The sequence below is a fragment of the Crassostrea angulata genome, chromosome 1 (genome assembly GCF_025612915.1).
Source record: "Crassostrea angulata isolate pt1a10 chromosome 1, ASM2561291v2, whole genome shotgun sequence".
NCBI lineage: Eukaryota > Metazoa > Mollusca > Bivalvia > Ostreida > Ostreidae > Magallana > Magallana angulata.
Window position 1 is genome coordinate 8,396,738 of NC_069111.1, and position 144,179 is coordinate 8,540,916.

At 33.6% G+C, this 144,179-nt stretch overlaps 6 protein-coding genes, 4 long non-coding RNA genes and 1 pseudogene across 34 annotated transcripts; 6 read left to right on the forward strand and 5 right to left on the reverse strand.

The window, feature by feature from the left end:
• The first annotated feature begins 2,721 nt into the window (after positions 1-2,721).
• LOC128156130 (fez family zinc finger protein erm-like) lies at positions 2,722-27,695 on the forward strand. Of its 23 annotated transcripts, none has more exons than XR_008239769.1 (6): positions 2,722-2,814; positions 5,207-5,383; positions 6,334-7,763; positions 8,047-8,324; positions 20,309-20,758; positions 21,404-21,509. XR_008239769.1 is itself a non-coding variant. In XM_052819815.1 (6 exons), the coding sequence occupies exons 2-6, from the start codon at positions 5,258-5,260 to the stop codon at positions 26,320-26,322; spliced, it is 1,989 nt and encodes a 662-aa protein (XP_052675775.1). In that variant the 5' UTR covers positions 2,722-2,814; positions 5,207-5,257; the 3' UTR covers positions 26,323-26,463. The 23 variants fall into 23 exon arrangements, 22 of the variants coding, with proteins under 22 accessions (XP_052675775.1, XP_052675305.1, XP_052675692.1 ...); XM_052819815.1 differs by lacking the exons at positions 20,309-20,758; positions 21,404-21,509 and adding exons at positions 25,012-25,132; positions 26,289-26,463; XM_052819345.1 differs by lacking the exon at positions 20,309-20,758 and adding an exon at positions 22,164-22,271 and having other exon boundaries at positions 21,404-21,790.
• A 7,384-nt stretch (positions 27,696-35,079) lies between these two features.
• On the reverse strand, positions 35,080-37,642 carry LOC128170174 (uncharacterized). The gene is made up of 3 exons (XR_008241702.1): positions 36,650-37,642; positions 35,756-35,930; positions 35,080-35,290 (listed from the first exon to the last, which is right to left on the reverse strand). It is a non-coding gene; the product is annotated as an uncharacterized LOC128170174 (long non-coding RNA).
• A 432-nt stretch (positions 37,643-38,074) lies between these two features.
• Positions 38,075-40,711, reverse strand: LOC128163607 (M-phase inducer phosphatase-like). The gene is made up of 8 exons (XM_052827240.1): positions 40,475-40,711; positions 40,058-40,115; positions 39,769-39,894; positions 39,457-39,636; positions 39,099-39,344; positions 38,836-38,966; positions 38,589-38,706; positions 38,075-38,473 (listed from the first exon to the last, which is right to left on the reverse strand). The coding sequence occupies exons 2-8, from the start codon at positions 40,112-40,114 to the stop codon at positions 38,339-38,341; spliced, it is 993 nt and encodes a 330-aa protein (XP_052683200.1). The 5' UTR covers position 40,115; positions 40,475-40,711; the 3' UTR covers positions 38,075-38,338.
• Positions 40,712-44,987: 4,276 nt separating this feature from the next.
• On the forward strand, positions 44,988-62,336 carry LOC128177796 (uncharacterized). The gene is made up of 4 exons (XM_052844698.1): positions 44,988-45,273; positions 52,688-52,966; positions 57,571-57,808; positions 59,872-62,336. Exons 1-4 carry the CDS (start codon positions 45,124-45,126, stop codon positions 60,324-60,326), a joined length of 1,122 nt encoding a protein of 373 aa, XP_052700658.1. The 5' UTR covers positions 44,988-45,123; the 3' UTR covers positions 60,327-62,336.
• Positions 62,337-70,492: 8,156 nt separating this feature from the next.
• On the forward strand, positions 70,493-82,294 carry LOC128157451 (uncharacterized). Its single transcript, XM_052820006.1, has 4 exons — positions 70,493-70,689; positions 72,116-72,394; positions 74,183-74,417; positions 81,224-82,294. Exons 1-4 carry the CDS (start codon positions 70,540-70,542, stop codon positions 81,676-81,678), a joined length of 1,119 nt encoding a protein of 372 aa, XP_052675966.1. The 5' UTR covers positions 70,493-70,539; the 3' UTR covers positions 81,679-82,294.
• Positions 82,295-84,076: 1,782 nt separating this feature from the next.
• Positions 84,077-95,708, reverse strand: LOC128155915 (uncharacterized). The gene is made up of 4 exons (XR_008239661.1): positions 95,386-95,708; positions 90,568-90,684; positions 87,600-87,682; positions 84,077-84,158 (listed from the first exon to the last, which is right to left on the reverse strand). It is a non-coding gene; the product is annotated as an uncharacterized LOC128155915 (long non-coding RNA).
• A 15,708-nt stretch (positions 95,709-111,416) lies between these two features.
• LOC128164017 (uncharacterized) lies at positions 111,417-113,923 on the forward strand (annotated as a pseudogene).
• Positions 113,924-114,705: 782 nt separating this feature from the next.
• Positions 114,706-118,434, reverse strand: LOC128159635 (uncharacterized). Its single transcript, XM_052822786.1, has 7 exons — positions 118,006-118,434; positions 117,423-117,720; positions 117,241-117,312; positions 116,692-117,047; positions 116,351-116,605; positions 115,322-116,195; positions 114,706-115,220 (listed from the first exon to the last, which is right to left on the reverse strand). Exons 1-7 carry the CDS (start codon positions 118,327-118,329, stop codon positions 114,859-114,861), a joined length of 2,541 nt encoding a protein of 846 aa, XP_052678746.1. The 5' UTR covers positions 118,330-118,434; the 3' UTR covers positions 114,706-114,858.
• Positions 118,435-119,883: 1,449 nt separating this feature from the next.
• On the reverse strand, positions 119,884-131,623 carry LOC128166872 (uncharacterized). Its single transcript, XR_008241192.1, has 4 exons — positions 131,079-131,623; positions 129,903-130,016; positions 121,100-121,182; positions 119,884-119,959 (listed from the first exon to the last, which is right to left on the reverse strand). It is a non-coding gene; the product is annotated as an uncharacterized LOC128166872 (long non-coding RNA).
• Positions 124,183-128,480, forward strand: LOC128166701 (uncharacterized). 3 transcript variants are annotated; one of them, XM_052832140.1, is made up of 4 exons: positions 124,183-124,689; positions 124,930-125,056; positions 125,188-125,204; positions 125,608-128,480. In XM_052832140.1, exon 4 carries the CDS (start codon positions 126,999-127,001, stop codon positions 128,433-128,435), a length of 1,437 nt encoding a protein of 478 aa, XP_052688100.1. In that variant the 5' UTR covers positions 124,183-124,689; positions 124,930-125,056; positions 125,188-125,204; positions 125,608-126,998; the 3' UTR covers positions 128,436-128,480. The 3 variants fall into 2 exon arrangements, with proteins under 3 accessions (XP_052688100.1, XP_052688185.1, XP_052688017.1); XM_052832057.1 differs by having other exon boundaries at positions 124,930-128,480.
• A 1,338-nt stretch (positions 131,624-132,961) lies between the features above and the next one.
• Positions 132,962-134,065, forward strand: LOC128164653 (uncharacterized). The gene is made up of 3 exons (XR_008240979.1): positions 132,962-133,261; positions 133,445-133,564; positions 133,981-134,065. It is a non-coding gene; the product is annotated as an uncharacterized LOC128164653 (long non-coding RNA).
• Positions 134,066-144,179: the final 10,114 nt, after the last annotated feature.

The following is a 144,179-nucleotide window of genomic DNA, read 5'->3' on the forward strand; positions in this document are numbered from 1 at the left end:
ATTTTTCTAGAGAAGCTTGGTGGCAAACTGTTATAGAAAATTTCGACATCAATTAATCTGCTGAACTATGTGGACTTAGTAGTAATGATCTCTATTTATCTTTTAGGCGCAAGGTCACTCCTGGGCCTTTCATTTACAGATTTTTCGTGTAGTTTGCGATTGCAACTTCATAATTTCCGCTTAATTAGGGATGCAGCAGCATGGCATAATAGAATGTCACGTGTAACCGCCTGTCCTTACACAAAGATGTCACACAATTACATTGTATTCTAAGTGTCAGTGTATCGATTTTAGAGTGTGCTAGCCTGCAAAATTGTTGTTAACTAAGCAATAGCGTATGTACTGAATCACTGCATCCCAGTAAAACGTGCTACATTATCTCCTTTTCATCATTGAGTCAATGTTAAATTTTGTTTTTTTGAATTTATATTTTTTTTTTTAAATATGTATCTAAAAACATTATGTTGAATAACATAAAAATTGGCAAAGTAAGTTATATTTTGTCGATTTAGAATGAAAAATGATAACAATAACAAATCTGGCCTAAAACACACATTATATGGTTAAATTTACATATTCACAAAATCTCTCAATTAACATTTCTATGAAACCACTGATGAATTATCATGCAAGTACATGTCTTATATTTTTTATTCTCAGTATTGAGATTTTGGTAATACTTTATCACAAATGCACATGCTATTGGTGATATTGCAATTGACTACTTGACCTTGGCGACAAAAAAATACAAATTTCATGAAACACTCATAAAATGAACGAATGCTCGAATATCATTTGATAGAAGAGTCAATGCAAGCATTCGATGATTTTATGTAAATTAAGGGACTCCGTGACTCTATAGCATGCAGGCTCAAGAGAACGTGCATACATTCGATTACTCATTCTATAAAGCCAATGCTGGTATTCATGCAACGACAATCTCTATCGTCATTACAGGCATTGAGCAACTCTAGAACCAATGCAGACTTTGAACCACTCTCTATAAAGCCAATGCAGGCGTAAGACGACAATCTATTGAGCCAATGCAGGCATCCGATCACTCCCTGTAGAACCAATGCAGGCATTAGACCGCTCCCTGTAGAGCCAATGCAGGCATCGGACGACTTTAATTGTTTATCTTGTTGATTACTCTCGATGGTAATATTTAGTGAGTCAACACCAAAGGTGTTTTAAAAAATGTCTCTACAAAATCAAAACAAATTGCCGATATGTTTGTATTCTTGTAAATATGCTGTAATATTTAAATTTTCTACTGTCTTTGTCTGTGAAAACATTATGAATCAATTTTGAAGGCTAAAACCCAATAATTTCATGGAAGATGAGCGACACAAAATGGGCGTGTCTTATAGCATAACCGAAAAATGATATTGGCTGCACCGCGTAGTAATACGTAGCATGTGCTTCATGAAAAAATAGTGGTTTAAAATTTTTTTTTTTTAAAGTGTAGTGGAAATAATATGAATATACCGGTATAAGTAATAAGGAATCATTCTTTGAATATTATGAGGTGACAATTTCGGTCGGAGTGTGGTCAAATCCATCATAAAGCCCTTCGGTCTTCATTGGGTTTGACCATGCCCCGACCAAAATTACAACCTCATATAATACTCAAATAATGATTCCTTATTCCTTAAATAATAAAGAAAGAAAGATCAGTCTATTGTAGAGAAATCTTATAAGTTTCCACAAAATTGATAATTACATTGTAAGAATAACAAGTTGTTCTTTTCTTTGCAAAAAGGAGTATGATTTAACTTTGTTTTGACAATTTATACTTAGTTCCTTACCCTTTACCCCCCCCCCCCCAAAAAAAAAACCACCTTAAAAAATCCGCCAATGATTATATTATCTAGATCTGTAATAGATAAGTTCAATAATATTACATGGTCGCAATAGGTCGCTCACAGCATCGCTGAAAAATATGCTTGGATTCACATTTAATAACTAGTAATATACATTAGTGAAACATCACAATCATACCAATCTTTACAGTTTAGAATGCTTGGGAAAATGAATGCATCACAAAAAACGCCATCATTATTTTACTCGGTGTAAAATTTTCGCATGTACGTAGAAGTGTGCGTGTAAATTGTGAAACAATGATTGCGGACGTGCATGTAAAAAGCAATACGACACAAAATAAATTATATTTGCATAAAATAATTTTTTTTCTAATATTTTGCATTTTCGTTGTTAAGTTTCAATTTCTTCGTAAAATATCAATATTTAATTAATGCTTTACTTTTTATTTGTTACATGTATTCTTTAGATTTTATTCATAGATTTAAAAGATATAAAAATAATAACAGTTTTAATTTTCAGAAATATTTATTTAATCATAAAATACAAAATTGACCAGGGAACCACTTTAGCACATATTTATTCATAATCATATTACACATCAATTGAGATCAAGTTTTTTAAAAGCTCTAAAAAAGTTTACAGTCAAAACAAGTTTCCAATTTCACTGAAAATTTACCCCCAAAAATCATATAAAATAAGGGTCTTTGTGTCGAGGAAACTTAATTGATTAATGATATTTAATTACTTTTGCTGTTTCTATCTTTATAGTTAATCACAGTTTGCATGGGAAAATCATTTTCATAAAGGCATAACCATTCTTCATGTAGATTATAAATATTGATAAATATTGATTTCTCCGCTTTTCCGGATAATGTTGTTGTGTTCAGTTCGGTTTTAATTATTAGAGAAGAATATTATTATGGTGGGAAGCAGGTGCGCGAAGCAGCATTAGAAATCATCCAAAACTTGATGCTAGCGCAAATTGAGAAGGTAAATACTGATGCCATTTGTTGCAAGTAATCATAAATATGTATTATAGAGCACATTTGTTAAGATTTTAGCTCGAAGTGGCCGTCAACTCGTGTTTCTATATATAGACCTTAAAAGCGCGATAACTGGACGTGTGAAACAAGATGTGAAACAAAGGCATTTTTAAAAACCCACATTTTTTCATTGTTTAGAATGCATGGTATGTGTAAGTTTATTTCATGGTCATCGATTTATTCTTTTTTCACTGAAAGTTAGATAATTTAATGTCTTTTGTATGCCATTTATTTAGGTAAGTTCAACTTTTCAAAACGGAGAAATCTGTTTAAAGAGATGTACATGGAATGCATCGAAAATAAAAATGGCCGATATCTAGGAGCCTGGTGACATGAAAGTGATAGCGACGTGCATGAATTTATTTAGGGACGTTTATGCTAACTAGTACAGATGAAATAAATGTTTTTTTTATCATTATGTGTGAATATGAAAGTGTTTTGATATATAAATCTTGATTATGATTTGTTAAAATATTTAATTTTATTTAAACAATAAAATGCTTTCTTTGGTTATTCATGCAGGATATGAAAATGTCGGCATTGATGAAAAAATATCTAATCTGCATTAGCACGTTTTATAAATTTTTACTGCAATGATCGCTACCTTCAGTCCACATGAATAATTTATAGAGAAAGCAGTTTATTGTTTATATTTACATTTTTCTTTTTTTAACAAATAAAATGGATTTATATCTAAAATTAATTATATTGTTGTAATAAATGTACATTATTTATGTAAAATTTGGGATATGGCATGAAATAAGCTAATTTTATGCAAACATTGGAGTTATTTTTCCTTGACTCTATGAAAAATATGTTCATATGCCAATATCATTAAAGAATTTTTCTAGTACCATGTTTTTCGGAGCAAACTGAAGATATCCCAATGCACTAACTTTCTGGAAATATTGTCTGCATTGAAAATAGGAAGCTAATGTTACAGTTCTCTAGAACTACTGAGTTATTAAAAATGTTTATTTCCTTATTGAAAACCTTCCATCGTGAAATATGGTCCCTTTCTTAACTCTATAAATAAGTAATTTTCTCTTGAATAATTTATACAATATAGTTTTTTTGCAGGGCTGTCACAGCTCTTTTTGGTACAGGGACCAGGTCCCTTTCCATTGGGAAAATTATCAACATTTTTTGTCAAATTGGGAAAATTTAAGATATATTAATATATCATCTAAATGCCTTCTTTATATTCACATGATGTTCTCAGGAACTAACCAAGAGTAAGAAGGAAGACACAAAAAATATAGGGAAATTGTCAGAATTATGAAGAGTTTAATTTTTTTTAAAAATTTTATTTACACATGTTGATTTACAGAATTTGAAATTGTGCAGTGGGCAGGAAAATAAGGAGACTTCATTTTTTTCAAATGATTGAGACATGTTGATTTACAATTTTTTTTTAAAAACCCACAGACAGATTAAAAAATATTTTTTTTTAAATACTAAATAAAAAAAAAATAAAATCAAATTTGGGAAAGGGAACCAAATCTACATGATGTGAAATTATTATATTTCATTTCAAAGATAAGATATTTCTAATATCTTATAAGCATAATTCTGTCTCATATGTTACAGATATCTTGTGTATTTACGGGTATTAGTAAAACCCTGTCACCCAATTACAGCCGTAATGCAGAAGATCTGTTCACAAAGTCTACATGTACCTACGTGTAAATGATTTCCTGATAATCTAAGCATTTACTTGGAAGGTTTATTATCTTATTACCAGATACCAACCAATGCTTCTGTCTTCCCAATAATTTACCGGGGGGGGGGGGGGGGGGGGGGGTTATGTAAATTTCTGATCACTTTAAAATGTATCACTCATAACAGCATAAACTGCATAATGCTGTGCATGCTGTATAACCCAATTAACCAACCCAAAAGATGACTCTGCTAGTTGGGCTTCTTAGGTCACCACAGGGGTTCAGTCCAGTTGTAAGAAGCTCTTAAAATAATTATCATCAGTGTTGTCCCCATTACTTGATCATTCAGGATAGAATTAAGCCAGCTTTAATCAATTACGGCAAATCCACTGACCAAAAAGCAGCTCCACAAACGCAAGTTGTAAATAATTATGCATTTGGGAATTTTTTATCCTGAAATTGTTAAGAAAGCGGACCTGAAATTGTTAAGAAAGCGGAAACAAACTTTTTTTTTTTTTAAAATTGTCATAACTTTTGCAAAAACAAACGTTTGTTACTTATGTACCTGCATTGCATTTCTTCTCACCATAATTGTAATATTGCATTAAAATCAAATCACATTGTAACTGACAGCTAGTTTTATAAAATGAATCATCATTATTTTTTATTTCATTTCAGGCAGAATTATCATCCAACAAAGATTCTTGTAAGGACATCTGAACATTCAACATGAACTACCAGAAGGTGTACATGAACCAGATCTACTCGAGTTCCATCATGAGGCAGGTGGCTCAGATGTGGAAAAACCAGCTGCTGTGTGACGCAGTCATCAAGACAGGAAACACTCAAACAAAGGTATGCTAAAAAATTGTATTACAACATACAAAGATTGCAGTATTAATTAGAAATTACATTGATGGAAACATAATCCTTCATCAATTTATTTCCATATAGCTAAACTTGATTAAAATTGACATACTGTTTTATCAAAGATATTCATTATTCAAGCAGGGCACATGGCTTTGTAAAACTTCAATTGGAATGCACCACTGCATTATTTTTCATTCTTTTTAATATAATCTTCAGTCCTTTCATCTCACTTTAGGTTTAGCTTATTTTGAAGAAATATATTATATAGAAAAGAGAATTAGTGAAAGAAATTTAAGCGTGCCAAATGTTCAGTCTATGACCTTGACCTTACAATTCCTTATATTTTGTTTATCTTATATATCTGTTTTATAATCATGTATAAAATTTTTCAAATGACTTTGATCTGTGAATTTAACACTTATATTAATATTGATATTTTACTGAACCAGTAAAGAATTTCTTTTCTTATGTTTGGACATGCCACAAATAGAATCTTTCAGTCATAGTAGAATTTTGTGACTTTAGTCCTCTTTTCTGTGAAGACAATAACTTCAAATAAAATGTACTGGTCATATCATATGTACATGAATTCATAAATTTGCTACATAAAGAGAGAAGTTGAATTTGAAATGATCAGATACTGGAATTTTTATAAAATGAATTACAGACTTCATTCTTAAAAGGACAAGAACAAGTCTGAAAGTTATTGATAGGTATACCAGATTATACAATATACATGGTATTTAAAAATAAATGAAAATTCTTTATTCATTCATATTTTTTTTTGGACTAGGTGAGTTCAAACATTCTTCATTTAAAACAAATGTCAATGCTGAACCCCGAAATTACCCCAACAAATACTTTACAATGTTATTATATCTATATCGAGAATGATCTTGAGTGAATGAAATGTTTATCCATTGATGTTTTTGCAGGCTCACAGATTGGTCCTGATTGCTGCCTGCCCAATGCTTCAGCACATGGAAAATGCATCAGTAGGATCTCATCTGGAAGTACGACTCAATTCTGATATAAAACAGAACTCTATTAATACATTCTTGCAGTATTTGTATGAAGGCTATATGATGTTGACAGAAGAAAACTGCAAAGATGTTGAGAAAATTGCGAAACTTCTGCATGCGGACAGTGTAGCAAAATGCTGTGTTGATTTTCAAAAGTGTTTAAATGCTAAATCTGGTATGTCATCATATGAAGGTGCTAATTTTGAGGTGCAGGACAGTGTAGAATTCCGTTATGTCTGTTCTACAGACATACAAAAGACTGTGCAGGATGGTGCGATGAAGAGATCCTCTGAAAGCAGTGGAAGACCTCCTAGTCCAGGTAGCAAGAGGGCAAGAGTGCAGTCTGGGGGTCCAGGCATGATGGGTAGAGTTGATGATAGGTTCAGCATGGCACACAGTTACACACAAGACCCATTTGAACGTGTTCCAAGGCTTGGGTCAGGTTACCAACAACCAAAGCCACAACCAGGGGTAATCGAAATTCTAGAGGATACCATAGAGATGGTAACATCTGAACCTCCAGAAAGAGATCCAGATGGGTGGCCCAGGAAGTCAGATAGACCCCCGATCCAGAAAAGTATGTCTATATCTGTTGCTGGCCAGGTGAAAGGTGGAGACAGCGACTTACAGATAATAGATGTTTCAAGTTTATCAGTACCCTCACAAAGCAAACCATCAAATACCAGTAGAGTGCGTTCAGACTCTACAAATGATAGACCTTCTACAAGTTATGACATTTCACAGCCAGGAAGATCAACACAGAGACAGTCTCCATACAGTTCCGACCAGTCCCAGTCTCCAAGGACTGAAGTAGATGGATCTTTCCAAAGACAGCAACAACAGTTCAGCCAATCAGCAGCTGCTAAACAGACACAGCCAAGAGCAGCACCACACCCAAGTCACCCTCCACAGCTGAAGCACATGTCAATGTCTGGTGTACAAAACTCTCAAAAGTCCTTTGCTGCTGGCAGTCCTTCTCAAGCCAGCTTTGCTGCAGGCAGTGCATCGCAAGTTAGTTTTACAGGGGTTAGCAGTTCACAGTCAAACAGTCCTCAGATACCACCCACCCCTGCTAGCACTACTGCCATGAGTCCCAGGAATGTTGCAGAATCTACTCCAACATTGCCATCACCCACTAAATCCTTAACAGAAGCATCACGAAGACAACAAACAGTTGTGATTGACCAGCCTCCTACAGATAATGCTCAACAAGGTCAACAGGCACAAGAGCAATCAGCACACAAATCTCAAGAAAAAGACCCAGTTAATCAGAAATCCATTGAGATGCATGCTGAAGATGTAGAAAGGTTGCTGGCTGCATCTGAGCCTGTAGCTTCTCAGAGGTAAGGAGTAAGAAGTGTACTGATTTTAATTATCTTAAAGAAAGGCACTTTTGTAAATTTGCTATATATCAGCAATGGTAGTAACATTTGACAAATGAGAAGAAACAAGATAGTAATTGTAACTTAAGTATGTTCAGTAACTAATTCACTTGCAAATATATTTGGATAGAAAAATGACAGTGTTAAGAGATGAACCTTTTTAGGTATAAAAAGGAGTTTGGAGAGATGCCAATAGGAAGTGTTAAATATATTGTTGATGTATGTATAACAAAACTTATTACAGTGGGAATACTGGGGAAAAGTCTAAAGAGTCTGTTGCTGACTTGACTGTAATCAAGATAGAGGAGGAGGATGAGGAAGATACTGGGGGTCTGGACATGTATGTAGACGTCCCTGACGACAGCAAGCAGCCCCTTAATCTGGGCAGTCGGGACGATTCCACGGAACAGAGTGAAATAGAAGACCCTCCAGGGGACTGGTCGAGAGAAGATTTCTCCAATGAAAGTGGCAGTTTTGGTGCAGATCCAAATATCTCGTGGCAAGATGCATCCTTTAATAAAGGTAGGCAGAAAGTTTTATCTTCATAGCATTAAGGATGGTGAAATTTTAAAGCGAGTTTTAAATAAAAATGAATGAAAATTCTAGCTTACATTTGATATATTTAACCATCCAGATCCTTTGCCTAGAACAATAGTATATTAGTGTTGTCAGGGAAAAATCATTTTCTATGAGTATTTTTAAGTTTGCATTCTTAACTTTACTTTCAAAATACATCTAGTATCATTAAACAAAATTTAAGACTTCCTAAATAGTTGTCTATTTTGGCTTACTGTTGAGAAAGTAAATGTATTTTTTTTAAATATTCTTTTGCATGCATTTAAATCCATAGTAAATTTTTTAAATTCAGAAATTTAATATGGTAACAAAAAATATATCAGCCATATAAATTTTACAAACAACACTAATCTAAGAATTTCATGTGACATTCACATTATAAAACAATTTGTTTACATTAAGGGGGTTGGGGTGGGGGGAGGGGTTATATTTAACGTCTTTTCCTTACTGCCTCTGAGGCTATATTTATTGCACCAACAGATGTAGTGCATAATTAGCCAAAATAATCGGCTAGTCTAAATTCAAAATCTGATAATGCAGTTTACATATTAATAAATATGACTAAGCATTTGATTTGAGTGAACAATCCAATAGTTGAGTTACTTTTCGTTGGAAATGTCTCCTTACAAATTTCACCATTCTTAACAAATTATTAGGAGAATATTGCATCATTGCAGGTCATGCAACTTATTTTTGGGATTTTTGATACCCATGATACCCTCAAGCAATTTTTAAGAAATTAACTTTAATTGACAAAGAGTTTGCAAAAAGTTTCATCTATCAGTTTCTGCTCATTATTTTAAGATCATATATTATATATCATTTTGGTTATCTTCGTATATCAGCATGCAAGAAAATCATTTATATATATGTAAAAAAAATTTGAATTAAACAGCTACACACAAATTTTAAGGTTAAATTGGATGACTAGCAATGTTGAAATAAAACTCCATTGATTTTAATCATATGTTCATTAAAACCTATGCATTTACAAGTTTAGTCAACTGTGGAACAAGAAAGATTTGTACCATATGCAATACTGTATTAAAAAAAAAAAAAACAACTCATCAGAAATGAACTTGTAAACTCAGGTACTGGCTTTAGTGCATGTTCTGTGTGAAATGTTTGCAATGGTACCAAACATTCATGATCCACATGATCTACACTCATTCAGTTCATCTCCTGTTTATTGCTTTGGTGATATGGAATGAATGAATTCACCCAGGCGAAGCTAAAAAATACCATACTTCAAAATATTATGAGAATTGTAGGTCCTTATAATTGAAGTAGGGACCAGACTCTTGAGAAATGAAAAGCGCATGAAAGTCAGAAATGCAATGCTGAAGTAATCTTTATTGTCATTAGAGCTCTTATTTAAACCACTTAAATGTGCCCATGGCTGATCATGGTTTGTGTATTACATGTACAGATGTATTGGGGTGAGACAAGTGTGGTTTTTTTCTGGCAGCGTTGCATAAGAAACGAAGGCAAAGTTGTCTATTCTTCATGGTTTTGATTTTGTCACCATAGACAGTGTAATATAATTATGTAAGAATGTGTACTATTAGTGTTTCAAGGAATGTTTTTAAGACAGATGAATTGTACTCCAAGAAGGATCATTAAATTGATCATTGCATGTCTTGTATAATAGCAAGTGTTAATAAAGATAGTGGTTTGTCACAGGTATAAAGAGTAAATGAGTTTGTTGTTTTTCTCTTGATTAAGTTGAAACAATACTATTATCTCTCATCTAGATGTAGAGACTGCTGTGATGTGGCTATAGATTTTAATTTCTACAAGCAGAAAGTTAAAAAAGTCCTGGCCTAGGACGACATACCTGGTTGGTTTACACAATTTATTGCTTACATTGAACAACTCAAGATTTATCAACCCTGTCTTTATCTCTTAGTTGTTCAAATGTGTGAAATGCATTTGCATGTATATTTTCAAATTTGAATTAATTTATTCGGTCAACAAACAACAATGCCTGTCCTTATTACTGTTATTTTGTATAATTATTAAAAGAATGACTTTCCTTGGTTTTGTGAGTGTAAGGCTGCCGGGCAATGCACAGTTATTGATCACCTGAATTATGCCAGATGAGTTACATTTAGTATTTACTATGTTTTTTTTTTTATTTCAAATTTGACTCATTTTGTACTTGCAAACAATGGTTGTCAGTTTTAGATTTTTTTATTTGTTCATCAGTATGTGAATGTTTATTCCATGTATTCAGTGTATTGGTTTTTAGCTCACCTGAGCTGAAAGCTCAAGTGAGCTATTCTGATCACATTTTGTCTGTCGTCCGTCTGTCCGTCCGTCTGTCTGTCCGTCCGTCCGTCTGTCCGTAAACTTTTCACATTTTCAACATCTTCTCAAGAACTACTGGGCCAATTTCAACCAAACTTGGCACAAATCATCCTTAGGCAAAGGGGATTCAAAGTTGTGAAAATTAAGGGCCACGCTTGTTTTCAAGGGGAGATAATTAGAAATTAATGAAAATTTCAAGAAATTTTCAAAAATCTTCTTCTCAAGAACCAGAAAGCCAGGAAAGCTGAAACTTGTGTGGAAGCATCCTCAGGTAGTGTAGATTCAAAGTTGTAAAATTCATGACCCCCGGGGGTAGGGTGGGGCCACAATGGGGGGTCAAAGTTTTACATATGAATATATAGAGTAAATATTTAAAAATCTTCTTCTCAGAAACTAATCAGCCAGGAAAGCTGAGACTTGTGTGGAAGCATTCTCAGGTAGTGTAGATTCAAAGTTGTGAAAATCATGACCCCTGGGGGTAGGGTAGGGCCACAATGGGGTGGTCGAAGTTTTACATAGGAATATATAGAGTAAATCTTTGAAAATCTTCTTCTCAGAAACTTATCAGCCAGGAAAGCTGAAACTTGTGTGGAAGCATCCTCAGGCAGTGTAGATTCAAAGTTGTGAAAATCATGATCCCTGGGGGTAAGGTGAGGCCACATTGGGGGGGGGGTGTTGAAGTTTTACATAGAAATATATAGAGTAAATTTTTTAAATTCTTCTTCTCAGAAAATAATCAGCCAGGAAAGCTGAAACTTGTGTGGAAGCATCCTCAGCAGTGTAGATTCAAAGTTGTGAAAATCATGATCCCTGGGGGTAGGGTGAGGCCACATTGGGGGGGGGGGGTGTTGAAGTTTTACATAGAAATATATAGAGTAAATCTTTAAAAATCTTCTTCTCAGAAACTAATCAGCCAGGAAAGCTGAGACTTGTGTGGAAGCATCCTCAGGTAGTGTAGATTCAAAGTTGTGAAAATCATGACCCCCAGGGGTAGGATGGGGCCACAATGGGGGGGGGGGGGGTCGAAGTTTTACATAGGAATATACAGAGTAAATTTTTGAAAATCTTCTTCTCAGAAACTAATCAGCCAGGAAAGCTGAAACTTGTGTGGAAGTATCCTCAGGCAGTGTAGATTCAAAGTTGTGAAAATCATGATCCCTGGGGGTAGGGTGAGGCCACATTTTGGGGTGGGGGTGTTAAAGTTTTACAAAGGAATTTATAGAGTAAATCTTTTAAAATCTTCTTCTCAGAAACTAATCAGCCAGATGATTATTTATAATTGTTAAGACTTTGGCTCCAGGACAATTCTTTGGCCTCACAAGAAGGTTCAGAGTTTGATGTAGCTTAATATCCCATATATAAACAATTGTAAAGGATCTTTTTGAGGACTGCAATACTCAACATGTGATATGACTTTAAAATCATCCTGTTAGAAAAGGGACTAATGATTATAAACATAAGAATATCCAGGGGGAAAATGGATTTTATTTTTACAGGATTTACATGTATTATTGTACATTGTCCAGATTGTTTGTATTATGACTTCATTAAGCTGATTTTATCATACCCATTGTTCCTCAGGTGAGCGATGTGACCCATGGGCCTCTTGTAAAGGTATCACCCAAAAATTTACAATTGATGTATACGAAGTATTCACACACCAATAATTTTGATTTTTTTTATACATGTATATTGCAATGTTGACTGGTTATAAAACTGAGAAAGCTCATTGAAATATTTTTTATGAACTTTTTTTTTACAAGTACATTTACAGTACAAGCAATGTAGTAGTTTGTCTAAATACATTTTACATTCGAACTCTATGATAATGTGTTCATTAATTTTTATGAAATAAAAACAGTTTTATTGCCCTATTGACATGTATTATGTTAATACGAACCTTCAAATTTATATGAAAATGTATGTTATTGTGGTACAAATACGGGTACAGTTTATGCATTTGAGCAGGTTATGGAATGTATAAAATATTTGATGGTACACGTACATCTTTGTACATGTACTAAATAGGTCAAAGATAGACACAGAATAGTAAATTACCTAAGAAAAATTGATGATGCATACCAAATCATTGAAAAAAAAGGAGCCACAATAAAATAAAAAAAATAAAGTGTTTTAAGAAAGAGAACCAGTCCACCATTTATTGTCCATTTTTGTTTTTGATAGGACCAATTTCCCAGTCTTCTCTCCGCGAGAGCAACACAACACTACGATGTAAAGATTGCAACCTTGTGTTTGCAGACTCCAGAAGTTTCACTAGCCATAATTTACGCATTCACGGGTACAGGGCTTACTGCTACCATTGCAGTAAGCCGTTTAAGTCTCAGCTAGGTTACAATTATCATAACAACATGAAACATGGGTCTGGTAGTGAACTTTTCTCTTGTTTAATCTGTGGGAAGAAGTTCCAGTCTCCAAGTCTTGTAAAACGGCATATGGCATGTCACTCGGAAAATCGACCCTTTGTATGTCACGTGTGTCACAGAGGATTCCGGTTTAAAACAAACTTAACGGCCCATATGAAACTCCACACTTCATAGATCTCATATAGTTCACATATAATGCATCACTTATTGTTTATTGGTGTACCATGTGGGGTTTTTTTTATGTAAAAAAAAAAACTGCATTAGCATTTCATGTTGCATGTTAAATGTGGTTGCAAGAAAAACTTGTCAAATTTTGAGGGTTTTTTCCCACAAAATAATGTTTTCTTTAATTACATACTTTGTAAATAATAAATCCAATGATGTTTTGTGCTTGTTGCTTTTATTGTTAACTTATAAGAACTTGGTGAAGTCTGACAAGTATTGCGCACCTTATATCGGCACCGTACTGTTTTTGAGGACAAAATAAATATGTGCCTGATTCCGTCTTACCAAGTTTCGGTATGTTACATATACTAGAAGTGAATTCTTCTTTAATACACTTGTTCCTCCTTACATCCTGTCCTGATTGAGAAATTGACGAAGTCTTCCCTCTTTTCGTAGGACTTAAGCTGTCACAAGAAAGATCAGAAATCCAATGGCAGACGGACAATGAAGATTCATTTGAATATAGGTGTAAAATCTGCGGAATGAGTTGCCAATCTAAGTTAGAATTGCAGCAGCATTTCAAAGAAGTTCAAAATCACGGCTACGTCTTTATTTGTGAGATATGTGGAAAAGGTTACCGGTCTCTACAAGGATACAATACACATAAAAAGATGAAACACGGTTCCAAATCGGATTTACCATCTTGTAAAACCTGTGGGAAATGTTTTCCAGCCGCTAGTAATTTACTGATTCATGAAAGAAGCCATTCTAATGAAAAACCGTTTGTTTGTGGCAAATGTGGAAAATCTTACAAACATAAACAAGACTTGCAACTTCACTTGAAATTCTCATGCAAAGACGGCGATAATTCAAAAAAGATACCCAAGTAATGGATAAACCTTTTAAGTATGCTATATATGTATACTTTGGAAGTTGGCAATTTAAATAAGATTTACAAGAATGAAAACGAGATCTCGATCAAAATACGTGTTTTTCAACTGTTGAATTGCCAAAACTCGAACGCATGGTGTTTTGCACTGATCAATGCAGAAAAGCAAACAATTCATAACATGGAGCACAGACTTGACCAGGAATACCCTAACCTGCAAATAATGCTATTTTTCGTTAACTTAACCAACTGCAAATGCATTGAAGATTCACCAGTAGTAAACGATCTGCAAAGACATGAAAAATATATTGAGCTTGAAATGCACAAGCATTCATGTTCAAAAGTTGTGAAAATTATGCAAAGACGACAAAATACTCTGTAACAGTTACTGTCTGAATTGGTGGTTTCTTCATTAAGAAGTTAAAATGGGTCTTCAAACTTAAATTTGTATGATTTTGAAATGAAGGTGCTTATACTGTGTTAGCATGTTATTTAACAAGGCAAGACCACAATCGAATATTGATTATAACATAACGATGCATGCATACTAAAGCCAATTGTAGGAACCATCAATAAACTGATTCCAAAAAAGGTTCTATTTTCTTTGTCAGGCAAGCGTGCTGATGCTACCACATCCGACTTTGCCATCAACACCTGTCGTCTTTGCTGTGGATTGGCATTCCCTAATCAAGATTCCCTGCTCAAACATTCAATGGAAAATCACCAAGTTGCCATTTGTGGATTGTGTGGCAAAACGTTCAAGTCGAAATCCGGCTATAACTACCACATGAAACTAATGCACGGGTCAACGTCAGCGGGAGAAGTTCATTTTTGTCCTATATGTGGAAAAAGCTTTCAGGGTCCCAGTTTTGTTAAAAGACACCTGCGTTGTCATTCTGACGATCGGCCGTATACTTGTAGAGTGTGTTATAGAACATTCAGATTTAAAGAAAGTTGGAAGAGACATGAAAGTAGTCATTTATCGGTACAAGAGAACGACAAAGATCCTCCTCAGTGATATCTGTTTCCCGTAGCATAATGATAGAAATAGTGTTTGCTTATGTAACTAGTACACTGTGTACTATAACAACAGATTTGCCCTGATCACTTATTTGATTGTTTTATTCTTTTCAATAGAACCTATCGAGATTTCAAAAACCAAAGAGTGTTGCAAGAAATGTGGAGTGTCGATTGAAAAGTCCCGGATAGACTTCCATATGAGGAACATCCATGGACTCGTGGAACAGTGTCAGTCATGCCACACTTACTTTGACACGCACGACCAGCTGCTAGATCATGCAATTTCCTGTCATTCACCTGTTGAAAACCCGTCTTCACATCTTGTCGACCTGTTTGTTGATAATGCTTGCAAGGTGTGCGGACATTTTGTGGAACCCAATAATAAGTTGGAACACTTGCGAGTCTATCACGGTTATATAGCAATGTGTGAAATTTGTCCAAAGTATTTTAAGTCAAGAGAGGGATATGGACACCATATGATGATGTTTCATTCTGATCAGAGTCTAAGCCACCCGTGTTCGAAATGTGGTAAGAAATTTCAAACCCCAAGTCTGCTGAAGAGACACATGAAGATTCACTCTTCCTCAAGACCTTTCGTCTGCAAAGTTTGTACGATGGCATTTAAATTCAATTGGGTATTACAGAATCACTTGAAACGCCATGAACAGGGATCATAAACATTTTTTTTTATCATAGACACGTTTTCTGTGTATGTAATGTGCATGTTGTAATTGTAATGATTTCTTTGTATAATTGCATTTGATTAATTAAAAAGTTTGAATCAGTATTTTAATCTTGTATGTTATGATTTCCCTGCAGCAACTGTCTGTATCATAAGGAATACCGAGTTTTTTCTCAGTTGCTGCTAATACTTGTTGCAGTTTTGTATAGAGTGTATAATATTCTACACATAAAATGCAATAGTAAGCCATGAGTCATTTGGCCTAAAGAATAAACAATTAACAACAACTAGCGTCCGTTATTAATCGAAATTGCCCATTGCTTTGGTACATGTATTGGTTCCTCAATTTTTTTATTTTTAATTACATGTATTTAGTTATCTCCTTTTTGAAATATTGTAAATAGTGATTTGGAAAGTGAATTATGTTTGTATCAAACAGGTAGTTGTTGCCTTCCTTTTATTGTCCTCGTATATAGAAAAACGTGAGCCCATTCGTATCGATACAAATACATATAAACGTTTTGTATTATACCTCTATTTAATTGGTTTGTTTTGTTTTAGGAGGAATTAAGAGAATGAAAGAAAGGTCGCCATACCGCGTTTCTAGGAAACTGGATATGTACACCTGCAAAATATGTTCGAAAACTTTTCAGAACAGTACGGAGTTAGTTCGTCATATTAAGGTTGACGAAGGAAGAAGTTTCTGTGAGAAATGTGAAAAGTGCGACAAAGTGTTTTTTGTGCCATCCACGTACAAGTACCATCTACAGGCCAAACACAAGGTTCCGCTCAATTTACCTGAGTGTGAAGTGTGTGGGAAGTGTTTCCAGGATAACTACAACCTGAACCGCCACATGGTGGTTCACACGGGGGAGAGACCATTCCACTGCTCAAACTGCTTCAAAGCTTTCAAATCGAAAGACAATGCTAAAAACCATTTGCGCTTTTGTAAAAATCAGGAGTATGTACAACAAGAATAATACCGTAGATCTCGGTACTCATCCATGTTTGTTGCAGATCATCTATTTTAATTTGTGCAGAGTAACAAATTACTGGATGATGTTCTAAAGTGCTGTTTCCTTTGTGTGCGCTTTTTAGTTGTTATTAACTACCGTAGCTTTAGGATCATTGCTTGTTAAAGCCATACTTTGTTATTCATTTATTTGAAAAATACTGTGTAATATGGACTTCTTTATTTGTAATGCTTTTAAATGTATAGATATACAATGTCCAGCTGCAGAAATAAGCACATGTCTATATAAACTTAAAGCTGTTCAAGGGACACACATTTTAGTTGTTGTTCAACACGATATTGATTGAATTGTGTTTCAAGAAGTCGCAGGATAAACACTTGAGTCTCGAAATTGATTTCGTCGTATGTAGTGTATTGGTCACATCAACTTGTCTTGCTTAGAAACGATGTGACATTTATATGAACTTCTAAGTGCAGCCACACACAGATACACACTTAATGGTGAAGGGAAAATTGCATATACATGCATAATTTTCAAACTGACTTGCAACGATATCTTAACGAAACTTTGCTGTATTTTCAGCACATCAATCTTTCGGGACAAGCGATCTACGAACTTTAAACAGAAGCAAGTGTCAGTTTTGCAATGAGATATGTAGCAGCGATGCAGAGTTAGATTCTCATTTAAGATCCCGACACAGTTTTACTGGAAGAGATGTAAGGGAGGGAGGTTCGGTGGAACACGCACAAAAACCACAGGAAGAAAATGAACCGTACATTTGCCCTCATTGCCAAAAGACATTTAGTTTCTTGTGTCACTACAAGAGGCATCTGGTAATTCATTCCCAAGATAGACCACATAAATGTAAACTATGCGCCAGTTGTTTTAAACGGAAAGACCATTTATGGGATCACGTTCGAAGGAGACACGGAAAACCGTTTGCACCTAGCAGCAACACGTAAACGCAACTATAAAATGTTGTTATATAAACTATTCGTTACAAGTACTGTCATTTAGATTATCGACAATTTATACAGAATGTTTTTTCAGGTGTTAAAAAATCGAATGTTGGGCTAGTTACAAAAATTGAAATGCATGCGATGACTGTGATTTGAGGAATGTCATTTCGATATTGCACAAAAATATGCCCATTGAATTTCGAGAAAAAATCATGACTCTTAACTGCAATTTAATCTCTTCTACAGGACTTGCCATTCATAATGGATCGAAGTCTTCTCAGCCGTTTCAAGGAATGTCTTGCAGGAATTGCGGTGCCTGGTTTGTTGATGAAAAACAATTCCTGCATCATATGGCAGTCATTGAGAATCAGAGCGTGTGTGCTATTTGTAGGGAATGTGGAAAATATTTCATTTCGGCCGACGGTTTCAAGTTTCACATGAAAATGAACCATGGATCGGCCGAAGAATGCCCCGAGTGCAACGTATGTGGAAAACGATTTCAGACTAAACATCATTTGCGGCGGCACATGACCATGCATTCCACGGCTAAACCGTTCTCTTGTTCTATTTGTGGCACTCGTTTCAAACGCAAAGACCATCTACAAAAACATGTGATTTGTACTCATCATAAGAGTCCTTCTTAACTTATGTTTTAATCATTTCGATTTTGAATGTTTTTTCTCCTTTTTTGTATGCTGGATTTATACGTACATCATTTTGTTATAATTTATAGGTGTAGATGTAATTCTATGAATAAAATTCAAAAATTGATTACAGACCTTTGATTTTTTTTTTAGTTTTACAGAGAACGAAATTGCTAAACTACCTTAATTTAGTCATGATCACCCTCCCCTTCGTTTTAAGGAGTGCATGAATCTCATTACCTTAAGCAACAGAATTTTTTTTTTCTGTCGCCTGAAAAAAAAATATTTAGTGGGCCATGCTTGTGCGGATTCTTAATTCTGGATTCCCTTTTTACTTTCTTTAGGGACATATGTTCAAGTTCAACATTGCACATTTGCTGGTACGGGACAAAGACGTCCAATAAAATTCTCCCGGAATTTTCAGGAATATGACCAAAGTGCGCCCTCGCAGTTTACGTGGTTCTGTTACATGTGTAATAAAGGATTTAAATCCTCGTCTGGATATTCAATCCACAAAAAGATATACCACACAGTCAGACCGGATTTCCCAAAATGTCCCGTATGTGGAAAACAGTTTGCAAGTGCTAGTCGACTGATGCGGCACCAACTCTCCCACTCTAGTTCAAAGGCATTTACTTGTAAACGATGTCAAAAGTCGTACAAATATGCCAGCTCCCTTAAATCTCATGCGTGTGCCGATGAAGTATAGTTCTTATGAATCCTTTAAAAAGAATTAGGAAGTGTTCGAATTCATTATACTATGAAATGTAATTTTGATTAAGAAAATGTCAATGTTACTGTATTGTTCTATAGGCCACTTGTGACAGTTGTTAAGTTTCTTATTGAATTTTCATTTACTCTCTATAATTTGTTTTGTTTATAATTAATTATATCTGGACAAGAGTAGACGTATTTTTTTTTAATAAATACATGTACATTGTTAAATATGAGTTTGGTGAGCATTTTTAAGCAGAGTAAAACAAATTACACAATGTCAACAAATTGTATGTATACCTGGGTAGATTTTTTGATATACCTGTTTGTCGAATGTCGGCGTAATACAGTGCGCATTACACAGATTGGGGTAGTATTATAATAAATGGGTTAACTTTCGTCGATATAAACATCTTTATTTTTCCTGTAGATCAACCAGAACAGGACACTTCTACAGAACAAGAAGTAACAGAATCTGTTGCGGTGCCAATGTCTTGTGTCATCTGCGGGTTTCGGGCCCCGAACCAGGATGGCGACGCATTCGGCGAGCACGTCAGGAAGCATGGCTACGCTACGTATTGCGACGTGTGTGGTCTGATGTTCAAAACGCAGCAAGGGTGTTATCTGCATAAAAAAGTTCATTTTCCAGCCGTGCAGCTTAAGTGTGATTTTTGTGGAAAGGTTGCGCAATCCCGAAGTCACCTCAACCGTCATATGAAGTCACACTCGGAGCAAAGACACTTCAAATGCCAGTTTTGTATTTCAACTTTCAAGCATAAAGCGGACATGAATCGTCATTTAGCTAACCGACACAATAGCAAATAACGGAACTGTAACAGCCTTTATTCACTAAGATATCCGCACCAACGTTGATTTGAGTTGCTAACAAATATTTTATTGTATAAACATGTATAAATGTAAAAATATTGAAGTAAATTGTACTTAAATGTATTTTGATATATTCATCCATTTATTAATGCATTTGTAAAATACAAGATGGTTGTACAGATTTTATAATGAATAAAGATTTCTATTTTTGTTCTAGAAATTATTTTTTTGACAAAAAAGAGAATCTGTGGTGGCTTGGTGTTAGAATTTGCAAATTTATCCATACATGTTTGTTTTAATTATTTTAGGTGAAAAAAAAGATCGGAACACATCTGATGTTATGTTACATTTCTTTTGCTAGGATTCTCTATGGGGCTTCAAGAACAAGGCACTTTCTCCTGCCCAGAGTGTAACGGCTCTTTTTCTAGCATGGAGGCCCTTCTAGAACACAGGAGAACTGTGCATAAATCGTCTTACCACGTTATGTGTGAAGAATGTGGAAAAGTCTTCAGATCGACCTCTGGCTATCGGAACCATCAGAAAATACGTCACAGCTCTGACAGCAACGTCCCTTTTTGCAAGATTTGTGGGAAAAAATTCTCCAGTTCGAGTCGACTTTTTGAGCATCGGAAAAAGCACTCGGATCAGACATATTATGCCTGCCAAAAGTGTGGAAAGTCCTTCAAGCATGCGCGATCAGTGAAGAGGCATGACATAGTCTGTAAACAGTAAATTAGGATTCCACAATGAATATGAGGTCAACACTTTTGCCATCAGTGTCCGCTGCATTTGAGCAGCACTGGACTAACATGTAAATATAAACTGTATACTTTTGCCATATGTGTCCGTTGAATGATGTATTATTGTAGAGAACATTTTAGCAGTACTGAACTAATATGTAAATGTAAACTGTGTACTTGTCTGTGTCAGGGTACTTGCATACATTCATGTATACTTTACATTGATGTAGAGTATGTATATACACAATGTTGAAATATCAGAAAAAGTTTTATTTCTCATGTAATAATGTTTTTTTTTATTTTGTTGTTGTTGTTGTTGTAATGTTAATGTTGTAGTAGATTGACTCGCGATAAAAAAGGTGCAACAAAATTTAATGTGCATTGTTTTTTACTCTTCACATTGAACAACCTCTGGCCAACCCTAGTCAGTTGGCGATGATGTTAAGTGGTGTGGATTAATAAAGAGATGGCTATGTTGAAATCATGCAATTATTGTAAAAACAATTTTGTGTGTACATCTATTGGTGAAGTCGAGAGGGGTTTATATTTCACTGTTCCTTTGCATTAGAAATAAAAGGTGTTGAAAACAGTACAGACTGTATTTATTGTGCAACTTTTTACCCTATATTTCATTCACCAAAATCAAAATGAGCATAACGTTTCCCATACATAGCACATCATTTAGCATCTTTTTATCGACGTTTTTCGTTTTTCAGAAATCGGTATTAAATCTCGCCAGGCACAAATTATGGAAAACTTCCGTATGACCATTTCCCCTGTTGCAGCGAAAACCTTTCCCAGGGAATTCCTGGATTACTTTTCGGATCACAACCTTATATACAACGAGGGCCGTAAACAGAAATCCTGTTGGAACTGTAAACTTGGCGGAGTAAAATACGAATCTGGCAACATGATTATAACTCGCTACCATTGCCAAAAGTGTAATATACCCCTATGTCGGGGCAGTAGAGAATGCCATACAGCCCATCACTGGCGTGAGTGGTTAAAGCTCTGTAGTGACGTTCGTTCAAAGGACCCTGCTTCAGTTGTTCAGCAGTAGACTCCATACTCGTCTGATTCGGGTCGTCGATCGTTGAGAAACTGTACATATTAAGTATTGTTATGAGACGGACTTCATCGTTTATTCAGCCTTTTTCAGTATAATATACTATGCTTTTTTGGTTTTATAAGTATTTTTTGTTTTTATTGTTTATGTTGCTGTTGTATTTCCTATAATTAGTCATATTTTGTATATTTCAAATAATGGTGCTATTTTTCCAAATACATTAGGTATGTTATTTAAAAACAATGTCCAGTAATTTTCATTACGAACAGTTTGTATTTTTGCAACCTCTTGAATGCATATTTATGTATTTGTATATAGTTATTATGTAAACCTGTATATTTTTGGTGGCGGCTCTGAAAGGAAAGCATTTGTTAACAGAATTTTACTTAATATGTTTTCTTTCTATTCAGGGCGTGATCATCCAATTTATCGTGATTTTCCAACAAATATCGTTGTTGTTCCTTGTCATATGAAAGGAAATCTGCGGTTAGTTTCTGATGACCCTATTGGAACACCACCTGATTATCTGGGCGAGGAGCATGAAATGGCGGGATTCAGGGATGAGTTCGCGAAACATAAAATAGTTTCATTGACAGGCAACAAGAAGAGGTTGTGTTTAATCTGTAAAATAACAAGACGGCGAACTTCCGGTGGCTGCAGAGTCTCCGCTAGACACAAGTGCGGCCTGTGTGACGTATATTTGTGTAAAGGCGAAAGGGGCTGCTACTTGCACTATCATCAGATTCTTTATCGAAACGGTGGTTCCACGAATAATCCTGAGAGACTGATAGCAGATGCATTTGGGATATCTTATGAAAACATTTGACATTGATGCTACTTTTCCAGCTCTAATAAGCATCATCGTTTAATCAAATGCAAATACCATTCAAACGTGTATATATGTACACTTAACATTATTTAAGAATGATCTACAAAAACAAATATGTTGAAAAATTACATATTGCTTGTGATGTTGATGCAGTTATGACATTTTTGATTTATCGGTGTCGTGTAATGTAAATAATGATTGTACTGTAGATATAGTTTTGAATTCCATGCATATTACTTTAGGTAGTAATTTCTAATATAAAAAATAAAGGAGCTAAGGCAATTGAGTTTTACCTGTAGGTCACGGACAAACCTCGTCTACAGCATACCCAACATTTACCATTCCCCGCGCACCTGCTCCGGGTCACACCTTGGCGTACTATGAAGACAGAAAAGAGAGATATTGTGTCTTTTGTAAAAAGCATAAAATCAAAACCCGGTCCGGCTGGCATCCCAAGTCGCTGTTCCGTTGCAGGGAGTGTGACGTGTGTCTATGTTCCGGAAAACAGGGCAACAGGAACTGCTTTCTTTTGCATAGCCATTATCCACAGCTTTCATAGTATTGTGCTCCAGGAGCTTGGAGTGGGGAAAGACAATCCCTTTTTGCTTGTTTTTTGGACATTATTTTTATATCAGCCTATTTTTTAATCGTCATAAATGCGTATTTGGTAACTGCCAGAAGTGCATGTTTGATAACGAAAATCATGTTGCATGGAGTTAAAAATAAATGTTGTGTTTACTTCGTTTTGTTTTATGTTTTTGTGAAGAATGCTTTAAAGATATTTTGAAATTATATTTTTGCTACTACTTTGTAGAAAATACTGTTGATAATGTCAAGGTATATTGTCAAGGAAATGCGTTTTTCAAAAAAGGAGAACTTTATCTATATTTATGGTATTCAAAACCTTGTCTAAGTTATGGATAATAGTTTAGATACATGTATATTGGAAGGTGACATTCTCTAATGTTAGTGTAAACAATATTATCCGCTTTTTGCATCAGATAAGTAGAATTTTTGTCAAACTTTGCGTTGTGAAAATGGTAACTTTCATAGACGAGAGCCCATGTCGGTATTTCAGCATATTCATAAGAAGTGTATTCTTTGGGTTTATCAGTGACATTTTGCCTACTCAAAGAAAGTGTTAATTCTAATGGTAAAAATTTAACAGTAATTACAAATTCTCATCACATTCTTTTTTTTTCAATTACGTTCATTATCAGTCAATATACTAGTTTCTGATCTCAATAGCTCTTGCACGGTATGCCAGAGGCCCTGTATTTGAGTCCCGGATTACGCTTGACTTCTCGTACCTGTAACACGTATCTTATGTCGAACATGACGTTTACTTAATTAGTAACCAAGGAGATATTTATTCTCAGAGGTGAACCAAGATGATTATGATATACGAGTCCAAAATAATGAGATGGGATTAAATACTTATTTAAAATTGAATTTTTGTTATGATATCATTGATTTTGTTTTAAGCACTACAGGAAATTTGTTTTAAAAAATTATATACTAATTAATCAGCACACAAATTACAACTGTAAATCCAAAGTAACTGTGATTCATTTACAACTTTTTTACCTTATGTAACCGTATTCCAGGCGGAAAGGTAGTTTGCTACAATTTTGTATAAGACGAAAGTACATTGTACATGTAGGTTAAGATTATAAAAATAGTATTAAGTACATGTATGCAAATCTTCTCTAAATCTAGACTCGAGTTTTGTGTGCATGTAGTTTCCGTATATACTATTGTGAGTGAATACAAAGTAAATGCACGTGTATCTCGCAGGTTTCAAATTATCTCCATCAAATTGTATTTCAGATTGCCCAGGAAATGGGAGACTTCTGGTTTATCGAGACCAATTTGGTTCTGAACACGTGGCCAGAAGACTTGAGAATAACAAGGACAAATATTGTTATTTTTGTAAGATGAATAGAGTAAAAACCAAGTCTGGGTACAATATCAAATCACGGTTTAAGTGTTCGAAATGTGATGTCAGTCTTTGCCTTGGCGAGAGAATGAATCGAAATTGCTTTTACATGTATCATGAAATGCTAAGAAACAAAGCAAAGTAGCACCAGTGTCATCGGGTTTTATGGATTTGTTTCGTGAGGTATTATAATTATAGCATATTTTGCGATGTATAAATCATAAGTATTTGATGTACATACTTGTATTGTTTTTCATTATGAGAATTTGTTATTATGTCAAAACGAATTGTTAATTTACTTTACATGGTTGTCACATGATAAATGTTTTTCTTGAATAAATATCGGTTAAACTTTCTCTGCAGATGTATGGTTTCGTGATTAAACAATACACACGCTTGTGCATGCATACTTATCTGTGTTTTTTTGTAAGTGTGTGGAACATGTAACAGGTCAGCTGATCCTTCATGTATTGCACATTTCTTTTGCCAGGATCCTCTGTGGCGTTCCATAGTCCACCACAGAAAGGTGTTCTCTCCTGCCCAGAGTGTAACGCCGCTTTTTCCAGCATGCGGTATCTTATAGAACACAGGAGGGTGGACCATAAGTCGGTGTACGTAGCTTTTTGCGATGCATGTGGGAAAGGCTTCAAATCGGCCTCGGGATACCACATCCATAAGAAAATGTTTCACAGTGCAGAATGCAACTACCCGATGTGCAAGATTTGTGGAAAGAAATTCGCAAGTTCGAGTAGACTTCTCGTTCATTTGAGATCGCATTCAGATCAGAGAAACTTTTTCTGCTCGAAGTGTGGAAAGTCTTTCAAATACGAAGGATGTCTGAAAAAACACGGCGACACTTGTAGATAGATTTTAAATGTATGACAGATCTGGCATTTGGTACTACCTTGTAACTATTGAGGTCAAATTGTTTAATGTTTTGGTTTGTTATAATTTTCATTATCACATATTATGAAATTGTCTTGACCTTACTGTGGTTTCATGATTTGCAGTTTGTGGTTTTGCAATGGAAAATACAAGTGTATCAAAACTAAACAGGTGCACTTCTTTCTGTGCACGAGTAAGCAAGGCAATTGGAAACTTTGTCCAAAATTTAATCGTATTCAATAATCGAAGATCTAGGACTTCTGAAACCATGCACTGGATTAAATAGTCGTCGAAATTTGCGTTAATGAAACTTTCTCTTTACACCTGCTTATTTACTGTCATTCAGAAAATGTATTATTATCATTTTTTTTCTTAATTAGTTGTGAAAGAAATGTTTCATTACGATGGCATTATATATTCTGCCCGTGTCGTAATGGAATTGTTCTCAATAACGCTAGAAATTAAAAAAAAAAAAACCTTCGCATCAATGAGTAGTAGCATCGATTTGCTTTATAATGATTGTAACTTTAAATGACGATTGTCAACAGACGTAGCAAACTAATTAATCTTACACGGATCCAGAAAAATGTCCAGGGGGGATCCCAGGGATAACTGTTTGGATAATAATTTGCGATATAATCATGTAGGATCTGATCCAGACAACAGATGTATATTACACGTACTTCGTGATTGTAAAATTAAGCATAGTAAATTTTAGATACAATAAAACGGTGTTTTATTTTTATGTCAAATGGTGAACATGTATTGCCGGATTACAAATGGTAGCTTACTAAAGTTTCATAAACCAGTTCGTGAGTATATGTATATATACATATATAAAAAGACTTCATTTCAAATTATCTCGTCTGAATTGTTTTTCAGAGAACCCAGAATTTGGAGGATCTGTGAGTTCTAGAACCGAATTAGATTTTGGACATGTGGCCACAAGAAATGAAAATAACAAGAATAGGGGTTGCTATTTTTGTAAAATACAGAGAATTAAAACCAAGTCTGGATGGAAAACCAAATCCCGATTCAAGTGTGCTAAATGTAACGTTATTCTTTGTATCGGAGAGAGGGGGAGTCCGCGGAATTGCTTCCATTTGTATCATGAAATGTTGAAAAACAGAATAGCGTACCAATGATAATTGTTTATTTGGTTTTTGCTCTGATCACTGGTAAATTAAATGTTGATTTTATTTGGAATCAGACTCAGACATAATATGTATAACAGATGTATATTATGCATGTACTTTAAGATTGTGTAATTGAATTAAACATTTTAAGAATTAGATGTGATATAATTGTGTTTTATTTGTTATGTGAAATGGTGAAATTGTATTGCTTATAAAACGGTAGTATGGGCGGATCTCGAGGAAAATCAGGGGGTCCATACCCCCCCCCCCCTGCAAAAATTATGCCTTGAACTCCCCCCCCCCCCCATGGCAAACGCATATAACTGTCGGAACCCCTTGATCCGCGCATGGGTAGAAGTTTCCATTTATCACTGAGTACGTAGTTATAAGTTGGTAAGTGTATTTAAAAGACGTTGGTTATTTTGAGCATGAGTTTTTTTATTGTACCAATTTAGAATTGGGATCGAGCACAAGTTCTGTTAGATTGTCCTCTCCCTATTCAAACATATGATACAATATAACTAGTATTGCATGATTACACAGCATATGGAGGTCAGTGAAATGCAAGGAAGATTAAATTACAATTAACATAGTAAACGTGTGCATGAAATTGTAAATCAGGTAAATTTTCCAGTATTTTTAATGTAGCGATTAACTAACAATAAACGTGGATTCAAATTATCTTATCGAAATTGCATTTCAGATGACCCAGTGTTTGGAGGACGTGTGAATTATCAAGGCCAATTACATGTAGATACGGATCACGTAGCCACAAGAAATGACAATAACAAGAATAAATATTGCTCTTTTTGCAAAATGCAAAGAATTAGAACCAAGTCTGGATGGAATACCAAATCCCGGTTCAAGTGTGCTAAATGTAATGTCACTCTTTGTATCGGTGAGAGAGGTAATCGGAGGAATTGCTTTCACTTGTATCATGAAATGTTGAAAAACAAAATTATAGCGTAACATTGAAGGTTTTTTTTCAGTTTTTGGAATCTGTAAATATTTATTTACTGGTCCACAGATCAAATTTGGCGATACGTATTACCTGTTTTTATTACAAAGAAAAGCTTTCTATTTTGTGATTAAACAGCGAAAAACTAAAAAATACGTTGTATTACCTGCAGAAATGGAAATTAAACATATTTGATATATTATGTTGATGCTTTATTTCTTATACATAACAATCTAACTGATCTATGGCCTCAATGAGCATTTGAACGTCCCGATACGGATAAGTTTTATTGTACAATTTCCGATTTCCGCTCTGAACCGACCTACTAATTCATTATAGCGAATACATTACTTTGAGAATTTTGTAACGAAAAAAAAGCCCAATTTTATAAATTTTAACAAAATAGAGCTTTGTCATAATATTAAATCCTTTGGAAAACATAACATCGTGTTTTTTTGTCGGCTATTGATCATTGTACACTGTCTGTATAAGACTGTTACAATATGTAGTCATGTTTAAAGAGACAGTACGGCGCATCTTATCAAAAACCCGACTTGAAAAAATTTTCCGATCGGGTTTGGTATTTTTGTACTACTCATGAATGTATAAACTTTCAGAAAATTACAAAGTTCTCCGTGCAATAAATCTAATTATATCATTAAAATTAATAATTACGTATAACCTATCACATAAATACATCGCAACGTGTTCGGGGTTCAGCCTTCTATACTATTACGCATGCGTATTTACTGTAAACAAAACACAAGCAGGGCTCGCGAAGAATCTCCTGGACAGGTTTGTTGATAAAAATATGTCTTTTCTACTTCTCAGAGGTAAAAACTGTTCAAAGTTTTTAAAATAACCACAATTATTATTTTGTAAGCATGTCTTTTTCGTGTTTATCATACATTTTGTAGGAGTTGCTGCAACCTAAATCTATTTTTATAAATGAGGCCCCTTGAGGGGTTATTTGACATGTATATGTCTAATAGATTCATTTAAAAATGAACCTGAATTGGTAAACCATTTATAAATTATCGAGAAAGAAAGGATGTGTTTCATCTAGGGAATCGCTTTAACCTCGTTTTCCATGATGACCGTAGTGGGACGAAGATCTTGTACTTTTCAGCACGTGTCAATTACTGTCAATCAAAGTCCACGTGGTACAAATAAACGATATAAGATTATTCCGGTTTGTACGACCCTTGAATTTCCAGAAGCTCATAATTACGTTAATTAAGTATGTGAAAGGGATTTTCATGTATTTCAACTATTACAATAAACGTTATTTCTTATTTCCTAACTATACAATAGGTAAATCTGAAGTTATTCACACATGTGTTTTCAGCTGTACTGTCTCTTTAATGTGTCATTGTATAAGCTAAAGGGGGGATAAGCGGTTTTAAAGAAGTTTGTCCCATTTTAAAAGTCATACTGAAAATAAAATCGCCATTTAAAAACTTTCAACGTGCACGATTGAAGCATTAAATAACATTTGTAAATTTCTATAAGATATAATGTATTTAGGTGAAATAACACATCATTACAAAATGGCTGACCCCCGATCGACGGCAGCGTGTAACTTACTCCATAGCCGAGTGGATAGAGTGTCGGGTTTATAATCCGTACATACCAAGCAGGGCCTCTGCTCTTGTTACTTACTGGATTGAATTTTGTAGATAGAATTTTTTCCCCCAAACTGCAAATTTTTCGCTTATTTGACATATGTGCAGTTTATTCGTCATTATATCTTTCATAATCAAAAGATTTACTGTTAATTTGAGCGATTTTGATATAAAACCGAACCAAACAGCTTTAAATATTTTGTTATATTGTTTGAATCGATTGAATCGGTTGAATATAGTCTTAGCTCAGTGGTGAAGGTACAGGCTTGTTAACTGCAGATCTTGAGTTCGAATCCGCTTTGGGCTCTTGATCATATTAGTTTTGGAAAATATATTTTTTTAATCTTAGATAAAATGTTACATGATTACTAGGCCCTTATTACTTAATCGAAAAATAATGTAACGAAACCTTTTTTTAATCTATCATTTGAATATTGATTATTGGTAATTATTTTCTCGAGTGCATAAAGGGTAAAAAAGTGAATTATTATTCCGTTGGGGTGGATGTTACATGTAGGTGTTGATTTACAAGTACATGTACTCCAAATAAATGCGTCTTTATCATTTCGACAATTCATGTTTTTCTTGTCTAAAATATTTTACAAAATATATAACATCTTGACATCCCATCTCAAGTCGTCAAACATTGTCACATTCCTAAAGTGTGTAGGGGGAAGGGGTCATGACCCCTGGACACCTCTAGCCATTAGAACAACTCTTACAAATGATGCATGTCCTGCTTGCAATCTTTGGTTTTGCATGGTGGTCTCGTTACAGTAGTAGCCCTGGGCCCGGTTTTTCGAAAGGTGGTTAAATTTAACACTGTGTTAAGGATAACGACATGTTAAATCCTAATCAAGTGATTAGCTAACGCAGTGGTTAAATTCTGTTGATCAAAAGCAATTTAACGCATTGGTTAGCTAACACTGTGTTAACTGAGTTAACCACTTGGTAATCACTTGGTTACCCATAATTCATATCTACTTCCTATATATGAAGAAAAAAGAAGATTTTGCTTTGGGATTTCAATAAGTTTGAATTTAGTGAAATATTATTGATATAATTTTATGTTGAACATCTATATCATTTCCAGGGTTCCGATCCTATATATTATGCAATTTTCCAAATTAATCCTTTCTTTTCTTGTTGTCTATATAACACCGTTAAGATACAATGTAATAGCTTCAAAATACCATTATAAATTCCTTTCAATGTGTATACCGGTAAATCAATTAGGTACATGTATCATAAAATACAGTTCAAAGGCTCAACAAATTTTCTAATTAATTTATAGGGTTTAACTTACACTAATATTCTATGAAAAGACAATTTGTCTTGGAATAAGAAAGCTTATGCAATTTTGAGAAAAAGTATACCGCATATTGCCAATTTCATTGAGGTTTGAGAAATATATGGTCATTTAAGTGAACCCACCATTTCCACTTTACTCTATTTAACATAGATTCATATGGTTCTTCTTCAGCAAAACATCTTTACTTAATATTTAAGAGGTCAATTGTTGTTCAACCTCTTAATAGGAAACCTTATTCAGTACTGCATGTATATACATGATATTATCATTCTAAAAGCACCACATCACTTAGAAATACCCTTGCATGCATACCCTCCTCCTATGTATTGATTTTCTTAAAAAGCAGTGGTTTGAAATCTTTCACCTAATATTATGAAACTTGTGGCAATTTCCTAGTGTCAATTCTCACACATATTTGAAAACATGCATCACCGACACTAAAAATTGACCTATTTTGAAAATTGGATGAATTGTAGCATTTTAGAGACAAACATACATGCCGTCCTGCATGTGATTTCTTGTTTAAATTTCTTAAAAAGCAAGCTTAACAATCATATTTAATAAAAATCTACTCCCTTTCCAACCATGATAAAATAAAGAAGACCTAGCTACTAGTGTGATGTCTGCCTTAATTTTATTAAAATAAAATTCAAACACACCCGGGTAGCTGGAGACAGATAAGAAATCCAAGAAAAATGTTCAAATTTTACATGTTTTTCTATTAAATGCATAAATACAATACAAAGATAAAAATATGGTTGCTTCTTGTTCATTTCAAAAGTAGTTATTATAGCAGATGTTATTTTAATTTATGTAAAATGTACATTTTCATATCCTACATGCAATTTAAATTGAGACAATTGGAAGGAATGGGTGATTTTTCAACTATATATATGTAAATATGTGTAAAATTTCACCTTTGGACAGGAAGGAGCTAAAAACTTGGATTTTTTTTTTACATTTTGTATTCAATGATAACTGCATTTGTCTTCATGTAAACTTAATTTGAAAGAAAAATATATGCCTTAAATAAAAGGGTAAGAGGCTTACTAGTATTAAATGCATATTTTTATACAAGGACATTATAGACAAAAACATACAAAATAAATGTATTAAATATTTAATCTATCATGGATAATTAAAGACAACAATTTGTCATTAAAAACACAACAATATAACATTTACAACACCTAAAAGCTGTGATAAACAAAAACTGAGTCATCTATATGTAACATTCTGTGTATACTTAATGTTTATTTATTCGGTATTTCATATTTGGATGAAAATCTCTATTATATTATAAAAGTACAAATATAAAGTAATCAACATACTCTTTTACATGAGAGAGAGAGAGAGAGAGAGAGAGAGAGAGAGAGAGAGAGAGAGAGAGGGAGAGAGAGAGAGAGAGAATGCAAAGGTTTACATTCGCATTGTTTTACATACTTTATAATTTCCAGTATATGGTACTTTAAACAATTTCATAATAAAAACATGTTGGACATGTTAAGAGAGAGAGAGAGAGCCCTTACCAAAGTAAAATTATTGCTGCAACAATGCCGCAATATTGCGGCAATATTGCAGCAACACATTTTTGTTACCAGAAACCAGATTTTAAGACTAGTGAAATGTTGCCGCTAGCTGCAACAACTTCTGGTAACATTTTGGCAATACTGCTGGAGTGTTGCCGCTAGCGGCAATAACTTCTGGCAACATTCTGGCAATACTATTAGAGTTATTTCTGTAAAAAAATATATTAACATGCACCTAGAATATTGCCACTAGCTGCAACGACTTCTGGTAATATTCTGGCTACAAAAAGTATCATACTGCCAGAAATAATTTTCTGGTAACATCTACATGTATTTGATAATTTTAATCATGAACTAATTTATACATAATATATATTATTCGATCTGGCAATACTGCATCATATTTGATTTCTGCTTTAATTAAAATTTATGGAGAAGCCAAGCAGTGGAGGGGGGTTAAAAATTGTCAATTATTTAGATATAATTTCAGTTATAACACCTCAAAATTTGCCAGAAGTTTACCACAAACTTGTCTTTTTCCTCTGATTTATGATGCTTACCGAGCTTGCAAAAGCTTTAGCAGAATTTAGACTTATAAAATTTTACACATTCATCACAAGTCTAAAACTGGTATATAATTGCATGAATTGCTTTTGTATGTACATGTCCCCCCCCCCCCAAAAAAAAATTAATAAGTCGAAAAAATTAAATCTAATAAATATTTTATGATTAAAGTCTTATTCTAAGAAAGTCTCAATTAAAAAAATCCAGTGATATTCTCTTCAATGGCATATAACTGTTATGCATGGTTAATTACGATGTTTCACTATAAAAGACAGTTTGAATCACCCCCCCCCCCCCAACTCATATTTTACGTGAATACCCACCTGTCTGTTCTTTTGTAACGGTATGTTCTTTTTTATTAAGTTAAAATATCAGTCTACTTAGATTTGAGTATCTAAACTGCTCGATGCATGTTGAATTAAGAATTTTCGTTTGCTGTTTGTTTCCACTTTTACTTTCGTTTCAATGTTAAGTTACGCGCGCACTGATTGGTCGATCAAATCGCTAGCCGCCAATTTTCACATTCGAAGCTGCCATGTTGTCTGCCATCGAGCCTCCTGCCATCACTGGAGATGGTGAAATGAATGAAATACGGGAATTATCTGTAAACAAGGTTAAAAAACCCCACTGTCAACGGAGTGTTTATCTGTGAAAAAAATATCAACGGCTGAACTGAGGACGAATCTGAGTGAACGAATCGAGTGTTGACATCCCCTGCACCATCATCGTCGCAAACCACGGTTTTGAGTCCACAAGTTTCCTCAATGATGATGGAGAGAATCGATGTGAATCACACGTGGGTCACCGACGATGCTGCACCATCTGCATGAGCACGTTTTTGAAAAAGTAAGTTTAGCAATAAAAATATATTCATTGAATAGCAGTTTAAACATGTTATAAGAAAATAAACCGTAAGACTGCGATCTACCATTATATCAATGGGTTCAACACTGTTTAAGAACCATGCGCGGATCTAGAATTTTTTTCGGGGAAGGGGGGGGTGGTCCGACGGTTATTTGAGTTTGCCAGGGGAAGGGGTCCGAGGGATATTTTTGGTAATTTTATAATGTAATTTAAAAAAATTTGAAGGGGAACTGCTTAAAATATGAAAACAATTGCCAATGTGCTTAAATGAAATCCATTTATCTTCCCAGTAGGTCTGCCCTGTGTTACACAGACCTGAAGAAAACCATGAAAAAAGCTGTCACCTTACTGATTAAATGAATGGTGCAACTGGCAACCAAAAAAGAATGATGGCATAATTTGTTTAAGATTATGGAGAGGAACATATACACAACAGTGCTGAATTCCAATGTGGATATTGTTGTGATATTCTGATAGCTGTTTTTGTGATTGTTTATGTGTGAAATCAGAACTCAAAAAAAGGACATTTGGAATGCCTAGGACGAATGCCTTGATCAATCGTAATACAGCAAGTGGTTGTGCAGGACTTGTAAACAATATGGTTTGAGCTTTGCTTACGGTAAACAGTGAACTTTTGTCCATATCCGTCTGTGCGCGTTGTGTCAATCCGTCTGTGCGCGTTGTGTCAATCAAACTGCAATACATGTTATTCTGCAGCACCAAATTGTCACTGATTGGCTGAGTACTTTTAGTCAAGTTTCATCATGATTTGTTCATCATATTTGTGTTTATTGTATTTATAAAATGTGTTAAATTTAAAGATTATTAATTTTAACTGGTGTCCTTTATAAGCATGTTGAAATTCCAGTTTCAGGTCTCTAATATTATACATTATATTTTTAATTCAATACTTATTTTGTGCATGTTACATTGAATAAAATAATTTGTTTACTTCTTTAATATTGTGTAATCACAAACTTTTTTTTATTTTTTATTTTTTAAAAGTCCAAATTTAATGTAATGCAAAATGTTAGTCTTGTTGTAACCTTTTTGCATCTTTAAAAAAATAAAACTAGTGGCAATGAAAGATTTTTTTTTCATTTTGGTTGTAGATTAATATAATATACATGACTGATTTACTGTATACATTTATTATTTATAAATATTGCATATATTGTACCATTGATGCCAGAGCACAGAAAATGCATTGAACCAATATTTCTGCAATGTCATTTTTCTTATGCAAATGTATTGCCAGAAAGGTGTTGTCGCAACAATGTGTTGCAGCAAAACTTTTGCGGCAACATCTTTCTGGCAATATTGCCGCAATCTCATTTGCATACGAAAAACGCTACTGCAGCAACATTGCCGCAATGTATTGCCAGAAAGGTGTTGTTGTGGCAACATCTTTCTGGCAATATTGCCGCAATCTCATTTGCATACGAAAAACGCTACTGCAGCAACATTGCCGCAATGTATTGCCAGAAAGGTGTTGTCGCAACAATATGTTGCGGCAAAACTTTTGCGGCAACATCTTTCTGGCAATATTGCCGCAATCTCATTTGCATACGAAAAACGCTACTGCAGCAACATTGCCGCAATGTGTTGCCAGAATGTTGCTGCAGTATTGCTGCAATAATGCCAGAATGTGTTGCCAGAAGGTCAATATTTTGGTAAGGGAGAGAAAATTCAATTTTTTTTGGCTATTTTGTATTATAATTATAAATTAGGATGTAGACATTAGATTAAATGTCACAATAATTGTTCTCCTTCTCTTGGTGCATGGTGTTTGAGGCTTAGAGGTTGGTTGTTGTCAAATACTCATGCATCTTTCTCAGTCTCTCCAAGTCCTCTTCAATTAACAATGCAGGCAGTTAATTCCTGTATCATGCAAATCTGTGAATTAAAAAGGATAAAATGTATACAAAAAGACAACAAATGTGAAATAAAGTCAAATATAGTCATATTTTGGGACTAAACTTCATATTCACCTACAGAAAACATGTACTGATTTATGTATACATGTATGTACCCTGTTGTATTCATATAAATCTGATATGAGTTACATGCAAATACATGTAAAGATGATGATTTTGGTTTAGCAAAGCAATTCACATCCAGGTGACATTAAACTCTTAATAATTCAGTAATTGAGACTAATCAGGTTTGTCGATTGAGAGCACAGTAAATGTAATAATACTTCCCTAATTGAAATTTTCAGTTAATGTTAAAATATTTAGTCTTAAAGCATATAAATGCTCTGTTATAAATTGTTTGTGAAATACCATGATAATTTAAAAATTGTCTCTTCAACTGAAAATACCCAACCTTCAGTGAAAAAAAAAAGAAATAGAATCACACCTTATGCAAACAAAAGAACCTCTCAATTTCACTTCTGATCTTGGTATGCATGTTTGAATAAATTTCTCCTTGGCTGCAGTTTGTAGGCCTCATGAAATATGGCTTGGGGAGAATTAGGTATCAAGCACAGCAAGTGTCACCCAGCAGAACATTCCATGTTCTCCTTCTTCCAAATCTTTTAATAAATAATTTTTAAAATGTATTGAAAATACAAAACAACAGATTTTTTTAAATCATAAAGATATATACTTAAACATGTCAGAAATGCATTTATTAGCAATGTAAAATACATGTACATTTGAAATAGATACACTTCAAAAAACATGTGCATCATGATTGGGATCTGCCCAGTGGAAAGAAATAAATAAGGTCAAATTTAAATATCACTAATTTAATTAAATCAATATAACTATATGGGGTTTTTAAAAATTAAATGCTTCAAAAATTTAAAATGCAGTTATTCTTTAAAAAAGTGATTTAAAAAAGGAAGATATAATATAAAATACATGTACATAAAAATCATACCAATATTGCTCTAATCAGATATAATTTTAGTATCTTTACATTGCTTGACTGTGCATAACATTTATTTAGACTATAGACGTTTCAGAAATAATTTTGATCCACCACTTGCATTTTGTCAAAAGGGAGATAAATCTTAATATGCAGTAACAACATTGAAAAAAATTATGCTAACATGTTCACTCAATATTTATTTATCAAGGAGCTGATAATTCCTTTCTCATTAATGTTTTAAAAATTCAAGGAAACAATTGTACAATGTTTTTGTACTTATAGTACCCATTTCACTAATAATTTTGGAAATTTTTGTTAAATGTCTTATGTGACAACAACAATAAAATCAATGTGAAGGTCAAATGAAGAAAAAAGTACCTTTTACTGCTGTCAACAATGCAGCCTCCTCCAATGAAGGGATCCTTCAACATAGGGGGTATGAACCATGTGCAAAATCCTTCTTCCATAATTATATCACACAGATACTGCAACTTTTCAGGTCAAGCCAGTTGTCTTTCCGTATCTTAAAGCTGACATGAACTCATAAAAGTGTCTGGTCGCCATATTAGTTTTGATCGCTCCTCTACTACCACTGGGGTATATATACCGGTCGAGAAAGTTACGGTCGGTTGCTTTCCGATCGAGGCATTCAGGTTACACGGACTTCTAAATGCATGAACTACATATTGTAGTAAAATCGTTGTAGTAAATAATAAAGGAAACAGCAGTCAATAAAATACAAAAAAAACCCATGTATATTTATTCTTTGAAAGAATTTCCAAGGTATCCGTACTATTTTGCACGAATAGTGCTGCCTTACTTCACATGCACATCGAACACGTATGTCGTTCATACAGAGTGCATAACGTCTGCATCTTTTTGAAAACCCCGGCGGCACTGCATCTAACACAGTAGATGAATGATAGTAAATCCAAGAAAGTAACAAGTTGAACGTAAAATCGTTTCCATCGGTTTCTACAAAAAAAAAATCCATGCGATTATTGACAATGCTCGATCTGCCACAGTGTGTGATTGCACATGTGCAATGTTATAACATACACAGGAAAACGGTCTACTATTATCGAGGATTTTTGAAGTATCTGTGTCTGGATTTCAGTTTGTCTTGTTTCGTCGCTCATTGGATATTCCTTGCCAGTGCAGAGGTTGTCATATTATTTTTGTTCAAAACGCGTTTCTACACGTCTTTTCGTCCAAGGTAACGTGTTCGGGTGAATGAAATACCTGAATGCGGTGAAGCATGAATAGTGCTTTCGGCCTTATATAGGGGGTGTGTAGCGATGAGCAGAACAATAGAAATCGACAACGAATATGGCGGTAGTCGGAGATAAAAGGGAAATAATGCGTATTTATGAATTCATGTCAGCTTTAATCATATGTAAGATTTTTTAAACTTTAAAATTTCTGACAAATGCTTATTATACCAATTTTTGAGTTGAAGTGGCAAAATAATTACACTGGCGGCCATATTTAATCACTGTGTTAAATCTTAACCAAGGTACTGGGGGTGGATTAAAGTTAACACAGAGTTAACACATGGTTAAACTCTAACACACTTTTGAAAAACGTTTAACCATGTGGTTAACTTTAACACCGAGTTTAACACAGAGTTAACACGGTGTTAGAGTTAACCACCTTTCGAAAAACCGGGCCCTGGTCAGGTACTTGTGAAGAGCATGTTTACAAATGATTTACATGTATATTACATAATATTTGATATTGGTCATTTGACCAGAGATTTTATTCCTCACTACCCGAAACAGAAGTCTTTTTAAATGAATGAATAAATATTTATTGGTGTCGATAAACTTAAACAATCGTTGTTGAAATAATATCACAGACTACAGAGCACTATACATCTAAGGTAACAATAACAACAGTTAACAAAAGTAAATAAACAACAAGCAATTAACGGTAATCATCAACACAAAAATTTGGTTGAAATGTCACAAAATGTGCAAGAGAATTTGTCTGTAAATGTTCATTTGGATGCTGGATTTCAAAAAGTCCGGGGATTTCCTTCCTCATCGAAACACTGGGTATGTGGACTTAGAATCTAAGGGAGTTCCGAGCGAATTTCTTGGCTCCTGCTGTCATGGATTTAGATTTCTTTCGGAAAAACTTCAGATCGTTGGTGTGATCTTTGTCCAGCATTGGTTTGTAGCTCTGAGGTTGACACAAAGTCTATAGAAGAAATACCAAAATGAATGTCAAATAATACTTCAGACAACCATCAATTAACCGTTCGTTTGTTTTTGTCTGTTCCAATACACGTAGACTGTTATCATCGCCTATTTACCTTGTTTGTGGCGTAAAACTCCTTGTACCCTTGATATAGGAGGTAGATTTCAGGGAAGTTGAGCAAAGGGTAGTTTTCTTTATTCAGGTCCCTATCTCTGTTTCTGAGGAATCTACACCTGGATGACAGAAAACGCTAGTTTAGTCAACATATTCGTTTATCGACATCGATAGATAAGTATTATGACAAGTGTATAACTGATAGTGAGGTACAATTATGTATCACAAAGCTGGATTGTTTAACTTACTTCTTTGGGCCTCGCTCTGACGAGAACTCGCAGTGAAAAATTAAAATGTGCCGCTTTGTGTTGTCCTGATCTTTGTTGCGTGAATAGAGTAATTCTAGAATTCCTTCCTCTGTGTAAATATTTTCAGCACCCTGCAAAAATTATTTGATGTTGATATATATTCACTATGATCTGTACAGGATGCAAAATGTATATACATTTCATTGATCATAATATATAATTTCTGAATTCTCTTTAACATGTAAAGGTCCACGTCTAGTTACCTGAATGTGCCCTCCGTCAAACTCGTACGGATATCGACAGTCGATGATGCGGTAACTGCCGATGCTCTCCGAATATTTGCCTCCGATTAGATCAGCCAGTGTTTCTGGGGAGATTATGTTAAGGTCATTGTGATTCCCGGGAATTATTGGTAAACCGAGTTTTTTCTGTCCGTCCCCGGTAATCCCGTCGTTCTGTAGTACAGCTTCCATGGCCTGGGTTATGCTCGTCAAACCATCGTGTTCTTTCTATAATAAAATCAGACATACTGTTAAAATACGACATACTTCATAATGACAAAAGTTCAACATACACAATTCCTTTTTTCCATCTATTTGGTAGGGATGGGGTGTAAAGTACCTTAGGCAGACTGGAGAAGGACTGGTTATCCGTTAGTTTATTTCGTTTGTTTGTTTGTTCAGGGGAACTCTCCAAAATGTCCAAAGTTCTTTTACAGGAGAAGAACGAACGTCTGCTCTCAAAGGTAGAGAATCTTCTTAACTGGGTTTTTTCACCGTCATTTCTGTTGTCCTTGAAAATCTATATTGAAAAAAAAACAATACAAAATTAAAAACTTGACAATAAAAATCTTTGTAATTTTTTTTCTCGTTATATTTAGCTGCTTGACTAATCCACACTATTAAGAAAACGCGGGAATTGAGTGTACTTTACCTCCCGGTTGATGCACCGCGGCGTCCGTCTACTCCCGGGGGTGGGGAGTTTGTTTGGAGTGATTACGGTCGATAGGTCTTCATCTGCAGAGTCAAAGCGAAGTGACAGCATCAGCTGTTTGGTGAGCTGTGAGAGAAAGCATCCGACATCAAAATAAAGAAATTAAAATAAAAAAAATAAAGGCACGAAAAATCCAGTTTCCAAGCGCTTTTCAATTTTTAATTGAATTTATCATTTACAATTGTATTTCATAAATCCCGTCAGATAATGCGATATTTAAGAAATTTACCGGTGACATTGTGCCGCTATTTTCCAAAGTTGTTTTAGGAGAAGTCCACAAATGCATTCTGAAAATTGATTCATACTCTTATTAAAATTGCAATGATGTATTAAGATTTTATGTCATTAATATTATTTTTATCTTGAACATACTTATTAGTGCAGAACAAATTTACAGAAAAAAATATACATTTATCAGAAAATTAAAATCACCATGGCATATTTCTTATATTTTAATACACGTTTATTATGAATTATTACAGTAATTAATACTTGCATTTTTTTTTATATTTTAATATACATTTATAATTAACTATTACAGTAATTAATACTTGCATATTTTTTACATTTTAATATACATTTATAATGAACTATTACAGTAATTAATACTAAAACAGAGATGATATAATTAGTCTTGGGAACTTACATGATAAAATTTTGGTCCAACGTTGTATGCTGTAAAGAAGATAATTGATTATGTTTCTGAATTTGAATATCCGTATTATTTATACTGTAGTAACTAACTCATCGTCAATTCAGAACTCTAGATGAAAAGTGTTCACCCATCGCTGTGTGTGATTCTTGTCGAGTTCACCGCTAATTCGCCGACAGAGTGAAAACTGAACGCCAATTATCACACGTTAATTAATGTTTGTGAATAATTATTTATCGGCGTCATTGATAGTGGACGAAAACGATCACTTTACTCGCGGGGTGTCTTAACAAAATCGATTAAATGATTGGTTTTGAATGATTCATGATGTTAAGAAAGTTTACCTTAATATTTAATTTTTAAACCAGAATTATAATTACGCAAAATAAACAGTTTTATTTAAAATCAAAATTTTAACTGTACATGAAAATACATGTTGCTCTCTTTAAGATATTTAGATTGCTTTTTTTATCGTTAATGTATATGACAGTTTTATCAGAGTGACGTGGTGTAGAAATGCATAGTGGTTTAGCAAATAAAAATATATTACATTCTATTGAATAAATAAAAACATTTGATCAAATTGACCGATAAGCCTATCTCTACAGTAAAACTTCATTGATTACGTATTTACAAATTGTCTATCTATGTGCACATATATCTACTTAGTGTAACCCGAAATTGAAACTGTTAAGGAAGAAATAATTCGTTTCGCACTGGTAAAAAATTCTGTTTTCAGCCTTGCGCGAGAGTTACCGTTTTAATCTTAATATGCTATAAACTATAAGTACAGAACTTATCGAGCTATTTTCCCGCACCCATTACCCCCCCCCCCCCCCCCCCTTCCCCCTAGAGCTGTGAGATTTGGGAATGGCCATGGGGACGCATTTTATTTAAGGAATAAGGAATCATTCTTTGAGTATTAAGAGGTGATAATTTTGGTCGGGGCGTGATCAAATCCAAAAAAGCCCGAAGGGCTTTATGATAGATTTGATCACGCCCCGACCGAAATTATCACCTCATAATATTCAAAGAATGATTCCTTATTACTTATATTTATGTAATCTAAGCCATTGTACGATTAAATATTTAAATATAAATAAGCAAACCCCGCTGGCGCCTCAATTTGGCGACATTTGAAGTTTTGGATTATATAGTACAAAATCGATACGTAGCGTTATCACAGGCAAAGACACTGGAAAATGTAAATATTTTGGAATCACTTCCAAAAAGTTCCGTTTGTATGAACGTACAAACACTTTTAAATTAGTTCTATAGACACACGAGGAACTATCTAATGGACGAATGCCGAATCATTATGAAGTTATGAAGCTTCTTATTAAAGAGAAAACTTTCGAGTATTCAGTAAATTAAAATTGGATTTAGTAAGCAGTAAAGTTTCTGTAAGTTTATGATATAGATATTTTGTATGTGCAACTCGATTTTTTAAAAAAAATTACGTTAGTATTTAGAATTAAGGTGGAATAACACGCCTGTAAAAATCACTTAAATTAAAAGTATTTTTTTAATTATGAAAAATAAAATGATAAATAGACTGTGCATATGTCAAATAAGCGAACATTTTGCAGTTTGGGGTTAAAAAATTAAATATCTAAAAAATTCAATTCACTAAGTAACAAAAAAAAACCCCACACACTTCAGAGACACTTTATATACGCGGCTATGGAGTAAGTTACACATTACCGTCAAGAAAATCGTTTTAATAAAACGTAATATGTCGTTTCGATCAGAGGTCAGCCATGTTGTGATGATGTGTTATTCCACCTTAACTTTAAAAATATTATCAAAATCACTTCATAGATTTATAGAACAAGATGGAGTTATTAAATCGGATAGCTAAAAGATTATGATATTATTAATGAAATAACATCAGAAGGGTAACGGATGGAAATAAAGAAGCGGAGAAGTCAGTAAATCTCCGGTAATGACTACAATCGTTATCAATAAATCGTTAAGAAAAAGTGTATGAGAGAGAGAGAGAGAGAGAGAGAGAGAGAGAGAGAGAGAGAGAGAGAGAGATTATCTAAATATTTCATGTCGATATATTGAAGTGAAGAATATCGTTAGATTTTCGTCCTCTATTAGCAGGTACTCCATGACATCATTTACTTCCATTTGTCCAGAACATAACAAAAAAGCGTGGCTGTATCTAAAATTGAATTATATAATTATGATAAATGAATAGTACATTAATAAATGAATACTGTTATTTCAAAAATAAAAAAAGAAATCATGAAATAGGTAAACACAATAATGAATTTAATTTTGATATTTAAATAACTGCACGTAGCAAACCATGTGTTTGAAGAACGTTTTAAAGAACCTATAATTGTGTTTATGTGTATAGGCATTCTGTTCAATGTTAATATTTGAATATAAACGATGACGTGAACTACGGACCCAAGTAAATTGTCAAAAATAAATTTCGGAATTTTTATTTCATTATGCATTTACTTAATCTTTGATATACGTAGCATTAAAAAATACCCTCTCCATCAAATAAAAAACAATCAAAGGGGAGATATACATCACTACTTATGGTAGGGGTACACTGTTACACTACATTCAACCCCCGTAAACTTTTAGCCCCGTCCTACTTTTGAAAGCCTTCAGAATACACACGCGCAATAAGGTGCATTTATCTCCTTCGTCTGGTCAGTATGTTATTTCTGATCGTAAAGTTTTTTCTTATTGGTGAGATTTTTGTGATAAACATTGACACGTAATATGTAAACGACTCTTGTCCGATCTGCTTAATTCCTTCTATACATATCCTCTATTGCACTAAAGCCAGTTCATTTAAGGCCAGTTCATTTAAGGCCAGTCCATTTTTTGCACAATTTTTAAAAAGGTATCATCCGGACTCTTTCATGGCTGATGCAATACTAAATACAAAATCTTCGTAGACTTTCTATTGTTGGTTGTGTATTGAAGCCTAAAGCAGTGGTGGTGGTGGGGGTTCAAAATAGATAATCTGGACATTTTTCATAATGAGCACAAAGGTATTTATGATTATCGAAATATCGAGCGGAAAGTGGTGGGTGCAAAAACTCAAGACAAAGTATTTTTTGTAATCAAGCTGTGTCACATTTTGCACTCACATTTGCACTTATACATTTGAAAAAAAATATCAAAGTCATGCATGATAAATTTTTCTATAGTTCAATGTTTAAAAAGGGGACGCCGACATGTTTAAATCGAGATATCCTTTGGTAACCATTTACATGGATTTTCAATAAAAATTGTATGTTTATTAATTTGGGCAATGAGTTGGACAATTTGACCTACTATTATGTATGTCAGTATTTTCATTTTCAAACCTTCAATTCCAATTGTGTTCCAATTTGTAAACCTTTGTCCTATAAAAATAGCAACATCTAAGAAACTTTTGGTCTCCATCGGAGATCTTTCTGCGAGCACACAAAATTTAATGACGACCCGGTGCTCAAAGGAATCCATTTACATTAACGTTTTTGACTCATTTTCTAGCGTTGGTCGTCCATATTAGGCGTTAAAACGGTCAGAAATTCTTCAATTTAATTGAAACTTTCACCAAATGATCTTCATAACTTATAGTGACCTCATATGAAACATCGTTTATTCTAATGCGCTTAAACTGTACAATTTCTTAATAAGGAAAAATGCGTACAAAATATAAAACAATTAAAAACTGACATGCTCCGGTAAGTATATCTTATCAAAATAATTAATCTGTATATTTTTTAAGGTGCATTTAAAATAAACAAATCTTTACATATTTCTTAGTAAATACGTCAAGATTAAATATGAAAAGTTTCGCTGGTATCATGCGAATAGCCCGCTCACAATCGAACTTATCCGAGAACTTTTCTAACAAACCTCGTGTGTAATGAAATGCGGACGGCTTTGAGTTTTGTTAGCTGCATACAATGTACTTTCAGCAAAACGGATGGCGCGTTTCATTTCATCTCAGTGAGAAAACATGAAGCTTCATGTAGCTGTTTTATTACATTGAAATGAACGAAAAATACATGAAAGTTAACATTTTTACTTCTGCAAGTAATGTTTTGCTATTTTAGATTTTTTTTATACATGATGACAAGTATAAGTTATGCGAGTCAGACTTTTGGAATATCGATAGGATCGCAAAACAGGATCGCAAAAACAGAGAAAAAGAGACTCCGAAAAATATCGGGCTTTCAGCTTTTACCGAATAGGCAAATATACGTGTAATTATAATACATTGTTTTGTTTTCTTATATAGTGTGTGGCAATCATTGATTTGGATTTGTTGAGGAAATAGGTTTGCCAACGACCCTGAACTGGATGCATTCGAATGAATGAATACACTAAAATTACAAACACTCTCAACCAAACTTTTATCGCTTTGATGTGTTTAAATAAATTTTATTTTCAATAACGACATTACATTGCACGTTTACCAAGGATTATCAACATTAATGGCTTTACCATTTACAAATTGATTAATTTTAAAAGCTGTAAGCATTTACTAGGAATTGATTTTTGTCATGTTGACAAGACAATAACAACATTATCACGATATACTGCTGGCTCCGATATCTCGGGTTACTTAACTCTTAGACGTTCCAGCACGGGGCGACACACGCTTTGAATCTTCTAAAATGTGCGGAAAACTTATATGTTGGATTTTTATTTACTTTCTAAGTTTTGAATTTTGTTTTGCGAACAATCGGTACATTTATCTAAGTTCACGATTAGAAGGCCAGGCAATCACAAGTCACCTTATAAAGAGCATGCAAACGTACTCCGAGGTAAGTGATTTCAATTCAATCAAAGACATGTTTTGGGAAAAAACTCAACGTTAGTTGATACTTATCTGAGCTGAACATTCAACTGGGTTTGCAAGAAGAAGTCTTTAAAACTTTTTTTCATACTTTTTTTGACGGGCATTAATAAACATAGATAAATATAATCCATGTTCAGCCCTTGACTTAAACGGAGGATATTCCTCATAATGAATAAAAATAATTCACATAGATTGGAATTTGTAATGTAAATTTTATAATCATTATACGGGATGACATCACTTTCCTTTGATGATGATTTTATGATCAAACGTGATATTATGATATAAGATATAGCTTCACATAAATTTAATGATATGCTGAAAATCTATTACATAAAATAGGCAAAGAACTCTGTCTTTCTTGAGAAATGAAAAATCAGTTATAAACAAGGATTGTTTTCTATTTAGAAAACAAGTGAAAAGCTGTCAATGTGACAGCAAAGCGGGTTTTCTTTTATGTGAACTGTATCCATAATCCATGCCAACTCTGAATTGATAAACACTACCTACCGTATCCAGTGAAATGGAGTACCCATATGCAATATTTTCAAAGTTCAAACGCTGGTATTTTTTCCATAAAGTATTAGAAATCAAAATCCTAGCAATATGCACATTTCTGATATATGTACAATTGATCTGCAAAAGTACATCTTCCTATCCTAACTGTAGGAGGAGTTATCCGTACAATGATGGTACCCTTTTGGCAAGCCACCCGACCGCCCGCCCGCTCGCAATTCACCATTTTAATAACCGGATTTTTCCGTTGGAAAACCCGGTTAAAGGAGCATAGTCACGATTTTGGTCAAATTCTATTTTTATTATTTACAGTGCTTTAGGAATGCATTTGTAATGATTAACCAAAATTTTAGAGTCAATCGTAATAAAGTCATAAGCAAGATACAGGACCCACAATTCTTTGTCGTGTAAACAAGGCTCGTACCCTGTTTTTGTTTACATAGGTTCAATATACTAGAGAAAAATCTTTTTCAAGCTGATTTGTCTATCTTCTTATTCATTTTAAGCATAAATAGTCAGTTCCTGACGTTTAACACATTCATTTTAGGTCTAAAGCTGGAATTTTCACTTCAACGTTAAAAATATAAACAAAAGCTTTGTTTACATAACTCTGTAAGCTCTGTAACTTGCTTATAACTCAAAAAATGACACTCAAATTTTGGTTGCTTATTCAAAATTCTTTACTAAAGCATTATAAACAATAAAATCGGAATAATATTTTTTGACCGAAATCGTGACCATGCCCCTTTAAAAAGTGAATATTTAACCAGATTCTCTATCTTTTTAAAACGATACTAGTAATTTTAATTATGTTAAACTTTCGTTTAATAAAAAAAAAATACTAGCGTGTCAAAAAGCGCTTAGCTAGCGCTGCAACTAATTTATCACTGTTTTGAAAGCTTAAAAAGAGACATTGTCTTTGATGTCACTAAAAAAGAAATTATTTCATATTCTGTAGTTATCTTTAAGATTTTATTAGATAGATCATAGATATTCATACAGTTTAGCATTCTCACTAGTTCATTCTTAGATTTACACGTAAGGTAAAACTACTATATAAAGGGAAAGGAAACTAAAAATTTGTTGTACAATAAATCAATTAATTATCATCTACTATAATTGTAAATCGTATTTATTTTCATTAAAAACCCCGGAACAATGAATAAATAAAAAAAATCGATCGCTTAATTAAAATTTCCCGCCGCCATGGGGGCTGCCATTGAACTTTAATTAATGACGTCACACCATCTATTCCGGTTTGTCTTAACATCAGTATTAGTAAATCATGATGTTCGCTCTAAATGACAAGTTTTGGAAAATTTGAAACAATATTGATTTGAGACCGTTCTTTTACCTTTGCAAACTACAAACTAACGTCAAATGGAGCATGTTCGTTGAAATCTAAAAGCGGAGGTTAGTGTCGGAGATTTCTCCGCGTAAATGTGGAAATTGTCAACAGATGCTAAGTATCATAGAAAATGCGACTGTCTGCCGTCGTTATTTCGACATGGTAATTCCGACTTTAAAGAATGAATTTTAAGCATCCCGATTACAATTATAACATTTATTCAGTTAGCGAAGAACTTGACTCGGAATAAAAAAATTAATCGAGGTCGTTTTCAACTTTGAATGATATCAGATATTAACAGCTGTCATTTATCTATAAAAATGCATATATTTATGCATACAATGATACATGTATTTATTCTTTAGATTGACGTGTGAACTCGAACTCAAACATTATCAATTTTGTTTAGTCGATTATTTGAGTAACAGAAAAGCATAAACCAGCGTTAATTATATTCAGAGCACTGTGTACATTCATTACCGTCTTCCTTGGAAGACAGTTTGAAGAGTTGAAATAATTTACAGTCTACGGGTTGTGCACTTCCTCTCCTTTGTGATTGGTAGAAAATACATGATGTGAAAATTTACATTTATTTCATTGGATGAAATAGTGTTCGGCACAAGGGAGGTAATTTTCTGATGATCTTTTTCACGTACGACTTAACACATTTCGTAGATTTTAAATCTTAAAAAGTGAGAAAACGAAAAAGCAATACAAATTGCTATGAATGAAATTCAGTTCTTTGATTTTCAAGGCCAATTAGTTGAAAGCAATATTCTATAATATCTATTGAAACTTTGCTTTTCTTTTATTATTTTTATTTAAATACAAAAATGTAAAAAAAAAATTGATGCGTATGGCTAATATCGGTAAAGATGTTTGCACCTTAGATATGTAAAAGTACATGTAATATTTGTTTAAAAAAAATGCTGAATGCAGCGATATAACTTTGATTTTATCAAAATAATACGAGTCTACGACCCTTCTTAAGACCTCTTTTACCCTCCTATAGTTGATATCAATTAAGAAGCTCGGGTACGCATTTCTCAATTTTAGACACGCAGGCTTTAAAGACACATAAAGACATAAAATGTTCCACACGCCAAGGTATGTTGAGGAAGGTGACATTTATATAAAAAGGAATTAAATTGTCTAGTGTTGATAACTAACTGCTGTTTCGGGTTCGCTCTTAAGACGGTAAGCTTTTTTTTTAAAGCTAAACTTGTTTGTATATGTAAACCAAACCGGAATAGATGGTGTGACGTCAAAATAATTAATTTTTTTGGTTTTTAATACAAAAGAGTTCTACGTCATGTCAGCCTCCAGTAAATACGATTCTCCTACTTCAAACGTTCATTAAAGCTTAATTACGTATTTTATTTTTAAAACAGCATGACCAAATGTGATAATTTACACCACTTTATTAAAATAAATAAATTATGTTTTTGACTTTCCTTCCCCTTTAAGAATAATGATTCATGCGATTGGATTCTGTTCCTACTCTGTACTGCTTACTACAACAATTTTGAGTCTAAATCATCTACAAAATTACCTGTTTAAACTTAGGAAAATACTTTTTTTAATAATATTATATTATATATAATTTCTGTAGGATATTTAAAAATTGTACTGAATTTTTAAAATAACACATGGGAAAATTTTTGTCACGGTGTGAAATTCAATCTTTTGGACTATTTTTAATTATTGTGTAATTAACTTTTTCGGACTTTGTGTTAATTGTTACAAAAGCTTTTCATCTATTTCGACAACTGTTTTATAAACGTTATAAATTCCGCGCAGCATTAATCCCACCTGAGGCACAATCATAGATGGACAGCTAATCTTTTAATTGACCTCTGTTTATGTTTATTGACACTTAAGCTTCTTTCATCTTATTAATCCTTTTATGTACATGCTGCTAAAATGTCCCGAGTTACTCAATAGCTGTTTGATAATTGATTTACTTACATCTGTATTTATTATGTTAATCCTTTATTGTGTTATTCCATTGTTCATTATATATAATTCAAAATTGTAAACTATCGTCAGTTGGAATAAGATCTTCGGTGCTGATGCATACCAAACTCACGTAAAAGTATATTTCATGTAAAGGCTATATAAAAGTCTGAAAACTAAACCGCGTGTTGGCTTGTCTCAGGTTTCATGAGGCTGGGTCCAACAACAAGAGAATAAGCTCAAGGTTGGCCCAGTGTTAGTCCTGCACGTGAGAGAGTGCCCCGTAATATTTTTTGCTCTGTAAGATATATTTATATTCCAATACGCGTGAAATATTAAACTTTAAAGGTAATTATCTCACCTATCAGTCGTGACAAACTTAAATCAAAAGTGGTAACATACTCTCTATATGGTAAATCGTGTGCTAAAATTGGAACTGTATTTTTAAAAGCGGGTGCCAAAATGCAACATTTGCTCTGGCATTATTATCTGCCAAAGTATCACTAGCTAAATTAGACATGATAAGCACTGGTCAATAAGTATAGATATCAAATGCACAACTGCTAATTATTTACTCGGTCTCTAACTCATAAATCTAAACTGGTGTTTCGTCAAACTTAGTGCCAAATACTATTATTATACTTTCATGTTAAATACTGAAATCTGATTGGTTAAGACGCAGTTGGTAGTCCGCTCTATTATTCTCAGCGTTAGCAACACACTTGGCAACGGGTAACTCAATGAATTGTTAGATGCGCGTAAATTATGCGCATACGGTTCGCCGTAGAATTCACTTCATTTCTATATAAAAGCAGTAAAAAAAATTTTAAATTAAGACATTAAGTATAATAAAATAAATAATGCCTGTTTGGAAGGTAACTGTTGAAATTGACACCCCTCGAAAACCATTGTCAACCTCCGCTTCGCGTCGGTTGACAATGGTTATTTCGGGGTGTCAATTTCAACAGTTACCCTCCCAAATAGGCACTATTTATATATTATTACACCTCAATATAATTATTCTATATAACGCGACATCTGATTGGTTCCAGACAATCACGTGACCGGGCGACAAAACGTCATGTCTCCCGGGGAATAAATATCATGTCTCACCTCTTCGGAAATCTCGGGTTTTTTCATCCCAAAGGTATGAAAAAGCCAATATGAGCATACGATGTTAACAAATATGATAAAATCAAAAATATTTAATCATTTAACGTCTTTTTACGTTACAAAAATCAATTTTACTATTTTTGATTTTGATTTGAATCTATGAAAACAAAGATAGACAATCAGAAAAAAAATATTATCCGAACACTTATAATTCCGCTCGAAATTTCACAGGAACTAAACAAATTTCGAGAAAGTCTCGTGAACTTTCGAGCACCTCTGGATTTATTACATACTTAGCAACGATAAAGAAAACATTCCGAACACATTCACAGGGGTGATACATGAATAGCTTTATAATTAAAAGTTACAAATCTGTTTGTTAAAACGGTAAAAAGTCTGGAAAAAGAAGCTGGGACAGAAAGACCGGAAGGCCGCAATCACGATATAAACCCATCCGGTTACACCGTTAGGGGACTAACCTGCACTGTGAGTAATGTGGTTTCATCGATATTTGTTAGATACCAATTTTTTGGGGGATTTCGTCCTTAAGTTGATCCACGAATTTACATGTTCATTGAAGTACTGTCACAATTTCTACCAACAATTGTATTTACAGGATCATCAACACGAATCTGCGTAACCTTGAAATTGTGATTTTCACTTTATCACTTTCTCAACGAAAATTAATACCCTCTAAATTTAATGAAACTACAGTACTACATAAGCGATACTAGTCCCCTACCCTACCGATATTCCCAATTTTAAATGGAGTGGCAATTTTTTGCCTGACGTCATATACCAAGTAGGTTTTAAGAAAATCTAATATTTTTTTTTTGAGAGAGCGAACCAAATTTAAAAAAAAAAAAATATTGTTTAAATTAATTTCGTCATCATCAATCTTAACTTCAGAGGCGTGTTCATCAGAGCGGGTGCTTGCGAGCGCTCGTCAAAATTCCCAATGCCTGAAAATTTTTGGCTAACGATCACAACTGCAATCATAAGCCTCTGTGGTTCCTAGAAATCTTTTTAAAGCTTAAAAACAAGTTTAAAATCAATTTACTCAACCATAATAAAAAAACTGCAGGAAAACAAGGTTGGAGCAGAATAACCGAAGGAAAACAATAAATACTAGAAAGTCTCCCAATCGCAGCTTATCGGGTCTTTGCGACAGAGCTCTGAAAAACAAAAATCATCTCGAATGTAATGTTAGAATTTTATATAAAATGGAGTCGCTTCCTATCAATTTACAGAATTGTATGTACATATTTCCTCTGTTGTATTTTAGGACATATCGAAGTCTAAGTCAAATCTCAACTGAACGTAAAATGTGTTGCATTTATAAAAAGTGTTATATAAAAAAGGGGCGGGGTTGTTAAGAACGCCCTTTGTATAGCATGCGAGGTTTTTTTTAACTGAGCTCTGCCAGATATACCCGAGATGAATTGTAAGGCCCCCGAATTTAATGGCTTTACTTGACGGTACTTAATGTATTATTTAATTTAAAGGCGATTCATCTATTGACTCGTTTTAAAGCTTTATATGACGCATTACAAACAATATATTTCTATGACATTAACAGCATTATTTATTCTGGTGAGAGCCGATGAATTGATTTTATGAATTATCTGTCGCGGATTAAAGTGGGGCGTGTTTGATGTCCGTTGGCGTTATCGAGTAGGGGGTGACTGAGTCTAAGCAACACAAGTATATGAAATAAAGACTATTTAAGATGATTAAATTTATTAACCAATATTTTTATGACACTCTGAGCGAAATAAAATTTAGAATAACTTATATTTGTTCTCATTTCACGTACGAATGACACCAGACAGAATTCTTTTATGAGATTCACTCCATAGGGTTACCTGCGAGTTCACGAATCAAGTGAACAATAGCTGATCAATAACTGTGAATTGTTTAAGAGAGAGTAGTCATACCGCCCTGATTAATTTTATAAGGGGCTGGAAAATATGACTATTATAAACCATTTTGAAACTATTTTCAAAAGAGGTAGTTCAATTTGTATCTATTATTATTGAATGTTAATCGTTCGACTATACCAAAAAATTTCATTTAATGTGCTTAAAAAGCTATTAATTTCATTTTTTTTTCAGAGGAAAAAAAAACAATGTTTCAAAATTTACCGGGATGTGCACTAAATTGGTCATGCGGTGAAGTCCCATCAAGATTTGATCTATTTCTCCCGATTTCAAATCCGAGTGAATTTTTACACGTTTTTATTTAATTTTCGCCTTACATTTTAAAAAGACGGGGCGTCGATCAATAAGATGATATAAATATGCCATTCTGACCCCTGTAAAAAGTTATACTCATTCATATTTTTACTATTTAGTAATCCAAAAAAAAAAAAGGAAATATTTCCAAATTTAAACAGTATATTAAATATTTGAACAGATTTTGATACCACTTTTTTCATTTGACAAAGATTGGTTGCTCTCGGAATTGTTTAAACAACGAAGGCTGTATGGCAATTTCTTTCGGATGCAGAAGTATGGAGGCCAATGGATGGGGAATCTGTGACCTTATATCAGAGGATGGAGGGACACCCTACACTGTGGCCGTGGATCCAGCGATGTGTACAATGGCTGTCGTTGACCGATATCCCGAGGGTCCTTGGTCAAACGTCAATCAACCAACCATTTCATCAGTAACGACCGACGCCATGACGTCGGTCAATTTTCAACAAACAACTGCTTCGACGATTGTAAGTTAATACCAATACTTAACTGTTAATCATTCAGGACTTTTAGTATCGCCTGATTAGCCAACTTTCAACAAGTATCGATTGCAATTAGTGTTTAGGAGGCTGAGTGGTCAACAAAATCACCATCACATCTACTTTAAAGTTTTTATGAGGTGTTTAATTTAAGAAGTATTTTATTCAAGTATATAGATACATTGAAATGGATTGAACAGCAGGCATAATGCCTATTTATGTTCTCTCCTGTAGTCAAGGTATAATATGAGTAATTATATAATTTTATATATGATATATATACATGTACTGTATACTGCAACTGAATTTTGTATAATAGATTATTATTATAAATAGCATTGGAAGGAGGTACAGTGCAAAAAAATAAACAAAACAAAAAGCTTATGATAGGAAAATGAAAATAAATAAAAAATAGAAAAATAATGGTTAATTGCTAAGGTTGAAAATAAAAAAAGTATATGTACTGTAGAGAAAAAAATGAGAAAGAAAAGAATATACATGTAATAAAAATAAAACAAAAATTGATAACAGAGTAGAAAAAAAATGGAAATGTTGGGGGGAGGGGGTGGGAGAGGGAGAACAAATAAGCAATAAAAAAATTAAAAGAAGGGAGTGTAAGGAAAGTCAGTGGTACCCATTTTGATACATTTTTTTATACAATGTGTACATTTTTACCTATTAATTTACTTAAATCTGTTTGTACTTTTTATGTAAAAATGAATTTTATCAAATAATAGTACGTTATTTTGAAATGTTAGTTTATCACTTCCAAAAAGTAGATTCTTAATTGTGATTGGTATGGAATTGTCGTTCATATAATCAAATACAGATTTTCTTTGGGAGGCATATAATGGACAGTGTAAGAAATAATGTTGAGAGTCTTCCACTTCAAGAAAGCACTTCTGACATAGTAGAGAAGCAATAAGGTGGTGTGAGAAAAGGTCAACATTTAAGTTACTACTGTTATTTCTCAACTGACAATGCCAAATATTTTCTAATCTTTTGCCATGGTTAAATAATTTATGCATATTCAGTTTTTTACTATTAATATTTTTGAGGCTGTTCTTAAATGCTGAAACTGTAGTTATATTTTTTGTATTTTGAGGTAGTTTGTTCCACAATATAATTGTAGATGGTATAAAACTATTGAAGTAAGATGTTGTTCTTGCAACAGGAGTGCGATAGATGAAATTGTTACGAAGATTGTAGGTATTATGTGGGTGGATACATTCACCAACAATATTAGATACGTATTCAGGGATATAATTGTTTAATATTTTGAACAATAATATTAATTTATGGTTATTTCTACGTTTCTTAAGTGTTTCCCAGCCTAATTCCTGATATAGGTATTGTTTAGATGAGTTTCGTCTAAGACCAGTAATTATTCGTGCAGCTTCAATCTGTATACTTTCCAATAAATTACTTTGTTCATCTGTACAATTGTCCCAGACTACATCACCATACACTAACACAGGGCGAATAAATGCAAAGTAAATTTTAATCAATGATTCCCTATTTATTTTATATTTAAGAATGCGTAGCATGTTCAATCTTTGGCATGCTTTTTCGTAGATATTTGATATATGACGTGACCATCCCCCATTTGATTGCAAAGTAAGTCCTAAGTGACAATGATTATTTTTTGGATAATATTGTTGAAAGTGTTACCAAAAGAGACATGGGGATGGGTTTTTTTCTTTCTAGAAAAGTTAACATTTATTGTTTTGATTGGATTAAAATCCACCAACCATTGATTAGACCACTGTTTGATTTTTTCAAGATCAGCTGTTAATGATTTAGCTGAATTATTATCATTATCATCAACTTCTACAAAAAGTGATGTGTCATCTGCAAAGAGTCTTATTTGGTTGCATATATTTTCAACAATATCATTAATGTAAATAAGAAAGAGGAACGGTCCTAACACTGACCCCTGGGGTACTCCTGCATTAGTGGTTTCAATTCATGAGGAATAGCCCTCGATGACAACCTTTTGTGTTCTATCAGTAATATAGTTTTCTATCCATCCAAGGATTTCTCCTCTGATTCCATATTTTTGTAATTTATAGATGAGACCTTTATGCCAGACCTTATCAAATGCTTTTGATATGTCACAAAATATGAACATAATATCTTTACCTTTATCAAGGTTAGATATTATAATATTATAAATTTCAGTAAGCTGAATAATAGTGGAATCAGAGGGCTGAAATCCCGATTGGTTTTTAAATAAAAGATTGTGGTCCTTGATATAATTGTGCAGGTTTTTGAAAAGAATTTGTTCCAGTATTTTGCATAAGGTGCATGTGAGTGCAATTGGTCTATAGTTTGAGGGGTCCTCTGGGTTGCCCTTGTTCTTATATAAGGTGTAATATGTGACAATTTCCATATAAAAGGTAATTCTTGATTTTGAAGTGCAAGGTTAAATAATTTTGTGATTGGATGCTTGATTGAAGGTAAGATATTTTTAAGAATCTTAGGTGAGATACCGTCTGGGCCTGGAGGTTTGGTGATATTAAGATTTGATAATTGATCAACAACATCTTGGGCTGTGATGTTAATTCTTTCTATGCTGTGAGGGGGTCCTGGGCCTTGAGGTGGAAGCCTTATTCAGGGTTCATTAGTTGTTTCTATATGTGATATGTTTGCAAAATGTTTGTTAAGTTCTGATACTTTATCAACTGGGTATATATATATTTTACCATTTGATTTTATTTGAGGTGGTACTTTTTTTATTGTTACACTTTTATAATGATTTAACTATTCGCCACCATTTACCAGGAGGAATTGATTTATCTAGTATTTGTGATATAAGTTTCTGCTTATTCTTTTTTTTTTCAGTACGAACCATGTCAATAACCTGATTTCTTAAGCAACGATATTTGTTCCATTGGTAGTCACTATTAGTTTTTTTTTGCTTTATAATGGATCCTATTACGTTGGCGCATTTTACGTCTTATGGCATTGGTCATGAATGGTTTATCAGAAGAGCGAATGACGACTACTTTTTTTTTAGGAATGTGTTGGTTCACACGCTGTGTGAATACATCTGTGAAGTTTATATAGACATCATTAATATTTGTAGAGTTAAATACATCCCTGTCCCAATTGACCTGTAGTAGATCACTATTTAGTGAAGTGTAGTCAGCATGTGCGTAGTCTGTAAGTATTCTTCTGTATGCCCTTTGTTTGTAAGTTTTAAAGTGAATTTCAAGGGTTACTGGACTGTGTGTACAACAAAATGGGGTTAATACATCTATGTTCTCTATTCTTTCTACAGCGTTAGTAATAATAAGATCTATACAAGTACCCCTTGTGGTCGTATAATTAGTTGGTTGGGTAAAAACATTTGTAAGGGAAAAATTTTGGAGCATATGCTTAAATACATGGTTGCCATCAGCTATCATATCAATGTTGAAATCACCCATGAAAAATATGGGTAAGCCATTGTCTATAGCATTTTCTAGTGACATTGCTAAGTTATCAAGTACATCAGCCGTGGAATTTGGAGGTCTATACATGACCCCAGTTAAAAATTTGTTATTAACACAATGAATTTCTAACCATATAATTTGAATATTTGGATTACTCAGATCGTTGCGTATAAAAAACTGAGGTGTTTAAACCATATGAACTATTATAAAGTAAAAAAAAAAACCATACAGTTGAACATTTTCCTATGTCTTTGTACAGGCCTCTTCTTCTAAAGGAGATTTGAATAGTCTTCAAGTGGTCATGAGCAGCGTTGGAGTCCTCTTACCTGATAATCATTCACAAATATAAATAGATACATATATATATACATATACATCACGTCAAATCAGATTATGAAAAGTTTGAAGAATTAGGTACAATTTCAGACATATTTTGCCCTGTTTTAGAGTGAATTTTAAAAATATCACAAAAATTGAAATGTAACGTTTCTTTACATAAAATTTACATAAAAATACCTATAAACAGTTACGTGATTGGACTTTCACAAGGTTAATTGTGACGTCATAAACAGTGCATTTTCCCGTAATTTTCATGAAACTGAGCAGAAGACTCAAGTTCCTTAGTGGTTTTTTGAATAGAAAAATATGCCCGCAGCCGTCGACCACGATGAAACTCATATTGTAACTTTATCATGTGATATCACATAAAATATATCAATTTCCTTTTGGGCGGCGGTCGCGGACACATTTTCCTCTTCAAAAAACTATGAGAAAATGTGCCAGTTTTCATCATTTTTGACTAAATTTTTAGAAACATGCCAAAATGTCTAAGTCATAATTATTTTTGGAAACAAGATAAAAGTTTTTATCCTGGTGCTTTATTTACACATATATTCAAGATGGCATATGTGTATTTTTATGAGATTTGAACAACTTTTGAATTTTAGGGCAAATATTGAAAGATACTGTACTTTCTTCTTTCAAAATTTGAAGTTGTAGATTTACATAGAGTTAGATAACTACTTTGTGTTCAGTGAACAAATTTCATGCCTTGAACAGTTTGAATTGATTTTTTAAAGAGGTTTATCCTATTTAACTGAATGACTTACAATATCAGTAAGTTTTGTTTTTCAGTTTCTTGTGCTTTTTTAACAGAGGGTGGTGGACATGATTGATCGCCTACAAAACATGTGTTCTGCATCCTCTCAGTCGGACTTCGCCGTCATCACCACGGAGATTATTTATTTCTATGACGACAAGGCCTCCCTGACATCCGGGTCATGTAAATCCGTGCACTATTCTACATTGTTTTCTGGGTATAGCGATCTTCCTGATATCACTCATTGGAAAGCCGTCCTCACCATGTCACAGAGTTACGTAGATGTTTATACAGGTATAACAAAGAAACAGGTATAACAAAGATACAGGTATAACAAAGAAACAGGTAAAACAAAGATACAGGTATAACAAAGAAACAGGTATAACAAAGAAACAGGTAAAACAAAGATACAGGTATAACAAAGAAACAGGTATAACAAAGATACAGGTATAACAAAGAAACAGGTAAAACAAAGAAACAGGTATAACAAAGAAACAGGTAAAACAAAGATACAGGTATAACAAAGAAACAGGTATAACAAAGATACAGGTATAACAAAGAAACAGGTAAAACAAAGATACAGGTATAACAAAGAAACAGGTATAACAAAGAAACAGGTATAACAAAGAAACAGGTAAAACAAAGATACAGGTATAACAAAGAAACAGGTATAACAAAGATACAGGTATAACAAAGAAACAGGTAAAACAAAGATACAGGTATAACAAAGAAACAGGTATAACAAAGATACAGGTATAACAAAGAAACAGGTAAAACAAAGATACAGGTATAACAAAGAAACAGGTAAAACAAAGATACAGGTATAACAAAGAAACAGGTATAACAAAGATACAGGTATAACAAAGAAACAGGTAAAACAGAGATACAGGTATAACAAAGAAACAGGTATAACAAAGATACAGGTATAACAAAGAAACAGGTAAAACAAAGATACAGGTATAACAAAGAAACAGGTAAAACAAAGATACAGGTATAACAAAGATACAGGTATAACAAAGAAATTCTACATGGGTTGAGAAATGATTCATCGAACTTTTAATTTAATTGACTAGTTTGAATTATTTTCAAACTCAAAGTGGGTAGTAATGTTTAACATAAGAATAGTACCCGTGTATAAAATGCTTCTAGAAGATTATGTCTTCTCATAATACACTAAGCAAGCTAAGTCTGCGACAGCCTTCCAATACCTAGCACAGTACATGTAATTGATCTCAATTACCTTTCGGGTAAATGTGTAAATATTGAAGATTTCGTTAATTTTCTCTGGCCTCTTTTGGACAGATGTCAATCATAATATGTAAATACATGTATTTGAAATTCGGTCAAATGTTAAATCAAATGCAAAAGACAGAAACTAACTGTAACATTTATGTAAATAAAAATTTAATTCTTTTCAGACACTAAATGCGAATTGCTATAACAATTTTAATTTAAGAAAAAAAAATAATTGCATAAAAAAGGGAACGAATATTAGACACGTAAAGATTACACGCAAATCTATACACATAATCACTGAAAATAATTGAATAATTTGAAGACCGGAACAGGTTCTTTTGCATGCATATGGTTTTGGAATCTTCATACTTACTGCCAGATAATAAAGTTGTTTGTTTGAAATATTGACTTCGTAAATACCGTGAAATAAGTCAAAGTCGTTGGAACTCTATCAATTTTGTGTGCATCCCCTTACCCACGAAGCGACATCTCAAACGAGAGTCCCTAAAGTTATCTGTCATTTTAAAGAAAGAAAGAAAGATAAGAATTTGCACCCCCCCCCCCCCCGAACATTTAAGTAAATTTAAAAAACACGAAAATTTGCCTCGCAAAATTAAATGCTCTGTTATTCATATCGATCAAAAAAAATTATTATGAAGTTCACTTTGATATTTATTCTTTAATTAAAAACAACACATTTCAAATGTCTTCTGTACCTATATCTATCACAACTGTACATGTGTACAAGACATACTTTAAATATGTTGCCGATACATTCATTTTCATGACGCAACTTTGACCAGAAATAGGGCTCTATTTATAAATGTTTTACTAGATAACCGTTATAATTGTTTGTTTACCTTCTCGTCTAGGTTTGATAATCGTTGGGTATAAAGTTGGGATATTGATTTGTTATTTAAACTCCACAAAAGTAACTATAACATATACCTAAAACTATTAAATTAAAAAAATCCAAATTGTAATCAGTTGATTGATAAAAAGCGTGTATTTTTCCGCATGTCATTAGGCTGCTAGTTGGCAAGCATTTTTTTTTTTTCAAAGGTCACCCTATTTCCAATTACATGCACATAAAACATACACTAATTGCTTATTTATTGCAGACACCAAAGTTTTTCGCTGGGGAATAACATCTCAAAGTCTTCATGTAATGTCAGGTTATCCTAAATTTAGAGCTGCATACCTGCGTGATATTAAAGGAAGTCCGGTATCGTATATACCTACCGATCCGGTATGGGCTGTGCATCGAGTGACTCTTGGTTCTTGGGACATTTATTTCTACGAATCTAACAATAAAAACTTCAATTTATACTCTAATCAACCACCGGGCGAATGGACTTTTGCCAAATCCGACAATACTATCTTCAACCAGAATGGCTGGGCCCTCAATCCATGGACAGATCTTCCACCGAACACGGTGGCGCTGACGGCACAAGATCACACAGGGATTGACTTTGTGGGAATCACAGGGAATTTTGACGTCTTTTTTTACAAAGTCACGGACCAGTATCAAATGTTAACTGACCCCATTGTCACGATCCATAAGCTTTCGTTTTAGTTGAAATTTACATCAACGCACTGTCTATTTGTTGTTGACGTACAAATTTATGCGAGGACACGAGGTATCTTTGAGTTAATTGAGAAAAGCGATAATGTGGAGCCTCTGTTTTTGGAATAGCTCAACGATATTTTGTTTACACCAGCGAGCTGTCAATCATGTAATTGTTTTTATCCCTTTGACTCATGCAGTTGACCAATTATTTTATTTGAAATATCTTATGAATTACCTTATGGATGCTAGATAGTGATTATAATTTAATAAGTTGTTTATATTTGTCAAAAAAGAATACCGGTATATAAACTTAATTTTTTTTACTACTTTTCCTTGCTTGACCTTGTATTTGTACATTTGTAATGATCCTTGTTTTGTACCAAATATACATCTTTTTCTGTGAGAAAAAAACCCAAACAAAGTACCTCAAAAATCACTGCAAAACCTGTCATAAATTTACTAATAAATAATCATTTATACAATTATCAATAATTAGACTTTTCTAGATTACTACCATCAAAGTAAAGACTTTCAAAGGACGTAAATCCTTAACAACTGAATTCAATTCATTATCATATGTCATAAAAAGATTTAAAAGTTGAAAGAATACACTTTTTAGACTTTGATAAACCTACATTCGGCGATAAGAAATCTACATATACAGCAACTGCGTATGCGGAGTTAGCAAGGTTCCCACTGTTTTACCGCAGACCATTCGCGTTAATTAAATATTTGCTAAAATTACTAATTCCAACAACTGTATTATAACAAATTGTTATGACAAATTGTTTGACGATGTTGAGTATCATAAGAAAATCAATTCGGTGTCTGTGAAAACCAATACCTACTAAGTTTCAAAAATGTATTTCTAAAATCAGATTGTTTTCGCATACCCATGCTGTTTAAACTGGTCGATTCAAATCAGAGAAGCTGTATACTAGTATATTGTATCATTAATTGAGTGGAAGATGAATTTCATTTTATCTTGATATGTCCTTTCTATACTTTTTGTAAAAATTTTATTAAACCTTTTTTTTGGATTAGACCTTCAATGTTCAAAGTTGTGCAACCTTTAATCTCAAAAATTGTAAAAATTATGAATAATTTTGAAAGTATATAAATAATAGTTAAAAGACTAAATTATCGGTTACAATAGTTTAATTTTCTTGTCTATTCTCCTGTTCCACTTGCTTATTTCTGTGGAATATGTATTGTATATAAATATGCGTACTGGTGGTCTTTAAAGCCTACAGTGAATATAGAATGAATGAAAAATACTGATATAGCAAAAGCCACGTAACATGTAAACAAAGTGGAAATAACACAAGTAGTACCTTAAAATAGGCCTCAGGGTGTATGGATTACAACCCGGGGTAAATCCTCGTTCCTCCTTGATAGACCTGGATAACGAATTTATTTTCTACTTAAACCTACATGTATACAAATCCGTTTCCCCATTTCCAATCGAGGGTGTATTACACTTTAAAGATATAGTACCATTTATGTATTTGGATATTATGTACTCCTAAAACACGAGATCTATGAGCCGTGCATAAAGATTACAATAACGAAGTCTAGTTTATATGATACCAACATCTTTCATTTATAAACAATAATGAGCAATTTGGTTTTTTTTGTCTGTTTTCCGTGCCTGTTGAGACAATGCAATGTGATATCACGTTATTTATCGTGCATAAATAAACGACTACAACATATTTGATTCATGAATTTCATATTTAATGCCAATGGGTAAGCGCTGTTCCTCACCATGGCATTTGGAGCTTAAGGTAACTCCGTACCTATAAAATCATGGGTTTAAAGTTAAAAACTAAACTTTTTTTTAACTTATTGGACTTGAATTTCATCAAAAAATAAATAAAATATATATGTATCCATACTATTAAAGATGTAAGTTAATAAAAACCAAAGGCTGAAATTATCATCTGAAAATCACACTTTTTTTGTTTAAAAATTAAATATAAGTGGATGGATACTTGTTTGTCTATTTAAATTTTATTGCTAACTTTGCCAGAAAACTAAAATTAATTTAAAAAAAAGAAAAAAAAAATGTTTACATTAGAAAAATTATAGTATTTAGATATATCACTTAGAGAAAAGTAGAAAAGAGTTATTTCCTTTGTCATTATTGAATTATGTCGAATGTAAGGATGAAAAACGCTTATTAAATATCTCCAAGTAAACAATGATTTGAGTTTTTGATGTGCACCTATCATTAAATAGAAATTACAAATCTACTTGCAAGAATTTTAATGAATTTATGGTTTATGTAAAATGTATGACATCACAGGAGGGTGGATTTACTTTAAGATACATTAAGCCGTGTGTTGCTGACAACCCTGGAAGTCAAACAAAAGTCTCCAGGATGACTTGTTGCTAAATTCAACAATCCAACCAGCTTGATATTCGACATGATAGATATCACAGCCATGACGTTGATGAAATTATAACAGAATGAACTATATATATATATATATCTATCTATATATATATATATATATATATATATATATATATATATATATATATATATATATATATATATCTATATATATATATATATATATATATATATATATATATATATATATATAAAGCAGAAGAACAGAAACAAATGAAGCAATCATGAACAAAACAATCAATATGATTTAGCTGAAGGGATAAGGGATTACAATGCCCGATAGCAATATGATTTTATACTTATTTGATCGATGGAAGGAAATCTACTTATATCCATGTTTTCATACATAGTACAGGGTGTCCCATAGTATAAAACTTTTTCAAAAGGCGTAATAACGCCTTTCCATAATGCATAATAACGCGAATAAAGATAACTCTCAGACCAATGATTCAAAACACAATTTTAAAGATTAACAGAAAGAGGACTGCACTAATGTATCAAATGTCCCTGATCATTTGTCAGAGTTGTATTGTAGGGCAACTGTAGACAAAAATCCAAATGAGGAAAATGAAAATCTCAATTATTCTTCACAAATATCAAGACACATTTTAAAAAACTGATACCGACCTTGGTATTACGAATCTAGTATATCATAAAATAGATACAGGAGACTTAAGGCCCATGAAGCGAGTGCCGTTGGCCTATGCCAATTAAAAGCGTAATGTTATACAACAAAGGGTAGCTCAGGGAATCATATGGAAATTAAGCTCTCCTTAGACTAGTCCCAGTGTCAACAAAAGAATAGCAAAACAAGATGTCTGTGAGCCAATGCTCACTAGTGATACCCCCGCTCTGATGTGAACATGCAAAATAAGCAAAGTCGACATTTAACAGAAAGCTGGCATCCGATTGGTACAGAAATATATCCCACAATATGGCATGCCTAAACAAATAGTGTGTTAAAATTTCAAGCATATGCGATAAATAGTTGCTGAGAAATCTTTGACGAAAATTTGTTTGAAAATTTTGGTTAAAAAAAAAGTAAAGTCGTCATTTAACAAGTAGTTGACGTCCGATTGATACAAAAATATATCCCACAATATGGCATGACAAAACAAAGAGTATGTTTAAATTTCAAGCATCTGCGATAAATAGTTGCTGAGAATTCTTTGACAAAAATTGTTTGAAAATTTTTGTTAAAAATAAACAAAGTCGTCATTTAACAGGAAGTTGACGTCCGATTGGTACAAACATATATCCCACGATATGGCATGCCTTAACAAACACTGTGTATAAATTTCAAGCATCTGCGATAAATAGTTGCCGAGATAAATGCGACAGAAATTTTTGTTACGGACGGACAGACAGACACACAAGGGTAAAACAGTATAACAAGATTTAGAATAGATTATAGGAGACTAAATGCTGTCAACCAAAGAGATGCTTTTCCTTTGCAAAAATACAGGATTGCTTCATAGATACAGTTCGTGGGTCTATATTTTAATCTTTATTTGATTTGACGTCAGGGTACCATCAGGTTCCAGTTAAGGAAAAGGATAATCCTTAAACTGCCTTCATTACCAATTACGGTTTGGACGAATTTAGCACCTCAGCACTGGAAATTAATACTTCAAGGCTAAATTGGCAAACCTGTGTTATATACATGTACCTTGATGATATTGTTGTTTACGGCTCCTCTTTCGCTGAACATTTACAAATGGTACAGGAAGTCCTGTCTAGAATTCAAAATTTAGAAATGAAATTAAAGTCAGATAAATGAAATCTTTTCCAAAAGCAAGTTACTCTCTTAATTAGGACATATAGTTTCTCCACAAGGAATACCTCCAAATCCTGACATTTTTCAAATTTACGATTGCCCAGTCCTGAAACTGTTACAGAGGTTAGGCAACTTCTCTGAGTAGTTATTACAGGAAGTTTAAAAAAGTTTTGCTAAATTTGTCTGACTGTTAGTAAAGAGCTTACTAAAATGGGCAAACAATTTATCTGGACAGATAAGTGTGATCTTTTCATTAAACATCTGGAGTCGTATGCATAACAATTCTTAAGTGCTTAGTACAGTATTTTTATTTAGCAGACTGAGATTTGACTTAGGATATTGCTTAGTATGTTGTATAAAACTTCTCAACTTTAAAATATATGCTTAGTATGTTCTTAAATTTAAGCATGGTATTTACATGTACTTGTCATAAGTTTATAAGCATATACTTAAGTAAATCCAAAATGGCTGAAAGAAGATCCATGTCGGCCGCTCAATTGCTGGCAAAGTTCTGGTTCAATCAAGAGGGTATTGACTTGATAACAAATTTAATTTGTGATTTCATCGATCCTCAGACAAACAAATTACAGCATTCCAGCACATGTACTGGTAGCATTGAGATTGCCACTGTATGAATGCAGCTGTGCAGTCGGGACAACGTTGGCATTCATCAATCCACTGTATCAAGAAAAATTCACAGGGTGGCCACTGCTCTCGTACAGCTTCATTTGTAAGAAGGTTAACATATAATTTCCTGTACAACCGGACATTATTAGGAAGCACTAGTCTGATTTTTGTGGCACCACACCATTTCCGGGGGTTATTGGGGCCTTTGACGGCACCCATGTACACATTCTAGCTCCATCTGAACATGAACACGAGTATATAAATCGCAAAAACTTCCACAGCACCAATGTCCAGCTTGTTTGTGATGCAAGCCATAAAATTCTAGTCTTAGTTTCAACTTGGCCTGGAGCGGCTCATGATTCAAGAATCCTTCGGGAAAGTTGTCTTTTTCAATTATTTGAAAGAAGCCTCTTGCCTGTCAAGTGTCATCTCCTTGAGGACAGTGGATACCCTGCAAAAGACTGGCTGTTGACTACATTTTTAAATCGAGCTAATGGACCACAGTCTCGTTACAACAAATCTGAAAATATGTAGAATTAGATAAATTCTATTATGTTGGCACTACACATAAGATCAAGTTTCTATGTGATACTGTTCATAACATTTCAGTGTAAAGATAACAAAAAAACGATAAAATGTAATAGTATGTACATTTATTTCATAGCGCTTTTAAACGTAACGTTCGCAACGTCAACAAAAGTGACGTCATCTTATTATGTCGTTCATTCCGTCAGTGCGAGAACAGAGAAAACGTAATAGTTACAAAGCTTTAGACACTGAGGTATTTATCTTGGTTTTTTTAAGCATGCATGTCTTCTTTGTCATAAGCAAGTTGGGGAGAAGCAGTATATCACCAGCCTTATTTATAAGTACTAGAATTTGACCCGTGCGTGCACGGGTTGACATTGCATATCGGACATTTACGAAATAGGTACATCGACACACCTTATTATTGACATTTACATAACAAAGTTATAAAAATACAATAATGCTATTAATTTCACTACACTTTCCTTAGTTTGAATAATCTGTGTCTCGGGAAAGGCCCTCACCATAGCTTGAATGCCTCACTTATACCCGTAATGTAGCAGAAAATTGAAGAATCGCTCCAGAACGATTTTGGAGAAAGTTAATGAAGTTGCCTTGAAAATAACAGTCAAATTCATCACAACAAACCTTTTTGAGACTGCAAATACCTTTCAACTATAAAAATTTTAATTCATAGAATGGAAGAATTCAACACCTTTTCACCAACGTACACGTATTTTCTTTGTAAAACTGGGTCCGTAGGACATTATTTATTTTTACGATAAAACATAGTCTATCTTCACTCTCCTAACAAATATAATGTCACTTTGAAATGTATATTCGTTATTTTATACTTTCTCTCATAAAAAATCATTAATATATGAACAGAATATATAGCAAAAGTCCAATGAAAATTTACCCGTATTTGTATTATCATTTCTGAGTTTATTCATGCAGATGTGATATTGTGGAAACATAAGCTAAAGATCCCGTTAGCGTGAATGTATTGCGCAAGCGCAAGATTGTAAAATCCAAAACATCCAGGTGATTTCCGGGATTTTTAAGGAATTTTCGTTGATTATTAATTAGCGAAGCTTAACTGAGAAAAAATAAAAACAAATTGGTAATCGTCAAGTGCCAATGATGTTTAAAATATATAAAACAAAAGACAGTATTCTTCCGATTTCTCAGTATTAAAGACCGAAAATTCGAGTCTATTATTTTAATATAGTAGTATAGATTACGTTCTATTAGATGCAATATCGTATTTTTGTTCCCTGTGCCACAGACGATGAATATAAACTGGAAGAACATGTCAAGAATTATCCCAAGTATAAGGAGGCGAGGGAGCCTCTCCTGAAAGCAGAGAAGCGCCCCGAGGTTGACCTTGTGTACCTACACTGGGATGGAGTTAGAGCCAACGAAAATATGCATTTTGAAAACTCAATAAAGAGGAGTCTATGAAAATTTTGGCAGAAAGGATGAAGAAGGATGGAAAGAACAGGCCTCAACCCCTCAGCCAGCAGCCACTGTAGTTTCCTTGCCCCCTTCTTACTCTCAGACCACTAGCTCAAAGACTCAGACAACAATTTCCAGTTGATGCTGCCACAACCCTCACCAGTGGCTACCTTTTGGGATTCCCAGACTTGATGGAACTGCAGGACCTGGTCAATTATTACAACCTCCCAATACGAATTTTCAACGTCTTCTCCTTCAGTACCTTTATCATTACATGTGACACAATTAAAGGCGTTACATCGAAACCGTTAGGGAAGATTTGCATCAAACAGGATAGTTCAGGTAACAAGTTACTAATGAGATCTTAGGACAGGCCAAGAGGAAATTCCAATGAGGGTTCAAGCAACTCAGGAGAGATCAAAGAAAAGGTCAAGAGGGAATTCCAGGGAGAGATCTCAGGAGAAGTTAAGGGGAAAGGTCTCAAAAGAGACCAAAAGGGGTATCACAAGAGAAATTTCTGGAAAAACAGAGACCATCAAGAAGATGGTAGCTGCAGAGAGAAAGTATCAGGAGTACACCTCTGGCTCTTGGACCCTTTATGTAAACAATTGTACTTTGTTTTCTATTTTTGATACTTATGTGTGTAGAATTAAATTATGGATGTGAAGTTTGGGGTTCCCACACAAGACAAGATATTGATAAGGTCCACCTTGAGTTTTCACGCTTTGTGCTTGTTGTTCGTAAAACTACAAACACAAATATCTTATACTTTGAGACTGGGCGTCTACCTGTATATTTCAGTCGCATTTATCGAATGTTTAAGTTCTTGTTTAAATTATTGCAGTCTGAAAATTGTATTAAGAACTGCTTATGACTGGTCATATTGCATTTGTAAAAACAAAAAGCAAAATTATCAAAGCTGGGCAAAATTTAATAAGGACAATTTAGATAATGTGGGACTAGGCTACATGTGGAACGACGTAAGTAATTTAAACAGTCGTATTTGTCTACCAATCATTCGGAAAAGACTTAATGACAATTTTAATCAAATGTGGTAGTTTGTCATTTTAATCAAATGTGGTAGTTCATGTAAATGAATAGGACTTATTTCAAGTTTAAGAAGATAAAAAGTAAGTTTTTATCGTAGTTTTAAAATCTGATTTACAAATCCTTTATTGTAGCTCCTTGAAAAAATTGAAATTAAATCGCTTTCGAAATTACGTTCATTTTTCCAAGACACGCATTGACTTGGGCGTTTAATAAACGAGAGTATATTGAAAGGACAAAGATCCCTGAAATGACAATGTCCTACAACATTTCTTAATTTTACTGTTAAAAGCGTTAACTTCGCATATTTCAGAAATTTAAAATCAAATAAATCTGAATTAATAGCTAAAATTAACAATTTACAATTATCATATATAACAGCCAATCAGGAAAGGTCTACCCCAAAATATGACGTGATTCATTCACTTTTGGTGTCCATTTTCTAGTTTTATCGATTTGAAAAGCAGATGACTCGATGATTTGGAGTATGATTTTTAATAAAATATCAGAAACGGTTATATCGTGATTCGTGTAAATGATGCAAGAGTTTACACAAAATAGTAGTAAGTGGCGAACGAATTTATTTTTTACCTATTAATTTTATATGAATCGCTGCAAGAAAATCATGACAGGTAAGAAGGTCTAAAAAATCAAAACGGCTACTGCGACAGCTTTTTTTAATTGTTATAGTACTTGGAATAATCTAATTGTAAAAAAGAAATATTTCTAACGTCAGATGCCTGTGTTTGTTATCGGTATACAAATGTTAACTTTGTTCGGTAATTCAACAGTTTGAGAGTTTTCGGAGTTTTCATTAACCTTGTATAACAGATACCGTCCGACTTATAGATTTTCCCTTTGATCACAAAATAAATAAATAAACCAATTTCAATTATATACCTACATGTAAATATAGTTGTGTTGATTTTCCCAGTTAGTTGTAGTTTTTAAAAATTTTTCTTCGGGTCTTATTTTACATAATATACCGTTGTCAATTTTCTACAATTATGAAGAACAGTCCCGGTCGGGATTTAGCAAAATTATGACAAAGTATCGGGCAATTGCAAAAAGCCGAACTTTAGCATACTACATATAGATTGAAATAACTAATTCAAACTCATAATTTTTGGAACATAACGGAGGAAAACGTGAACAATTACAAATTCAAACTTTCAAGACCCCGCCTTTCAGTACTCTCAGTACTTAGATTGAAGTGGCATTCTCGATTACGTGGGTGATATGAATTAAATTATGTAATTTGAAGTAAACAGTATTTTCTTTATATTCATGGGACCAATCTCTCTAAGATCTGATTAGAATTCACCAACGTCTGAAATTTCTAACCAATTATTTACATATTGTGAATGCTGCTAAGCATTGTGCTCCGCTGTGTTCCGATATATGAATCTGCCGAGGAATGGGAATTAATATAACCAATCAAACGTTCAATCAAAAACCCCGTCCAGAGATTACACCTCTCTAACATGCTTAGGTTGGGGCGAAAACGGATTAGATCAGAATTTAGTGAAACTGATACATCAATAGCAAATAACACAGTCGCAGCTGATTAGCTGATAATGAGTGTGACTAAAAAATACGCAAACAAGATACTCCACGTGAACCTCTTTCGAAAACAATGCCACCAAAAACACGGTGTCCATCATATTAAACCGACTCATTCAAGTCTCATATGTACAATATTCTCATAAAAAGTTTTCTTCCCATCAATAACTGATGCGTTACAATGGCAGATTGACAATTTAGAGCAATATCCCGGTCGGAACTGTAATACAATTACGGGTGTCTCTGAAAAAGACAAAAATTTCAACAATGTAGCGCTAAACATGATCAATAAATTAATCTTAGGCCCTGAGAAGAATCAACATAATCGCAAAATAAGTGAACAACAGACCCTAAAACTATCGGACTTCCTTTTTCCAAATTTGCAAACACCTAATAGATGTAATTGTTTTATTTTTTCTGTATTGTGTGTGGCAATCAAAAGCTTGGATTTATTGGGTAAATTAGTTTGCCAACGAACCTGAAACGGATACTAGTATACGAATAGATACACTAAATGTGCTGATCAGGATTAAACAAACATTCAGCATCAATTTTATCGCTTTGATATGTTAACAAAGAAACTACGGTGCACTTTAACAATGGATTTCCGAAATTAATGGCATTACAATTCACAAATTTGAAAGTTTCTTAAAAGTTGTAAGCATATATTAGGAATTGATTTTTGTCATGTTGACAAAACTATAACAGTAAGTTCACTATTTAATGCTGGCTTCGTCATCTCGGGTGATCAAACGCTTGGACGTACCTCAGAAGGCGGCGGACGCTTTTAACTTTCTGAAATGGGCAGACAACATTTATGTTTGATTATATTTTATTCTTTAAGTTTTGAATTTTGTTTTGCGAGCAATCGGTACATTTATCTAAGCTCACGATCAGAAGGCCAGGCAATCACAAGTCACCTTATAAAGAGCATGCAAACGTACTCCGAGGTAAGTGATTTCAATTTAATAGACAAAGACAAGTCTTGAAAAAAAGTACAGTAAAGTCAGTGGATGCTTATTTAACACTTAACAATTAAGTTTTGGCACACAAAATACTTTTTGAAATTAAAATATAATGCATGAAAATGTATTATGTGACAAACATTTATCGCATATCGAAGGCAGTAGATGCAGATTTAGGGGTCACTTTTATCAATGACAGCTATAATGAATCGGTTGAAAGTTTAGGTGTTGAAGTCTGATCGGAAGACGAAGCGGATCGCAAAATAATTTAACTGATGAGTTTAAAGCAAAAAATCCACCTAAAGTAATGTTTTTAGAAAAATCAAAGATAGCAGCGATGGATACCTTCAGTATAAATAGGTAGATGATTTAAGATATCATAACGTCGGGTGTCTGTGTTATAAAGCTATTAATTGTTCAAAGAAATAAGCACACTGAACAAAATGTTCGAACGTTTACAAGGATGTTAACTTAATTTGCCACATGATCAAATCCCTTGAAAGTTTGATTTAAACCCTCCAAGTTCAAGTCAAAATTTTGACGTTTCTGTTTAATTTTTGCATTACGTTTTATGCCTACGACACATTGAAGCAGATGGCAGGGCGAACACATTTTCGGTTTGGCTGAAGAAACAAGATCGCCTGACACTTTCAATCGGACGACACAGAACAATCACATTAGTTTCTAGGAACTCTGATATCTTCAAACGTTTGCATATTTTTAAATCTGTGAATCGTCGCTTAATCCTCAAACGTTGAGCAACAGTAACAATTGAACAATTCACCTGTAACCACGCGGGCACTGCTTCAATTATATGCAGCATGGCGTCGTCCGCCTGGCTGCCGCATACCGACCGATAGACGGTAGATGTTTAACGTAATCCGTATACAGTAGGTCGTCCATTAGCCAATTGGTGAAATCGCCCCCTTAGACCAGCAGACCTTCGGTCGATTTTCGGTCGTCAATCGGTGTCCGCCAGTCTACACCATATGCCTTAATGTCGACTGACGGACATAAAATCTGTCTGCCTTTGATCTAGGGTTACTCGTAGGACTATACAACGACTTATTTGACAAAAGAAATCGGCTTCCGACGCAGAAATAAACATCTCTTGGCCCAACAGACACAAACCTGGTCGGCCGACAAAAAACAAGGTCGATATCGTGCCAAGACAACGGCTGTTGTACTGCCGATTGTCGCCCAAATAATCTCATTTTTGCTTCAAAAACCATCGGCTGTTGTTCGTTTTTGAAAATGTGACTGGGGTTTTAGAAATACGGACCGCCGATCATTATGACAATATAAATATACCCTCCTGTTCCATACAAAAAGTTATTATACCGTTAATATTTTTGCTCTTTAGTAAGTTCACAAAAGTAATATTTTTTCTAACATTTTTATTTTAATACAGATTGGGTGTTCTCTGATTTGTTTAAACAACGAAAGCTGCAAGGCAATCTCTTTCGGATGCAAAAGTATGAAAGCCAATGGAGGGGGAATTTGTGATCTTATATCAGAAGATGGAGGGACACCCTACGCTGTGGCCGTAGATCCAGCGATGTGTACAATGGCTGTCGTTGACCGATATCCCGAGGGTCCTTGGTCAAACGTCAATCAACCAATCATGTCATCAGTAACGACCGACGCCATTACGTTAGTCAATTTTCAACAAACAACGACCTCGACGATGGTAAGTTTATACTCAATTCCTAAAGTATGTCTTAAGTTATTGCTTCCATCACTTTTTGATGATTTTGAATAAAAATACACATACCTGTGGAAAAAATAAAGTTGAAATCGATGAAAGGGAATATATCCAAGATATCTTCATTGAACAATTATCATTTTTCACTCATAAAAGTTCACAGGAACGAAAACAAACTAAAGATTTATAATGGGAATTGTTTACATCTTAAGATTTATAATGGGAATTGTTTACATCCATTCGGAAGTACTCGGGATACCATGCACAATTTTTCAACGGTATCATCCGGGCTTATTAATGGCTGATGCAATGCAAAATTCCAGCAGACTTTTTGAGATGTGTATTGAAACCTGAAGCGGTAGAGGGGGGATTTCAAAACAGATAATCTGGACATTTTTCATATAAGTGGATGAACGTAGTTTGAGCACAAAGGTATTAAATTTTATGAATATCTAGCAAAAAGTGGTGGAAGCAAAAACTCAGGACAGATTATAGCTGAACTTCATCTCTTAATAGAGCATAAAATGCAAGTTGTAAGTTTTATTAATACGGATTTCTTTTGAAACAACCAAATTGTAACTTGGAAAAGAAAATAAGAAGGGATATTGTTTAATTTATAATAGAAAAGAAATAATTAAATGTTTGCTATTCTAATAACTGAAAAAATTAACATTTTCGTTTAATTTTGCCAACAAAGTTGTTTGGTCCGTTTGGTTGTTATAATATCTAATAATTTTCCATGCAAACCAATTACCTTATAAAGTTACAGACTGCCACTTATTTACAAAAGATGAATGAATTATCGATCCCTTTAAAAAAAAATATTCCAAGGTTATAAAAATAAATTTTGTATGGGGGCACAAAAAATATATCATGGTAGTGTTTGGAAAAGAAAACCATTTGGTTTCGTTCCCTAATTGGCTGGGTTTAATCAACCCGCATTCTTATCAACGATTGTACACAAAAGAAACTTAGAAATATAAGTAAACAAATGTAAGTGAACAAATGAACATTATGTTAAATTTTGATTTGCATAAACATTCTTTAAATCTTCCTTTATTTAAGGAATAAGGAATCATTCTTTGAGTATTATGAGGTGTTAATTTTGGTCGGGGCGTGATCAAATCCAATAAAGCCCGAAGGGCTTTATGATAGATTTGATCACGTTCCGACCGAAATTATCACCCCATAATATTCCTAGAATGATTCCTTTTTACTTATATTTATATTATTTACAATTTCTACACTTAAAAACAACTTTATTTTAAAACCACTATTTTTAATATAGCACATGCTATGTATTACTATGCGAAATTATTTTTAATAGCGCACATATCATTTAATAAGTAAACGAACTAAGCAACTTTAAACTGTGCACGATGACATCCAAAAACGAATATTAATTATATATAATTTGAAATTAGTTGGTATAAAAAAAGAAAAGTGACAATAGTCCCAAAACATGAAAGGATTAAAATATTCCTCTATCATTTTGTTTTAAAAAATGTTGAATTTATAATTATATGAATTTTTATTGTATTTGTTTTGTTGAAATTTACATTTCTGGTATTTTATTTTAGTTAGAAATTTATCATTTGAACCAACATTGGTTTTTGGTATCTTATGGAATCCATTTTATTTTAAGTAGTATTTTAAAATTTTGCAAAGTATATGATTAAATAAGAATTATTAGCAAAAGTATGGAAATTTCTTTGTTACTAACATATTGCTTAAGACCCTTTCAAAATGAAAACCTATCTCCCTTTTTTACAGAGGGTGGTAGACATGATCGATCTACAAAACATGTGTTCCGGATCTTCTCTGTGGGACTTAGCCGTCATCACCACGGAGGCTGTTTATTTCTATGACGACAAGGAATCTATGACATCCGGGTCTTGTAAATCCGTGCCTTATTCCACAATGTTTTCTGGGTTTGCCGATCTCCCTGACATCACTCATTGGAAAGTCGTTCTCGTCGTGTCTGAGACCTACGTAGATGTTTATACAGGTATATCAAAGTTATAAAAACTTGTATGTCGTCAATATTATACAAATATTGACCGGGGTTGAGGGCAACATTGATTATATTAGCCCCCGAGGGACGAAATATTGCCCGACGCGAAGCGGAGGGCAATATTTTCGTCCCAAGGGGGCTAATATAATCAATGTTGCCCGAAAACACAGTCAGTATTTGTTTTCTTATATGAAGAAACAAATCAAAATTTAAGAAAGTAATTGAAATCAGATCGCCGTAATTTTCTCAGCTCAACAAAGAATTCACGAATTCAATTTTGTGCAAAGTTCATTTTCAAAATATCCTCCGCATCAAACTGTGACTAGTGATATTCCGCCGACTGTAAGAATTAACATACAGATGTTCTACCTGGTTTTCCTTCTCAAAAATTCGCAAATCCTTATATCCATTATGATAGCAAACCGTTGCATTGCGCGTCCGTTGTTTACTTGCCTTGACTGACTCTCTATTATGACGTCACCTTGTTTTGGAGTCGTGAAAGGTTATTTACGTCATCGTTTACAAATCAACAAATCAGAGGCGATTATTTGAAACAGAGGGAATGTTCATTATACATATATTACATGGCTTCGAGGGCGACATACCAGAATATTTGCCCCGAGGTGACAGGAAAGCCCTGGAGTGTTATGTCGCCCGATGCCGAAGGCAGAGGGCGACATAACACTCCAGGGCTTTCCTGTCACCGATGGACAAATATTCTGGTATTGTCGCCCGAGAAGACATGTAATATATGTTATATAACATTTTTAAACAAATCAAACTCGGGTTATCAACAAATTTATTTACATGTAATTCACAAGGCAGAGGTAAATGTCTTTAAAACACCTACGCTTGAGTTTATCACTTTTGTCGTATTTGCCGAATTTTTTTCATCAATAAAACTATCGAGTTCATCTGAATTTAGATGAACAAACCGCAGACGTTGGCCTGACATGTTTAAAATTCGCGGATCTGTTTACGTTTGCTTAGCAACTGGCTCGTTGAATTTTGAACCCGACGTAATTAATATGCAGAATTCTTGCACGCGATGGTGATATTACAGTTTCGGGAGGGCAATATAACTATTTCCTGTGAAATATAACTGTTTCCGGGAGGGCAATATAACTGTTTCCGGTGTGATTCAGCAATTTCCAGGGCATAGTAATAAAATTATCTCATTTGTGACATAACGAGAAAACTTATTCAAAAATGGTATATTAGATATTATTCCTAGCCGGTCAATATCAAAAAAATATTGACCGGTCAATATTTTTCGGACGAGCTAATATTACAATTAATGACTATTCGTCTATATAGAGTTATATAGTGAGAATATTCTACTGAATATAACAATGTAATGTTTTACATTTTTAAGTTCAGTATACGTTGGAAAATGCCACTAGACGATTATTCTTTAAGTTAGTAATTACACACTAGCAATGTTTTGGACATATTTCCAATACCAAGCAGGTATTGATCATCGTTAGGAGAAAATCCGATTTAACTGTGTCCTTATATGATTTGGGCCTCAACGTTAAATATTTGAGAACCCATTCAGCTAATGGGTTTTATTTTTGTGATCGGCTTTAGCCGATCACTGTTGTGTCCATATGAGGCATCCGGCAAATGCTTCCACGTGCGCACACATTCAGCTTGCATAAGTAGTTTTTATAAAAACTTGAAGCTTTGGTTTAGTATTTATATAACATTTTACTCATTTTTATTCAATTAATTTACCTAAATAGATGCAAACATACATTATCTACAGTTCGACCTATTAATTCAAGAATGCACATTTTGTCTCACGCGTAAGGATTCATTCAGTAATGCAGCTGACCTCGATGAACTGACCTTGATCATAAGAAGATGCTCCATGAACAGACCTCGATCTATTGATGTTGCATATACAGCAAAACTCGGTTATATTGAAGTCACTGGGACCTAAGAAATCACTTCGTTATATCCGTAATTCGTTATAACCGTATAAAAAATTCATTAAATTTACATAGCTGGGGATCCAAGATGACTTCGCTATATCCGTGAATTCGCAATATCCGTGTTCGTACTAAACGAGTTTTACTGTAATAGTAGCTAGGAAGACGGCTTGATTTATAAACAAGGTTACGTTATAATGCGACCTCAATAGCAAGTTATGATGGCATTCAATGTTTTTCAGTCGCATTAGATTATTTTAATACAACTATTTCTTTGTATACGTGTTAATGCTCTTTTAGAGCCCTACTCAGTATTCTGAGGAAGAAGATACATGTACGTTAACATTTAATAATTATGTTAAAAATATAAAACTAGACAAGGTATTTACGAACGGCTTTCCCCAAATTTATATCAAAATTAAATTTGTTGACGGTTTATAATGATGAAATTATGGTGTACAGATTCAAAATATTCTCTATTTTGTAAAAATACAGTATTTTTTAAATTATTTTACATCAAATTGATCATGTTGATTGCTTTGAGCTATCTTTATATCATAATTGCCGATCATTCCTTGTTTTTTCTCCTAGGGCTTTTTTAGTTTGGAACATAGGTCAAATAAATTATCTCAATATTCAAACCCGGTCAAATAATAAATCAAAACGCAATAAACAACTCGGATATCACTCATATATAAAAATACTGAAGATAGAAAATGGATGAAAATTATAAATGCAATGCTGTACAGGTAAACACGAACAATAGTTAAATCGTTTGAAAGATCGGGACGTGTCTATTGCTTGAGAATTTTAATTTTTTAATGTCGGAACTACTGTGGAACACTTCATCTTCGTTTGAACTCAGTTTTCATTGATTTCTTACGGATGAATATCTCCACCCAGAGTCTCTACAATACTTCGGTCAATTACATTCCCACGTACATTAATAAGAAGATTGGCCCCGCGCGCCATTTTGAATTACCTCTTATTTTAAAACTATATTTCGGCATTTATTCTTTAAATAATTAACAATAATAAAAAATAACAAACAGCTTTTATAATGTCTATACTCTGTCCCAAGATATCACCGATTCACATTTTGCTTAACTTAATAATTGTTAACACCTCTGGGTTAAAACGATACATGTTCATTCAAAAGTATACATAAATTCCAAGAACTCTCTTTTAAAACGCCTCTTTTAGCTTATCAGGGGCCCGTTTCTCAAAAAGGCCTACGTCCAGGCGTATGCTTAGTCCGGACTAAATCAGGGACTAAACCTCAAAACTAGACTAAGTTGCGTTTCACAAAAAGGCGGAAACTTAGTCGGGACTAAATTTGGGTTTAAATCTACGCCTGCTAATGGGTAGGTGTAAGTCCTAAGTCTGTGCACAAAAATAGCGAGTTTTTTGTTATTAAGGCAAAATAAACAGAGAATTGTAATTTTTGGTTTGAACGTGTTATTAAGGCTAACATTCACATTTATTGAAATATTGTACATGTACGTATAACTTAAAAAAAATCCTATCGTTCGGTAACTGTTCCTATTTCTGAATAAATTAAGATTAAATCAATTTGATAATTAATGGGCTAACCTTATTAAACGCATATAATATACATTACTACTCGTTAATGAAATCTACTATAAGTATGAAAAAAAGATGGGTATACCCCAATAAATGATATAACAACAATAATTAAAAAGATTCTATAATTCTAAATTAAACATGTATTTCCCAACAAGATATATAGATGTATATTGTATAAGTACGAATAGATTATTTATTTTTTAATCAATACTCAGTAAGCATAGACTCTAATTTAATGTTTCTAATCAAATTTTAACATATGAAACGAAACTGATGTCAAAATATTGAGAATACTCCTCAAAACGTTTACAGTTGTAATTTGTCCTTGTGTGTGGTTGTATTTTCCTTACCTATATTACATGTACTTACAATTTTTGTAAGCGTATGCATTCTCATTTCTTACAATACTCCTAGTATCTTTACAAAACCGTATGGAAGCCGCCTGATATTTTGAATGTTTATGAACTCACATTTAGATACAATTTAAAAATATGTTTTAGAATGCAAAGTGTGTATCAATTTTAGATCTACTGTCAAGCGTTTGTTAAGGATCTTGAAGATTCTAAACTTTCACATGCACACCTCCTTGAATTTTCGGAAATTAAATTCATTAATCTTATAAATGCTAGGATTAAGTGATCAATTGCGTTGATATTGAACATCGATTTAATTCTTTAAAAATAGGTATGTGGTTTTCTATCAATGATCTTCGTGCATATGCATATGTGTTGTTTATTTGTACTCATATAATTGAACTGATCTTTAATTAGTGTACTTGAATTCATGATAGTTTTGTTTCATCATATTTAAGATGTATGTATATCAAGGGATTTTTTTTTTAATTTCGAAGTTGTCGACTTGCGATACAAAAGACGTTATATTAGCAGTTTTACAATAGTGTGCATTATTTACACAATTAACTAGCTTGCATTTGTCATTTTTATTATATAAACAATTGTAAACACCTCCACCCCAATAACCCAAAGCAGATAGGGGGAAAAAGTAATACTCAAATGTACTTGTTAAAACCGCAAAGATGCAAAATGTATTATCCGGAGGGGATTTTTAAGATGCCTTTTCCATTAAACTTTTATAAACCTTTTATTTATAAAACTGTCTTCAAATAGGTTAGGGGTTCTTAGATGACTGCTTTTATATCTATATTTTAGTCAAGATTCTGTACACAGGGTTATTTTGTATGTCATATACCTAGTAGTGTATCAGCCCTGATACACGTGTTTTGGACTAGGTGAGACAGCAACCGAAAGCTAGGGCTGTATCGCCCTCGGGGCTGATATTTCTCTGTCTCAGCCCGTCGTCAAGGGGGTGTATTGCCCTCAAATTTGAAATCGATAATTTCCATATATATCTGCTTTAAATTCAGACTATTTTGTGATATAACGATAGAATTACGAATATATCATACAAATCATCACCGTACACGTCGGTATTATCATTATATTGATAAATTTGTCTGCCCGTCTCTCTCTCTCTCCCTCTCTCTCTCTCTCTCAAAGTTGTTGCTTAAGTTGCCTAATATTATACATTGAAAATGGACAAGTCTTAAATTCACCCATTGACAACAAGGGTGAAATGGTTGAAAACGAAATGGGGCCGAATAATTCTCTGTATACGGTATACAATGTATATTACTTTCAACCCTCCCCCGAAAAAAAAACCCAAGACAAAACAACTTATTAAACCAAAAACAGGAAAGGAAGTTGGAGATACCCCGGCGTCAAATGTTGATAATTCCTGTGTTGTTATTTGTTGACAATATCTTTCAAAACTATTATCATTTGAATTGCAGAAAATCAAGAATCGTTTCCATGTCGTTGTCTACATTCTTTCATTGAAGGATTGAACTTTTCTTCCTTCTGTAGACATGGATAAGGTTCATGTATATGTTTTTTATACAGTAGATGTTTTCGATTTCAGTTGGTTGCCGTTTAACTCATGGTCAGATTATTTTATATAAATGATACAGTGATATGATAAAAAAGAATCGAGCCTTATCCCTGAAGCATACTTATCACTTGGCAGACGTATGCGGGCGTGTATCTACTGTACCCTGCCCCTGCATTCTATAAATATTTGAATTTTACACGAATATTGGAGTTAATTTCTGTGCATTGTTTCGTTCAATTAATATGTACGAGTGTGCCTCAATATCGTCTACAATGCATTTAATTGTCATATATTTGGTTTTTGAAACCTCTTATATCTGCCTCTTTCATATCAACAGTTTCTCTAAAATTTCATTATGTTAAGAAGTGTGTAGGCATTTGTTCTACTTTCATTAATATATACTGCTATGAACAAACTGAACTATGCACATTCAGTGGTAAAGTATAACGTGTACTTTCGAGTTCATGTACTATGAATTGGAAAATTGATCACATAAAATCATAGCCTCAAAGCAAAACAAAATACGATATGCGCATGCTTAGTACTCAACGGAGATACTAAAGTTCTTTGACATTTAAACCCTAACTTACGCCTCTTTCAGAAACGCAACTTAGACCCGACTAAATATTGGCGTAACTTTGTTAGTCGGACTAACTTAGGCCCAAATTTACGCCTTTTTGAGAAACGGGCCCCTGGTTTCAATACACGGCTTAAAATATGATTGCTATGGGATTTTGTATTGCAAATGATCCGAATGTTATCGTTAAAAAATTGTGTGAGGTATTCCGAGTAGTTACGAATTAAGTAAAGATGTCAACATTTTCCACTATTAATCTCCGTAAGAAATCAGTTTTCGTTGCCTTTGACTTTTTCCGAGTGAAAATTGATAATGTGTGAATGAATTTATATCTTGGATATTTTACCTTTCATCATGTATTTGAATAGCATTTCTTTCATAGGTATGTGTATTTTTATTATAAAAAATCGCCCAAATGTGCTGCAGAAATGTCTTGGGGCAGAAATATAGTGTAGCATTACAATTGTTGGCCTGTCGCAACTGATTATAACAAGTATACTTTGACTGATACATTTATTTTTCATGACATAACTTTGATCACTAAAATACAGGTACTATAAATGTATTCGTAAACTACCTTTTGAATTTGTTTACCCTCTTAAACGACAGTTTTGATACAACGTTGGAAGGGACATTTTCCTTTTTTGTTTCAAAGTTACACAACAATTAAAGATTAACAAAATAAAAAGAAATCTCTTACGTCAATTATTTTCCTGCATCGTCATTAGTTAGAGAAAAGGCAAATGATTAGTTTTCTTCCAGTTACATAGAATATATATTAATTTTATTTGCAGATACCAAAGTGTTTCGCTGGGAAATAATATCTCAGAGTCTTCAAGTTGTGTCGGGTTATCCTAAATTAATAGCCGCGTACTTGAATGATATTAAAGGAAGCGCAGTATCATACATACCCACCGACCCGACATGGGCAGTGCATCGAGGAACTTTCCTTTCTTTGGACATTTATATCTACGAATCTAGCAAAAATCAGTTTAACTTGTACACTGATAATCAACCATGGGAATTGAGTTTTGCACAATCGGACACTACCCCCGTCAACCAGTTTGGCTGGCCCATCAATCCCTGGACACATCTGCCACCTAACACTGTGGCGCTGACGGCACAAGACCACCAAGGGGTAGACTTTGTGGGAATCACAAATGATTTTAACGTCATCTTTTACGAAATTAAGGATCAATATCTAATGTCAACTGACCCAAATGTCACGATCCAGAAGCTGGTGTTTTAGTTAACAATATGCAACTGTATATTTGTTCTATATGTCGTAAGCGACGACACGAGGTATCGTTGAGCTGGTGAAAGCGATGATATTAAGCCTCCGAGTTTACAACAGAACAACCGTTACGATATTTTGTATGTACATCAGTGAGCTATTAATCACATAACTGATTTATTCTTTTAGCTCTCAGTTGAACAGTTATATGCGTAGTATTTTGTTTGCTATTATAAATTTGCAAATTGTCTTTCTCGTTGTTATGTGGGAGGATGTAAAAAAGAAACTGCATTCTCTTCATTATGCAACACATTAATATGTAATTATTAAAAAATTAATGTTTTTTCTTGCAATTATCAATACTAGACCATAACTTCAAAATTCTTTGACAGAGAGACTTAAAACAAAGTTTGATGATCTAGCGAAAAAGTGAACCAAACCCAACTTTTTGACCTTGACCTATTTGGATCTCGGGGTCAATAATCATGAAAATATTCCTTACAATAATGACTTGTATCATATATTGATGATATATAACATCATTTTTTTTCACTTAAAAAATTTGTCCCATATTACAATCTTTGGAAAGAAGGGGAGACGTGTTTTTTTTGGTGATAAAAAAACAATACCCACTAGTTTTTTTACTGCTCTACGTTAATTTTACGGCGAACCGTAAAAAACATGGGTAACAAGACAAGTACGAGTCTGAGATTCTGAGTTTAAGTATTAAATTCTATTGTGGCACAGTTTGAGAAAATCTCAGCATTGGTGGCCTCGAAACCACTTTTTATAATAGCTAGCCTGAGCTTATATTAGATCACTTTTCTTGTCTGCCTGTTAAAACACAATTTAAAGTGTCAATAGCAGACGAAATACTGTTTTTTTAAATAAAATTACTGCATTTAAAATATTTTGTATTTTTTAAGTTAAATTCAAACTGGACTTATTGCTTTGAGACTTACAGTACGAATTATTTCGCTGACAATTTTATGTTTCCGTCTCCTCGGTGAACTCTCCAGCTAACAAGAACAAAATTTCAAATGCTTCGGCGGTGGGGAAGTCTTCGCTTGATTACTGCTATATCATTTTGTAAGGAATGATGTTTGTTTCACAGGAAAAAACTATCACATTATTAATCATGAAATGTCTTGTGGGTCAAGGCAGTTTTTTTGGAACCATCAATTGCAAACAAGTACGTCAGAAACGTATAGCAGGAAATCCGAATTTCAAAGGAAGCTTTAACATTATATGTCATAAATAATGATGTCTCCATTTAAATACACAGTATGGAGAGCTGAAATCGGTTGAATAAAAAAGGTTCAAGCCATTTTAACCAACACCGTGGCCACCAACGGGCAGCTCCTGCTAACTAAAGACTTGTTATCGAAGACACTATTAAGCGTCAAGATTAAACAAATTAATATTCGCACCAGTAAACAGATATTACGGAAACATATAGCATTATCTATGAACCTCATCTATTAAAGTGACCTATTCTTTAAACCATGGTGATATTTCATAGGTTTTTAAGTCTGACATCGGCACGACAATGCTATTTACTATGCGTCCTCACATTTGCTTCCCGAATCAATGATCAACTTTTTTTTTCATTTTGTCATTGCATACACAAAACATGTAGCGGAAACAAGCATATCAAATAAGATATCTGTGAGCAAATACTCTCTGATGTGAATATACGAAATAAGCAGACTCTCCCACGATATGACATGCCTTAACAAATTGTATGTAAAATTAAAATTTCAAGCATCTGTGATTAAATAGTTGCTGAGAAAAATTTTTGAAAATATAGACTAAAAAAACCAAAAGCCGTCATCAAACAGAAAGTTGACGTCCGATTGATACAAAAAAATATTATATAAGGCATGCCTAAACAAATGTATCTGTGATAATTTTTTGGGAGAAATATTTGACGAAAATTTGTTTGAAAATATAGGCAAAAAACCCCCAGTGTCGACATTTAACGGAAAGTTGGCATCCGATTGGTATAAGAATATATCCGACGATATGGCAAGCCCAAACAAATAGTGTTTTAAAATTTCAAGCATCTGCGATATATAGTTTCTGAGAAATCTTTGAGAAAAAATTGTTTGAAAATTTAAACTAAGTATAAACGAAGTCATCATTTAACAGGAGGTTGACGTCCGATTGGTACAAAATATCCCCACGATATGGTAGCCTAAACAAAAAGTGTGTAAAAATTTCAAGCATCTGCAAGGAATAGTTGCTGAGAGAAATGCAACAGAAATTTTTGTTTAGGACAGACAGACAAACTGACACACAAGGAAATAGTATTCCTCTTCTCCTTCGGAGCGGGGGTATAAACATTCTAATGAAATTAATGCATGTATAGAAAAGAGTAATTCCATAGAGTTACATGTATAAACAAATAAAACCGTGTGTCAAAATTTTATTATTATATCCTAGCATATACATGTATTTAAGTTATTCTGCAACTGCAGCGCTGGGATCAGTATCTGCAAAAGAGTACATTAATGAATCATGGCATTTCAATAAATAACAAGATTTCACAATTGAGACAGAGGGATTCATGGACTTCCTAACAATATATTCAGTTTATCCCCCCTTCTATGGTGGAATATTTTCTTAGATTAAAAACATTTTCACTATACATGTATGACCATATTGGGCCCGCCCAGACAAAGGGCCGGAACCTATGACCCAATTTTGTTCATTCCCACTTCAGAAATAATGCAAAATTAAAGAAAATTTTCCGTACAATTACATACATTTTTACTATATACCCTATTGGTCCCGCTTTAGGGTCTTAACACTGACCTGACAAAGGAGTCATGCATGTCACAATTGAGGTGAGAGCTTCTAACAATTTAGATTCCTTTTAACCTAATGATGCTTCAAACCAAAAATAGTATGATTTTTAAAAAAAGGAGTTAAACATTTTATATAGGTCATCTGTGTAACTTAGGTGTATTAAAAATCTGAATTTAGTAAGACTAATATAAGGTATTGTTTCATTTCAATCTTCAATAGAATGTGTTTCGAAACCTTCAACGTATTGAACGTGCCCATTGTGTACCCAACAAAATATAATCATGATATAAAGGCCGTTAAGAAATTTTGATACGTGATTTATCTTAGCCTATTTTTATTAATAAACAACTCGTATGCATTTTTAATAGCCAGAGAGATCACCCTTGCTTTTAAGTACAATTTCAATTTTCTTTGAAATTGAATGATTTAAGGAATAAAATGATTCTGAGGTATCTTTCTTCATACTGATTGACGAGTACCTTGTAATTGGATGTCGGACGCGGAGCGTATTTGTCTCACTGTCCAGAATACTGCAGATATTTTATTTACATCAGTCTATGTCACCACAGGGGACAAACAGCTGATTTGTTGAGAGAAAATTATATATGGTCGAGGGTCCGAATTTTGACGGTGTTCATCTTTTGTTTACCTCTCGTACGCTCTCGAGAGAATACGCACTCTATTCTACGGAGACTGGAGATTCATTGATGAAAGTCACATGATCTTGTTAGGATAAATTTAAGGACAAAACAAACTAATTTTACTTTTTTGTGTCCAGTTTTATAAAATAAAGGTGAATGGTGAAGATAGAAAAAAAGCAGCTTAAATGCGTTTCTCTATTGTTACAGGCAAATCCTATGAAACATTCCTCAAAGTATAGACTGTATTCACCAACAGCAGTAACAAATGCTTATCTGTCAATTAAAAATGACCATAAATCAGTTATAAGAGTAGCCAGGCAGTTTAATGTTCCAATCACTACCCTCAGAGATCGAATACTAGGGAATGTAGATCCTGAATCTGTTAAAAGTGGCAGAAACCCGTCTTTTAGTACCCTAGAGCAGTCTCACATTGTTGACCATTTAAAGATTATGGCAAACTATGGCTACGGTTATGCACGCCAGTAGGTTGTTGATATTGCAACAGATTATGCTGTTCAACTTGGTATTAGGGACAGGCAGCATCCATTTACTCTCAAATGGTTCCGTGGTTTTGTAAGCAGATGACCAGAGATTAGGATATTAAAGCCTAGAAGTCTTGAAATTTCTAGGGCTTAATGTGCATCCACTTATGTAGTTGACAAATATTTTCAAGAATTGGAGCAAGTAATTAAAGATCATGGTTTTGATAAAGAACCTCATTTGATATATAACGTTGATGAAAAGGGATTTCCTAAAAACCATTCTGCACCTCCAGTGGTGTGTGGTAATCAAATTACCCCACAGGCAGTAACAGCTGGGAAAGCTTGTACAACAGCTTTGATTGGATGTTATCTGCCACAGGAACAGCAATACCTCCTTTTCTCATTTTTGCAGGCAAGAGAATTATGACTGATTTGATGGATGGGGCTACACCAGGTGCTGTTGGCAGAGTCTCTGATGCAGGGTGGTCCAATTCAGAACTGTTCCGCGAATATCTCGAGGAACATTTCCTGAGGTATGTTACAATGAAAGCAGACCGAAAGGTTCTCCTTTTATTGGACGGAGACAAGTCCCACACATCTGTGGGGCTTGTACAATGGGAAAAGGAGAGAAACATTATCTTGTTTATTCTTCCTGCCCATACCAGTCACATTCTGCAACCCCTTGATGTTGGCTGCTGTGAACCTATGCAAAGAATGTTTAATGCTGAGTGTCACAAATTTACTCAAATCGCAATGTGTTGTAACCAGGGATAATGTTTGTCAACTTGTCTGCAAGGTGTACAGTAAGGCTATGACTGCAGACAACTTGATATCGTCATTTAGGAAAACCGGTATCTATTCATTTGATAGAAATGCCATACCGGCAGCACGCCTCATACCTGCTGAGGTATTCAACACTGAAGAAGACAAGATCAATACTGAAGAAGATAAGAATTATGGTGAAACAAAAGATGGTCTACCAGCACACAGTCAGGTTAAAAGACCACACAAGGAAAAAGCCAGTGATTGTGAGTCTAGAATGTTTTTTTAATTTGAAAGAAAAAACATTCAAGGATGTTAAGAGAGAGAGAGCACTTTGCTGAAAAAGAATAGAAACACAATGAGTAAAATTACCTCAGACCATTGTATTACAAGCAGTGCTGTTCTTGAACAGATGATCAAACATGCTGGCAATCAGAAGAGAAAATATCCAGAAGCTAATCATGATAAACCATCAGGTTCGGGCTACAAGAAAATGAAGAGTCAAAAAGTACTAACAAAACTGTAGATGAAGAAGCAATGGACAGTTCAGATGAAGAGGTTGGAGTTAATGAGAAAGATTTATGTTGTGTGTGTGTACGGAGTTTACTCCAAAAGAGATAAAAAAATTGTGATGTGGTTATTTTTGCCGAATGGGCCCAATGCGACGGTATGAGGAATGGGATGACATGCAAGCATTGGACTCACCTCAAGTACTGCTGCAGTACACGTGTAGTGCGCTTGCATGGTAAGTTCTTCTGCCCTCATTGCATTGAGGAGTAAACCCCCCCCCCCAAAACTGAAGTTACCACAAACTGTATTATTGATGAAAAAATTCCTGACTTTATCTACAGTTACACAAAAAATTTGATTTGTTTGGCCTATCTATAACCTTTGTATTATGAGCAATGACGCAAGCGTCGAATTTAGGACCTGGTAATGCTTGCGCCTGTTGAATGTTGTCGATGATTTTAAACTTTGTAAATAATAATAATGAAATGGATAAAGGTAAAATAACTTATGTAAACAAGTAAACTATATACAATAATCAAGATATACTTTTAAATTTTAAACTTGTTGCTCATATAATTTGTAAAGTAACCTTGACTGCTTAGACCGTCGAAATATGGGCACACAAGGATACTATTACCAGTGTAAAAAGGAAGCAGATTGCTTTAATCAGTTTATTTTATTTTGTTGGTATTTACAAACGAGGAAAACTTTCTTAGATAAACAGTCATACCCTTCTACTGTTCATTCGGATCCAACAGCGTAGCAGTGTTTAGGTGAAGATTAGGTTGTGTATTTAATCTCTTTTTCCTACCACTGTAGTAAAGAAATGAACAAATGTGATTACAATATGTTCCTGTCAAAAGAAATTATAATTGAAGAATTTCTACAAAATTCATACCTTCATACGTAATATTTCATTTTGTTATATTGAGTAGTATATTCTCACTAAATAACTCTTTATAGACGATTACTCAATAATTGTAATATTTGCTCGTCCGAAAAATATTGACCGGTCAATATTTTTTTTTAAAAATTGACCGGCTAGGAATAATATCTAGAGAATATTCCCTATATTTCAATAAATCGCTTCTGATTTGTTGATTCGTAAACGATGACGTAAATATTATCAAAACCGATTTGGTTGGACTTTTCCTATAACGTCACGATCATTTCTGTCAGCTACGTCATGCATAAATTATACACGCCGCCGTTGTGAAAACTATATGATTGGTTTACTCCTATTTTTAGGCGGAGTTATACGCTTATGCAATGCCAGAGCTGAAGGATTTCTCAGAACAGTTTATTCCCCCTAATATTATTCATTCAAAATCGACTATCCCCTATGTTTAAATTCTGTGCAAAACTATCTCTCTCTCTCTCTCTCTCTCTCTCTCTCTGTAAACGGGCGTTAAATCATAGCCTAAAGCTACGGTCCAGAGTACGGCGTTATTAAAATATAATATTTAAAAGTTGCATGTGCTAAGCGTTCATTTCATGTAAATACCGTAAATGTGTAATGCACATGTATTACCTAGACTACTAACTTGCCAGTCAAAGTGATAGGTATGAATTCCTCGATTTCTACACCTTTCGATCGGCAATCGACAGTCAATAAGATTGAACGATGGTGTGAAAGAACGAGACGGAAGTGGAGAGTGCAAGGGGGTTTGTACATGTGCGTCTTCATTAGGCAAGTGTCCGATTCGTTTCTCTTCTGTTGCCCTATCACTTTCGGTGTAAATATATATACTAAAATATCCCCAAACAATTTACTGCAGATTTCTTTATTTTACCTGTCTCTGAACCCCCGATCACCAGCTCCATACATGAACACTGGTTTGTTTACATACATAAAAAATACAGTTCTTGATCCGCTTTCCGAGCACGGTTAAAGGTTGTTTAATAGGAGAAAGTTTGGGGCAAGTAAAAAACAATTATTAACAGTAGTAAACTAAACGAAGAATTATTTAAATGGATTATATGCACAAAATGTGGTATGGTGTGATGTAAATATTTTTCAAAAATAGTGTTATTTTTATACGCGGCAAATTGCCGTAAATTTTTTTTGTACATGTAAGTATTGTATGCACTGTAGCTTTGTATTTTCTAACCCAAAATTTATACACAGAGCTACAGCTATATATGTTATGTACCGTATGTATTGTTTTATCACAAGTGTACACTTTCGAAAAATAGCCCAATTTCGACAGTCACGAGTACCCATGTGAATTTTTCATTCTCTGATATGTTGTTGTTCTGTCCGTGCATAATTTAGTCTTAGTTAACCAGCAGCCAATCAGCGGTAAGCTGAATCCACCAATAAAAAAATTGTGGTTAAGGTGCAGGTATTGTTTATGTATGACGTAGCTGAAAGAGTTGAACGCGACGCGATCGGAAAAGTCCAACCAAATCGGTTTTAGTAATAACTCTTCGCGACTCTAAAACAATGTGACGTCATAATATTATTGACAGTCAAGGCAAGTAAACAACAAACGCGCAATGCGACGGTTTGCTATCATAACGGATATGAGGATTTGCGAATTACTGTGAAGTAAAATCAGGTAGAACATTTGTATGTTAATTCTAACAGGCGGCGGAATATCACCAGTGAACGTTTGATGCGGAGGACATTTAGGAAATAAACTTTGCACAAAGTTGAATTCGTGAATTGTTTGTTGAGCTGAGAAAATTACGGCGATCTGTTTTCAATTACTTTCTCAAATATTTTTTTTTGTTTCTTCATATAACAAAACAAATGTTGACTGTGTTTTCGGGCAACATTGATTATATTAGCCCCCTTGGGACGAAAATATTGCCCTCGGCTTTGCGTCGGGCAATATTTCGTCCCTCGGGGGCTAATATAATCAATGTTGCCCTCAACCCCAGTCAATATTTGTATATAATTAATATAATGTTATGCTCTTTGGAATTACAACAAGTATCCTTTTTAAGTAATGATCGGCATGTAAAATAATAAGTTATGTTAATGTAATGAGAAAGTATTACGGTATATCAAATAAAAAAGATAAATAGGATTTATCGCACCGTTTTCTTGAAATCCGAAATAGCAAGGCATGAATAAACCTTACTCGTAGAAGGAGAACTGTACTTCTGATAATTATTTTTAATAGTTTGTCAAAAAAAAGTGACTTGGACCAATAAATATGTAATTGTAGATATATTTTAGTCTCAAAGCAAACGAATTAGAATAATGATTTTAGTATTCTACAGGTAATATAAGATTTATTTTTAATATAAAGCTATCATTGCATAGTACATGTAAATAAAGAAGTGCAAGGCGCAATGCGTGCGCGAATAATATAATTTGCCGGATGCCTCATATGGACTTAACTGTGATCGGCCAAATGTATTTAAATAGGAGCTTGTTACATAAACATTGTGATCAGGTTACCCTGTTTTATTACGATTGAAATGATCATAAACTCAAATAGATAAAAAAAACAATTATAGATGTGTGACATTTAAAAGTATATTAGTACTATGACCATCATAAAAATGAAACTAGTGTTGTTATAAAATATGTCCGAAGTTTTTCATGACTGGATAGCCGAGTTTTAAAGTAAAACAATGCTAAACAGATACAAATAACATTGCTTTAAATCAGTTAAAATATAAAGCAAGTTCTCTGACTGTAAATAGGTAATAAAATCAGTTTCGTTCGGCAGCGACTCTCTTACTTGGCTTCCAAGTCGATTAAACCACACGCTGGGTCGTGCAGACAGTCTGGGTCTGGATTCATTGCCATGCGGATGAAATATTCCATCGATTTCACATCAGCATTACGACGGTGTACCCTAGACCAAAGTAAAGCGCAATTTATTTGATAATGAATATTTGTCTTTTTTGTACGAATTCAGTTACATTTACATGTACGTACAACCCTTTAAAAAAAAATTCAATGTATGACGACCACATCTTGTACCGAAAAAAAACCCCGTCCAGTACTCCTAATCACGATATTATTTGAGGTTTTATCAATCTGAACTAATGCTTGCAACTTGAACTTTACATTTAAGTCAAATGGGCAACGCATGTGTAATGAAGATGTTGTAAAAAGTAACCTAAAATTCATACAAATTAAATATCTCGATAAGTGTATGCGTAAGCTTCCAATTAATCAAAATATGAAATAAAATAAATTCTTTGCGCAGAAACCAGTATATCAACATGTTGTTTTCTTCTTTAATCAAGGAAAGCTAACTAAAAAATGCATACCCTTTCTTTTAATCCAAATATAAAACAAAACAATTATTTGCGCAGATATCGGTATATTAACATGTTGTTTTCTTCTTTAATCAACGAAAACTAAAATATATGCATACGCTTTCTTTAATCAAAATCTGAAATAAAATAAATTCTTTGCGCAGATACCAGTATATTAATATATTGTTTTCTTCTTTAAATCAAGGAAAGATAACTAAGAGAGCTTTAGGTGCAAAATAACTGGCCTCTTATATGTTGCAGTCATATGACTTCGGTTAATTCCACTTTCATTGTTTTCTAGCAACGTTCGGATATGAACTTGATTGGGAACGTAATCAATGTTAAATAAATGTGACGTTTGACTGGCAAATTAAAAAAAATTAATACATGTTGTTTATTTACTTTAAGAAGTATTTTATTCAAGTATATAGTCTAAGATACATTGAAATGGATTGAACAGCAGGCATAATGCCTAGTTATGTTCTCTCCTGTAGTCAAGGTATAATATGAGTAATTATATAATTTTATATAAGATATATATACATATACATGTATATTGCAAATGAATTTTGTATAATAGATTGCTATTATAAATAGCATTGGAAGGAGGTACAGTGCAAACAATTAAACAAAACAAATAGCTTATGATAGGAAAATGAAAATAAAAAAAGAAGAAAAATATTGGTTAATTGCTAAGCTTGAAAATAAAAAAAAGTATATGTAGTGTAGAGAAAAAATGAGAAAGAAAAGAAAAAACATGTAATAAAAACAAATCAAAAACTGATAACAGAGTAGAAAAAACATTCACAAACAATACTAGATAAGTATTCAGGCGTATAATTGTTTAATATCTTTTATAAATAACTTGTTTAGATTTTCTTTTTAATTATTTACACTTTATACTTTAGTAAATCAGACAGTTAACTGATGTATTAACAAGATACTAAAAAATCATTTCTGTTGTTGATATTTTAAAAAACAAAATGGTTTTTTTTTTTTTTAGATTTTTTTAAAAATAAAAATGATTTTCTCCGCTTTTAATGCAAACTGTCTTATTATTTCTGCAATTTATATTTGCATTCCAAAATGCCAAATGCCAAATTTTGTTGAAATTAGCCAAGCAGTTTAAGAGAAAAAGTTCAAAAATAAAAAGTTTACGGACGGACGGACAGACAGACAGACGACGGACAAAATGTGATCAGAAAAGCCCATTGAGCTTTTAGCTCAGGTGAGCTTAAAATATTGAAGAATGTCCATAGGAATATCTTTGACCTTTATTTATATTAATAACGAATGTCAATGCCTTAAAGGGGCATGGTCACGATTTCGGTTAAGTTCTCTTTTTCTACCTTTATTATTTACAATGCTTAAGGAATGCATTTCTAATAATCAAATGAAATTCTAGAGTCAGCTGTAGAGTTACTTTGTCGTGTAAACAAGGTTCTTGTCCTGTTTTTGTTTACATTTGTTCAATATACCATGCAGTAAAAATCTTTTTTCAAGCTGAATTGACTATTTTTTTTATTTTAAGCATAAATGAACAGTTTCTAACATTAAATACATTCATTTTAAGTCTAAAACTGGAATTTTGACTTCAATATTAAATATGTAAACGAAAGCTTTGTATACATAGCAAAGAATTGTAAGCTATGTAACTCGCTTATAACTCAATGAATGACAATCAAACTTTGGTTGTCTTTTAAAAATTGCCTTGTTAATGCATTTTAAACATTTAGATTGAAAGAAAATTGATCAAAATCGTGCGTGACCATGTCCCTTTAATACAATCATACCCTCGACATCGTCGATCTTAAAACGGGGGCGAAATGACGTGGTACATTTTCCGTTTTACAGTATGTATAGTTTATTTTATGAAGCAATTTTTATATAATTTTTCTCGTTGAAATATGGCTAAATTGACAGAAAAACTATCGAAAAAACTATTATAGTCTGTTCAAAGATATTTATGTAATACATTTGGGCGATTTTTAAAGGTCATGATTAACGATATCCTGACCATATTGAGTTTTATACGGGAATTAGTTCCTAAGTGTCTCTTTGATAGGACTAACATTGTTTTTTGAGTTTTTTAAAAAATATTTTATGCAATATATCAGCGCCACAGTCGATCAAATGTACCCAAATGGGAAAAAGGAACATCGAACTACGCGGCTTACCTACCTTATGACATCAGTAAGACCAAATCGCCGTATAAAGCTCTGTAGTTGATACAAATATCCATGTCATTTTCAAGTAGATAAAAGAAATAATATTACTTTTTTATATAAAAACTTAAATAATTAAGCAATAATTAACAAAGGCAGTATATTTTCTCTCATTAAATTTAATCGTATGCATTAATATTTTTTTTCATTTGACGCATGTACATATTCAGTTTATAATAGAGACTCGAGAATGAGTGATTTTCGTCATAGATCTACATGCAAATATATGCATGTATATATTTTTAATAAAATTGTCAAATTCAAAGATCTAGATATCCGATCGTTTTTCCCATTTGCATGTTCATGCAATTCATTATGATTTTTTAAAATCTAAACCCGCATATACAGGTATATGTAGGCAACATATTCATGCGGCCTCATTCGCTTCACTGTTAATTTTTTTTGCTTAGCTTTCAAATTGACGGCGTTTTACTCGAAGGCACCTTCTATCTCTTTCTTCCGCAACTTTTTCTTTCGTTCTTTTGTTTTTATGAATGCTTGTTTTTGATAAGATTTGTTGATTAATTATCTATACTCTCCTTCACATATTTTTTTCATCAAGCAACATATTTATTTTGCCGGTACATTTATAAATCCTTATGCCATATTTCCGCAATCTAATTTTTTAAAACGTTAAAACACGTGCACACAAAGTATTTCCTAAAGGTATTGCTAAATACCCATAAGTCTGAAATTTGTAGGCCAGATTTATAAGAAATTATCAATAGATCTTTTTCTCAAATTAAATATTATCGTGGCATTTTATAACCGCTTTTAAATAAAAACTATATGCATAATACAATACCTCAAACATTTTTATTGGGCTGCCTTTTACTTTTTATGCGACAAAATAAATTCAATGAATTAAAATGTTTTAATTCTTTTTAAATGTATCTAAATCATTATATGTATCGAGAATGTCTCTGTTTTAAAATTTTATGTTACTTTATGAGTGGTGGAGCATTTTCTTTTTAATGTTAGATTTTCACTGCACAATGGGATATTCATCATAATATTACTCTGGTGAAAGGCTGATAGATTTATCCATTAAAGACCAATTAAAACTAAGTCATCTGTACTACAAAATTAGATGGATCTCATCTGAAAAAAAGGCAAGTTCATATATGCAAACATAGCTAAAATTAAATCGATAAACTACTGTAAAATTACCCTAGTTCTAATGCATTGTCTACATGGGTGGGTCTGTGTGACGTCATAAATCCACAAAATTAACAGCGATAAGCAGGGAACAATTTTTTGGAAGCTTTTAAACAATGATAAGCTCGTAAGTATTTAAACTACAAATGATGTGGGCTTCTGGAGTCAAATCTTTTTATTGAAACTTTTGCCGAGTGTATACACACATGTGAAGATTTATCCTATTGTGGAATGTTAAAGGAGTATCACCATGCAAATAAAACTATATGTTTGTTACATAAACCCTTTAGTTGATATTCAATCAATAAGGCAGACAATCAGTTTTAATCAAATGCTTATTCGCTTCTTAAATTTGATTTAAAGATTGTTTTTTTTTTACTGTGAAGGAACAAATAACAATTTCCTTAATTTTGAATCGGCCTTCTGTTATTTTTTATTATTTAATACTTGTGTGGATTAACTTTACTCATTTTGGATTATATATATATATGAGATTGTATACACAAAATGATAAAGTATGGAAAGTTGTCCATGTTTTCGTTATGAACAATTTGTGACATTTTCTGTAGTATCCGTCTATCGGTTAAAACTAGTAAATAATGTTTAAATTTATAGTAGAGAGTAGTATGAAATGTTTACAATCAACAATTCCAAAATGTTTGGTGTTGGAAGTAAAGAGGCCAAGAAATTTTGCAAAATACTTTTCAAGTACTATTTACATATTTAAGTTATAAAAAAAATTACTGTGATCAAAAATATTAATATTGGATCTATAAGATGAATCATATTCATGTATATTGCAAAACAAGTTTTTAACAATGCACTCAGAAGAAAATCAATGTTTTCAATTAAAAAATTTGAAAATATTTCAAATATTGACATTAAGATGATGAAATAATCGTTACTTACCCATGCTTATCCATGTACTTCCCATAAGTAATGCCATTTAACATGCCACCCAAGACTGACGCTATGAGAACCGTGTTCAAGCAATGCATTTTAGCGATTGATAGTGTTATAGCTACAGCGTTGAATAACAACAGATATATTATGCTATATGATGCAGTCAGCAAAGGATTATCCAACGTGTAATTGTAGAACCCTGTATATATACAACGAAATAAAAAAAAATGAGGGCCATTGTTTAAAAACTTCCATCTGCCATCATCCGGCCAACGTCACTTATTTGAAAACACACTTAATGAACACTGTTCTCTAATCTCCAATGCATGAAAAAAATCTCAACATTATCAAATTTAATACCCGCATGACATTGTCATTCAATTATCATCCGTGGTCTATTTTAGAAATGGCTCGAATAGATAAGAGCCGTCGCGTCATGGTAAATTAGTACAAGAGGATCAGAAGATTTTACTAATACACTGATCACATATGAATTATAATTCCTGATTTTGAAAAGGGCCATGGAGATGTGCTATTTGTTTTTTTGGGTACAGAAGTTTTTATTAAAGTAACCTCTGAATGTGTACAAGTTAAGGAGGAATTTTTTTATGCCTTACATGTGAAAAAACACACAAAGTTGTTGGTGTAATTTCAATTCCAAAGCCCTCGGTGACAGGATACCTGTTTAAAAATATCAGATATGATTCGACAACGAGTGAATCTTATCGATGTCAAGTTCTGCTAACCCAATAATGAGTAAGCAAAAATCAGTTCTAGTCTGATAAGAATAAAAAAGATTCCCTTCTGATCTAATGAATCATTCGATTTATCTGGATTATCTTTATTTTTAAGTCAGTCAAATATTTCTTCCAATGTTTTCAGTCCATCATAACATACATTGAACGATGGGAAAGCATCAAATACATCCAAATTTACTAAAATGAACATCATCAATTTACTCTAATGCTTGATATACTGCCAGGGGAGCAAATTAATCCAACACATAGGTAAAAACGTTTAAAATAAAAACAGTCCAAATATTATAACAATTTAATGTTCCTAAAACACTTAAAAAATTGCGATTATGGAGGCCAAATTTGACTCATATCATAAATAGTTTTTGCCATTTAAATTTTTTTAAAAACCGTTGCATTTATTTTCAAAACGAAATTCATGTGCTGTCTCCTGAACAAATACAATAGGACATTACTTTCTTGCACTACAATGAATAATGTTATAGGTTTTTTTATCTACACAAATACTCCATTCTAGCGTTCCCCCAAAACTTTTAATATAAGCATTGACTCCCTTCACCTTTAGAAAATCCAAAGCCTATTTGATTGACTGTAAAATTAAATTGTAACTAACATTTTTGCTTGTAAAATATCTGACTTAAGTAAAAATGGGATAGGGTGTTAGGGTAACAGTAACCCTCCCGAATAAAAAATCCTGTGGACCTTATGCATTTGGTTTACCTTGAATATCATAGACACACTTTATGTATACATAGCATTATCATCAAAATCGTTGCAGATTCTTGCACATATCATTTATAAATACTAAAGGTTTAGTTTATGAGTATACATGTAACACACGTGATATTTTGTAGTTAGGGTGTGTGTAATGTCACTTCCATCCAAATACCTTCCTGTATATACTGTGGAATCATTAATATTCGTGGGGGCCAGTTTTCGTGGATTGCTTAAATTTTACAACTTCATGGGGACGTAATTTCGTGTATTATTTTATACCCACAAAAGAATTACGACTTTAAAACACTAATTTATTAATTCGTGGATGAGAGGTACCCTCGAATTCCACGAAAATTGAGTTATTACGAAATCTAATGATTACACAGGAACCAGATTTTATTTAATACATATATTTCTTATTCTTACTTACGTAAAAGTGTCGTAAGAAAGGAAGTTTATTGTCTCAATAAAGGTGATAAATAATCTATATGTAAGGCTGTGACAGACCCATTAGGTTTTCGCTAAAGTGTTGATTCTTATACAACAAATGTTCGTATCGCTGGATGTGCTCAGACAGAGAGAGACAACATGAGGCATTTTATAGATTTAAAAAAAATTATACTGCAAAAATGATCATAATGAGAATATCAACAATGAGGACAAAATATGTTGAATAAATATGAATATGAAATAAAATCCTATAAAATATGAAAAATGAAATTAATTAATGCTCTAAAATATGAATATTTCATTGATAAACACACAAATTGAAAAATGTAATATTTAGAAAATAGGACGTAACTTCTAGCCGGTTTTTCTTACGTTTTCGTTAAAATTATAGATTAACTTTCAAAACTAAACTTTTGAGGAAAAACATTCCGAACGAGTCAATGACTGACTTAATAAATTATAATGTAACAGCGAAGGCTACATAAAGTAACTTATGTGATGCATCAGTACCTGAATAGAGTGCTCTTATAGACAACTCAACAAGATATGGTCCTTTTGTACTTTAATTAACACAACCAGTTTTCCTCCACTCTTTCTTCCTTAGAAAACAAATGTGTAAACATTATGCACCATAGATAATTATCAAAGAAAACTAGAAAACAAAAACAAAAAAAAACAAACAAAAAAACGAAATATCCTACAAAAACAGATCAAAGACATAAAAGGTCATTTACATATTAAAGGCATACACAAATATTGTATTGAATTAATATCGTCAATCACTTGGGTATTATTTACAACAAAACGAGTGATTATCATCATCATCATCATCATAATAAACTTGCATGGGCATATAAATAACATTATCAACCAAGTATATGTCATTACACACACCAAAGTCTCACTAACTTAATACAGCAAACTTGAAATATAACGATCAGCAATATAACAAATGTAAGGCTATAACGAATTATTATTCATGTACCGGCAAAGTTTTCACAAAAACCTATAAAAAATGTAGTATACAACGAATACGGTTACATGTATAACACACTTACGGCTATAACGAAGACATTTTCTGTCTCCGCTGCATAATTTTAACGTACTTAATCATTTGTATAACGAATATTTTCCATTACAAATGTCCTTGAAAATACATGGAACTTTAAGATGAATGCAAAAAAACTCAAATTCATATATTACACAGTTTTGACATATTTTGTAAACGACTTTATTATTGATTTTTTTAACATCGATAGTATTGTCAGCTAATTATTTTATAACCAATTCGCTATAAACAAACAACGAATTACGACTACATCGATATTTTCTATGATCCGCTGAAATTCGCTATAAACGAGTTTTTCTGTAATGTTAATATGTTATTCATTGGCTAAAGAGGTGTGACTTTTGACCAATGGTGATTTGTTATGTATGTTACTGTTGTTTTTTGTTGGTTTCAATAAAATAATATGTTTTTTTTCTAGTTATTGATACCTGGATTTAAATTTTTGGATAAAATAGAAGTGTCTGGAAAGATTTCAGAGCATCACATGGATAGATAAAGTCTTTATTTATGACTGCTATGACGGTGAATTCAATTTTCGTAGGGTGCTGCCTTTCAAGTGTCGCCTTACGTTTGGCTTAAATCACAATTATTACAATTTGAACTATGTACAGCTTTTTAAGAGAAACGAAGCGCATTGATGAAAACGTTTTCCGATCAACCTTTCTTTGATACGTCGATCAATAAAAAGATTATTATTTTCATTAAATTTCTTATCATTTCATAAAACATTTTCAAATCATAAAATGTTAAGTGTCATTGGTCAAATATGTAAATAATGTAAATAAAGCGGCGCGTATGAATACAAAACAACAACAATATTCAAAATGAATGCGCCTTCAGCTGATGCAGAGCTATTGAGCTAAGTTTAAAGGATTAAACACAAATAGTGAGTTAAAATCTGAATCGGCTGAATTGAAAACGAAGGGAAAATACATGCGATAACTTGTGATATTATTCAATGTACAGAAAGATTCATTAAAACTGGTTTTCATGTGAGCTCGCTGGAATATGCAACTGGGCATAACCATGCAAGGAGAGGCGATCGTGGACGAAAATAGTTGATTTGTCGACAAAGCATAGTATGTATAAGCGACTTTTGTAAACGTTGTTGTAACTAGATAGCCAGTGATGTACTGAAATGGTATATCTGCAGCTTGGAATGCGCCGAAGGAGTTGAAGCATTACTCATAGCTTTGCTTTACGATGCTTTTTTTGATGACCGATCTTGCACGTGTGTAAATTTAAAACTCATTGTTACCAAATTTGAACAACAGTGTTACCGTAAAAGTGTATAGGCCTATATGTTCGCTATACTATTCCTGGAAAAGGAACAGCCAACCCCGCTGTAAATGTTGATTGTTCTCAAGCAGACGAAATCGTGAGAAGACGCTTAATTTTCTATTTAGTAGTTATTATTATGTTTAATGATAATACCTTTTATGTGACATGTGTTTTCTTCTTGTTTTATCACAAACGTCATATTTGTTTACATTTATTAAGTCTCCTATTTGGGCATTTGTAGATAATGTAATTAATTGGGGCTATATCTAGGTCAAGATCCTAAATTTAATACTATCTGGGTAGGATGATATTTAAACCAATCAGCGGGACTCCTCTAGATCACGTGATCATTCTTGATTTATTTACTAGAGGAGAACGCCACGCTTTATTTTAAGAAGATAATTTGGGAAAACCCTCCATCCACCCCTTTCTTCCGCCATAAATTATAATTTTCACTTTATTTCTATTTTCATGTATTGGTATACTATGTATCTTGTTATTGTGTGTATCTTGTCATTTTCCACCCTTTTTTGATGTTTGGCATATATCATTGCCTTGATTTTTGATATGTTTTACTATTGGGGGTCAGCATATTACATAATGTACTGCCAAAGACTTTACACAGTAGTCAGTTGTTTTCTAGCCTATGCTGACCCCCTTGATGGTGTATATATGTATTTTTCGTCATTTACTTCAATAAATGACATGTGTTCATTTCTATACCTGTTTTGTTTTCACTATGCTTAACATCAAAAAACTAAGTGCAGTTGTCTTGGCTTAAAAAAACATAGGAACATTAAGTGAATTAAATAATGTGTATTGTTTATATTTGAAGGTTAAACTTCTAATATTTTATATTTATAAAATTGTATTTTGTCTGCTGCCAATTAAAACGGAAATTCCCATTCTAGAAGTGAAGCATTGTCAGTCTTAACTTTGATGGGTCTACCATATAATTAATGGTGAAAATGTATTATGGATTTTAAACTAGCCAATAATTCTCTTTTGGGATAGTACTGCGCTTAATCTGTTATTTCAAAGCGTCAGTATCGAGTATTTATAATCCTTCATTGTTTAAATAGGAGATGATAGAATAACTGTTTAAGGCTCGTTTGAGATTATCAAAAACTTCTTGGCAGTGTTGATATCCCAGCGAAACTCTTGCTTAGATTTTGTGAGTTTATGTAGGGGTTAAGCAATAACAGCAAATGTGTAAATAAATTTGCGATAATAAGAACATAACGCAAGAAAACATTTGCTATTTTTAGTGGAGAATGGGGTTGACCAATTTCGAGCTGATTCAATTTTGGATGGGTCTGTGACAACTCTATTTGCATCAACAATAAGTCCCAGGAATGAAACTTGCTTCTGTAGTAGGCAACACTTTTTGAGGTTATTTTTTATAACTAGTTTTGCCTCTTTTAGTCTATCAAAAACTCGTTTCAAATTGATATTGTGTTGATCAAATGTCTAGGAAGAAATGATTATATCATCTTAATAGACCATCCAAATTTTCCAGGACAAGTGGAAGAGGTCTTTCTCCATAAGCCTCTCGAAAGTAGCGCCTCCATTGCAAAGACCCAAAGGGCATGTTTAAGAATTGCCATTCATCACCACCAGGATTGGAAAACGCTGTTTTGGATTGTTATCTTGGGCCACTTTTTTCAATACAGAATTGGTGTTCTTGGATTTGCTTAAAGAGGCACGGTCACAATTTTGGCCACGGTCACGACTGAATTTTATTTTTGGAATGCATTTCTAATGATCAATCAAAATTTAAGTGTCAGTCGTACAGTTATAAGCGAGAAACATAGCTTACAAGTTTTTGTTATGTAAACAAGGCTCGTGTCATGCTTTTGTTTACATTGGTTTATCATCCAGGTTAAAATTCTTAAAGCTGATTTTTTTCTATCTGCTAATTCATTTTGAACATAAAAACTGTTCCTAGCGTTTGTTACAATCAATTTTGGTCTAAACATAGAGTTTCCCCAACAACATTCATAACATTGCGAGCTCTGTATCTCGCTTATAACTCGACGACCACTGACACTTAAATAACTTAAAATTTGGTTGACTATTATTTTTGACAAAAATTGAGACCATGCCCCTTTAAACAACCTGCAAGACAATTTCTTTCAGATGCAAAAGGATGAGTGTCAAAGGACGGGGTATCTGTGGCTTGATATCGGTTGATGGAGGGACACCCTACGCTGTGGTCGTGGATCAAGTGATATGTTCAATGGCTGTCGATGACCGTTGGTTGATGGTTCATGTATATGGTCCAGCGTCGATCAACCAATAATTTCATCAGTTACGTCTGACGCCATGACGTTGATCAATTTTTAACAAACAACTGCCTCACGTTTATAATCAATACTAAACTAATAATCATTCAATTTATTGCATCGAAACGTTAAACTTCGCTCTATTTAAACTCATTTATAAACAAGATCGCCGCTAAGAGGATCAGCCTATTACAACAAGATGCCCCATTGCTCACCTGAGTAACAAATGCCATAACTGTTATTAAATGAGCATAATTGTATCAAATTCAAAATATCTTGACAAATACGTACAGTATATTTTACACAAACAATTGAAAAATCGGCCGATTTACATTCATATATTACCAAGACCCTTTTGTTTTTTTGCTTTTTTAAAAAGAATTTTCTCTATTCCTTTGTTATGATCAAAGTTCAATCTTAAATTTCCTTTAAGTTTCAGGTTTTTTAGGCTGAATGCGTTTCCAAAAGAGATTAACAGATTTTCCTCTATATCGTCCCATTTCAAAATTTTAATCGCCCATAGTGGCCCCACCATATCCCGGGATCATGATTTGAACAAACTTTAATCTACTCCACCTGAGAGTGCTTTTACACAATTTGAGTTTTTCTGGTCTAATGGTTTTTGAAAAGAAAATATGTAAAGATTTTTTTCTATTTATTCCTATACAAAACTTGATTCCCCACTATGGCTCAGCCTACCCTCGGGGACCATGATTTGAGCAAGCTTCAATCTGCACAACCTTAGGATGCTTCTAAACAAATCTGAACATTTCCTGTAGAATTATATCTGAGAATTGTTTTTAAAAATTTACCCTATTTATTCCTATACAAAACTTGACCATCCCCCCCCCCCATTGTACCCCTACCATACCCAAGGAGACCACAACTTAAATAAATAAAATCTATACTCTTAGATGATGTTTGTTACATGAAAGTGCTTCCACATAAATTTGATTTTTTCCGGCCAATCTAATTAAAATTAGACCTTTCATCTCGCTCTCTGTTATGTATGGTTACCGCTCGTGAAAGGACCACACATGATAAAATAACTATAATTTATTGTAAAAAAAATGTGAGATGAACATTATTGCTTCCTAAACATATAACATAATATCTTTCATTGAAGTGCTATAAAAGAAAGACTTCAGACCCTTTACGGCCCCTAAAAATAAAAAGATAGGTATTTGATATAAAACATATTTTGTTCAACAAGTGTTTAGACATTTTTTTCCGTTTTTGAGCTATTTTGTTAAGACCGTTTTAGGGTGATCCCTTATCTCCTTATTGGGGCCATATGACAAAATTTCGATGGTTGAATATTGACAAGCGCATCATTTATTATTAAATATTGCTTTTCAAAATATTTCTTAGGATAATGCTATGGAAGAAAGACTTAAGAGCCCGTTTGGCCCCTAAATTGAAGGTCCATTCTGTAATAACTCATGCAGGCATGTTGCATAACCGGATAAACTAACTTTATTCAACTTCTTACATAAGAGAGTTCCAACAATGTAACAGATCGTACACAAGATAATTCTGATTATATTACATCCTCCCTTTTATGAAATTCAACACTCTGATTTATATTTAGCTTATAATTGTGTTAATTGGAGATTAGAATGAAATACATAGTTAAGTTAATTGAAATGAGTTGTACAAATAAAATATTATCAGATCCAATGTTCAATATTGTTCTTACTGCAAATTAGGCTGGACAAATTTCAGAATGACTAGAAATACACTGACTAGTGTAACATCAACTTAACGTAATTAACTAACATAACAAATGAGTTTTAACTGACTAGGGATTATTATGCCCTTTCACATAATAGATAATCACACGGAATAGTCGGATAAGTACTTTGGCTTTGTGACGGCTCGTCCGGAACGTGTACATCTTCGCTGTGTATCTTGTGCTTGTCCTGGCTCGGACTTCTGCTCAACCTTTGGCTTCTCCTCTGGTAATGCTGGTTTAGGCTTTGCTGGTGGTAAATGGTTTGCCGATGGATTTCTCAGGATCGGAACTTCAAGAGTGGGCGACGCAAATCCTTCATGTTTGGGTTGGATCACATGCGGGTCTTCCCTTGTCTTCATCAGTTTACAGTTGTTCCTGCGGTACGTTCTTCCCTGACTGCCAGCTTCAACAATATGAGAACGTGGATGTACAGAGGCTGACACGTAGGTTGCTGGTTTCCAACCATCAGGTGTTTGAATGCGTATGGAATCTCCAAGTTCACACTGTGGTCTTGGTTTTGCACTTTGGTCATAATAGAATTTTTGCTTCTGTTTGTATTCCATAAGACGAGTAGATACTAGGTTTGGTTCTATAATGCACGGCTTTCGCAATGTGTCACTGATGGGTATCAGTGTCTTAGCTCGCCTGGACATAAGACGTTGCATTGGTGATCCGATTTCGTTATCCCTGGGGGTGTTGCGTAGATCAAGTAGCCCTAAGTACATATCATCTCCAGACTCTGTGCATTTCTTTAAGATGTTCTTGATTGTTTGTACTGATCTTTCTGCAAGTCCATTTGATTGTGGATGTAATGGTGATGATGTGACATGGTCGATCCCAAATGCTCTTGTAAACTCTTTGAATTCTTGGCATGCAAACTGTGGCCCATTGTCACTCACTAATATGTCCATTATACCATAACGAGCAATACACTCCTTGATCTTTGTTATGACAGTTTTCGCTCTGGTGTCCCTTTCTAACTCTGCTACTTCAATGAAGTTTGAGTAGTAATCAACTAGGATGAGGAAATGACGATTATCAAGCTCAAATAAATCGGTTCCAACTTTGCTCCACGGAAGTGAGGGTATAGGATGAATCATCATTGGTTCCCTTTGTGGTTTGTTTCTATGTGTTAAACATGCACTGCATCTGCTGACAACATCTTCAATCTGTTTGTTCATTCCTGGCCAGAACACTAATTCTCTAGCTTTCTGTTTGCTCTTAAGGATCCCTTGGTGAGAACTGTGGATTGTCTTCAATGTTACTGTTCTTAGTTCTGACGGTATGACTGTACGCTCCCCACGATAGATGAGTCCATTGTAAGTAGATAGTTCATCACGAAAGTCCCAAAATGGCATGACTTCAAGTGGTACATCACATTTCCTCTCTGGCCATCCTTGGCAAATAACTTGTTTCAGAATTTGTAGTTGTTGATCTTTCTTCGTAAATTCGACTAGTGTTTCATGGTTTGTATACGATAAGGTTTCAGCTACCATGACCATCATTTCATCATCTATCAGCCTTTCGTCACTGTTCTCTAATGGTAGTCGGCTCAGACAGTCTGCCAATCCAATTTCTTTGCCTTTAATGTAGATGAGATTGAACTCATAAGGCTGTAATCTTAACATCATTTTTTGTATCCTCATTGGTGCTGTATGAATGGGTTTTTTCATGATGGCTTCCAGTGGTTTATGGTCAGTTTCTATTGTCACATTAGACTTCCCATACAGCAGTTTGTGGAAACGTTCACATCCGAAGTCTACCGCCAACATCTCTTTCTCGATTTGCGCGTATCTCTGTTCTGCTGAGGTTAGAGCTCGAGATGCATAGGCCACAACTCCATTTTCCTGCAAAATCGCTGCTCCTAAGCCTTTCATTGATGCATCAACGGTAACAGTCACTGGTCGAGTGACGTCAAAATACTTCAAGACATCTGTAGAGGTAAGTGCTTTCTTGACATTAGTGAATGCTTGTTTCGATTCAACGTCCCAGTTCCAAGTTTCACTTGTTTTCATTTTCCGTAGCGGAGCTGTGAGTTCACTTAGTCTTGGAATAAACTTGGTAAGGTAAGCTAACATACCAAGTACTGTCTCAAGTTCCCCTCTGTCTTCTGGGTCCTTCATCTCAAGAATTGCTTTTACTCTGCCTGCTGATGGTTTCAAGCCTTCTCCTGTGAGACGATGGCCAACATAGTCAACTTCCGGTTTCACAAGTTCACACTTGGCTGAGTTTAACTTCAATCCGATGGTTCGGGCTTTTTCCAATACCTTTTTGAGTCGGTCAGTGTGCTCTTCCAATGTCTTTCCGTGAACTAATATGTCATCTATTACGATTTCTACTCCTTCCATGCTGCCAAAATGAGTCACCATCTCCCTCTGAAAAACTTCACCGGAACATTTCAACCCCATTGGAATACGTAGGTATCGGTATCTTCCAAAGGGTGTGTTAAATGTTGTTAACATAGAACTGGTCTTAGACAATTTGATCTGATAGTAGCCCATGTTAGCATCCAAGGTTGAAAAATACTTGCTTCCGTGCAATCCCGCACAATATCTTCAATACTGTTCATTGGATAATGTTCACGCATAATTGCCTTGTTGAGATCTGATGGATCTATGCAAATTCGCACGCGGCCATTTTTCTTCCGCACACATACCATACTGTTGACCCATGGAGTTGGTTCTGTTACTGGAGATATGATGCCACAACGAACTAAGTTGTCAAGCTCAAGTTTTACTTGATCACGAATAGCTACTGGAATAGCTCTTGGTGCGTGAATTACGGGTGCCACTGTTTTGTCGATTTTTATTTCGTATTCGCCAGGAAGGCATCCAATGTCCTGACCAATGACATCTGCATAGTCTTTCCTTAATTGCTCAGTAGCGGTACTGACATTGACACTGTTAACTTTTGCAATCAGGCCAAATAGAATGCTGTCTTTCCTACCAAGTAACTGTAAGGGTCGAGGATTGTCAATCACTTGGAAACTAACTAGTCTTTCTGTGTCCTTGTATTTGCATGGTAAGCTTATCTGTCCAAATGCTTTAACTTTGGTGCTTACGCCATTGATAATAACGTTACTATCAGTGATCGGAGCAACGGACGAAAATTTCTCGGCACTTGTTTTGGATAATATGTTGCACTGTGCACCGCTATCAATGTCCAAAGTTAATTTCTTGTTGCCAATGTCAAATGTAACTTTCCAATCACCGGTTGACTCTGAATTAGTATCTGTACTCGCGGTCCACACATCTTGTACTGTGCACTGATCAAACATCTCTTCTAGCTCAGAGTTGCTATGAGGTGTATTGTCTTCGGCATAATATACTCGCGAGCGCCGCGGAGGGTGTCCTCTTCCTCTGAAATTTCTCCGACTTCTCTGATGACCTCTTGGTGGTGCTGCACGACTTTGACATAGGTTTGAATGCTTAAAGTGTCCTTTCTGCCCACAGGCATCACAATGCTTGTTAAATGCTGGACAATGTCCTTTAATGTGATGTTTGCTGCAATTTACACAATACGGATGCGTACCTTGGTATCTGCTTCCTCCTCTTTACCCTCGCTGCACTGGTTGACCGAATGTCCTTGGTTTCTCGTAGATTGTGTTATGTTTTGTGTTCGCAAAATTTACTGATGGGTTTTCAGCGTCCAAATTTTTCAAATGCACGTTGGTCAATTCGACTTGACGACAGGTTTGAATGACCCTATCCAGGGTTAATTCGCCAGCGGGAATTTCCATTAACTTCTCTGAACATTTCATATCATTGACACCGTTAATTATCATGTCACATATCAACCCTTCTTTCTGCTCTCCGTACTCACAAAATTCAGCTTTACGTTTCAGCTCGGATATGTAATCCATTATTGTATTTTTGCCTCTCCTGGTTTTCAAGAATTCTTGCCTTTTAATGTTTCGATAGTTATGGACCCCAAAGTGACGATCGAACTTCTTGAATACTGTCTGTAGATCATGTTTATTCTCTCCCGGTTGTGTCTCGATGTTGTTGTCTCTGTCCTCTTCTATTTGTGGAGCCCATGTGAACGAATCGTAGATTTTCACAGCTTCCCGGCCCATGTTAGCTAGTAATAATCCTACTTTCCTCTTACCGGGTTTGTCGTCCAGTCCCAGAGCATCTAAATGCACAAGAAAGTCGCGCTTGTAAGCCTCCCATTCTTTCGCTCCAGAGTTAGATTCAGCTATAATAAATTCTGGTAAAGTTTTGATACCGCTGTGTGACATTGTTCCTGACTGATGGACGCGGATTTTCTGACACCATGTAATAACTCATGCAGCCATGTTGCATAACCGGATAAACTAACTTTATTCAACTTCTTACATAAGAGAGTTCCAACAATGTAACAGATCGTACACAAGATAATTCTGATTATATTACACATTCCCTGTTTCTTAACATCATATGAAAGGTCTCTTGATATTTAACATATTTTGTTCAACAAGTGTTTAGAAATGCGTTGCCGTTTTTGAGCTATCATGGATAGGACGTTTTAGGGACTGACCCCTTATCTCCTTATTGGGGCCAGATAACGAAACTTTTATGATTGAATATTGTTTAAAACATCATTCTTCTTTAAAGAAGTTAATTTTATTTTCAAAAAATTCCGAATATGTATTTACACATGTATATGCAATTTCAAAGTTGTTGACTTAAAAAAAGAATAAGTTACTGTCAATAGTCCAGAAACGTAAAATGATAAGATACTCCCCTGTCAATATGTTTGAAACATTGAATTAAAATGTAAATTTGTATTTGATTTGTTTAGTTGAAATTTACAAAAAACATATTTGGTAATTTATTTTGAATTTGTGATGGTAGACGTCGTCAGTCTACAAAACATATGTTCCGGATCCTCTCTGTGAGACTTAGCCATCATCACCACGGAGGCCGTTTATTTCTGTGATCTATGACATTCGGGCCATGTAAATCTGTGCCTTATTCCACGATGTTTTCTAGGTTTGATGATCTTCCCGACATCACCATTGGAAAGCCGTCCGGGTCGTTCCACAGAGCTCACATAAATGTATAAACAGGTATATCGGAATTATTCAAACTCATAAGTTATTGATATTAGCTGCATTACTGTAACTCTTCATAGACTAAGAAATGATTCATCGAACTTTTAAAAATGCACCTTTGTTGGTTTTATTTTTAAATTTAAAAATTAATGTTCAATATCATTTTAAGTATTATAGTGAACGTGAATAAAATGCTTTTAGAAAACGTCTTTTTAATATCATACTTAGCAAACTAAGTGTATGACATCCTTCCGATACCTAGCAGTAATTGATCATTGTTAAGAGTATACTAGATGCAGCTGTGTAGATTTGAGCTTTCCAGTAATATGTTGATATTTGAGACCTAATCGACTTTCCTTTTTTTCTTCGGAATCTGTAGTTTGGAATATACGTCTATCAAATATGCCAATTTTCACAACTTCCGGTCAATAAATAAATCAAAGCGGAATAAACAATTTGGGTATGACCTGTGCACGAAAAGAACTTTTCATGACAAAATGTCATAAATACACACCCACGTTTTACATCAGGGCGCTAGACTCTAGTTATTCTATATAATTGAAAGGGAATGAATTTTACATTTAGATAACATGAAATTTTGTACATGTTAACACACAAAAAATCATATTAATGATATCATAATTATAAGGTTTTGAAAGATGATAAAAGTTTAATGTAAAATTAAACATACAATATTTTATTCTCCCCCTTACGTTCTGTTTTTAGAAAAATGACCCCCACCATACGGTATCGTTGCATCTAAACAGAAAATGCACTTATAATTTTTTCCCAGAAGATTTGATAATTTCACTTACAAGATTGATCATTTGTTCGACTGTTTCAACTGCCTGTAACCTAAACCACGTTATTTAATTGACAAATAATGCAGATTGACCAACCACTCGATTACCATAAATTTGAAATCTGCCAAATTGTTTCGAAGTCTTTGAAACTACTAGACGCATAGAGCATTCGGACCAATGTCCAGCATAGTTTAACTATCGCTGACTTCCGTGCAGCATCTATATTTTTTAAAAACTTAAGCTTGTCATAAATACCTACAAAAGGCGTGACCAAAATTTATCCCGTATCTGAAACGGAGAAAATCGAGTCCCTGTGCGTTGGAACCAACCGGGTTGTATACGGTGCATTATGTCTCGGATGGGATGTAGCTTGCTTGTCTTACTTGCATACACGCTTAAACTTCAGCCGATTTAATAATAAGATCGATGTTTGAATTATAAATAGTTCCTTAAACATTCCACTTTATATGCCGTTGTCAACAAATTCAAAACATCTAACGATTTAATTGATTTATCCCCCCTATCCCCATGGAAGAATTCGTTCTACCCAGAATGTTTCATTCATTCATTTTTCACACCATTGGCATTATATTGTACGAGTCTAAAATAGGAACTTTGAAAGGCCCATTAGACTTTGTGATCGATTTGAGGGTCCTTTGCTTGAAAATGACGAAAAAGGCCTTCAAAATGACTATTCTTATGCAACAAAACATGAATAAATGTTTTCAATTCACTAACTAATTGGAATAATACAAAAATCTTTATTCGAAATAATAAAAATGGACGTCCGTTATAAACCTTAAGTTGAACGACTTATTACTACTTGAATCTGCACATCTCTTTAATGAGTTTATGAACATCAAAAATTTTAATATTTGTGAAAACACATTAATTAAAAAGCACGCAGAAACAGTCTCAGTCCGGACCTCAACACATACATTGTTCGACTTTAATGGCCCGAGCATTGTAATTGCATTTCTTTGCACGTGTACAAAAACTTAGAAAAATCAACACATAAAGCTTTATTCATATGGCTTTTCATATGTACACAGTATATGTATAGTGTACACGCATGATTCAAAATACCCAAATGCAATTATTGAGTCTACAGTTTACAAGGTTTGTAAAAAAAAAAATGAAGTCCATGGGCCATATCGCTCACCGGAGGAACAATATATATAATAAAATCAGCTTAATGGAGTCAATTAGGGCTAGATATTGAGGATAGATTTTGTGTTCCGGTATATTGCGATATTTTAAAATGAATTGCGATATAAATTGCAACATTTTTCTTTATCAAAAACCGTTTTTTTAAATGTAATTTATTTGCACAATATGTCTCTATAAAATAAAAGAATAAATCATTTCTGTTGTCAAACATATTAAACTGTTTGAGTAAGAAAAACAGACAAAATATGATCAGAAGATCTCACCTGAGGTTTTCAGCTCAAGTGACCTAAAAAGCCACATTGCAGGTCTGAAAGTTGATTAATCTGTCAATAGATCAATATACAGTTTCTAAATATTCAATTGTTAAGGCTACAGCGTGCAGTGCAAATTTCCTCCATGGAGAATAGCGTTTACGTTTACTTAATCAAAAGTTACAGTGATGTCTGTGTCAAAAGTATGGCAGGTTTAAATTGAAGGAACCAATGCAGTTTAACCCAAAATATGCAGGCCGATGAGAGGTAACTCCTACTAACCGACAACTTTATATTGGTGACACAACACACCAAGATAAAACAATTAAATTTGATTCTTTCATCATTATGATTATTAGCAAATAAATATTACGGAAACAGTATGATCTAGCTGCAATAATGTAGCCCTCTCCCGATTTTTTTTTTTTTTTTTGGGAGAGGGCTACAACTCCATAGGATCTCCGTAATGGTGCAAGTGCGGGAGTGATTCACTCCCGCAACATTTTTGGTCTTTAAAGGCATTTGTATATTGTATTTAGTAAAATAAAATATTATTATGGATATAATTGACTGTGTATATTTATTTACTAGCCGCAACTCACAATTTAATTGACTATATCCCACGGAAATACACAATTTTTCTCCAGTCCGATTTCTCGATTCATATCGGGCGCCATCTTTGCTGTATTGAAGCTGAATTTCCGGTTGTCAATTTAAGTGCTTATTTGCATATGCCCATATAAGGTCGTGTTTACATCGCTCTTCTACAATGGAGGAAATATACAAGAGGACATTGGCGAAGGTTTTAACGAAGTTTAAGTTCGAAATTAAGTTAAAGGAGGAACAACAGAGTGTTTTATTTAGTATTTTAGAGAAGAAGGATGTCTTTGCATTGCTACCAACTGGCTTTGGCAAGTCGATGACATACATTTTGATGCCATTGCTTGCAGACGAGGTAAGTGTGTGCTCGTTTTGTGCAGCTCGTTTATTTAATTCATTACTTTTATATAGAATCACAAATACGTGAATCGGAATATATACAGGCACGTAGCATCAGGGATGATGCCCCCTTCCTCTACTTTTTCTTTCAAATTTACATACAGATAATTTAATTTGTAATAGAAAAACGCACCCACCCTTAAAGGATTAAGATTTTCATGACCTCCTTCCCTTTTTTGCCTTTCAAGAATAATTTGATACTATGTGCCTTGTTATATTTAAAGAATAAATAAATGTATTTAGATTTCTTATATTACATTTTAATAAATAGGTCATTTGTTTTAGTTGAAGGGGGGAGCACCAAGCCACACAGCGCTAGTTATTTCACCATTAAGAGCCTTAATGAGAGACCAGGTTGATTTTTTAGAACAGCATGATGTCAGTTCCATTGCTCTTATGGACACCACTCAAGTCAAAGGTGATTTTATATGTATACAACTATATCTATACATAGGAATGGTAAAGTTTGATTTTAATATGGAAATATAAATTATTCTGCATGATCATATAAAATCTAATAGTACTGTTTCCAAACAGTAAGTCCATATATATAGCATAAGATATTAAACTTTTACAGATGTTGCTGACAAGCATTACAGTGTGATTTTTGCATCACCAGAAGCAGCTATACACCAAAGATGGCGAAAAGTACTAAGGGATTGGCTGAAACCAAGAGTGTGTGTTCTAGTGTTTGATGAAGCTCACTGTATTTCATCATGGTAATGACACATACACTTAATGTAAAATTTTTGCAACTGGATCTGAAAACATGCAATGTGCATTAGATCTAAAATGATGAATTATAAATCTGTTGTACATATTATGATTTTAGGGGACTGGACTTTAGACCAGCTTATCGGAAGGTAGCAGGATTACAGAGTGTTATCAATACCTGTACATTGGTACTTACAGCAACAGCAACAAGAAAGATCCAAGAGGATATTTCCATGACCCTTGGCTTTGAATCGGACACCACGAAAGTTGTTGCAGTCCTGCCGGATAGGTATGCAGGTTTATTGCCTAATTCCTTTTTTCTCTTTTATTTGACCACAATTAATTGTTATAATAATTCAAAGCTTAAAATTTCTCTTCCTTTACAGGCCAAATATTTTCTTGAACATGAAGAATTCAACAGAAAAATTTGAAGAAGAGTTGGATTGGATGGTAGAACACATAAAGGGAAATCAGAGTCAAAGAAAAATTTTGGTTTATGTCAGATCAATTAACACATGTTATAACATCTATTTGTGGTTAATATCATCAATTAAGGACAGATTCTTTGTGCATGGAATGCCATCCCTGGAGAACAGAAGAATAGAAATGTATCATGCGAATACTGATGAAGAGAGCAAAAGCAGAATATTGACTGAATTTTTGAAGCCTTCAGGAAATGTGCATTTCTACAGTTGCTTTTGGAATGGGGATTAATATCCCTGATGTTGATATTGTAGTTCACTGGGGGCTGCCCACTTCATGTTTAAGCTACTGGCAAGAAGTTGGACGATGTGCAAGGGACAGCAGAGTTGGACATGCAGTATGTTATGGGTTCAAAAGAAGTGTATCCAAATGTGAGGACGAAATGAAAGACATTATAAAACTCAACTCATGTGTCCGTTTATCAGTACTGAAGAATTTCCATCTGCGTGGAATGAGTACCAGTGATTTTGATACCATGAAGGAGAACATCATTTGCAATGGTGATTGTGAGGAAGTTTGCAATTGCAAGAAATGCAAATGTTGCAGTGTGTGCAGCAACCTTTGCAACTGCCCCCGCCGCTCAAAAGACCACCTGCTATCATTCTTGACTTAATTCTTTGGTTGTACATGATAAAATTTGTGACTGCATGTACCTTACTTTTGTATGACATTAAATGATTGCATTAGATTTCCTCTTTTTTTTAGCATTGTATCTTTGTAACATTATCATTTGTTCTAACTTTAACTGGCTTGGTGGTGCATGTATTACATGTTATAAACTTGAACAAGGCTCAATGTGTCCCTTTATTTAATTTGATATACTGTGGAATCATTAAAATTCGGGGGGCCAATTTTCATGGATTGCTTAATTTTCACAGGTTCATGGGGACGTAATTTCGTGGATTTTTGTATACATGCAATAGGATTATGACTATATAGCTCTAATTTGTTAATTCATGGGGGATGTTAATTCGTGGATGAGAGGTACCCATGAATTCCACGAAAATTGAGCCACCACGAAATGTAATGATTCCACAGTATGTCTGTCTTAATTTGTCACTTAATATTAAAGCAATTGACACATTGGAATAGAGTATTTAATCAGCAGGAAATTACTTGATTCTGAAAGATAGCATACTATATAAATGTAGGAGGGAATAAAATGCAATTTTAGATGAAATTTAAAAAAAATTAACAAAAGTCCTAGGCAGATTCAAACTCATGATCTGCAGTGTACAAGCTCGGGACCAAGATTGTAAATTTGAAGATAATTGGATTGACAAATTATTTACTTTTTGTTCTTCTAACCTTATTATATTAGACTTAAGGTAGAATGATTTTTTAATTTCCCCATACTACTTTTAATAGTAAACAATCAATAAATCTACATGCCCCACCCCACCGTGGAAAATTTTACTTCTGATCTAATTAAAACTTTGCAAAAGTTACAGATAACAGCTAGGTGCAATAATGCATTTTTCATATCACGGGGCCATTCTTTTGATTTGATAAATGATAATTCATCGTTTGTCATAATAATGGAAATGCTTGTCATAGAAAACACACATAAAATTCCAACCAATTTTATTCAAATATTTTTTGAATAGGTAAAATGATTATCTGCTAATGGATCTTTGCCAATAACAAAAGATTCTGTTGTAAATTTTGTAAAAGCCATTCGATCAGACTGTTCAAACACACTGTCATGAAAACAAATTAAGACATTCATGATTTAATTTCTCTGCATTTGGATAGTAATTTCCCTATGATTTGCAAGTTCTTTTCTTAGTCTGATGAGTCTTTTCCTGAATGCACTGGCTGAGATTCTCTTAAACAAGACATGTGTAACGTCTGGGAAAGACTTGAAGTGTCGGCCCGGGGTTGTTGTGAAGATCTCTTCATTGCTCATCATAGAGACGAATTCAATAATATCACTTTCTCTGCTAGGGGTACTGGTTGTCTGTACAGTAGACCTCTGCATGGAAGCCACCTGCTTCTCATACACACTTCCAATGACTTTACCAACACCCACCATCTGGCTATGTCTGGCAATTGTGGCCTCAGTTAGTTGCCCTGCAGCATCTTTGACACTTTCTTCATAGAACATGTAAAAAACAGGAAGTCATTATTAACAATATGTTATCCTAAAATCTATTTATAAGAGAAGAAGAATAGGTAATTGTAAATACATGTACCTTTGTACTCTTTATTAAAGAACTCCATCTGTAGATCCATTTCCAGATTTTTTCCAGGTCCACCATTTGGATTAACTGTTCTATTCCACGTAAGTGAGTGCTGGAGTCTTGGGCTAACAGCTCCACTAATTGCTGACAATAGTTGATGACAAACATGGAAATACTTAGGATGATTGTGCTCGTAGAAATTCAACAAGTCAAATCTCCAATGCATAATGATGCGTTTCCCATCATTTTCCCGCAAGGCATCACGGCGTACTTTCTGGTTCAAACCATGCCACATAACTCTCAAAGCATAACATTTTTTATGGTCTGTCAGGTTGTCAGCAACTGTTGCTCTCTTCTTCTTTCCATGTTGGTAGTTCTTGCATTCCAATGAACACCACCAGTTTCCATCAGGCACATCATCTTCTTCAAGACCTAAACAGTCTAAGTGGAACCATCCCCCAAACATGCAGTCCTTGTTTGCACAGTATACCATTCCTGGATCTTGATGGGTTGACCTGCATACACAAATTTCATTTTCTGCTTCCGGGTCATTGCTTTGGTCTTGTAGAATGTGTTTTACGTATGGCTGAGTTGACAGAAACACCATATCTACAATTTTTCCTGACACATCATGAAGGAAATGCATTTGTTTGTCTTCAGTATTTGGGAAAGAATTTGGAATATCATTCAAACTCTGCATGTTCAGAACATGCATAGCAGCCAATACAACATATCCATTTGTTGCAAATTCTAAAAACTCTTCATCGTGATTAAACGATTGCTTGACATTGCTTGTCACATTACGATGGTTGAAGTAGTTCTTCAGCTGAAAGAGGGTGCCTATTTCTCTTCCACTGGAACCTTTGTACATCTCATCAAAAATGTCCTAAAAGAATAATGCATCAAATTATTTGGTGATTAAACATAAAGATTTTACTTCTTCAAAAGTAATTATTCAAACTGAACGCATATTTTAAGCATCAAAATTAATGGTCACTTCACAGTAATTAATAGCTGAGACAAATGCTGTTTTTTTATTACCTGTAACAAAAGACATCTCTTATGCCATTCTTGTATGTTCATTTGCAAGCCTTTAAGCTGTTTCCATGCAGTATTCCCGTTTATTCTGGCATTCTGAGCATTGTTACCCCTTTCAACACTTAGGCCATCTGCATGTAAGAGAAGTTTGAAAGGTTGTCCATTTGGCTTCAGTGGAACATATTTGTGATACTCCTCAAGGATGTCTATGGTATCTGAAACTCTGCTTTCATCCTTATCCAGAACACCAATTGGGACCTGCAATTGAATTAATATTGTGGAGTTGCAATTTGTAAAAAGGGTTTACACATGTTTATAAATTAAAAAGTAAAATATAAACTGACCAGTTGACTTTTTGCTGCAGACACATCTGAGTATCTATGTTGGATGTGCCAGTTAATAGCATTTGCCAAAGGTTTTAAGATGGGAATGTATTCACACAGAATCCTGTGGACAATTGTGGTTAATTCAAACCGAAGATCAACTTCATCCATCTCAGATGGGAGGTAGTTTTCTAAAGGAATGGCCTTTATTCTTTCTGGTAATGGTACGTCATCACTTAGATGAAGAGTTGGTACTCTATCCCGTGCTGCATACCCTTGAACCATATTAAACATTTTATTTTTGGCATCCCTTGTTTGATGTCTGACAGTGGTTCTTTGGTTTACATTATCAAAACATAGGGAAAATCCACACCGACCTGAAATTAGAGTGATAGAAATTTTCATCCTCTATTTATTCAGTTTTCACAGATATCAAAATATTCAGAACAATTAGATGTCGCATAAATGTAAAGAAATTTTAATTGCATAATAGTAGGTTAAGTACTGTTATTACTCATCATGCATTGGTTAAATACTAGGATTTTTCTCATTCAATCATGAAATTCTCACCTTTTGGCAAAGACCTGTCACTTAAGGACATGCTTTCCTCTGAAGTACTTTTTGTTGAATTTACATCCAAGTCTGAAATAAAAAATGATGCAGGTATACATATGAACCAACATGTACTTCACCAATATTCAAATCTAATTCAATGGATTGTCTTATTCTAAACAGATCATAACAATATTAACCTTCATTTGGTTGCTGCATTTGTGGCTGAAAATATTCTCTCCTTGCGGGTGGTCTTTGAGGGGATGAAGCTGCTGATGAAGGGAAAGAATCAACAGATAGGGTTGCTTCACTGTCAGCATATGGAATGGTATAAGCACCCGAGACTGAGCTGTCTGATCTAAGTCCAAGCAAATAGTCACAAATTTCAGTTTTCCACTTGAAAACTTCAGTGTCATAGCTAGATCTGATTCGGTCTAGGTAGCTTCTGGTTCCCTTTATTCCCACGCACAGCCCCAGATGATTTAATCTGTTAAACATCTGAAAAAGCATAAGTAAAAATATGATATAGCTGGTAAAATCAAGAAACAAAACAAATAAAATTATATACAACAGAAAATGTTACCTAAAATGGAGAAATGCTATCCAGGACTTATACACAAATAAATGAAAATGAAACCCCAATTTTGCAAAATAGTGGTTTGAACATGTTGTATATATGATATACAATGTGTATGAACATAAGTTCGGGCAATTTACTAGGTTCTTACCTTAGATAGTTTTTACATAAAGAAGTTTAAACATTTTGGTAGAAATTTTTCCTACCTCTCGTTGACAGCCAGCAAGCCACATTTGAACAGAATTCAACTCTTGAAAGTAGTTCATAGATTTCGGCTTTCTCTGAAATGCCAGGATTGAACCAAGTGTGCCAATGACAGGTTTGGCTGACATACATGGCTTTGATGCGAGGCCAAAGTGATGTACAGACTTTTCTGTTGTTAGGGCTCCAATTAGGACACTCGACAGTATCGGACATTGTTCGCTTAGTTCAGTAAACTGCTTCTCCCAGTCGAATTCACCAATTTCTTCCACAGTTTTTCCACCCTTGAATGGTGATGTCTGGTTTCTGCATAAGCAGATCATTTCCATCCGAACTGCACGTTGGGCAAAGGCAATGACAGATTTCTTGAACCCTGTTCTGGCCTTAATGAGCAGTGATAACCCCCTGGTGTACTTTCTCTGTCTAATGCAATTCAGTGCTTTGTGGACTTCCCTTTCAGGCATAGATAACTAAAATGTGTAAAGATATTGATTGTATATCTGGTATAAAATACAGATATTTTGCATCCCTGATTAACAAGCCTTAAGTCTTATTAATATGTTAACACAACATTTTCATTTTGTAACATTAATTTGCATGAATTATTTGGGGGAAAAAAGAGAGAGAAAAAAACAATGATATATTGCAAAATCTGTATAACATCTGTTTAACTTGTTTATCATAGTTAGATATCATTGAATACTAGTTAGTTTGTAAAATATATATAGCTTAATTATATCTAATAGTCTCTAAAAGAAAATAAGAACCTGTGAATCATTAAAAGATTTTTTTAATTTTTAAAATCAATTTGTAATAAATTTACCTGTTTCCTTTTCTTTGGCAATGCCTGGGAAGTAACCATATCTTGCTCCTATAATTTAATCATGTATGAAATTATCTGTTTAATAAACATGAATAACTTTTTCTGACAAAATGGAAAGTTGAGAAAAAAAATACTTTTCTAGGCGAAGTGACTCTCATCCTCTTAATTTTTCGGGGAGTAGGCACCGGGCTTCTTATTTTCTTAGCTAGGTAAGTAAGCTCTCCGTGTTCCTTGATTCTGACCATAGCCTCCCTCTTTGCTGCGGATGATTTTGCCATTGACACTACTGCCCATGAACATGCTGAGCAGAGAAAACGCTGGCGTTTTTGTTCGGGACTTAAAACGATGTCGAATTCCTCTTCAATCAAATCCTGTAGAGTTTTATTGACCTTATTAATGACGGCAGTTGATTTTAAACTTTTTCTGCCGCCAATAGACTTTCTTTTCTTTGTCGGAAAGGTTTTACCGCAGTTACAGCACTGATAATTACTTGTATCCATCTTTTTAACTCATTTTCTCGCCGTTTTTCAACATTGTTTTGGTTCTGTGGTGTGCGCTTCCAAATATAGACAAGCTCCGCCTCTTCCGCCTACGAGATCTCGCGATAACAAGTATGGCGGTCTAGACGAACAGTTTATGTAGTTCTACACGGATTTTTTTCAAAAGCTACTTTATTAGACGTACCCATATAAAAAGTTTGTACTCTAAGTAATCTATATAGCATTCGTAACTTTTGTAATAAGATAAATATTGGATTTTCGATATTTATTTTTGCACCATTACGGAGATCCTATGGAATTGTAGCCCTCTCCAGTAAACATCAGATATAAAAAATCGGAGAGGGCTACATTATTGCAGCTAAGTATGATCTAAAAACCTCATTAATTAAAACTACACATTTTTTAAAACATCGTGCTGTTTTAGGTTTTTCAGATCAGGCATTAGAACAAGATTGTTATTTAGTAAACGTTTTCAAATTCGAATACATGAAGAGTAATTTTCTAATGGAATGAATGCATGAATAAAGAATAATCATTTCAAAGAGTTATAAACACATAAATTCGTGTGTTAGAGTTTTATTATTAACTCCTTACATATATTTTTGATCATCTGCAACTGCAGCTTGGGATCAGTATCTGCAGAAAAAAACGTTCATTAAAATTGATTAGAAAAACCACAAGAGCCCACTAGATTTGACAGTCACCTGAGTATTATTATAACAGTTTGTAGATGGTTCTGTCAGGGAGTCTCACGTTTGCATTCTATACTTCATTTTGGGGTCTAAACTTTATTCCGACACTCCTCTGACTGTTAACCCCACTTTTATAATGTAATGCCTGTATACATCAATTCATAAAAGAAAGGGGGGGGGGGATCAAGGACAAAGTCGGGTGAATCTCAGAAATACAAGAAAAAATATAAAAGTTCATACATTCAAGGTGTGACAGTTTTTACCCTACCCAACGGCTCGAACCCCTGATGCAGGGGTCATGAATTTCACAATGGACGTAGAAAAGAAGATTGTTTTTAAAATTGCATATATTTTCATTAAATGATGATATTGACCACACCTAAGGACCGGAACCTATGACTCAAGGGTCACGATTTTTCACTATTTTGTAGATTAATTAAATGACATTTTAACAATATGTTTAGTTTTTACACATCATTATAATGCATCTAGTTCATTCGCACTAAATGCCTAAGTAGAGAAAATGTACTAAGATTGGACACATGTGCAATCTATGGCCATTTTGGCCTTACCCTACGATATGAACGTAGAAAAATCAGGGGCCATACATTTTACAATTTAAGTACAGGTTCTTAAGAATATCATAACCATCGATTCGGGTTTTTTTTCTCAAACTTATTTAAGGAATAAGGAATCATTCTTTGAGTATAATGAGGTGATAATATCGTTTGGGACATGATCAAATACAAGAAAGCCCATTGCATAAGATTCATCTTCACCTATAGATGCTTAAAACCAAAACCGTAAACACAGTATCAAAATGAGGTTAAAAAAATAAAATTGCCAATGAATGACGCACGACGACGAAGACCAATGACAATAGGTTACTTGAACAACTCAGGTGATCTTTAAATCTTAATTAAGACAGTAAAATAGGACACGGTCCCGTAGTAAGTAAAATAGGGTATTTTTTAATTTCAATATTCAGTGTGTCTGGAAACCATTAACGTAATGAATACAAATGTACACTCTGTATACCGTTCTAAATATTGTATTATCAGGATACACATTTATATTAACTTACCCTTCTACTTTTCCTTCGGAACCAACAGCGTGGCGATGTTTAGGTTTGAGGTTGGATGTGTAATTGATCTTTTTTTCCTACCACTTTAGTAAAGAAAAAAAAATCAAATGAAATTTAATGAAAAGGACTATATTTGATATTATAAAATATCAACCCCAAATTTTAACCAAGTTTTAAATGGTATCGTTTAAAAAAGTCGAATCTTCAATATATATATATATATATATATATATATATATATATATATATATATATATATATATATATATATATATATATATATATATATATCTTTATTTTACTTTAATTATAATATGTCATTTTCTTTTGGGATTAAAAAAATTTCAGATAAATGTAGTTCAGTACATTATAAGAGTAGCTCATTATAACAAGCAATACACGTCCCCTACCGGTTTGTAGAAATTTGTGAAAACAATGCTCTGTTATGCAGAATATCATTTCTTACCGTCTAAACAGACAAACCCGATAACGAACCCGATTGCAATAATACAAAAAACCCTGTCGATTAAATATACAACACAATGCTTGACACTATTTTACAGAACTTATTTGTTTGTTAAAAACAATAAAAGGAATGGTCCAAGAAATGCATGATATTAATTACTGAAAACATACTTTCCTCGTTTATTTGATACACACCGAGCCCGATAACGAACCCGAACATTAATCAAAGTACTGAAAGTACTGACACGAGTTGATGCTTCAGAAATCAGACATTTATTGCCCTTTTCTGCTCTCAATTGCAATAAGCAGAACTTAAAATAACTTAAACTTAAAAGAAAAAAAATCATGAATCGTGAAAGATCATTTTTTTAAATAAGTAATTATATAGAGGAGCATATCTAAAATTCTTTAAATTGAATTAGACTGAACATTTTAAATTTCATTTTTCATTTTTCTTTATGTTCAGAAAGGTTAATTTGGGTATTTTTAATGTCTGGCCAAAATTAAAAGTCATAAATTGAGTTAGAAGCACGGTACAGAGTTTTTATTTCTTTGTTTTGTAAACAAAACTCGAGTCTTGTTATTGTTTACATATGTGTTTTTTGGTATGAATTTCCGTCAAATGTTGCTGTCTTCTGTTGATAATATTTTTGTTATTATGTTCAGCCATCTTGTACATTTGAGGGTCAAAATGTAAACATAAACTGAACTGGTATGTTTTTGCCCAAAACTGACTAAAACAGTTGTCATAACATTAAAAGGCAATAAATATGAGTTTTACTTATTGTTTAGTCTGCAAATTACGCATACAAAAAACAGGAAAACAGAACAAACCTTTTTTAAAGCTGCATGGTCTGATTTTATATCAAATTTTTGTACACTTTAAAACGATGGTTATGCTAAATATGTGTATAATAGCAGACATTGCGGTAGTTTTCCCGGTCAATTAAGCCATATTTCAATGAAAAAAAATTATAGGTTTTTTTCTTTAAAACACACGTCATATAAAGGGTATCGCGTTATTTTGCCTCATTTTAAAATTGAAGTCGAGGCGGGGATGATTGTATTACGACTTTGACATCAAGTGTAAATGTGAGTTCTGGCTAAACAAAAATAAGATTGGTTTGTATGGAAAATTATTTGATACTGTAGTAGCCAAAAAATTAGACAATACAGCTTACACAAATAATGTTAAGTACATTCAATCGGCCACATTTAACTATATATCTTTCTCATAATTAAATAGTATAATATCTACTCTCTATACCGGGACCTCATTATTAGGTAGAGTGTATACATTTTGTATTATGAAAGAAATCTATAACGTCTGTGCCTGTGATTTATCTGTATCTACTTCACTGAGAGCAAACCGTCAATATGATCAAATGATGGTCTCTTTTCTGTCATTCATCAAGTTATTTTGCTTCCTTTCAGAGTCTTGTTCCATTCTTATCAAACCAGTTTTACAAAACTATATTGACACAAGATTTTAAAGGGGTTTATAAATCACATGCACGTGACGTTTTAAACTTTTCTCTTTAAAATTCTTTTTTTTTTCATTTGGAGAAAAAAGTTTTTAAAAACGTCAGGTGCCTGTGTTATATCTAAACAATAAAATGTTTTTTTTTGGTGATTTATGGGGGATATGAAGGTGGAGACATAACAGAAATATGTAAATTTTTCGGCCGCAATAATCGCTACCTTCATAACAAGCATTTAATTGTTTATATTTACATCTTTTTTTTTTTTAAAAAGTAAATAAAATTCCCAAAATGACTGTTAATATACATCAGTACGTTAGCTAAAAGTAACACCGAAATCGTCTACATGATTATATTCCGTGCAGTCCGTGATTTTTCTTAGGTCGCTGCATAGTTTTTGACCAAATGATAAACGGGGCGTGTAGATTTTGTTCTTGTTGTTTTTATTATATAGCATTTAAAGTTATTCTTATTTATATAAAATTCAAATCATTACATCAGAAAGCAAAACACAGAACTGACAAAATTCTACTCATGTCCAAAATGCACACCATTTACTATAAAATACAATCTGCCATTTTATAGACTGGGTAAAATAGTTTGCCTCTGTTTATCAAACCGATTTGTAAAAAAAACATCATGTTTATGATATTATTTCTTAATCAACGCTGCTCAAAACTATATATCGTCACACAGTAACTACCACGCTAATCTATTTTTAATCTATGACGTATACAAACAGGCGCGCCGTTTTCCTCATGTGCATGTTGCAGGGCCACACTGACCTTCACCTCGACGAAAGATCACATAGACCCCCCCCCCTTTGTTATTTTCAACTTTTGTGCTTCAACTCTTTGTTTTGTCATACTAAATTCATTCCACGTTTGATAAAGTGTCAGTAATGAAACGCATTTATGTTCTTGAATTTCAACTCTTGCGTAGGAAAACGTTAAACTTCCAACACTCAGCTGAGCTCATCTTCATAAATGCGATTACAGCGCGGGTATCACTGAAGTTTCATATACATGCACATACGTCAAATTTAATTATAGCGACATTTTTATCAGTCAGGCCTAACAAAAAAATATGTTTGTTTACGGTTTCCCGACCGACCCTATATATAATCGCCGACCCTAACTGATTTTTTTCCATCGTTAGAAATTCGGGAGTCATGCGTTGGTACGTTTAACTTTTATATTCATCTTAATCGGTCAAGCGTTTGAAATCGAAATCGAAAGTGAAAAAAAACATGGCGTCAGTATCAACATCCACATGTTCTCTGGAGTTCGAAGAATGTGCTCATATAAAACAAATGAAGTTGATCTCGGCATTGCCGAATAACATGACATTTATACAGGCGTTTGAACGATATCATGGGGGGAATGAAAAGGTTCCCCATTTCGAAGTGCGAGGCAAGCAGCATGGAGGCAAAGATAGTTTTGACATTACCCCAGGTTTGACCATCGGTGAAGTTATATCCTCGTTTGACATTCGGTGCTTCGAATTCAAGTGCTTACCATCTGAACACGACGAAATTAAACAAATGATTACCGAAGCAGCTTCAAACGCATCCAAAACTGCAAGCAATGCCTTTCAAATTCTTATGGCTGGGGGCAGGGGTTATCCTAACAAAAAGGCAACAAGGTATGTCACATTTTGTTTGATCACTTTCATATACCAAATTTCACGATGCTGTAGGGCATTTGTAGTATGTTTCAGCTAGGATTTAAGGGGAAAAGTCGAGCAACAATTACTGGCTTAAGAAATGGAATTAAATTTTTCTGTCTGTCAGTTTTACAATTATTTCCAATATATTAAGAAATATAGATACATTAGTTTGTTGTAATCTATCCTGGATAATTTTGATTTCTCTTTTTTCTCAAGTAGTGGGATGAAAGATGGTGTGAACAAAAAGGATGAGATGTACAACATGTTGGTTGATGATTTCGTAAAGAAAAACCTTAGCTTTGCAAAATGTACAGCTAATACTGATGGATCTTACTTCATACAGGTAATTAGAGTAATTAATAAAAGTTGATTTCTTGTTACTTTTATACTGTCTATAAAAAGTTTTCCATCAGACTGATCTGTATATTATCTCATTTTCAGTGTGAAGTAAATTTCTGATTTGAATTTTGACAGGTTACTTTGTCAGGAAGGTATAATATTTCAATAGACAAATCACAATAATACTCATAAAATACTAATTCATAAACATATAGTGTATTGTGTCTATCAGTGTATTTATACAGATACATGTAGCTTAGAAAGGCATGTGGTGGTGTCACGGCTTAATTAGTCTGCTTTGCTTTGATATATTTCATTGCTTTCAAATTCTGTATAAATTATAAAACAAATTATTTGCCAAACATTATATTGCATTATATAATCCTTCATCTCAGTACTGCACTACAAAGTATTTACTACTCTATTTCTTCATCTCATGTTTTATCTTAATCTCATTTTCATTGCAAAAATTATTGAACATTTATATGTAAAGTATGAAGCATGCAATTTCATATTTATGTACAAACTATTTTATATCCTGTATATTTTTAATAGGTGCTGTGCAATGCCCTTTGGTACTTGACAAACCAACACTCAGTTATTGATGAAGCATCTCGACATAAAAGGAATATACAGCCAGTTCCAGATGTGTTTTCCAAATATGAAGGATTTAATGACTTGAAACGAAAGAAACTTAAAAGTCAGCCACTCAAGTCCACAGATTTAAAAACGCATGCAGAAGCAATTTATAGTTTATTGTTGAAACCTGTTGTCAACTCTAGCCCTGAATGGAAGACTGAAAATGATAATTTCAAACAGCTTGCTAACTGTATGATGTGTTACAGCCAGAATTTAGAAGGACAGCAGAAAGCAACAACATCATATCATGCTTTGACACATCCTGTACGCACTATAGGAGAACATGCAACAGTTGAACATAAAAGCAGTGGTGTGACAATAAAATCAAAATATTCATTGCTTGATGCTGCTATGAGAGAAGCTCAGCTAGAATCTCCAGTATTTTTTTATGAGTCTTTGCATGTTAAAGAACCGTTTAACACTTCTGTTCAAAAGTACAGATTTTTTAATGAACTTCAACTCACTGTTCCTGTTGACATAATCAGATACTGTCCTGGAGGACCACAAGTCACAACAGTGTGCATGTTTAAAGTAAAAGAGAGTCGCCCTGAATCTGTAATTCTTACACAGGGAGCTAGATTCCTCCAAAGGATCACTTCTAATCTTAAAGAAGTACACACCAGAGCTCAGAGAGCAGAATTCGATTCAATGGTCAACAACATAGCTCATATCTCACCAGCTGTGAAAACATTTATCTACAGAACATTGACTAACGATGCATCTGCACCTTCAAATCCTGTAATGGAAGAAAGACTAAGACTAATTTCTCTTGGAAATACTGATATTATTGATGACTTGCGGCACTTAAATACAGGAAGACCACATGCATTTAATAACTTCTTTCAAAAGCTTCAAGAAATTGTGGAGGAAGTCACAGCTGCTGACGATCGCAGACACAATGTATGTCATATGTCTCAGTGGATATCATTAAAGGAAATGATAGCTAAAGCAGAAGAAAAATGTGAAAAAGATGACCTTATTCCAAGTGCTAGTCTTGTTCGGTTGCAGTTTGCTCCACGCAACCCTTATACCCACAAAGCACTAAATTTCACATCCAAAATTAATGTACAGTACAAAATCCAGCACCGACAGTTGCGAGTTAGCCACCCAGATGCCCATTATTGTGCTGCACAGCTGAAGTATTTGAAAGAAATGTCTGTTGAATTAAAAGACTTAGCAGTACTGTTTTTTGTGATGATAAAGCTAAAGTGTCTATTGGGGAACCTAAAGCTCCAGTGTCTACTGGAGTGAGAGGAAAGGCAACAATTGTGCCTGTAAATTCAACATTGTGTGCCTTAGATCATGATATGACAAAGGCTTCTTTGACACCTTCCGTGTATCTTAAATGTGACATTCCTGAATCAGCTGCTCAGTCTTTTGTCCAAGGTGAAGTTACAAATGTTGTGAATGACTCTGTGTTTGAAACATCTGGTCCATTTCGCCATGCAGCATCCCTAGTCAAAATAGCTGTCAAAGAGGACAAGAAAATTTTGCTCCGATTTACAGATGGTGGTACAGATCAGCGTAATAATCTGGAATCTGTTAAGTGTTCTAGCATTTGTATTTTTCGAGAGCTGGATCTGGATATGCTTGTTCATGCACGCTGTGCTCCAGGTCAAAGCTGGACCAACCCTGCAGAACGAATCATGTCAGTCTTAAATTTAGGTCTACAGAACTGTGCTCTGGAGAGACAATGCGGTGATGAACAGACAGAAAAACAGTTTCGAAAGTGTAATTCAATGGCAGATATTCGGTCAGCAGCAGAAAATGATCCTAGCTTGAAGATTAAATGGAAAGAGTCTATGGAATGCACTCAGTCTACAGTCAGAAATAGATTTCTCAGACTTTCCCTTAAGGACAAACCAATGCAGGCAATGGATCCTGTAAGTGAAGAAGAGATTGATCTTCTTAAAAGGCACCTAAGAGAGCTCTTTCCAGATATGAATATTGAAAAACTACAGAAAGTCCATACTTCCAAAGTAGTAGATTACAATGAGTGGTTAGAGAAACACACAAGACAGCGTCATTACTGTTTTCAGATCCGTAAATGTGAAGACCGCAGTTGCTGTTCGGAACCACAGAACAAGAATCTTGCATGGCTACCAGACCCAGTCCTAGATGAATCGGGCGACCATTACCTTCCCTACAGCTCACTCAAATCCACCGCCACTACAGAGGATGACAGACCTTCCCTCAAAAAATTGCCTGAAACTCGAAAGACCAAGAGAAAGTCCTCAGATGCTCCTGCTACAGCTACCAGCACAACTGATCCAAGAATGGAGACTGAAAATGACACTCCTTGCTCTTCAATTAGTTCAAGCACTAAATCTGTTATAACAGCTCAGAATGCACGTGCCCTTGTTACCTGTGTTGAATGCAGAAAGCCACGTGTTTTGTATTCAAAACAGAAACTTTCCCAGAGACAAGAACTTACCCTTGCTCTTACCCTTAGTGAATATGATTACACTTGTGGGGCCCCTGTTTTGCCCCCTAATCATAGTTTAGCAAAATTTATTCAGATTAGAACTGAAATGAGTTGTATTTCTCCCATTGAAGTGCCATACTATTCAAGTGGTATTGGCAGAGGAGATTTATGTGCACATTGTGCCACTGAAGATAGTCAGTGCAATATGGATTTGAAAAAGAAATATAAAACTGTTTTACCATTGTGTGGTAACTGTCAGGTAGTTGGAAAAAAGATATCGTGTATCGCCCATATGGCAAACAAAAGTGAAGTTGTGTAGAAAAAAAATATAATAAAATAAAAAAATAATCCTACCTACCGACCCTATTTTTTTTCAGCATGTAACAGTAAACAAACATATTTTTTTGTTTGGCCTCAGTTAAAATGTTCTTAGTTATGAAGAAACATACTTGATATGTTTTATACAATTTATTGATTGCGACAATGATGTATCCTTAGTATATGAAATGTGTCAGAAGATTTTCCTTGAACCTATATTCTTGTGCGGATTGATATCAATTAACAAAAAGAAAATCATGATTTTCTGTTGATTAAAAAACGTTGATAACAAATTTTACCTCCGATAAAAGAAGTCATTCTTTCATGATTCATATGATTGCATTTTGATAATTGATGCATTACTGTGGAATCATTAGATTTCGTGGTGGCTCAAATTTCGTGGGTACCTCTCATCCACGAATAAACACCCCCCACGAATTAATAAATTAGAGCTATAAAGTCATATTCCTCTTGCATGTATACGAAAATACACGAAATTTCGTCCCCACGAACCTGTAAAATTTAAGCAATCCACGAAAATTGGCCCCCACGAATTTTAATGATTCCACAGTAGTTTGACAATCAGTACGAAAATGTGATCTAACCCAGTGATGGGAAACCCCTTAGCAGCGACTATACTGAGTTGATATACATCAATTCGTAAAAAATTGGAATATAAAAAATTAATTTTCTCGATAGGAAATATGTCAACCAGACGCTACAAAAGTGTCAAATTGATCTGTAGTTTGACATTTTGAAGCTGTTCATCAAATTTCATATTATTCCTCAAACGCATAAAGAAAAAAAAGTGTGGAAAACTGAAGTGGGACAGACAGACAGATGAAAGGGCGGACTGACGGACGCAGGGGAAAGCTATAGTTCCATTGTTTGAAAGTTAACAAATCATTCGAGTTATAAGTGTAGATTTTATTTATACATACTTGTATCATACTAACATATAAGGAAAACACAAATTGCTTTATATAAGGAAAAAGGAATCATTCTTTGAGTATTATGAGGTGATAATTTCGGTCAGGGCGTGATCAAATCCAATAAAGCCCGAAGGGCTTTATGATAAATTTGATCACGCCCGACCGAAATTATGATAATTTCGGTCGGGGCGTGATCAAATCCAATATAGCCCGAAGGGCTTTATGATAGATTTGATCACGCCCGACCGAAATTATCACCTCATTATATTCAAAGAATGATTCCTTATTACTTATATTTATATAATTTTAAGCCATCGTACGATTAAATATTCAAATATAAATAAGCAAACCTCGCTGGCGCCTCAATTTGGCGTCATTTGTATTATGGGTTATATAGTACAACATCGATACGTAGTGTTATCACAGGCAAAGACACTGGAGAATGTAAATATATAACTTTAAAATAGGAGTTTCTTTATGGTATATACGGAGGTACAAGAAATCATATCAGGTTTATTGGGCCGCTATTTTCTTACCTTTCTTCAATGTTAACTAGATCACACGCTATCTCCGTACATCCAAACATATTGTCCCATTCTCGTCGGACATCATAATGATGCTTTATACTGTCAGCATTACGACGTTGTATCCTGTACAATATTAAAGCGCAATCTATTTGATAATCGATGTTATGGTGTTTATTTTCGAAATATTCACTGAATTGACTGCAATTTGAAAAAGAGGTCTGGATATGAATCTGATTGGCTACGGTGATCAAATCCTGTGAAGCTCGAAGTGCATTTCAAAAGATTTGATTACAAAACAACCTATGTTTCCTATTTATGTGAACTTTATAATATTGCTTATTATAAATTATATTTACATTTGGGAAAGATATATATTATAATAGTTCAAATTAAACAATATTTTCAAGTTTTGTTTATAAGTTGTTGAACCAATTGATATTGTGGCAATGGGTATATAACACATAAGACATAATAAAATCACTGTTTCAAATATTAAGTTAAACGATTACAAATGAAGCTTTTTTAATCAAATCTATATAAGGATATAGATTAAGTTTGTCTTAATGATAACCTGAATAACCTGTGGAATCAAATATTTTCCTTTGAACTTTCGCCGAGCAGATATACCAGCATACATGTATAGAATTAACCTATAAATGAATGTATTATGAGAGTCACAATGCAAATGAAAAAAAATGTTTGTTCAATTTGAAATTTTTGGTTGATGTCAAATCGATTCAGCAGTTCTTATCGAATGCTCATTCACTTCTTAAAATTAATCAAAATATTTTGCTTTAATCTGTGAAGAAACTGACATCTGTTTCATTATTTAGATATTAGCTTACTTCGTCAGGGTTTAAATTAACACAGCGATTGAATTTATAACAATATTTATTATCTTATACTCAAGAAATGCTCAGTGTTGAAAGTTAAAAGTCCAAGCAACATTGTCTTGCCATATTTTGTAAGTTGTTAAAAAAAAAACAGTGAACAAAAAAAACCAAGATGAGTATATCACACACGGATCTGTAGAATAATATCGATTGAGAAATAAATTGCCAATAACTCTGAAACAATGCACCAACGCACACTTAAGGGGAAAAAATCAGCTTTTTCACAAAACTAGTGCAAATATTTCAAAAATTGACATTTAAATGAGTTCAATAAAAAATAAATCTTACTTACATGTACCCTTGATCACCCAGGTACCTTCCATAAGTAATGTCGATAAACATGCCACTCAAGATCGACGCTATTAGAACTGTAGTCAAACAATGCATTTTAGCGATTGATTAGCAATATCTACAGTGTTGAAAGACTATATGCTATATGCTGCGTTCAGTAAAGGGATGATTCAACGTGTAACATTAACTGTAGGAAAAGCCCTGTATATATATACGTAGAAATAAAAAAAAATTAAGACAATACTCTTGTTTATCAGCATCCGGTCAAAGTCACTAATTTGAAAACACACTTAATGAACACTGTATCAACATTATCCAAGACTTCAATAAATGAAAAAAATCTCAACGTTATCAATATGAATATCCGCATGACATCATCATTCAATTACCGTGCTCTATTTTAGAATTGGTTCGTGTAATTATGACCAGTCGCGTTATGATTAATTATTAGGGCATTAGAAGATTTTATGCACTGATCACACGGGTATTAGCAATCCTGATTTTGAAAAGGGCCATGTAGTTGTGAGGTTTGTAATGTTAAAGAAGACTTATTTAAGCAATCTCTAATTAAAACTGTTCTTAAAAGTGACCATTACAAAGTTAAGGAGAAACGTCTTGCATGCCTACATGTAAAAAAACAAACAGGCAAAAAGTAATGGAAAAAGCAAAATCTCAACTGAAAACAATTAAAATTAATTTCAATAAGGAGAAATATGTTTCCCATCACAGACTTAAAAGTGAATTTCAGTATTTTGAACAATTTTTTTTTAACAAAATCTTTTAAAAATACATGTACATGTTATTCAAATTTGAAAATCTTATGGTCTTAATCTGAGTGAAAGTTAAAAATCAATAATGATCAAGAGTTTTGCAGAAAAATTATTCTTCAGTAAGTGCTATACACTGAAACACTTGGTAGATCTCAATCCACATACATGTACGAGGTACATGTATGTGCTGAAGAATCTGCTCCCGTACTGATGCCACCTGTGTTCGATTTTCTTGAGAATGATAGTTGTCCGACAATGATGGAATTCATGGTCCTCTATAGTAGGTAATGAAACTGTAGTTGGTGTTTTTTTCCATTGTAAAGTCCTCGGTGTTGAGAGGTTATATTTTCGATAATATCAGAGTTGATCTGACAAGGACTGATTGCTGAAACTGAAGAATGAAATTTATTGGTGCAAAGTGTTTTAATCCCAATGGTGAGTTAAAGCAATTATCATTTGTAGTCTGTTTAGATGTCGAAAACGTTTTCTTCTGTTTTAATGAATCATTAGTTTTGACTTTGTCTTCCCATTTTATAAACTAGTCATGTATGTTTTTAATGTTTATCGTAAGATATATAATAAATAATTGAACGATGCCCATGACACCGTATTCATATATATGCATCCAAATTTACTACTGATCCTGCATATCTTTATTTTAGTCAACTTAAATACATGTATAACACGGGCCTAATACCGGTATATAATAATATGGCCCACTGAAATAAACATGATCAATTTTCATACTGTACTTTTTTGTTTGCTTTGTGCGGATATGTGAAGTTTTTCATAATTTTTATTTTAATCCGAATGTCCATTTTTTGTTATAGCATTGCTCTATACTTTTCACAGGCAAATATTTTTTTCATAATAAAAATTAATACGCTATACTTGATAATAAACAAGGTATCCATTCCCGCCATCTTGGATTTACTTCAAACTGTCCCATTAGGTGAAATTTTTGCTGTAAACACATCGGTAAAATTATTTTGCGATTCTCTTAAAGCGGTGCTTCAATACCTTAGCTTACAACTGATTCAACTCTAACGGTGCATTATACCTGTTTTTAAGGTGGAAGGCTACATAGTAACAGCATGTCTGACTTCCGTTCGAAACGCCATTGTGTGCCGGATTGATAACATTATGTCGTGGTACAAAATAGCTATACACCGTTTAATTGAACTCTTCCAACGAAAGAGATGAGATAGGAATGAAATCACCAAAACGCTTAGAAAATATGTCAATTTTCTTCCTGTTTAAAGCTTTTAACTAACATTGATTATCAGCTGTTTTGTACGGAAAACGTGGAATCTAAATAATATACCGTTTCCCTGCTCTGCTGCTATTGGCAACACATTTTTGTCATGTCATCTGCAACAGACGATCATACATATGTGGCGGATTATCGATATAGGTAAGCAGATGTCAAATTTTCATTTAAACTATATATGTATGATGAATATAAAACGAAAGTACCGTAGTACGATCTCTTGAATTGATCCTAACTTCCCAAATTAAAAAAAAAAACATTTGCAGTAAAAGACTTTCATTGAAACTTTGACATTAAACTAATGTATTTTGAATAAAATAAATACAGCTAGGTAGCAATAGCAGTGGAAGTCCGGATTTGCAAGCCAAATGAGGGAAAGACAGAATTCTGAAAAGGAGCATGTTTTTCATTTCCACACATGCATGTGTATCACTATGGACATCTAATGTATGTATTAATATGCGTATGGTTGTTGTTTATAATAGCTATTGTATATAAAAAAGTAAAAGACAATTTATAATATAATTAACTACTAATATTTTGTTTTAAAGAGTTAAATATATATAATGCATTCATCAAAAATATAATTTTTCAGCTTCAAACATTATCATAAGCACTACTAATCTTATATCTACATATTTAGCATAGACTTGTTCCTTTTTTAATTTTTCTTCGTGATTTTTATTAATTAAAAACTTGATCCCAAGATATTTGACACCATGTAAAATAAAGAAAGACAACTCTTAAATAGGGTCTTTCATACCAAGATTTTTGCAATAATTAAGTATTTCCTTTAATTTTTCAATTTCATTCAATTTCATTTCTTCATCCCATTAACCAACGAATATTGTTTATATTTTCAGGTTTTTGTCAAGCAGTTTGCCTTAAAAGAATTTTTTTATATTTTACTTTCATATTTATGTGGAATCCAATAAAAATCATACAAACTTCATTCATTATTTTTTTGTTTTTCATTTCTAAACTTAATAACATTTTACTTTTATAAGAATTTTCACAGGATGAAGCTCTGCCATTCAGTCAACTGAATGTTAACTGAATGGTCTGGAAAGGTGACTGAATGGCACAGCTATGCCATTCAGTCACATTTCAGTTACCTTTCAGCCACTTTTCAATTGACTGAATGGCAGAGATTCATTCTGTGTTTAAAACAGAAATGTTTAAAAATTTGATAAATAAGGGGTTATTTGGAACCAGACTGATATTTTAAAAATTCTCTAGAAAATAGTGTATTGTATTTTGAAGTCTATTATTGTTGAATACTGTGCCTAGTATTGGTAACAAATGCATGCAACAAAAATCTCCTACACTTATTTGGTGTAGAGATCCACCTTAAATAACACCATCCTTTATTCTGTATCTACTGCCCTATATATGCGATAAATTTCTAAAGGGTGGACGAAAGTCGTCACTTATATGTAAATGAGATTTTCCTGTACCTGTTTGTTTCAATATTTCAAAATATATGCGTTTATAAAATGTATTATAATATATAATTTTTGTGTATTAAAAGTGATAATTAACAGTTTATAGTTTATTTTCCCCTAATTTTAACTTGTATATTGATCAAATTTAAAATTGTGTTTTGATAGTATGCAGTTTGCACCTTGCTGTGATGTCACAGTTTTTTTTAAATCATCACATAATTAGGATGTTTTCTTTTATTGTAATATTGGTGTAAAGGTAATGAATGGACAAGTATTGATATAACTACCTGGTGTTTTGCAAACTTGAAATTTATTAAAATTGATTAATAAATATCCTATCTAAAGTGATAGTCAGTGCATATGAGTTCTGTGATACATAGATACTGTGACTATTCTTCAATTAAAATAATATTGTATGCGATTTTTGTAAGTCATATTTTAGATTTTGATGTGCAAAGTGACAATAGGTAACACATTTAATGAATAGTCATGAAATTTATTCATGAATGATTTATGAATGTAGTTCTTTAACTTGTTCCTGAACATAACACGAAAATGTAATGAAGATAAAATTGGACAATTCATGACTGTTCAAATTATGAATATTCATAAATGCTGAAGTTCATGAACTATTTATGAAAAAAGATAATTAATGGATGATCATCAATTTGTCCAATTTCAACTTCATAGGATCTTCATAAACATTTCATGATTTATTTCTTGAATATTATTGTCATACCTTTTTTTTTAAAATTTCTTCTGCTATAGCTACCTAACAATATTGGTGAAATGATCTGTATGTTTGAGGATGCAATGCACCTACTTCTGTCGGCAATAGCAACTGTCAGTGCCTGGATGTAACTCTCTTCAAGGTTATGAATTTGAAGGCACCAGTTGTGGTTACTGAAAATGTGGACAGACCTAACATTTTCTTGGAAATTAGAAACTGACTACTCAATATTAAAAAAAATTAGGAAATCTGATAATTTGCCCCACCCAGTTGCTCTAGAACTTTAGAAAAAAATGAATGCTTCCCCAGTAACCATCATGTGCATTGAAAATCTGGAAGCATTGAAAAACCTTTTTTCAATTTCCTGTTTATGACCTCTAAGGTAATGATTTGAATGGTGAAAAATCCCTCAAAATGGGCTCTTCGGACAGTTACATTAGGATTATTCTGATCGACAAAACAAATTATGATTAAAGAACTGGCCAAAACCAACCAAAATCTTAGATTAATTTTGGCGACAGTTGTTCTGGGCATGATATTGAATGCACCAAGTGTCAAACGCATAAAAATCTGCACACCGTTAACAAATCTTGAGAAATATTTGCAAGAAGTAGGACATGATGCGCTGGAAGGAGTGGACAACCTTCGATGGCTGTAATGTTGTTTTTTAAATGCCAAAAACCGAAAGGGAATCACAGAGGAGATAAGAATGTATTGTACGGAAATTTTTTTTACGACTTATGTTGATTAACTATACTTTGGTTTTGAAAATATGATTTTTTTTTCTGATGCGAGAGAGAGAGAGAGAGAGAGAGAGAGAGAGAGAGAGAGAGAGAGATCTGCTGTTCAAACTGTAAGATCTGTACATGTAGAATTTTTATTGTAAAGTGGTACGAAATTCTTTGAAGAAATTAAAATAGAACCTCTCCACCATTTCAGAAAGTGTAACTTAGTCTTCTTGTTCTTTATTCTGTAGTTAACGCTTACAGTATCCAGGGTCGGGTGTGTCGATTACCGGTGTGTCAGTTGCTCGTTAATTTACAAAGATTTCAATTTACAAAGTTTGATCTTGTGAAAAAAAAATTCACTGCATCACGATAATAATTTCCGTGAAAGTTAAAGTTAATTTTTGGTTTTACTATTCACAAATCACAAGGCATGGATATACTTTATCTCGAAATCGACTGCAAATTTGCACGTCTTCCTGGGCTAATTGAAATTGCAGTGGGGCAAAGCAATAACAATAGATGGTCTACATGTCTTAAATTTTTAGTCCCTCTCTCGCTTTCTGCAGAGAACACACTTCAGAGGTATATAACTTTATCATTACAAATAATATATGTGAACTCTGTGACTCATTGCATTGTTGCCAGTATCATTGTTGTGCAGAAAATACTCTAAATATGTTTGTAAAGATGGGATTCAGACAGCTTTGAACGTGACTTCTCAGAACAACTTTCCTTATGCATAGACAGGTTAGATGAACATAGCTACTCTCAATGCCCGATAAATTCAATTTTACCTGATATTAAAGACATCCCCTCTGAAACAATTTTAGACTTTATACAATTTCCAGCAGAGCAATAGACTAACCAAGCATTAAAAAATTTACAAGAAACAAAAAACAAACTTGCTAAATGAGTGGTTTACAGTCCAGTGTGCAAAAAAAGGACAATGTGGCAACTTCTGGTGAATCCGTTGAGATTACACAAACGCACTATACTGAGTTTTAATGTTGTATAATTCTTGCTTAACGTCCGCCCAATACTTGGATTATTTTAGACATTAAGTGGGTGATCTGAACAACTGTGGAAGCAATATCAAGCAGTTAATAACATCTGTATTACTTTGAAGTCAACTAAATTTAACTTACGATTTCTCTAAATTTACAGTACATGCATTGCACATGGGAACATGTCTGACTTAAAACGGAGAACCGCCGCTAGGCGTCGCTCGATGCAAACTTTCGATGCTTTCAATGAATATGGATTGGTATCGAGGATCAACGTTTCGGATTACTTGGTGGTTAATACGACATGTATACATATATGTAAAGTATAAAGAAAAGATCATTTTGTGACCTAGATCTCGCCAGAAACCGGTAGGCATACAGCTATTTATTAGTGCCTTCTCATGGGCCGAAATTCGGCCCAATTCCGTATTTAAAGTATAGGCTCAATTTTTCCCAAGTTAGCAGTATTTTTCCTCAAATGGTGAACAGTACATTTATATGTTCTTTACTATTTTAAAAATACGAAAATAACTAAAATGTTCTTAATTGTTCTCTATTTAAGTCATTTAACAAAGCTGCAGTCATCTAAAAAGTGCAAACCCACTCGGTAAACTCGCTAACTTTTTCTCCGAATTTCCTCTACTTTTCTTAAACATCTTTATTTTGGTAAACTGTAAATGGATCGTGTTTTTCCACATGCTAGATTGATGGTTGATTAAAAGTTAAACATTAGGAGTTATTCCAAATAGAAACATATATTCTAAATCCATTTTTGCATTTTATTAGGTGATATTGATAAAATGTATGCTTCTTTGAAAATGTGTATTTCAGAAAAAGACTTGTTTTAACGACCAAATATACGAATCTTATATAAGTTGGATCCTGTCTAAAAGTCTAGCTGTTTAGTTGTTCAAATCGGGGGTCTATTTGGGCTACACCCTAAATTCATGATGTATTCGAATTAGAAACGTTTTCCCCAGTTTCATCAAATTGTCGATAAAATTTACCCAATTCCCCAAAAAATGTCGTTTCCAAAAGAGGCTTAAAAATCTCTGGCATAAAGGATAAACTGCTGAAAATAAACTGTGAATCGAGGCCTCCTGAAATCCAAGATGGTGAGTGTCGTCCCTTTACTTTTTTAATGTTCATTCCCTTTACTTTTTTAAATGTTCATATCATGATAGATTTTTTTAAAGCGACAATAAACGGAAATTTTAACGGTGGGGTTTATTACCACGGAACATATATTGAATGATCATTTATGTATATATTTTTATTCGGAAACAAATGGTAATAAAACAACCAGGGGATTTGTCAAGATTCGGTTGAATATCTGATAATCTTGACGCGTTCACATTTCCTTCAGGACACATGCATGTGATCTATGTATTGCAGTCCTGTTTTACAGGACAGCAATTTGTTTATTTCCAGTACGATACTGCGAAGACACGATAAAAACTATACTTCTCCAGTCCGTGATAATCAATGTTGACTTGTCAAAACACAAAACTACCTTAAAATAAATTAAAATAACCTCTAAAGCTAAAACCAAGAAGAAGAATAAAATCACTATATTTACTACCGACTTATCAAAGAAAATAATAAAATTAATATGTGTATAGACAGACGAGACAATCATTGGATGTTAATTACAACAAAATTATAAAATTAAAAGTACCAACAACATCTACAATAATATCAATAAAAATCCAAAGCCTTTTTCGAAATTGTTATATAATATTAATAATGAACAGGCTTTGTGTAATGAAACAATAATGATCTAATGTTTATTGATAAAAAAAAATCTGCCCTAAAATTTCAAATTTTTTTTAAAAAGGATTGATCCCTGTACTGTGGTTTCATCAATATTCATTGAATACCAATATTCGTGGATTTCGTTATCAAGTTGATCCACGAAACTAAATGTTCATTGAAGTGCAATTTCTATTAACATTTTGTATTGATATGGTCAGTTACCACGAATTATCGTATCCTTGAAATTGTGATTTTCACTTTATCCACGAAAATTGATACCTTTGAATATTAATGAAACCACAGTATATAGTATAAAAGAATGGGTTTACAAGCTCCTCTTGATTTTAATATTTTTAAAAAAATATATTTTTTTTCCATGTTTAGTAACTTACAAACAGAATCAAAATTTCTGATGGATTTAGTGACATTTGCTCTGAATATGGTGTCAAGTAAGGGAATAATTTGAGCCCCAAAATTTTAAATATTTTTGTCAGTGATACTGTCAATGGCCTGATGTATTAATTGTGTATTTGGCCTGAAAATTTGTTGTGGCTAAGACGAAATACAATTATCTTATTTTGTTTCTGCCACTGCAAGAAATTGCGTTTAAAGATAAATGTGGCGTATTTTTTCATGCTAACAAATATTTGATTGATTTATTTATTTAAGGTAGATCCAGTGTTCTGTGACGTCACACTTTTTTTTTGTAAAACTTTGAATTCTTTAAAAATTGTGCAAGATAGTTTTATTTATTTTATGTGAATATAATCACATGGATGTAATTAGAATTTTTGGTAGGTTAAAGATATTTTCGCACTTAATTTTATACTAAATTTCCAAAGTTTAATATATTTTATCTATGCAAAGGGGAAATAACTCTTTTTCTGACTTTTCTGTCAGTTGTATGTCTAAATGCTATAGTTTTTCTTATTCCAACGATTAATTTTAAAATATTTTTCTGATAAAGTTGACATTAAAATTAAACAAGAAAAACAAATTTCTACCTACAAGATTTTACTTCTAACAGAAAAAAATATATTTTTCTAATGCTAAAATATGCTTTAGTTTATGTTTATCTGGCATCTCAAAAAGTGTGATGACATGTATATTTTTTCTAACAATTGATGACATTTAAGTCTATGAAGTCGAAATCAGTTCGGTTTTTCAACTTTCCTCAGAGAATTTTACGAGTATGGAGCTACCTTAAATAAGTTATATAAAGATATATCTTAACAATAAATTACGCAGTTTATATCACTCGGGTTAAAAAGATATAGAAATAAAAACAAATTATAGTTATTATGGAGTCAAAAATAAATCAAGCATTTAAATAAACCCCGCCTTAAATCGTCAAGTGATACCACGCTCAGTCTATTACAACAACAATGGCGACGACGAGAAAGATAGATATACCGTTAAGTTTGACAGATCTGGCAAAGAACGAAAAAAAATACAGACTGACAAGGAAAGGAACAAAGGGAAGATTGTCATCGGAGACCATGTAGAATGATGGAATAGAAATTAAAGCCGAATTAAACTTAAGGTATCTCACTCCTCATGTTTTGATTTCATTGCGCGGATGATCATTATATTTGAAATGAATATGATTTTATTTATTTAATCATCACAGATAGATTATTATTTCATAATTACACAACATTCATAAAGAAAATCTATTTGAATTAAAGAAACAAACAAGTTTTTTGGGGAACTATTTGTTCGTGCGGAAGGTTTTTTAGACAAAAATGACAGTAACAAGCAATTTTATGAATTTTCAATATACTTTTCTTTTTATTATACTTTATTCATTATTCACATTTTTAACATTTGATAGGTTTGTAACATATTTTATAGGTTCTGTGTGACATGTACAAAATCAAATCTTGAGAATGTGATAGCCGTTTAGCATAAAATCATGCAAATATATAGAACATGTCTGAATTTTTTTAAGCCAAACTTTGCGAGAATTTTACCTTTGAAGCCCTATATCTAAAATTTGACATCACTGACCCCCATGTTATATTATGTCAAAATGATACTGAATACATATCTAGGCAAACCGGATTAATCTTATAAAATTCTTGATATTCAAAAAGTTTTTTATTTCAAATCAAATTGTAACTGTTATAGAAATTGTCCATTTTAAGTGCAAAAAGGTCACACACAAATTTATGCAGCTTCTTACAAATTATTTGCGTAATCCCTCTATTCAGTGTGACCATTGTGCATAATTAAAAACAATATTTGAAGAAATAAGTTTGCTTAATCAAAAATACTGACAACAAATCCTAATCAGAATAAAATTGCATTTTAGGTGCGAAAAGGTCAAATTAAATAGGCCATAACTCAGAGGGATGGATACTGACCCCCCATTATCTTTGTATTTTTGAAGTATGTTTTGTCTACAGATTTCAATGATATACTTCTCAAGAAAATCTTGATACAACAACATTGAGGAGTGGGATACCTTAAGTTTTTATCATGAAGTTGTAGGGGTTTTGCTAGTCAGGTTCATATTCTCCATTTGTTCCATGTGTTAACTTTACTTTATACACTTTTAGTACATGCATCCCTAAGGGAGAGGGGGTATTCACTCATTTTACCGTGTCGTTGATGCTAAAATCGTGTTTCATCTTTATTACACATAATAAGCAATTTATATCCTTCTACATTAATGAATAACAGAATAATAATGCTTCATGTATCATCTGATATACGAATTATCTAATTTAAGACATGAAAAACGTGATGATAATTTGTAAACAAACTGTTCTTCCATCGTGTTTTCAATACTAGGTTTTCCCGCACTCTTGCGCAGTGGCGTTACAAATGGCGGATCACATTGACGTGTAGCAAAGTTTAGAGACAAATAACTAAAGAAAGAACATGTTTTACGGGCCTATTGTTTGTGAAACGTCTAATTATAAGAAGCACGATGTATATTCTATACTCAAACTCATGTCAAAATTTTTACTCCAAATATGCCACATATACCTTTAATAAGTGCATTGTACCAATTCTTTGTTTTTGTACAACGCAGTCTAAATGCAGGATATGAAATGCTTTTCTCTAGCTAGCCAAAGCTCGCACAAAAACAAAACCTATTTGATTTTTTCTTTTTAGTTACTAGACTTTGACCCGTGCGTCCACGGGTTGACATTGCATATGATGTCAGACATTTACGAAATAGACACACCGTATATTGTTGACATTTGCTTTAAGCCTACAATAATGCTATAAATTTAACTACACTCTGTTGAGTAAGATATAATCTAACTGTGTCTCGGAAAAGGCCTTCGCCACAGTTAAAATGCCTCCCAGATACCCGTAATGTAGCAGAAATTGCAGAATCGTCCCAAAACGATTTTGGAGAAAATTGAAAATAACAGTCAAATTGTTCATAACAAACCATTTTGAAGCTGTATATACCTTCCTTCGAAAAGTTTAATTCTATAATTGCAGATTTCAACATTTTTTCAACAACGTTTTTTACATAACATGTTGACATTCGACACTCTCGGGATTTTTTATAGTTAATGCACTGCGTTAGAGTTATCTCTCATATTTTCTTTTATGAAGAGAAACAATTTCCAATGAAAATATATACACGCATTTGTCTTATCGTTTCTGAGTTTATCCATGCAAATGTGATATTGTGGAAACATAAAATATAGAGCCTCTCATGATTTAGCGTGATTGTAATGGGCATGCGCAAAATTGTAAAATCCAAAAACTTCAGATGATTTCCGGAAATTTCCGGAAATTTTTTGAGGAATTTTTCGTTGATTATTAATTAGCGAAGCTTGATTGAGAAAAAAAAACAAATTGGTAATCTTCAGATTCCAATGACATTAAAAATATTTAAAACAAAACACAGTTCGATTTATGGGTATTAAAGCCCAAAAATTCGAGTCAATTATTTTAATTGCGTGGACCCTGAGGTCCACGCAGAAAATATATAAGCGAGATTAATCCGGATGCTATGGGGAAAATTCAGCCTGCGCATGAGCTAGCCTGGTTCCTGTGCGTAATGGGTAGCTCAGGCAACCAGGCTAGCACACGTTTATCTGAATCGGGATCGGGATTCCGTGCCATATGCACACATAAGTTCAAAGGCGCTGTAATTGTAAAGTTGACGGCAAACAGTATAGAAACAAAGTATTCCTTTTAAAGAAATGATTGGCATGTTATATGAACTATCAGTATTATGAAATAAGTTAATGTTATGCCGAAACTACAACATGCATCAAATAGCATAATTTGCAATGTTTTGTTGTTTTCCGAATACACATGTAACTTAACTTTACATCAGTTTATAGTAGGCGAGGCTAGACAACTTCCCGATTAAATTTTTTTAAGCATTTAAGTATGATTGAATAATTATGTCACTATAAAAGTTTAAATCTCGAGAAAAATGCCAAGAAATATGAAATTTTTAATTTACACAAAGCTGTCTCACTGCATAGTTAACAAAGTAGTGCGAATCGTAATGTGTGCGCAAATAATCGAATTCACCGAATGCCTGATACTTCATTCATAGATAGATCATAATTATTTTAGAAGTATGAATCCTTTAAATTCTGAGATAAAAAGTCAGGGCTATACATACATGTATACGTAATACAACGTACAAATTAAGTGGTTAAAAGCAGAGGGCTAGAGTCGGTGGAATCTCTGACAATCTTAAGGCTTTCACGTTTTCGTTGGAAACACATGCAAATGGTCCACGTATTGTAGTCCTTTTTTTTAAAGGACAGCAACTTGTACAGTAGTATAGATACATCAAAGAAGCACTATCTGAGATCTGAAGGGTTAAGGAGAAGTAAGTAACCTCCAAGGGAGATGAACAGGCAATCCCTAATTTTATTATACATGTATTCTTCCTATGAGGACTCTGCTCTAATGGTGTCAATGAGTGTAGAACTTTGTACTCGCTAATCTACTCTGCCAACTGCACTCCTGTCAGATATTTTTACGCAGCTAGGTAAAAGGGGCCCATGGATAACCGTGTGACTTAAATACACCGAACTGAACCTAGCGCGCTGCAATGTTTTTGCTTTTTGTATGTGTATACCAATGCAATCTGTGTATCGTTCTGACCCCCTCGAATTGTCGTTTAACTGTGTTCCAATTGTATTTCAAACGACCGCGTAGTGAGCGACAAGAGCGCTAGGCTCTGTTTGTCATCGAAAGGATGACAAGATTTTTTTGTCTTGCACTACAAGGTAAGTGCGTTGGCCGCTGAATGCCAGGACATTGGGTTACAGAAGTGGTAAGTACAAGCCTGAGGAGTGGGAATTTCCCTGTACTTTATCTATAGCCTTCACTTTGGGCAGGTATGTGTCAGTTTATGAGGTGTTGCAATGTTTCGCTTAATATGTGTGTATAACACTGTGCCGG

Excerpts from the sequence above, each read along its gene's own strand:
- LOC128156130 (XM_052818188.1), top strand. The coding sequence starts at position 5,258 with ATGAACTACCAGAAGGTGTACATGAACCAGATCTACTCGAGTTCCATC. Across the intron at positions 7,764-8,046 it reads GAGCCTGTAGCTTCTCAGAG|TGGGAATACTGGGGAAAAGT; the intron begins GTAAGGAGTAAG and ends AACTTATTACAG. Across the intron at positions 8,325-15,263 it reads AGATGCATCCTTTAATAAAG|AACCTATCGAGATTTCAAAA; the intron begins GTAGGCAGAAAG and ends TCTTTTCAATAG.
- LOC128163607 (XM_052827240.1), bottom strand. The coding sequence starts at position 40,114 with ATGCATTTGTGGACTTCTCCTAAAACAACTTTGGAAAATAGCGGCACA. Across the intron at positions 39,345-39,456 it reads CCTTCTCCAGTCTGCCTAAG|AAAGAACACGATGGTTTGAC; the intron begins GTACTTTACACC and ends ATTTTATTATAG. Across the intron at positions 38,474-38,588 it reads AGTTTTACGCCACAAACAAG|ACTTTGTGTCAACCTCAGAG; the intron begins GTAAATAGGCGA and ends TTTCTTCTATAG.
- LOC128177796 (XM_052844698.1), top strand. The coding sequence starts at position 45,124 with ATGTGCGGAAAACTTATATGTTGGATTTTTATTTACTTTCTAAGTTTT. Across the intron at positions 45,274-52,687 it reads GCATGCAAACGTACTCCGAG|ATTGGTTGCTCTCGGAATTG; the intron begins GTAAGTGATTTC and ends CATTTGACAAAG. Across the intron at positions 52,967-57,570 it reads AAACAACTGCTTCGACGATT|AGGGTGGTGGACATGATTGA; the intron begins GTAAGTTAATAC and ends CTTTTTTAACAG.
- LOC128157451 (XM_052820006.1), top strand. The coding sequence starts at position 70,540 with ATGGGCAGACAACATTTATGTTTGATTATATTTTATTCTTTAAGTTTT. Across the intron at positions 72,395-74,182 it reads AAACAACGACCTCGACGATG|AGGGTGGTAGACATGATCGA; the intron begins GTAAGTTTATAC and ends CCTTTTTTACAG. Across the intron at positions 74,418-81,223 it reads CTACGTAGATGTTTATACAG|ATACCAAAGTGTTTCGCTGG; the intron begins GTATATCAAAGT and ends TTTTATTTGCAG.
- LOC128159635 (XM_052822786.1), bottom strand. The coding sequence starts at position 118,329 with ATGGAAATGATCTGCTTATGCAGAAACCAGACATCACCATTCAAGGGT. Across the intron at positions 116,606-116,691 it reads CTGCAGCAAAAAGTCAACTG|GTCCCAATTGGTGTTCTGGA; the intron begins GTCAGTTTATAT and ends ATTCAATTGCAG. Across the intron at positions 115,221-115,321 it reads CTTTAATAAAGAGTACAAAG|AAAGTGTCAAAGATGCTGCA; the intron begins GTACATGTATTT and ends TGTTCTATGAAG.
- LOC128166701 (XM_052832057.1), top strand. The coding sequence starts at position 126,999 with ATGACAAAGGCTTCTTTGACACCTTCCGTGTATCTTAAATGTGACATT.